At 45.6% G+C, this 144,179-nt stretch overlaps 4 protein-coding genes across 9 annotated transcripts in view; 2 read left to right on the forward strand and 2 right to left on the reverse strand.

Annotated features, from left to right (window-relative positions):
- Positions 1 to 7,244: 7,244 nt before the first annotated feature.
- LOC106582484 (trafficking protein particle complex subunit 10) lies at positions 7,245 to 38,847 on the reverse strand. Of its 3 annotated transcripts, none has more exons than XM_014165640.2 (23): positions 38,509 to 38,847; positions 33,690 to 33,771; positions 33,359 to 33,494; positions 31,459 to 31,658; positions 31,012 to 31,207; positions 29,985 to 30,096; positions 27,137 to 27,384; positions 24,876 to 25,022; positions 22,297 to 22,411; positions 21,982 to 22,058; positions 21,410 to 21,501; positions 21,051 to 21,191; positions 20,509 to 20,621; positions 19,582 to 20,111; positions 19,138 to 19,279; positions 15,547 to 15,705; positions 14,814 to 15,043; positions 12,917 to 13,017; positions 11,177 to 11,297; positions 10,805 to 10,894; positions 9,660 to 9,843; positions 9,337 to 9,531; positions 7,245 to 9,152 (listed from the first exon to the last, which is right to left on the reverse strand). In XM_014165640.2, the coding sequence occupies exons 1-23, from the start codon at positions 38,570 to 38,572 to the stop codon at positions 8,905 to 8,907; spliced, it is 3,723 nt and encodes a 1,240-aa protein (XP_014021115.2). In that variant the 5' UTR covers positions 38,573 to 38,847; the 3' UTR covers positions 7,245 to 8,904. The 3 variants fall into 3 exon arrangements, with proteins under 3 accessions (XP_014021115.2, XP_014021114.2, XP_014021116.2); XM_014165639.2 differs by having other exon boundaries at positions 10,805 to 10,969; XM_014165641.2 differs by lacking the exons at positions 33,359 to 33,494; positions 33,690 to 33,771; positions 38,509 to 38,847 and having other exon boundaries at positions 10,805 to 10,969; positions 31,012 to 31,190; positions 31,459 to 31,544.
- Positions 38,848 to 45,763: 6,916 nt separating this feature from the next.
- fhip1b (FHF complex subunit HOOK interacting protein 1B) lies at positions 45,764 to 105,001 on the forward strand. 4 transcript variants are annotated; one of them, XR_006761242.1, is made up of 15 exons: positions 45,764 to 46,103; positions 55,631 to 55,831; positions 63,810 to 63,962; positions 64,381 to 64,510; positions 69,973 to 70,392; positions 72,003 to 72,233; positions 85,462 to 85,707; positions 85,893 to 86,060; positions 88,897 to 88,976; positions 89,093 to 89,262; positions 93,296 to 94,693; positions 95,286 to 95,464; positions 97,129 to 97,291; positions 98,686 to 99,871; positions 99,908 to 105,001. XR_006761242.1 is itself a non-coding variant. In XM_045704881.1 (15 exons), the coding sequence occupies exons 4-15, from the start codon at positions 64,382 to 64,384 to the stop codon at positions 99,038 to 99,040; spliced, it is 3,489 nt and encodes a 1,162-aa protein (XP_045560837.1). In that variant the 5' UTR covers positions 45,764 to 46,103; positions 55,631 to 55,831; positions 63,810 to 63,962; position 64,381; the 3' UTR covers positions 99,041 to 105,001. The 4 variants fall into 4 exon arrangements, 3 of the variants coding, with proteins under 3 accessions (XP_045560837.1, XP_045560835.1, XP_045560836.1); XM_045704881.1 differs by having other exon boundaries at positions 98,686 to 98,984; positions 99,035 to 105,001; XM_045704879.1 differs by having other exon boundaries at positions 98,686 to 105,001.
- A 5,509-nt stretch (positions 105,002 to 110,510) lies between these two features.
- Positions 110,511 to 120,010, forward strand: LOC106582485 (uncharacterized). The gene is made up of 2 exons (XM_045704882.1): positions 110,511 to 110,595; positions 116,310 to 120,010. Exon 2 carries the CDS (start codon positions 116,410 to 116,412, stop codon positions 119,089 to 119,091), a length of 2,682 nt encoding a protein of 893 aa, XP_045560838.1. The 5' UTR covers positions 110,511 to 110,595; positions 116,310 to 116,409; the 3' UTR covers positions 119,092 to 120,010.
- A 14,648-nt stretch (positions 120,011 to 134,658) lies between these two features.
- ankrd50l (ankyrin repeat domain 50-like) overlaps positions 134,659 to 144,179 on the reverse strand; it is a 21,764-nt gene continuing 12,243 nt past the window's right edge. Inside the window, exons 3-4 of the mRNA XM_014165643.2 lie at positions 136,019 to 139,543; positions 134,659 to 135,539 (exon numbers count right to left, since the gene is read on the reverse strand). Coding sequence (XP_014021118.2) covers positions 136,035 to 139,543 — 3,509 coding nt within the window. The 3' untranslated portion in view covers positions 134,659 to 135,539; positions 136,019 to 136,034. The remainder of the gene's footprint in view (positions 135,540 to 136,018; positions 139,544 to 144,179) is intronic.

Here is a 144,179-nt window from a genome sequence, read left to right on the forward strand (position 1 = left end):
GCTCCTCTTCTGCCGAGAGCGGCACTGGAGTGGATTCAGGAATACAACCACCAGGGAGGTATGGAACTCTGGGAGGGTTACGGTCGGCCCTAACGGGACGCGTTCGACCAGGTTCTGGGCCATGAAGATGCCCGTCGCCTGGGTGTGGCTGCAGCTCCAGCACCAGGCCATAGTTATGAACAGATGTTTCTCCACACAGCCGTGCAGCTGCCGCTCCAGCCTGACACCAGTCTACCTGCAGAGGACAGACAACAACAAAAAAGTCATTAGGTCTACACTCTAGAAGTAGGACCTAGATTTCAATTGACAGTTTTTGGAAGGTCACAGTCAATATCGGCCTTTAGCTGCATAAACAAACCAAATGCTCTCTGACCTTGTCCCCCTTGTTTCCTTTTTTTTCATTGGTCAATTTTGGCCCTAAAACAACAGGAGTGAAGGAACTCCAGATGTAATTGTTTAAAAAAAAAAAGAAAATGGTACAATATCTGTAAAATATCAAACATGTTCAAATATGGATTGTGTAGGCCCATGTAGCTCAATGACTCAATTCATATATATATATATTTAAAACAGACATTCCCTCTGTCATCCACTGATCTTAAAGGGGAAATCTGCCACCTTTTAGGAAAACAGCCGAGGGATGTGGCTGTAGAAATGTAGCCTAACCACTCAAATTCATACAGACGCATTGAAGGCCCATCCAGGATATCAAAATTATAGTTTTAACCATGTTCTCAGGCTATACAGTGTTGGTTTACAATTACATTTTTACAAACAAGCTTTTATTATTTCTCTGTCTGTCCCACATTTGCTTGTGAATTTAAAAGTCCCTGCGTGCCCATGTGTGATTGATCATTGGCGCTGATTGATTGGCATCCCGGATGGTTTCTATCGACACCTAGGTGCGAGACTGCATAGACAAGCTATGCTAATGAGGACCTATCTCACAGATAAAGAGCATTTGACTAAAATCTACAAAAAGTTACCTTCAAGTTAGCCTACCTCAATTATGCCTGCTTTTCTTGAGTTTTCTATCATTATGACAGAATGAAGACAATTGTATTTCTGCTATCTCTATCCAAATTAATCTCTGAGGATCTTGACATTAATCAAATCAAATGTATTTCTAAAGCCCTTCTTTTACATCAGCTGATATCTCAAAGTGCTGTACAGAAACCCAGCCTAAAACCCCAAACAGCAAGCAATGCAGGTGTAGAAGATTTTCAAAAAGTAAGTGAATATTTAATCTCTATTTGTGAATTTATGAAACCTGTGTCGGTGTAAAAATATTTTGATGTGGGGTGCCGTCCTCAACAATCGCATTGAATGTTTTCGCTGTAATAGCTACTGTAAATCGGACAGTGCAGTTAGATCAACCTTTTGGGGTTAGGGGGCAGTATTTGCACGGCCGGATAAAAAACGTACCCGATTTAATCTGGTTATTACTACTGCCCAGTAAGTAGAATATGCATATAATTGTTCGATTTGGATAGAAAACACCCTAACGTTTCTAAAACTGTTTGAATGGTGTCTGTGAGTATAACAGAACTCATATGGCAGACAAAAACCTGAGAAGATTCTGTACAGGAAGTGCCCTCTCTGACCATTCCTTGTACTTCTTGACTCTCTTTATTGAAAACTTAGGATCTTTGCTGTAACGTGACACTTCCTACGGCTCCCATAGGCTCTCAGAACCCGGGAAAAAGCTGAATGATGTCTTTGCAGCCCCTGGCTGAAAAACATTAGCGCCTTTGGTAAGTGGTCTATCAGAGTACAATGAGACTGAGGCGCGTGCACGAGGCGACCCCATGTTTTTATTTTCTCTGTCTTTGAACTAAAACACGGTTTCCCGGTCGGAATATTATCGCTTTTTTACGAGAAAAATGCCATAAAAATTGATTTTAAACAGCGGTTGACATGCTTCGAAGTAAGGTAATGGAATATTTATAATTTTTTTGTCACGAAACGCGTCGGGCGCGTCACCCTTCTTTACACTTCGGATAGTGTCTTGAACGCACGAACAAAACAGAGGATATTTGAACATAACTATGGATTATTGAACCAAACCAACATTTGTTATTGAAGTAGAAGTCCTGGGAGTGCATTTTGATGAAGAACAGCAAAGGTAATAACATTTTTCTTATAGTAAATCTGACTTTGGTGAGGGCTAAACTTGGTGTGTGTCTAAATAGCTAGCCATGTGATGCCGGGCTATCTACTCAGAATATTGCAAAATGTGCTTTCACCGAAAAGCTATTTTAAAATCGGACATAGCGAGTGCATAGAGGAGTTCTGTATCTATAATTCTTAAAATAATTGTTATGTTTTTTGTGAACGTTTATCGTGAGTAATTTAGTAAATTCACCGGAAGTTTGCGGGGGGTATGCTAGTTCTGAACGTCACATGCTAATGTAAAAAGCTGGTTTTTGATATAAATATGAACTTGATTGAACAAAACATGCATGTATTGTATAACATAATGTCCTAGGATTGTCATCTGATGAAGATCAAAGGTTAGTGCTGCATTTAGCTGTGGTTTGGGTTTATGTGACATTATATGCTAGCTTGAAAAATGGGTGTCTGATTATTTCTGGCTGGGTACTCTGCTGACATAATCTAATGTTTTGCTTTTCGTTGTAAAGCCTTTTTGAAATCGGACAGTGTGGTTAGATTAACGAGAGTCTTGTCTTTAAAATGGTGTAAAATAGTCATATGTTTGAGAAATTGAAGTAATAGCATTTCTAAGGTATTTGAATAACGCGCCACAGGATTCCACTGGCTGTTACGTAGGTGGGACGATTTCGTCCCACCGACCCTAGAGAGGTTAACAAGAATTTAAGCTTTTAACCGATATAATACACTTATATGTACCTAAATGTTTAATATCCATAATTTATGATTATTTATTTGATTTGCAAATAAATAAATAGCTTGTTTTTGCTGTTCTCCAAATAGCATTTTTTGAGTTTAAAAAAATTGTATTAAAAAAATGCAGTAAATAAGTGTCAAATGTATTAAAATTCAGACAATGAAGACGTGTTGAGAAGAGAGAGGAAGAGAAAATATTACCACAAATGAAAAGTTTTTAAAAAGTTATAAAAAAAAGTCACTGGTGAGGGGTGTTGGTGATGCTGGTAACTTGTCTTAATATGGACACAGACAGTACAATGTATATAGTCAGGAAGTGGCAGAGTATAGACAGTAGTGGCAGAGTCAGCAGTGGCAACCCGTCATTCAGGGCAGGTGGGGCTCTGAGCCCCACATTTGTAGCATGTCATTTTGGCATTAATACATGTCACATATCAACTTGCAAACAATGTACATAAAAATAGAAAATCATTGAGTTAATGAATCCGCATTCAAACATCGTCTCTTTTTTGCTTTCTTGATTAAGGCAGCTCCAAAACGCAGGGTTTTCAGCCTAGCTCAGTGCTTTCTGTGCTGGTGGGGCAGCCAGCGGAAAATACGGAGCGTAGGGGTTGGTAATGTTCTCTAGTTGTGCCGTGATTGGCTCAGTGTTTTGTCACTCATGGGGACACTACGTCACTGACAAATCTAAGGGTAGAGTTAGAAAATTCAAGCCCCTTGTGTGCTGCCATAGAGTTACATTAGAAGTGCCCATCGAAGAAGGCTCAAGGTCATTGGCCACAGATAAAATGACGTCAAATCCCGGTATATCTACAGTAGCTTTGATTGGACATCATACTTTCAAAATCTTAGCTTGCAAGTTAGCAGTCAACATTTTGAATCAAGTCGACAAGCTACTGGCAAATCCTTTTTAATCCTTGTCATATGAAGAGAAATAATGAATATAAATTATAGATAAAACGTATCGGTGCTCATCGGCCATTGGACATATTCATTACACAACATGTTGGAAATCACAAATTCAACAATGAGTGGTTTGGAAGGAATCAGCGGTTAAGAACAAATTCTTATTTACAATGACGGCCTACCCCGGCCAAACCCTAACACGAACGACGCTGGGCCAATTGTGAGCCCCGTGGATGGTTGTGTGTGTGACAGGGTTGATGGTTATGTGTGTGTGTGTGTGTGTGTGTGTGTGTCAGAGTGTGTGGTTGTGTGTGTGTGTCAGGGTTGATGGTTATGTGTGTGTGTGTGTGTGTGTGTCAGGGTTGATGGTGTGTGTGTGTGTGTGTGTCAAGGTGGATGGTTGTGTGTGTGTGTGTGTCAAGGTGGATGGTTGTGTGTGTGTGTGTGTGTGTGTCAAGGTGGATGGTTGTGTGTGTGTGTGTGTGTGTCAAGGTGGATGGTTGTGTGTGTGTGTGTGTGTCAAGGTGGATGGTTGTGTGTGTGTGTGTGTGTGTGTGTGTGTGTGTGTGTGTGTGTGTGTGTGTGTGTGTGTGTGTGTGTGTGTGTCAAGGTGGATGGTTTGTGTGTGTGTGTGTGTGTGTCAAGGTGGATGGTTGTGTGTGTGTGTGTGTGTGTGTGTGTCAAGGTGGATGGTTGTGTGTGTGTGTGTGTGTGTGTGTGTCAAGGTGGATGGTTGTGTGTGTGTGTGTGTGTGTGTGTGTGTGTGTGGGATGGTTGTGTGTGTGTGTGTGTGTGTGTGTGTGTGTGTGTGTGTGTGTGTGTGTGTGTGTGTGTGTGTGTGTGTGTGTGTGTGTCAGAGTGGATGGTTGTGTGTGTGTCAGGGTGGATGGTTGGTTGTGTGTGTGTGTCAGAGTGGATGGTGTGTGTGTGTGTGTGTGTGTGTTGGGCTCGCTGGCTGTAGGTGTGTTTGGAGTGATGAAGACGAGTCTGGTCACCTGCTGCTGTTCTCCAGGCAACATACACAGTGAAGGCCCAGAGCCATGTCAGCCGAAGGGTTGACTTCTCACTGAGAACACACACAGTCAGGACTAAGTCAAACTAAGCCCTAGCATAGCAGTTCTTCGGTAGACTGAGGAGTAGCATACAAAGCTTTTGCAGCAGAGCATTATAGATAAGATATAGATAGCATACTGACTATCAGTGGTGATTTTAGCATGTAAATCTTGGTGGGGCAAACAGACAAAAAAAAAAACTGGGGGATGCATGCCAGCAAAGCCACTACACAACACAACACTAAACAATACATTAATTGCACTATAACAGTGACAATCGGTGCCCACAAACTGTTAGGGCCTACATAAAGCTGTCGCAACAGCAGTCCCAACACCTTACCACTGCTACACCTGGCTATCAGCGGAGCCTTGTCTGGCAGCAAAACAGTTCATTCAGACTCATTTACTGCCTTTAAAAAAAACATAGCTGATATGGCTGACTTGCTTAAACAAATGTTGTTTCTACTGTTGTCCCGTGTGGCTCAGTTGGTAGAGCATGGTGTTTGCAACGCCAGGGTTGTGGGTTCAATTCCCACGGGGGACCAGTACGGGGGAAAAAAATAAAAAATTGTATGAAATGTATGCATTCACTACTGTAAATCACTCTGGATAAGAACATCTGCTAAATGACTAAAATGTAAAAATTGTTAAATGTACTGACAATTAAGATCTACAAACTATAGCATAAAGGGATAAGAGGAAATCTGTAATTTCGATTAAGACGTTAATGAGAGAGCTAGGACGGACGTAGTTAATATAACTATTTGTTCAGCACTTTTGAAATGTACAGTGACATAATTCAGAACATGAGCCATTCTTACAGAGTTCTCCTTGTACACCAAGTCAGAACCGTAGGATAAATAAAGGGGGCATATAATCAGACAATGAAAGCTCTTACAATATTCTATGATTACATTTCTCTAAAACAGGTTATATGCTACACGTGCACCACCAAGTCAGAACGGTAGGTGACATTAAGAGGGGGAAAATAGACCAGATTATTAAGGTGAGGCACATGGGCTACTAACAGCTTACAACACAACATACACTTAGTATTACTTTCTTAGCTACAGTATACATATCTCCCATAATTTATGCAGCAGCATACAAGATATTTTTGGACTCACCTTGTTGTGCTGTGCTCACTTGAACAGGAAGGTGAAGCGGCAGTCCTATGTGGGCAAAGTTTGTCATCAGACTTTGTCATCAAAGTCTACCATTCTCTGGATTTATGGTGCTTTCAAGACAACTGGGAACTCTGGGAAAAAAACGAGGTTGAATCATGATGACGTCAGTGATCTTGAGGTCGTAGCTCTAGAAAGAGGCCCGAGTTCCTGACTTACAATTCCGAGTTGGATGACCGTTCAAAAGTATTTTCCCAGTCGGAGCTAGTTTGTTTTTTCCTGAATTCCAAGTTGTCTTGAACTCATTGAAGTCAGATTTCCCAGTTCCGAGTTAACACTTGTTTTGAGCGTGGCGAAATTATGCTGGATTGACAGCATGGCCAATGTTGAATATTTATCATTATAAGCTTGGAAAAGAGACCCTTAAACCCAGAATTGGGACCTCACACCCACTCCACTGAATAGCAGGCTAGTGATTGCGCTGCAATGCTTGCAGTTAACTGACTTGCCTAGTTAAATAACTTTTTTTTTTTTTTACAATTTAGGTGTGGTGGATGTGAATGGACTTTAGGATGCTGAGTACAGTTTAGAGCTGAATCCAGTTTAGAATTTACATGTGAATAGTAGTAGAGCTGAATCCAGCTTAGAGCTGAATCCAGTTTAGAATTGACGTGAATAGTAGTAGTACACCAGCACCAACCCTGACCCCCCCAAAAACACTGTAACGGCCGTGCCCCACACCCCTCCCCCTCCATCTTATTGTTTACTGTTGTAGAGCCTTGCAGAGAAATGACAGGGAGTCCATCTTGTATTGTTTACTGTTGTAGAGCCTTGCAGAGAAACGACAGGGAGTCCATCTTGTATTGTTTACTGTTGTATAGAGCCTTGCAGAGAAATGACAGGGAGTCCATCTTGTATTGTTTACTGTTGTAGAGCCTTGCAGAGAAACGACAGGGAGTCTCTTTTCATTGTCACATTTATTTATATCTTTCTGGATCCACAGGCTGAACACACTGCCTCCTCTTGGCCTTAACAGGGAGTTTGACTTGAAACCATTTTTATAGTTCCAATAAGTCTAAATTGTTTAAAAAAAATCCTAATTGAATATTGTATGTATATTACTATAAATATTGATCACATTCACTGTGAATGTTAATATTGTGAAACTATGTAATACATCTGTTTCAGTAATTGATGTCACTGAGTACTGCCCCTATATAGATATATATATATATATATATATATATATATATATATATATATATATATATATATATATAGTATATATATATATATATATATAAAAATGATCTTCCACCCCCACCTGGGATATGGATGCCTGATGAAGACCTTAGGGTCAAAACGTTGTTATAAATAAATATCACCTGGCAGCATGTGCAGCAGTGTGCAGCGTTTTCCTTTCTGTTTTCCATGAGTTTTGTCTACAACTCCAGCACCTGTGGAAAGTACCTGGATGTGCGTCTGTTCTTCAGCTTTTGTACATTTATGTACATAACAGTATGTACAGTGGTCAGATGAGGGCAGTGTAACTACAATGTTAGTTGTGGACTGTGGGTTTGGTGAGAATGGTGAAAGGCCAGAAGGAGACAGGAATGTGTACATAGCTGAGACATACAACTTTGTGGGACACACAATTTCCATCAGTTTGTGAGCATACCACAGTCACACACAGTCACACACAGTCACACACAGTCACACACAGTCACACACAGTCACACACACGTTACTATACTCAGGGCTTTGTTGCATTTGAGTTTAATACAGAAGTTTGAGGGAGGACAAGATTGCCTTGTATGTCAACAGGGTTTGACAATGTGTGTCCTCTCCCTTTTCTGAGACCCAGTAGTCAGACAGATCTATTCACTGAGCCAAAACACAGTCTGAAGAAGAGGAGGATGGGGGAAGACGACCCAGTAGTCAGACAGATCTATTCACTGAGCCAAAACACAGTCTGAAGAAGAGGAGGATGGGGGAAGACGACCCAGTAGTCAGACAGATCTATTCACTGAGCCAAAACACAGTCTGAAGAAGAGGAGGATGGGGGAAGACGACCCAGTAGTCAGACAGATCTATTCACTGAGCCAAAACACAGTCTGAAGAAGAGGAGGATGGGGGAAGACGACCCAGTAGTCAGACAGATCTATTCACTGAGCCAAAACACAGTCTGAAGAAGAGGAGGATGGGGGAAGACGACCCAGTAGTCAGACAGATCTATTCACTGAGCCAAAACACAGTCTGAAGAAGAGGAGGATGGGGGAAGACGACCCAGTAGTCAGACAGATCTATTCACTGAGCCAAAACACAGTCTGAAGAAGAGGAGGATGGGGGAAGACGACCCAGTAGTCAGACAGATCTATTCACGGAGTCAAAACACAGTCTGAAGAAGAGGAGGATGGGGGAAGACGACCCAGTAGTCAGACAGATCTATTCACTGAGTCAAAACAGTCTGAAGAAGAGGAGGGTGGGGGAAGATGACCCAGTAGTTAGACAGATCTATTCACTGAGTCAAAACACAGTCTGAAGAAGAGGAGGATGGGGGAAGACGACCCAGTAGTCAGACAGATCTATTCACTGAGTCAAAACACAGTCTGAAGAAGAGGAGGATGGGGAAGACGACCCAGTAGTCAGACAGATCTATTCACTGAGTCAAAACACAGTCTGAAGAAGAGGAGAATGGGGGAGATGGAAAACATATGTCCAGACATCAGCAAGTTGTGGTGTGTCTAGTTCATCAGGGCTCTACTGATGTGACTGTGTCCGCTCCAGGCTCGGGGGGCTAGTCCAGCTAGCAGAGCCCACAGTCAGAGTCCATAGTCTGGTCTTAGAACAGCTACTTTTGGGTCCCAACCAAACTTAGAGCTCCAGAACAGCGGAGCCCCACAGGAGGTCTGGGGCAAGAAGTGATGGTGATGGGTGTTGACCAACCACCAGGGTCACGTAGCGTTGATCTCCAGAACGTGGTCATCCGTAGAGGGCAGCACCAGGACCTGGCATCCCTGGCTGTGGTTGAACACCTGTCCCGGGCTGAAGGGCTCCAGGCGAGGCATGGGGAGAACCCTGGACTGGTGCTCCCCGCTGCCCACAGAGTGGACACTTCCCTGGCTACGGATGCTGGCCGTGTCCCCCTGGTCGTCCAGAGGCCGGTCCAGCAGGGAGAGGGTGTCGTTTTCTACACAGCCGTCTGTGAACAGAAGAGTAAAGGGGAGTTAGCACACGGCATAATAAACAATTAAAAACATTCATTCATGTCAATGGTTGATTTGTATGAATATCCAATATACACATGTCAAGTTAGGATTTAGCCCTGTGAGAGTCATACATCTGTGAGAGGAGGAGAGAGCCTGAAGAAGGGAGGTAGGACTCACCTGTATCAGGTTGGCTGGCAGAGTTGGCACTTGGAGGTAGGTACTTAAACACCTTGATGTCAGGGAATGGCAGGTGGCCAGCAAACAGGGGCATCAACTCAACCTGTACCTTGTAGTTGGCATTAGCATCCGCTGGCATGGACACCAGCCCTGAGCTTCTGCCATACACCACCCAGCTACTGCTGCTGTCTGCCACTGGGGGAGAACAGAGATGGGTTTAATGTGCTCACCACACACACACACACACACACACACACACACACACACACGACTATAATCCACCACTTTAAGTAAATCCACTTTACGAGTTTATGCACACTTACCTTCATACATGAGCTTGGTGGAGCAGACCTCCTCTGTCTCTGTCTGCCCTTTCTCCTCTGTCCCTCCATCATCCTCAGGTTCAGCCAGTCGTGTGATGGACATCTCCAGCCCACAGAGGGAGCCAGAATGACAGTTTTGTTGACCAGCTGCAGGCATGATCTCTGCCCTCACACTGTACAGTGTCTGCAACACAACACACCAGGGTTGGGCTCAATTTTGAAATCAGGAACTGATTTGAATTTAAAAGAAGTTAACAACTTTTGAAAAACATAATTTGTACTTTTCAGTTTACTTTCTGAATTGACTGAATAATTCCAATTGACCCCAACCCTGCAGAACACAGATATAAAGTAGAACACAGATGTAGAACACAGATATAAAGTAGAACACAGATGTAGAACACAGATGTAGAAAACAGCAAAGTAGAACACAGATGAAGAACACAGCAAAGTAGAACACAGATGAAGAACACAGTAAAGTAGAACACAGCAAAGTAGAACACAGATGTAGAACACAGACGCAGAGTAGAACACAGACGCAGAGTGGAACACAGACGCAGAGTGGAACACAGACGCAGACGCAGAGTGGAACACAGTAGTCGAGTAGAACACAGTAGTCGAGTAGAACACAGTAGTCGAGTAGAACACAGTAGTCGAGTAGAACACATCGAGTAGAACACAGTCGAGTAGAACACAGTCGGGTAGAACACAGTAAAAATGGTAAAAAAAGAAACAAAAATAGCTGTTTAGCAAAAAGCTAAAGCAATAATTTTGCTATGACTGTCTGGGAGTGGTCTAAATGAGGGGCATAATTGGATGAGCCTAATGGGAGAGATATGGAACCTGAAAACTAGCTGTTATTGGTAGAGAGGTTTGAAACTCTGTTATTGGTCTTTTAACTTATATGGCCTGGTGATGTCGCCAGGCAAGCTAAAACTCTACCCATGCAAATATGCTGATTAGTAGAACCTGTGTAGATTGGATTTTCAATCAGAAATGACCAGGAAATAAAACTGATGAAAATGTTTCACACTTTTACAGTGTTCGTTTCATCAGCTGTTGTACAATATGATACAAAACACAGAACTTTGACTGCACTGGGCCTTTAAGGATCAGGTAGGTACCAGGTACATTAGGCTACTCACTGTCACTCTCTCCAGTTGAAACTCGTAGTGGTAGGGTTTGAAGGCTGAGACTTCCTCAGAAGCAGAAGAGAAGCTGGCAGAGAACACACACTGTAGACAGAGTGGCATGTTTTCCTTCCACCTCACATTCCATACGCAGTACACACTCTGCTTACTGCACACCAACTATATATATAGAGAGAGAGAACCACACACTGCTCACTGTACACCAACTATATATATAGAGAGAACCACCTTACTGCACCTTACATCAAGTGAAAGTTACAAAAGTAAAGATCTTAAATCTGTGATGAAAATAGGGCTATTGGAATATTGCTGATATTGAGACTTGTCAGAGCTTATGGCTCTTATGATGGCTCATTGTTAAGTTACCTGTTGTGCTTTAGTGTTGAGGGACTGCAGCTCCAGAGAGGACTCATGATCTGTTAGCCTCTGGTCCATCAGGTGAAAGGTCACATCTGACACGTTCTGCAGACACACCTGGATGTACTTCCTGTGAGTCAAGTCAAAGGGTAGCGGTCAAAAAGGTCAAATGCTTTCAGAAATACAAACAGAAAACCAGCAGTACCCCGGACCTCGTAGGGTAAGATTTGAATAATAGGTGTTGTTTTTTCCCCGGGCTACCTGTTCCCTGCTGATAGTAGTGAGGGTTTACCTGTTCCCTGCTGATAGTAGTGAGGGTTTCCCTGTTCCCTGCTGATAGTAGTGAGGGTTTACCTGTTCCCTGCTGATAGTAGTGAGGGTTTACATGTTCCCTGCTGATAGTAGTGAGGGTTTCCCTGTTCCCTGCTGATAGTAGTGAGGGTTTCCCTGTTCCCTGCTGATAGTAGTGAGGGTTTCCATGTTCCCTGCTGATAGTAGTGAGGGTTTCCATGTTCCCTGCTGATAGTAGTGAGGGTTTACCTGTTCCCTGCTGATAGTAGTGAGGGTTTACCTGTTCCCTGCTGATAGTAGTGAGGGTTTACCTGTTCCCTGCTGATAGTAGTGAGGGTTTACCTGGTCCCTGCTGATAGTAGTGAGGGTTTCCCTGTTCCCTGCTGATAGTAGTGAGGGTTTACCTGTTCCCTGCTGATAGTAGTGAGGGTTTCCATGTTCCCTGCTGATAGTGGTGAGGGTTTACCTGTTCCCTGCTGATAGTAGTGAGGGTTTCCCTGTTCCCTGCTGATAGTAGTGAGGGTTTACCTGGTCCCTGCTGATAGTAGTGAGGGTTTACCTGGTCCCTGCTGATAGTAGTGAGGGTTTACCTGTTCCCTGCTGATAGTAGTGAGGGTTTCCCTGTTCCCTGCTGATAGTAGTGAGGGTTTACCTGTTCCCTGCTGATAGTAGTGAGGGTTTACCTGGTCCCTGCTGATAGCAGTGAGGGTTTCCCTGGTCCCTGCTGATAGTAGTGAGGGTTTCCCTGTTCCCTGCTGATAGTAGTGAGGGTTTACCTGGTCCCTGCTGATAGTAGTGAGGGTTTCCCTGTTCCCTGCTGATAGTAGTGAGGGTTTACCTGTTCCCTGCTGATAGTAGTGAGGGTTTCCCTGTTCCCTGCTGATAGTAGTGAGGGTTTACCTGTTCCCTGCTGATAGTAGTGAGGGTTTCCCTGTTCCCTGCTGATAGTAGTGAGGGTTTCCCTGTTCCCTGCTGATAGTAGTGAGGGTTTCCCTGTTCCCTGCTGATAGTAGTGAGGGTTTCCCTGTTCCCTGCTGATAGTAGTGAGGGTTTACCTGTTCCCTGCTGATAGTAGTGAGGGTTTACCTGTTCCCTGCTGATAGTAGTGAGGGTTTACCTGTTCCCTGCTGATAGTAGTGAGGGTTTCCAAGTTCCCTGCTGATAGTAGTGAGGGTTTCCAAGTTCCCTGCTGATAGTAGTGAGGGTTTCCCTGTTCCCTGCTGATAGTAGTGAGGGTTTACCTGTTCCCTGCTGATAGTAGTGAGGGTTTACCTGTTCCCTGCTGATAGTAGTGAGGGTTTCCAAGTTCCCTGCTGATAGTAGTGAGGGTTTCCCTGTTCCCTGCTGATAGTAGTGAGGGTTTCCATGTTCCCTGCTGATAGTAGTGAGGGTTTACCTGTTCCCTGCTGATAGTAGTGAGGGTTTACCTGTTCCCTGCTGATAGTAGTGAGGGTTTACCTATTCCCTGCTGATAGTAGTGAGTGCTTGGCCTTAAAGGGGATGTAGAAGGTGAGTGATATTGGAGTGGAGTAGATGGACCAGGGACAGTCTATAGACATCTGAGCACAGAGAACAGACAGAGACAATGATAGAATATGTTACTTGTCTCCATTCAAAATAAGCCATCCAATTCTTTATAAATTAAGAAAAATAATATTTGACTTGACAATGTACAGTCGTGGCCAAAAGTTGAGAATGACGCAAATATGAATTTTCACAAAGTCTGCTGCCCTTCAGTTTGTATGATGGCAATTTGCATATACTCCAGAATGCTATGAAGAGTGATCAGATGAATTGCAATTAATTGCAAAGTCCCCTCTTTACCATGCAAATGAACTGAATCCCCCCCAAAAATGTCCACTGCATTTCAGCCCTGCCACAAAAGGACCAGCTGATATCATGTCAGTGATTCTCTCATTAACACAGGTGTGAGTGTTGACGAGGACAAGGCTGGAGATCACTCTGTCATGCTGATTGAGGTCGAATAACAGACTGGAAGCTTCAAAAGGAGGGTGGTGCTTGGAAACATTGTTCTTCCTCTGTTAACCATGGTTACCTGCAAGGAAACACATGCCGTCATCATTGCTTTGCACAAAAAGGGCTTCACAGGCAAGAATATTGCTGCCAGTAAGATTGCACCTAAATCAACCATTTATCGGATCATCAAGAACTTCAAGGAGAGTGGTTCAATTGTTGTGAAGAAGGCTTCAGGGCACCCAAGAAAGTCCAGCAAGCGCCAGGACCGTCTCCTAAAGTTGATTCAGCTGCGGGATCGAGGCACCACCAGTACAGAGCTTGCGCAGGAATGGCAGCAGGCAGTTGTGAGTGCATCTGAACGCACAGTGAGGCGAAGACTTTTGGAGGATGGCCTGGTGTCAAGAAGGGCAGCAAAGAAGCCACTTCTCTCCAGGAAAAACATCAGGGACAGTCTGATATTCTGCAAAAGGTACAGGGATTGGACTGCTGAGGATTGGGGTAAAGTCATTTTCTCTGATGAATCCCCTTTCCAATTGTTTTGGGCATCCGGAAAAAAGCTTGTCCGGAGAAGACAAGGTGAGCGCTACCATCAGTCCTGTGTCATGCCAACAGTAAAGCATCTTGAGACCATTCATGTGTGGGGTTGCTTCTCAGCCAAGGGAGTGGGCTCACTCACAATTTTGCCTAAGAACACAGCCATGAATAAAGAATGGTACCAACACATCCTCCGAGAGCAACTTCTCCCAACCATCCAGGAACAGTTTGGTGATGAACAATGCCTTTCCAGCATGATGGAGCACCTTGCCATAAGGCAAAAGTGATAACTAAGTGGCTCGGGGAACAAACCATCGATATTTTGGGTCCATGGCCAGGAAACTCTCCAGACCTTAATCCCATTGAGAACTTGTGGTCAAACCTCAAGAGGCGGGTGGACAAACAAAAACCCACAAATTCTGACAAACTCCAAGCATTTATTATGCAAGAATGGGCTGCCATCAGTCAGGATGTGGCCAAGAAATGTTAATTGACAGCATGCCAGGGCGGATTGCAGAGGTCTTGAAAAAGAAGGGTCTACACTGCAAATATTGACTCTTTGCATCAACTTCATGTAATTGTCAATAAAAGCCTTTGACACTTATGAAATGCTTGTAATTATACTTCAGTATTCCATAGTAACATCTGACAAAAATATCTAAAGACACTGAAGCAGCAGACTTTGTGGAAATGATTTGTGTCATTCTCAAAACTTTTGGCCACGACTGTAGACGAAATGCATAACAAATCCTGAAAGTCATTGAAAATCACTATCTACGTTATTTATCCTGCATTGCTATTAACAAGATCATGTACTGTGCAAACATATCTCTGTCCTCAGTACCCTCTGGTTGATGGCGGTCATGTGGTTATCGGGGTGGCTGTAGCTCCGGGGCCGGTGGCGTATCTCTCCGTTTGTGAGTCTCTGGTTCTCGGGCCGGACTGGGTCAGAAGGGATGACACACAGTACCTCCAGCTGAAACTCCAGGGTGTGATAGGGAGGGGTGGGAGGTAGAGAGATACAGGTCACTTTGTCAGACGACTGGATGAACAGAACACTCTCACCCACAAGCTCTGCAGAGGAGAGGAGAGGAGAGGAAAGGAGAGGAGAGGAGAGAGATAGAGAGAGGAAAAAAAATGAGATACTCAGTGAGGGATGAGGAAAGATGATTGGTGCGGAACTAAGTTGAGAAGGAAGACACGGACGAGCAGAAAACTACAGCTAGGATCAGGATACAACTTAGGGTGCTTTCACATGTCCGGATCCTGGAGCATTTAGTGCGCTCATCCGAGCCATAAAGCATGTGTGAAACGCAAACGAACCCTGGCTGAAACGAGTGCCAGGTATTGTGACGCGGCAGCGCATTTCGCTTGTAACTTTTCGTTTATTGTAAACAAACTAGCTTGCTCATAACATCATGTAGAATATGTGTCTTGAAAATGTTATTTTCAGGGCTTGTGGAAGCGAAACGTATTTTTTTTTTAATCTCTATATTTTTTGTAGAAACGCTCCAGGATACCGAACCAGGGAACCGAATTTCATATGTGAAAATTTCTCACGATTTCTCTGTTCTGACCTGCAGTGCTGTTGAGGATGGTAGCAGGGCAGGAGGAGGAGGTGAGGATGAGCATGCTGTCTATGTTAGTGAGCTGCAGGGCATCTCCCTTCTTCACAGTGTAGTGACCTGTCTGCAGCCTGACCTTTGCCCTCTGGGTGAGGCCTGCCAGCAGCTGGTCTGAGACAGAGACAATGTGTGTTTTTGAAAATGGTCCATTCAAACATTGTATTTACAATTTTCAATATATGACAGTCACCATAAACAACAACAAAACATACAATATATATATTTTTTCAAACACTAAATGCATTACATAAAACAGCAATGAAATTGTCCTATATCAAAATCATAGGACAAAGGGTAAAAACATACTTAAGACAAGGAAAACACAGTATGGACAGTGGTGGAAAAAGTACCCAAAAGCCATACTGTAGTAAAAGTAAAGATTAAAAAAAGTAAAGATAGCTTAACAGAAAATGACTCAAGTAAAAGTGAAAGTCACCCAGTAAAATACTACTTGAGTAAAAGTCTAAAAGTATTTGGTTTAAAAAATATACTTAAGTATCAAAAGTAAATGTAATTTCAAAAATATACTTAAAATATACTTAAGTATCAAAAGACAAAGTATAAATCATTTCAAAGTCCTTATACAGTTGAAGTCGGAAGTTTACATACACCTTAGCCAAATACATTTAAATTCCGTTTTTTACAATTCCTGACATTTAATCCTAGGAAAAAATTCTCTGTCTTAGGTCAGACATTTCACATTTTAAGAATGTGAAATGTCAGAATAATAGTAGAGAATGATTTATTTCAGCTTTTATTTCTTTCATCACATTCCCAGTGGGTCAGAAGTTTACATACACTCAATTAGTATATGGTAGCATTGCCTTTAAAATGTTTAACTTGGGTCAAACGTTTTGGGTAGCCTTCAACATGCTACCCACAATGAATTTTGGCCCATTCCTCCTGACAGAGCTGGTGTAACGGATTCAGGTTTGTAGGCCTCCTTGCTCGCAAACAATATTTCAGTTCTGCCCACAAATTTTCTTGAGGATTGAAGTCAGGGCTTTGTGATGGCCACTCCAATACCTTGACTTTGTTGTCCTTAAGCCATTATGCCACAACTTTGGATGTATGCTTGGGGTCATTGTCCATTTGGAAGACCCATTTGTGACCAAGCTTTAACTTCCTGACTGATGTCTTGAGATGTTGCTTCAATATATCTACATAATTTTCCATCCTCTTGATGCCATCTATTTTGTGAAGTGCACCAGTCCCTCCTGCAGCAAAGCACCCCCACAACATGATGCTGCCACCCCCATGCTTCACGGTTGGGATGGTGTCTTTGGCTTGCAAGCTTCCCCCTTTTTTCTCCAAACATAATGATCGTCATTATGGCCAAACAGTTCTATTTTTGTTTCATCAGACCAGAGGACATTTCTCCAAAAAGTACAATCTTTGTCCCCATGTGCAGTTGCAAACTGTATTCTGTCTTTTTTATGCCGGTTTTGGAGCAGTGGCTTCTTCCTTGCTGAGCGGTCTTTCAGGTTATGTCGATATAGGACTCGTTTTACTGTGGATATAGATACTTTTGTACCTGTTTCCTTCAGCATCTTCACAAGGTCCTTTGTTGTTGTTCTGGGATTGATTTGCACTTTTCGCACCAAAGTACGTTCATCTCTAGGAGACAGAACGAGTCTCCTTCCTGAGTGGTATGACGGCTGCGTGGTCCCATGGTGTTTATACTTGCGTACTATTGTTTGTACAGATGAACGTGGTACCTTCAGGCGTTTGGAAATTGCTCCCAAGGATGAACCAGACTTGTGGTCTACAATTTATTTTCTGAGGTCTTGGCTGATTTCTTTTGATTTTCCCATGATGTCAAGCAAAGAGGCACTGAGTTTGAAGGTAGACCTTGAAATACATCCACAGGTACACCTCCAATTGACTCAAATGATGTCATTTGATGATGCCATGACATAATTTTCTGGAATTTTCCAAGCTGTTTAAAGGCACAGTCAACATAGTGTATGTAAACTTCTGACTCACTGGAATTTTGATACAGTGAATTACAAGTGAAATAATCTGTCTGTAAACAATTGTTGGAAAAATTACTTGTGTCATGCACAAAGTAGATGTCTTAACCGACTTGCCAAAACTATAGTTTGTTAACAAGAAATTTGTGGAGTGGTTGAAAAACGAGTTTTAATGACTCCAACCTAGGTGTACGTAAACTTCCGACTTCAACTGTATATGGCAAATGAAGCATTTGTGTTTAGTGAGTCCGCCAAATCAGAGGCAGTAGGGATGAGCAGGGATCTTCTCTTGATAAGTGCATGAATTTGACAATTTTCCTGTCCTGTTAAGCATAAAAAATGTAATGAGTACTTTTGTATGTCAGGGAAAATGTATGGAGTAAAAAATACATTATTTTCTTTGGGAATGTAGTGGAGTAAAAGTTGTCAAAAATATAAATAGTAAAGTAAAGTACAGATACCCTAAAAAAAACTACTTAAGTAGTACTTTAAAGTATTTTTACTTAAGTATTTTACACCACTGAGTATGGATTCAGCATATTAATGTGTGTGGCAGGGGAGGCTCCTCAAAGGAGGACCATCCTCCTCAGTGAATTTCCTACATTTATTTTTTGTGAAACAAAAAAAAAGTGATATTTTTTAGATAAAAGTATACTAAATATAGTCAAGTCACCAAATAACTGATTAAAACACTGTTTTGCAATGAAGGTCTAGCGAAGCCTCAACAGCACCCTCTAGGGTAGCACCATGGTATAGCCGGAGGACAGACAGCTTCTGTCCTCCTCTGGGTACATTGACTTCAATACAAAACTTAGGAGGCTCATGGTTCTCACCCCCTTCCATAGACTTCCACAGTAATTATAACGACTTCCAGAGGACGTCCTCCAACCTATCAGAGCTCTTGCAGCATGAACTCACATGTTGTCCATCCAATCAAAGGATCAGAGAATGAATCTAGTACTGAAAGCATAAGCACTGCAGTGCATAAAATGTGGTGAGTAGTTGACTCAAAGAGAGAGAAAGGCAAGAGAGTTAGCTATATTTCTTTTTTTTCTCAGTTTACCTTTCACTTACTTAGCTAATGCCGCTAATTTAAGCCTACTCAACATCCTGACTCAAACAGAGAGGAATGCTATATATGTTGCCTAGCAAGCTAGGCTATCCAACACTGTAACTCTTCCAAGTCAAGGTAAGCTTTCGGTTTTATACATTTATTGCCATCGGGGTCCGCAGATTCTGTTGCAAAATGTTTCTTAAAGGTATACTTCTGGATTTTGTCAATGAGGCCCTGTATCTACTTCCCCAGATTTGAACTGTGTGTATCATAGACACAATTTGAGTGTTTCAATTAGTAGTTGTTTAATCTGTTTTAACAAACCTTTTTTTATTTTTGTACTTGTATCTAGTTTTTTTGTGGTTTGGTTTTCATATAAGCCCTTGGATTCCAACCATACCTGTACACCGTTTTATTAAATGTAGTTTTTATCTGTATTGTTGTCTATCACTTGTTTTCTTTGGTGCAAATAACTCAAACTAAATGTGTCAGAGAGAGAGAGAGAGAGAGAGAGACCTGTGAGGGGCTCCACAGTGAGCTGGGGCTCCTGAGAATAGACCTCATACTGGACCAGAGGAGAGATGTGAGGGAGGACAAACTGGACCTGGCCCACTGTGGCACACAGCTGACGCAATGTGTAGGTACCCAGCTCCTGACTCTACACCAGGGGAGAGAGAGGGAGCGAGAGAGGGAGCGAGAGAGAGAGGGAGTGAGAGAGAGAGAGGGAGGGAGCGAGAGAGGGAGGAAGCGAGAGAGGGAGAGAGAGAAAGAGAGAGCGAGCGATCGAGGGAGCAAAAGAGGGAGGGAGCGAGAGAGAGAGAGAGAGAGAGAGAGAGAGAGAGAGAAAAAAAAGAGTCAATAGACAATCTACAATCTCAAGTGATAATGACGTCCTGTATTTGCAGTAACAGCCCTGTCCTGTGGAAGAGGACAATCACAGCATTATAATAAGGGTCTTACTGGTACACTGAAGACAATGCTGTTGTTGCCCGGCAGCAGAGTGACATCACCACTCATTAGCATCTTTGCCCCGTCATCCATGACAACAGGAACTGGGCTGACAAGGTTGGGCGTGTCCGGTGACGGGCTGCTGTCATGACGACGCATGACCAGGTGTGTGTTCTTACACACCATGCCGGTGGAGTTGAGTGTACGAGGGTCCGAGGGGCTGCGGTCCTGGATCTCTTCCAGCTCCAGAGAAGGACCAGCAGCGGATGGGTGCATCGCTGAGGAGTTACCCAGGGTGAAAAGCACCGTCCCTGGGTATGGCCGTCTCGGTGGCCCCCTGGTCTTCCCGATAGTCTCTCCTTGCTCCAGGTTTAAGTGAACACTGGCAGCCAGCTGCTCCAGAGGCATGGCCACAGGCATCAAGCTGCGCAGACACAACTCCACCTGCAGGGCGGTGCCAGAGTGTACCGTGGCTGTTGCCGGGCGGAACTGCAGCTGCTTGAGCTGGGCGAAAGAACTCATACTGAGCGCCACCTTCTGGGCTGTAGAGGGATAAGAGGTGAAGGGAGAGAGAGACAGGGGCACTGTGAAATATAATAACGTGTCAATGAATATGGATTTACATCAGGGCTCCAACACTAACCTAGCGCACCTGACACGTTCAGCAGGACGCAACGTTCTGGAACTTTCCGATAGAAATATGTTACGTAGAACAAACACGCCTCTCTGACATGTAGAATGAGGAATCACGTCGGCTCCAATCAATGGTATTTCTATCCACAAACATTCGAAAACGTTTGGCAATCGAACGAGGCCCAGGTTAGTTACGACTGGGGTTGGAGCGAAAACCTACAGGACAGGAGGGTAGCTCTCCAGGAACAGGGTTAGACCTAAACCACGTTGACTGACTAAAATAATCTGCTATGATTGGCTGCTTACCCTTGCTGTCTGTTGATTGGTTGGCGAAAGTCAGGATCTCCTGACAGAAGTGAATCCTCTCCTCATTGGTCAGATTGGCATCACCTGCCAACAAGGCACTTGTCTGCAGGTAGCTAAGGGTGGGTTGTCAAGGAAACCAGCAGCCAATGGGCAATGAGAACAAGAGCTACAATATGCGAAACAAATTGGTCCTTCAGACTAGCTTATAGTTGTAAACATCCTTCGCTATTTGTTGTCGTTTTCTTCTTATTTGTTTTTATAAAAAATTGTGTGTTATGACTGCTGCAAAATGAATAGCCTCTCTGAGGACATCAAAGTTCTCTGAATCTGAATATAGAAAAAGTGAATGGCATTCATTCAAAGTGATTACATAATGACAACAATTGACATCTTTGGCATTACACTTTTCTACTCATTTACATCCAGTGAAAGTTCCTCTGTAGGTTTCTCCCTAGGTTCCTGCCTTCCAGGGAGTTTTTCCTAGCCACTGTGCTCCTGCCTCTGCCTTACTTGCTCTTTGGGGTTTCATTGATTGGGGATACTTCTCTGTCTTCCCCAGCAGTTTCTGGCACTCAGCCATCTGCTTCCTGGTGTGAGTTACAGGTAGGCTCCACCCCTCTGACACGTATGACCTCAGAGCATTCTGCAAGAAGCTCTCCGCCTGCTCAGGATTACCCTTCCTCCTTATTACACACACACACACACACACACACACACACACACACACACACACACACACACACACACACACACACACACACACACACACACACACACACACACACACACACACACAAAATGAAGTTACTACATGTCCTGTACTTGACTTCTTGACTGTGCAGAAGACAGTAGAAAGACATTTCCAGGCGGAAGTGGAATGATGACCATCACGGTCTCTTACATGTAGAACTCAGCCAGGCTCATCCCAACGAGCCGTGCTGACCTCATCCTGCCGATGGCCCTGTACATCTCCACAGCAGCATGGGACAACTCCTGATGGACAGATAGAGGATGGAGGGAAGGAGGGAGGATGGAGGAAAGGTGGGAGGGAGGAAAAGAGGAAAGGAGGGAGGGAGGAAAGGAAGGAGGTAGGAAAGGAGGAATGGAGGGAAAGAGGAAAGGAGGAAAGGAGGGAGAGAGGAATGGAGGGAAAGAGGAAAGGAGGGAGAGAGGAAAGGAGGAAAGGAGGGAGAGAGGAATGGAGGAGAGGAGGAAAGGAGGAGAGGAGGGAGGAAAGGAGGGAAAGAGGAAAGGAGGGAGGAAAGGAGGGATGGAGGAAGGAAATTAGGAAAGTAGGGATGGAGGGAGGAAAGGAGGGAGTGAGGCAGGGGGGGAGTAGAGAGGGAAGGAAGGAGGGATGGAGGCACAGGGGGATAAATTGATGCCGTTTAGTTTAATGAATCAAGCCGACATACTTTTTATCTGACAGCCTGTCACCACATACAAACCAACATGTTTCATTTCTGAACTTACAAGATAATGTCTCTCAAACGCCTCCACAGAAGACAGGGCCTCCTTCAGTTTTTTATACGGGCTCTGCAAGCTGTGGACTGAAAGAGAGGTAGGAGAGAAGAGGACTAGGACAAGTGAGGAATGATCCCACTAGAGGAGTGCTCTGCACGTTGCTGTAGCATTTGGCTCAGAGCCTATATCTCATCCTGTCTGCTTCGTCAATGCCAATCTACTGAGAGCCTATATCAAGCTAATGTTGTTTCCCATTAAAATGTTTTACGGTTTTATTCCTGCCTATAATTTGTATACTCCCCAATGACCCACCCCCTCCCTCACCAGTCTCAGCCTTCTCATCCCCCAGTCCAGCCAGCAGGTCCACAGTTCTGTTCAGCTCCAGAGACAGCGGACCCTTCTCTGACACCAGACCACACATATAGCCCAGAGACTTCAGCTGGGAGAGGGGGGAGGGAGGGAGGGAGAGAGGGAGGGAGGGTAGAGTTGGGTTTGAAAGAAGTTAAGAAAATAAACAATATAAAATTGTAATTTTTTTATTTAACTAGTCAAGTCAGTTAAGAAAAAAATCTTATTTTCAATGACGGCCTACCGGGGAACAGTGGGTTAACTGCCTTGTTCAGGGGGAGAACGACAGATTTTCACCTTGTCAGCTCGGGGATTCGATCCAGCAACCTTTCGGTTACTGGCCCAATGCTCTAACCACTACTCACATTGAACCTAGGCAGGTAGCCTAGTTATGAGGTACATTTACAGGAGTTATAATATAATAATGTTGTGCTACCTTTAACCCGGGGGTCGGCAACCCGCGGCTCTTTAGCGCCGCCCTAGTGGCTCCCTGGAGCTTTTTCAAAAATATGAAAATGGAAAAAGATGGTGTGAATATATTTTTTGTTTTAATATAATTTATTATCCAATGCTGTAAAAATGTGTATAATAAATATTTAATTTCAACATTTCTGTCAACGAAGATTTACGTCATAGCCTGCGACACACGTTTCTTTCAGCTCGGCGTAGTGCCAGACAGGTGGCTGTTGCAAACAAACCGGCGGGTGTGTCATGGGCCATGGATCCCAAAGGGAAAAAGAGAAAGATGGCTGAGGAGAACAGAGGATTCCACAGTTCTTGGACCGAATCATTTGCTTTCATTGCCAATGCGGAAGGATTGCCTGCATGTTTGCTTTGTAATGAGAAGTTGTCAAATAACAAAAAGAGTAACGTGGAAAGACATTTCCAGGGGAGGCATGCTACATTTGCAGCCGAGTACCCAGTTGGGAGTGAGAGAAAAAGTGCGATTGCATTACTTCTGGAGAAATTAGAGGAGCGCAAAGATAGATTTAAGAAGTGGATTGCATCTCCAAACTCCACTACTGCTGCTACTTTTGTTGCAACCCGGGAGATAATAAAGCGTGGAAAACCGTTCACAGATGGTGACTACATGAAGGATTCATTCATTAAAATATCAGAGCACCTATTTTCAGACTTCAAAAACAAAACCGAGATAATACAGAAAATTAAAGACATGCCTCTCTCCGCAAAGACAGTGAAGGAAAGGGCCATTAAAATGGCAGGCAACATCACCAATCAGCAAATCAAGGACATTAATTCAGCTCCAGCATACTCAATTGCCTGTGATGAGTCGTGTGATGTGATCGATATTGAACAGGCAGCGCTGTTATGCAGGTATGTGAACTCTGATGGGGCGCAAGAAGAAATGATCGAATTAATACCACTGAAAGGCCAAACACGCGGGGAGGACATATGTGAGGCTGTGCTGAAGTGTTTAAATGACAATGGAATAAACACCAACCACCTGATTTCAGTGGCTACAGATGGGGCACCCAGTATGAGAGGATCACAAAAGGGGTTTGTGACTTTACTACAGAAGGCGTTGGATCGAAATCTGCTTGCATTTCACTGCATCTTGCACCAAGAAGCACTGTGTGCACAAACATTCCCACCGGAGTGTATGGAGGTGATGAACCTTGTCATCGAGATGGTGAACAAGATAATTGCAAAAGCATTAAACCACCGTCAGTTCCGTGCATTGCTAGATGAAGTTGACAGCGAATATTCCGATCTCCTGCTACACAACAAAGTCCGATGGCTGTCCAGGGGTGAGGTTTTGCGTCGCTTTGTTGCTTGTTTAGAACATGTGAAAACATTCCTGAAAAGCAAAAACCTGAACTACCCGCAACTGGAAGATACCGAGTGGCTGGAAAAACTGCACTTTATGGTGGATATGACAAGTCACCTAAACATGCTGAATAAAAGTCTCCAGGGGCGGGGAAACACTGCACTGCAAATGCTGGAAGCTGTTTTGTCATTCGAGCGCAAGCTGACTGTATTCACCAGAGATGTACAGCGAGGCACGCTCTCTCACTTCCCCTCCCTGAGAGAGTTCAAAGAAGCCCATCACGATCTGAGTTGTGTTTGAAACATGGAATGCTCTTCCTGACAGTTAAGGGAACATGAAGAAATATGCATTTGGAGTATTATCCATTTTTGGATCAACATACCTGTGCGAGCAGATATTCTCAAACATGATGTATTTGTAGCCTACTTATAATTTTGATAGTAGGCTAATATAGCTAATATAGACACTTACAGCATGTGTTGCCTTCATTATAAGGCTTATAAAATACTTAATTTTTTGCGGCTCCAGACAGATTTGTTTTTTGTTTTTTTTGGTCCAATATGGCTCTTTCAACATTTTGGGTTGCCGACCCCTGCTTTAACCAATCAAATTAAATGTATTTTATAAAGCCCTTTTTACATCAACAGTTGTCTCAAAGTCCTTTACAGATACCCAGCTTAAAACCCCAAAGAGCAAGCAATGCAGAGGCAGAAGCACAGTGGCTAGGAAAAAATCCTAGAAGGCAGGAACCTAGGAAGAAACCTACCTTGTCAGTAGCATAGGCCCACAGGCCCACAGTGTGGGAGACATTAGCCTCTAGCTGGGCCTGGTCACAGCAGCCTTCTATCCGGTGCAGCACCTCCAGACAGCTGAGGAAGACCCAGCAGTCTAATGCACCCTCCAGCATAGACACCTACACAACAACAACAGTTTAGCTAACAGCACACTGCAAAACGCTTGTTATTAAACAGAGCAAGATACATCTGTGAAAAAGAGAGGAGAGAGAGAGACAGCGAAGGAGCGAGAGAGAGACAGAGAGACAGCGAAGGAGCGAGAGAGAGACAGAAGGAGCGAGAGAGAGACAGAAGGAGCGAGAGAGAGACAGAAGGAGCGAGAGAGAGACAGCGAAGGAGCGAGAGAGAGACAGAGACAGCGAAGGAGCGAGAGAGAGACAGCGAAGGAGCGAGAGAGAGACAGCGAAGGAGCGAGAGAGAGACAGCGAAGGAGCGAGAGAGACAGAGACAGCGAAGGAGCGAGAGAGACAGAGACAGCGAAGGAGCGAGAGAGAGACAGCGAAGGAGCGAGAGAGAGACAGCGAAGGAGCGAGAGAGAGACAGAGAAGGAGCGAGAGAGAGACAGAGGGAGACAGCGAAGGAGCGAGAGAGAGAGAGAGATAGCGAAGGAGCGAGAGAGAGAGAAGGAGCGAGAGAGAGACAGAAGGAGCGAGAGAGAGACAGAGAGAGATAGAGACAGCGAAGGAGCGAGAGAGAGACAGAGACAGCGAAGGAGCGAGAGAGAGACAGCGAAGGAGCGAGAGAGACAGAGACAGCGAAGGAGCGAGAGAGACAGACAGCGAAGGAGCGAGAGAGAGACAGCGAAGGAGTGAGAGAGAGACAGCGAAGGAGCGAGAGAGAGACAGAAGGAGCGAGAGAGAGACAGAGAGAGACAGCGAAGGAGCGAGAGAGAGACAGAGAGACAGCGAAGGAGCGAGAGAGAGACAGAAGGAGCGAGAGAGAGACAGAAGGAGCGAGAGAGAGACAGAGAGAGATAGAGACAGCGAAGGAGCGAGAGAGAGACAGAGAGAGATAGAGACAGCGAAGGAGCGAGAGAGAGAAAAAGAAAAGTGAGGCCGAAGCGGCGAGAAAACTCCACCCCATCACCACCACCCAGTAACCGTACCCCATCACCCAGTAACCGTACCCCATCACCCAGTAACCGTACCCCATCACCCAGTAACCGTACCCCATCACCCAGTAACCGTACCCCATCACCACCACCCAGTAACCGTACCCCATCACCACCACCCAGTAACCGTACCCCATCACCACCACCCAGTAACCGTACCCCATCACCACCACTCAGTAACCGTACCCCATCACCACCACCCAGTAACCGTACCCCATCACCACCACTCAGTAACTGTACCCCATCACCACCACCCAGTAACCGTACCCCATCACCCAGTAACCGTACCCCATCACCCAGTAACCGTACCCCATCACCACCACCCAGTAACCGTACCCCATCACCACCACTCAGTAACTGTACCCCATCACCACCACCCAGTAACCGTACCCCATCACCCAGTAACCGTACCCCACCACCCAGTAACCGTACCCCATCACCACCACCCAGTAACCGTACCCCACCACCCAGTAACCGTACCCCATCACCCAGTAACCGTACCCCATCACCACCACCCAGTAACCGTACCCCATCACCCAGTGCCCGTACCCCATCACCACCAAACAGTAACCGTACCCCATCACCACCACCACCCAGTAACCGTACCCCATCACCACCACCACCCAGTAACCGTACCCCATCACCACCACCACCCAGTAACCGTACCACATCACCACCACCACCCAGTAACCGTACCCCATCACCACCACCACCCAGTAACCGTACCCCATCACCACCACCACCCAGTAACCGTACCCCATCACCACCACCACCCAGTAACCGTACCCCATCACCACCACCACCCAGTAACCGTACCCCATCACCACCACCACCCAGTAACCGTACCCCATCACCACCACCACCCAGTAACCGTACCCCATCACCACCACCACCCAGTAACCGTACCCCATCACCACCACCACCCAGTAACCGTACCCCATCACCACCACCCAGTAACCGTACCCCCATCACCACCCAGTAACCGTACCCCATCACCACCACCACCCAGTAACCGTACCCCATCACCACCACCACCCAGTAACCGTACCCCCATCACCACCCAGTAACCGTACCCCCATCACCACCCAGTAACCGTACCCCATCACCACCCAGTAACCGTACCTCCAGCAGGCATAGCTCCTGGACACAGTTATGCAGCAGCTCCAGGGCTCTTTGTGTCACCTCCCAGGGCCTCTGGAGAAAGATGAGCAGGGTACACTGTCGACAGAACAGGTAGCTGCGTAGCTCCAGCAGGCTAGCCTGCCCGCTCTGGATCCCATCTCTCTTCTCCATGTCTATGGGGCGCCGCAGGAGCAAGCCAGTCCAGCTCTTCACCGGGGAGCAGAAGGAACCCAGCCAGTTGGCCCCGTCTACACACAGACACAGAGACGAGCAGAAAGACACAACTATATGCTGATTTTAATGTATTGAGTCGCTGACTTATAAAGCTTGAGTGATTTTGGGGTATTGTTCAGGGGTGTATTTGATTAGGACCCCCATTAGCTGGTCCCGTGTGGCTCAGTTGGTAGAGCATGGTGTTTGCAACGCCAGGGTTGTGGATTTGATTTCCATGGGGTACCAGTACGGAAAAAAATGTATGAAATGTATGCATTCACTACTGTAAGTCGCTCTGGATAAGAGCGTCTGCTAAATGACTAAAATGTAAATGTAAATTAGCTGTTGCGAAAGCAGCAGCTACTCTTCCTGGGGTCCACACAAAACATGACATAATACAGAACAATTAATAGACAAGAACAGAACTACATCCATATAAAAAAAGGCACACATAGTTTGTGTGTATGTATTGATATGTAGACTATCTAGGTCAGATAGGTGAGAGGCATTGTGCTGTGAGGTGTTGCTTGATCTATTTTTTGAAACCAGCTTTGCTGTTTATTTGAGCAATATGAGATGGAACAGAGTTCCATGCAATAATGGCTCTATATAATACTGTACGTTTTCTTGAATTTGTTCTGCACCTGAGGACTGTGAAAAGACCCCTGGTGGCATGTCTGGTGGGGTAAGTGTGTGTGTGTCAGAGCTGTGTGTAAGTTGACTATGCAAACAATTTGGGATTTTCAACACGTTAATGTTTCTTATAAGAAGAAGAAGTGATGCAGTCAGTCTCTCCTCAACTCTTAGCCAAGAGAGACTGGTATGTATAGTGTTTATATCAGCCCTCTGATTACAATGAAGAGCAAGACGTGCCGCTCTGTGAGAGGGAGTTTGTGGCACTTATTTATTATTACCCTTTTTTCTCCCCATTTTCGTGTTGGCCAATTGGAAGTTACAGTCTGGTCTCATCGCTGTAACTCCCGTATGGACTCGGGAGAGGCGAAGGTCAAGATCCGTGCGTCCTCCGAAACACGACCCAGCCGAGCTGCACTGCTTCTTGACACAACGCCCACTTAACCCGGAAGCCAGCCGCACCAATGTGTCGAAGGAAACACCGTACACCTGGCGACCGTGTCAGCGTGCCAAGGACCGGCCCACCACAGGAGTCGCTAATGCGCGATGGGACAAGGACATCCCTGCCGGCCAAACCTTCCCCTTACCCAGACGACGCTGGGCCAATTGTGGGTCTCCCGAAGGCGGCCAGCTGTGACAGGATCTCTAGTGGCACAGCCTTAGGCCACTGCACCACTCGGGAGGTGGCTATATATTTATGTGGTCCTTTAGCTCAGTTGGTAGAGCATTCTGTTTGCAAAGCAAGGGTTGTGGGTTCGATTCCCGGGACCACCCGTCCGTAAAACGTAAGCACGCATGACTGTACATTGCCTTGGATTAAAGCATCTGCTAAATGGCATATAATATTATACCTTCGGAAAGTATTTAAACCCCTTGACTTTTTCCACATTTTGTAACGTTACAGCCTTATTCTAAAATGGATTAAAAACAAGTTATCATCATCAATCTACACACATTACCCCATAATGACAAAGGAAAAACAGGTTTTAAATTATTTTTGCTACATCCCCAAAGAATGATGCTGCCATCACCATGCTTCACCGTAGGGATGGTGCCAGGTTTCCTCCAGATGTGACGCTTGGCATTCAGGCCAAAGAGTTCAACCTTGGTTTCATCAGGCCAGAGAATCTTGTTTCTCATGATCTGAGTCTTTAGTTGAATTTTGGCAAACTCCAAGCGGGCTGTCATGTGCCTTTTACTGAGGAGTGGCTTCCGTCTGGTCACTCTACCATAAAAGCCTGATTGGTGGAGTTCTGCAGAGATGGTTGTCCTTCTGGAAGATTCTCCCAGATTCAGAACTCTGGAGCTCTGTCAGAGTGACCATCGGGTTCTTGGTCTCCTCCCTGACCAAGACCCTTCTCCCCCGATTGCTCAGTTTGGCCAGGCGGCCAGCTCTAGGAAGAGTCTTGGTGGTTCCAAACTTCTTCCATTTAAGAATGATGGAGGCCACTGTGTTCTTGTGGACCTTCAATGCTGCATTTTTTTGGTACCCTTCCCAGATCTGTGCCTCAACACAATCCTGTCTCGGAGCTCTACGGACAATTCCTTCGACCTCATGGCTTGGTTTTTGCTATGACATGCATAGTCATCTGTGTGACCTTATATAGACAGGTGTGTGCCTTTCCAAATCATGTCCAATCAATTTAATTTACCACAGGTGGACTCCAATCAAGTTGTAGAAACATCTCAAGGATGATCAATGGAAACAGGATGCACCTGAGCTCAATTTCAAGTGTCAGAGCAAAGGGTTTGAATACTTATGTAAATGTGATAATTGTTAATTGTTTTTATTAAATTAGAAAAAATGTCTAAAAACTCGATTTTACTTTGTCATTATGGGGTATTGTGTGTAGACTGATGGAAAAAAAACAATTTAATACATTTTAGAATAAGGCTGCAACCTAACACAATGTGGAAAAAGTCAAGGGGTCTGAATACTTTCCAAAGACACTTTTTAGATGACTTATAAAGCTTGCGTGAGAGGGAGTTGCTGTACATGTACCTCCAGCCCCGAAGTTGAGAACACACTGAGTGAAGAGCGCGTCCAGTTCATCATACTGGAGCAGAGCATCCTCAAACTGCTGCAGCATCTCAAACACAAAGGCCAACTCCTCCTGCACACAACAAAACACAGATACACACAACACATCACACGTGATCAAACAGGTACTAATTTGCGGGTACTATTTAATTAAGCTGCCAGTTGAGGACTTGTGAGGCGTCTGTTTCTCAAACTAGACACTCTAATGTACTTGTCCTCTTGCTCAGTGGTGCACCGGGGCCTCCCACTCTTTCTATCCTGGTTAGAGTCAGTTTGCGCTGTTCTGTGAAGGGAGGAGTACACAGCGTTGTACGAGATCTTCAGTTTCTTGGTAATTTCTCACATGGACTAGCCTTCATTTCTAAGAACAAGAATAGACTGATGAGTTTCAGAAGAAAGGTCTTTGTTTCTGGCCATTTTGAGCCTGTAATCGAACCCACAAATGCTGATGCTCCAGATACTCAACTAGTGTAAGGCCAGTTTTATTGCTTCTTTAATCAAAACAACAGCTTTCAGCTGTGCTAACATAATTGCAAAAGGGTTTTCTAATGATCAATTAGCCTTTTAAAATTATAAACTTGGATTAGCTAATACAACGTGCCATGGTAACACATTGGAGTGTTTGTTGCTGATAATGGGCCTCTGTACGCCTATGTAGATATTCCATAAAAAATCAGTTGTTTCCAGCTACAATAGTCATTTACAACATTAACAATGTCTACACCGTATTGCTGATCAATTTGATGTTATTTTAATGGACAAAAAAAATTGCTTTTCATTCAAAAACAAGGACATTTCTAAGTGACTCCAAACTTTTGAACGGTAGTGTATACTAATATATACATATACACATATACACACACATACATACATACATACATACATACATATATATATAAATAAACAAACAAACAAATCCTCTTCTTCCTGTATAAAACCACAGATTCACCTAAGACACACAGACTGGCAGGTACAAGCACAGACCTACCTGTACCATGAAGTAATCACAGAAGCTCCAGCCGGGCTGATCGCGTTTCTCCCGGAGTGTGCGCATGTCCTCCTCGAAGCGTCCCAGGTTCTGAGTGAAGGACATCAGCAGTAGAGTCCTCAGCTTCAGCAGGAAGGTACTCCACGACTCCTGAGACCTGGACGAATCCTTTAGAGGGTCTGACAGAACCACACAACTAGGTGAGAAAGAGAGAGAGAGGAGAGAAGGAGAGAGAAAGAGAGAGGAGAGAGGAGAGGAGAGAGAGAGAGAGAAGGAGAGAGAGAAGGAGAGAGAGAGAAGGAGAGAGAGAGAAGGAAAGACATTTGTATCTGATCTGTCAGAACAATTCTTTCTTCTGGCTATTTGTGTTTCTCATTTCCAGCCTCCATTTTGTTTGTATCTTGTGTTGTAAGTGTGTCCATTTTGTTTGTATCTTGTGTGTCTCACCGGTCATTCTGCTTGTTACAGAAGTCGTTGCGGATCTTGTCCACTAAGGAGGAGCGAGGCAGGATGTTGGTCTTGTTCTTCTTCTTGGTGTCGCTGGTCTCCACGACAACGATGACCCAGTCAGCTGACCCGTGGAGCCGCAGGTTGCCCTGCCACCTCATCATGTTGTCCCTGACTGACGCCTTGTACACCTCTGTGTCCTAGAGGGTTTATTGACAGTTCATTATTCATTCATAAAGTTGTTTAGAAATAATTTCTAATCTGTTAGAACTCATTGGTTAGTCCTTTCTGAACCCCTAATAATAATAATAATAATAATACCAATAATAATAATAATAATAATAACAACAAAAATAATAGCAATAATAATAATGACAACAAAAACAATAATACCAACAATAACAACAATAATAATAATAATATCAATAATAACAATAATAATAATAACAATAATAATAACAATAATAACAGCAATAACAATAATAATAACAGCAATAATAATAGCAATAACAATAATAATAACAGCAATAATAATAGCAATAACAATAATAATAACAATAACAACATTAATAATAATAACAATAATAATGACCGTAATAATGACAATAACAATCATAGTAATAATAATAACAATAATAATAACAACATTAATAATAACAATAATAACAACAACAACAACAGCAATAACAATAACAATAAAAATAACAGTCATAGTAATAATAACAATAATAACAATACTATTAATAATTATAATAATAACAATAACACTAACAACAATAACAATAACAATGAGGTATGTTTTGTGTGTTCACTGTTCAGACAATCATAAAGTAACTCTCTCACATTACGAGTAAATACAAAACACTATGCATTTCCAGTCCCTTTTCAGGGCATCAAATGCCAGGAAATAGTAGTGGTGAAAACCTCTATAGGAGTCATTACTATCAAATGTCCTGGATGAATGACATTTACTCTTTAATGAGTCCAACAGCCTTGATATACTAAAGTGCTTCTAAAACAACAAAGGCTCTCTGCAATAGCTATCCATTACGCACTGTTTCCCATGTCGGTCACGAGTCGCTGACTGGACTGCACTTCCTTAAAACAAGTGAACCGCCCTTTTAGTACATCAACACATTTCTGTTTCCTCAGCACTTTTCCACTGATCTCCCTTCTCTCCCTGAACAAACTGAGGGGCCAGCCAGGTTACACTCATTAGGAGAAGGAAGGAAGGAAGGAAGGAAGGAAGGAAGGAAGGCAGGCAGGCAGGCAGGCAGGCAGGCAGGCAGGCAGGCAGGCAGGCAGGCAGGCAGGCAGGCAGGCAGGCAGGCAGGCAGGCAGGCAGGCAGGCAGGAGAATAGTAGAGGAATCCTCCTGAGACTAAATGCAAACAATATGTGAACCAGCTGGAATACACAACATGTAATGTGTTGTGTCTGTCAGCCATCCATCTGCTGCCTGCACTAAGAATAATACTAATAATCCACTGTGGATCAAATCATTTAGCTAGGCTGTTACATCCCACCTGTTACTTATTGGAGGGTAGAGTAGAATTTATGTGTGTGTGTGTGTGTGTGTGTGTGTGTGTGTGTGTGTGTGTGCGCGTGTACAAGTCCCCACAAGAATAGTAAACAAACAAAAATTTGACCAACTGGGGACATTTTGTTAGTCTCCACGAGGTCAAATACTATTTCTAGGGGGTTTAGGGTTAAGGTTAGAGTTAAGGTTAGAGTTAAGGTTACATCCCACCTGTTACTTATTGGAGGGTAGAGTAGAATTTATGTGTGTGTGTGTGTGTGTGTGTGTGTGTGTGTGTGTGTGTGTGTGTGTGTGTGTGTGTGTGTGTGTGTGTGTGTGTGTGTGTGTGTGTTTACAGTAAAACGGGCACGGCACCACGTACACAGCAGTCTGTCCAGTAGATATGGAGGAAGGGGAAAGTGAGGAGGGCTTTGTTTCCCTCTTTAGGGAGGAGTTCCTCTTTGAACTGGACAAAGTTGGCCTCTAAATGGATCATCTTTGGTGCTCGTCCATACGACCTGAGATCAACAAAAAAATAGTATGATATAGACGTTCTATAAAGGAGTTTATACATCATAATGCTTATACACTGAGATGCTCTTATCTAGCATTGACCAGTAAGCCAACATTTAGTCGACAAAGTCATTCAGCAGTACCAAAAAAAAAGTTTCAATTAGACCAATTACTTCCTGGCACATCTTGTCAGCACTCACCTCCTCCACTCCATTGGTTCCCTGGGAAGCTGCTGGGCCAATGGGGTGTAGAGAGAAGTGAACAAGGCCTGGTCCCCAGCGCCTTGTGGAGAGAGGGGGGAGATTAGGGAAGAAGAGGGAGGAAAGGAAGGAAGCAGGAATGAGGGTGAGGGAAGGAGGAGAGAGAATGAGGAGAACAGAAAATCCCCTGATACCCAATAAGTACCTGTCAACAGAGGATTGTATGTTCATTTAAAATAGCCAGTTGAACTTCAGGACTGGAATTGAATAGCCCTGCCCTATGATCCAGCTACAGACTCAATAAGCCCTGCTGGCTATCACCCCTCTGTCCTAGTGTTGTTTCCAGACACGTCCACGGCTGAAAAAAGCACAGGTTTTGAAGATACTGACCTGACAGGAGGTACCCCATCCCCCACCAGACTCCCAGAACCAACCTTTTCCTGTGTGGTTAAAGGTTAATATGACAGGGGGTAACCCAAACCCCACCAGACTCCCAGAACCAACCTTTTCCTGTGTGGTTAAAGGTTGATATGACAGGGGGTACCCCATCCCCCACCAGACTCCCAGAACCAACCTTTTCCTGTGTGGTTAAAGGTTGATATGATAGGGGGTACCCCATCCCCCACCAGACTCCCAGAACCAACCTTTTCCTGTGTGGTTAAAGGTTGATATGACAGGGGGTACCCCATCCCCCACCAGACTCCCAGAACCAACCTTTTCCTGTGTGGTTAAAGGTTGATATAACAGGGGGTACCCCATCCCCCACCAGACTCCCAGAACCAACCTTTTCCTGTGTGGTTAAAGGTTGATATGATAGGGGGTACCCCATCCCCCACCAGACTCCCAGAACCAACCTTTTCCTGTGTGGTTAAAGGTTGATATGACAGGGGGTATCCCATCCCCCACCAGACTCCCAGAACCAACCTTTTCCTGTGTGGTTAAAGGTTGATATGACAGGGGGTACCCCATCCCCCACCAGACTCCCAGAACCAACCTTTTCCTGTGTGGTTAAAGGTTGATATGACAGGGGGTACCCCATCCCCCACCAGACTCCCAGAACCAACCTTTTCCTGTGTGGTTAAAGGTTGATATGACAGGGGGTACCCCATCCCCCACCAGACTCCCAGAACCAACCTTTCTTTCCCTGTGTGATTATGAGCGATGAGGGAAGAAGCAACACCTGTTCAGAAATTTGATGCTGAGACAAATTCTGTGTCTTGGTAACAGCAATCTGTTGTTACCTGGACTACAGCAAAGCAAAGCCCACTGCTGAGCCTGCGCTGCACCATAAAGCTGAGACCTTGCCCTTGGGAATAGGGCTGTTCAGAGACCAGCGCTGTATAGCTCTGCTAGTAAATCTTGTTGTTGCCTCTAATAGTAAAACTGCACACAGCCCTGGTATGGTCCCCCCAGAGAGAACAGCCCTGGTATGGTCCCCCAGAGAGAACAGCCCTGGTAAGGTCCCCCAGAGAGAACAGCCCTGGTATGGTCCCCCAGAGAGAACAGCCCTGGTATGGTCCCCCCCAGAGAGAACAGCCCTGGTATGGTCCCCCCAGAGAGAACAGCCCTGGTATGGTCCCCCCAGAGAGAACAGCCCAGGTCCCCCCAGAGAGAACAGCCCTGGTATGGTCCCCCAGAGAGAACAGCCCTGGTATGGTCCCCCCCAGAGAGAACAGCCCTGGTATGGTCCCCCCCAGAGAGAACAGCCCTGGTATGGTCCCCCCAGAGAGAACAGCCCTGGTATGGTCCCCCCAGAGAGAACAGCCCTGGTATGGTCCCCCAGAGAGAACAGCCCTGGTATGGTCCCCCCAGAGAGAACAGCCCTGGTATGGTCCCCCCTGAGAGAACAGCCCTGGTATGGTCCCCCCAGAGAGAACAGCCCTGGTATGGTCCCCCCAGAGAGAACAGCCCTGGTCCCCCCAGAGAGAACAGCCCTGGTATGGTCCCCCCAGAGAGAACAGCCCTGGTCCCCCCCAGAGAGAACAGCCCTGGTATGGTCCCCCCAGAGAGAACAGCCCTGGTATGGTCCCCCCAGAGAGAACAGCCCTGGTATGGTCCCCCCAGAGAGAACAGCCCTGGTATGGTCCCCCCAGAGAGAACAGCCCTGGTATGGTCCCCCAGAGAGAACAGCCCTGGTATGGTCCCCCCAGAGAGAACAGCCCTGGTATGGTCCCCCCAGAGAGAACAGCCCTGGTATGGTCCCACCAGAGAGAAAAGCCCTGGTCCCCCCAGAGAGAACAGCCCTGGTATGGTCCCCCCAGAGAGAACAGCCCTGGTATGGTCCCCCCAGAGAGAACAACCCTGGTCCCCCCAGAGAGAACAGCCCTGGTATGGTCCCCCCCAGAGAGAACAGCCCTGGTATGGTCCCCCCAGAGAGAACAGCCCTGGTATGGTCCCCCCAGAGAGAACAGCCCTGGTATGGACCCCCCAGAGAGAACAGCCCTGGTATGGTCCCCCCAGAGAGAACAGCCCTGGTATGGACCCCCAGAGAGAACAGCCCTGGTCCCCCAGAGAGAACAGCCCTTGTCCCCCCAGAGAGAACAGCCCTGGTCCCCCAGAGAGAACAGCCCTGGTATGGTCCCCCCAGAGAGAACAGCCCTGGTATGGTCCCCCCCAGAGAGAACAGCCCTGGTATGGTCCCCCCAGAGAGAACAGCCCTGGTATGGTCCCCCCAGAGAGAACAGCCCTGGTATGGTCACCCCAGAGAGAACAGCCCTGGTATGGTCCCCCCAGAGAGAACAGCCCTGGTATGGTCCCCCAGAGAGAACAGCCCTGGTATGGTCCCCCCAGAGAGAAGAGAACTGAAGCTCATAAACAGACACTAAGGTTTTCTGGCTACAATGGAAATGATGACAGATCTTATCAAGCATACCTGAGGTCATTCTACTTATATTTCAATCACTGACTTCCTCATCCAATCATCCCTCAAATGAAGTATAGGAAACCTATAGGCTGCCAGTAGTATAGCCGAGTAAACGCAATGATTTATGATGGAGTTGTGCGGCGACTAGTGGCGGCGGACTAGAGATCCGATGTCTTATAAAATTGCGTTTTTTTAATCAATAACGACTGATTTCAGCACCCAGAGAATAGCCTGCAATTACACAAAACAATCAGTCGTTTTTGGGGGTTTTTTAACGCAATTTTATGTGACGTAGGAGCTCCACACTAGTCGCCGCACAATAAATTGCAGAGTTGAGTTTAATTGGCTACCAGAAGTATGGTATATTAAGCCCATAGGCTACCAGCCCAGCCAGGTCACCTGTGATACAAGTCAGTATTCGACTTACATCCATGTCAGAAGGGCGTCGGGAGATTACGTGGAAACAGGATACTAGGGGCAACAGTGACCGCTGTTACCTCAAAATAGTTTTCAGTTTTGCAAGGTCCTTGTGGACGGGGATAGTGGATGGGAGTCTTTGTCTGTCGTTAAAGGTTGCATGTTTCGAATCCAGTGATAAAACAAAAATCTCAAAAACAACTTTCTAAGTCTATCCCAAAAACAACCATTCGGAGTTAATGCCTGACCTTACGATTTCACAGTTAATGCCTGGAACTTAACCTGAAACAGTTTGACATTTGATGTTCGGAACAACTTTGAAATTTGACTTTTGAGTAACAATTTTTTAACCTAATTCTGACGTGACTGTGAGAGCTTGTTGACCAGCCAGGGTGGTCCAGGGACAAGCAGGCCGGAGCTGTCAAGACCACCAATAGGGTCAAACCTTAAAATAACTTTTCTGAGAAGCTCACTTGAAAGGCCAACAGAGGAGTTTCTCCCAACACACACTCACACTCAGTGGTGGAAAAAGTTCCCGATTGTCATAGTTGAGTAAAAAAATAATGATACTTTAATTACTCAAATAAAAGTCAAAGTAAAATACCTGGAGTAAGTCTAAAAAGTATTTCGTTTTAAATATACCTCAGTATTAAAAAGTAAATGTAATTGAAAAAATTAAAAGTATAAATCATTTCAAATTGCTTTGAATGCAAACCCGACGCCACGATTTCCTAGTTTTTAAAAAACGTATTTACGGATAACCAGGGGGACGCTTCAACACTTCCATATCATTTACAAAGGAAGCATTTGTGTTTAGGGAGTCCCCCAGATCAGAGGCAGTAGAGATGGCCAGGGATGTACGTGGAGCTTTTATTCTGTCCTGCTAAGCATTCAAACAGGGAAAATGTATGGAGTAATAAGTACATTCTTTTCTTTAGAAATGTAGTGACGTAAAAGTAAAAGTTGTGAAACATATAAATAGTAAAGTACAGATACCCCCCCCAAAAAAAATACGACTTAAGTACTACTTTTAAGTATTTTTACACCACTGCTCACACTGTAGCTACTGTCTGTATATAGCCTAAAGACTCATTCATTTGTGTGGCCCCCGGCTACGCTAGGCGTTATCTATCCTGTCTGAAACAGGTGCCTTTTTGCATGATGACAGCAGGTTGATGAAACTGCATCACGACCTGTGGCGTTAAGGAGATGGACATCAAATATGATCTGTCTGTCTACATTAGCTGATATCGTAGCTTAGTCTAAGGCATATCTCATCATAAAATGATAAGGAAAGAAAACTGTGATTGAAGATTGTTCAATGAACGTTATCAATTTGTCAGGCGGCGACGGTCACTGTCCTGCAATAAATGGTGCTGACGTTTCACAAAGCCAGCCCATTCTTTATTAAAGCCACTGATAAGCGACGGCAACTGGCTGCCTTGCCTGAGCTCAGTGTCAAACTCACAAACCTCGCTACAAATAGCTGGCCGGCTGAATAAAACGACTGCAACATCATCCCACCAACAAAACACTCACATGTCACAATCGGCTTGTTCTCCATTGTGTAAATAATGGGCTTCTCCTCTGGAGGCTCCATCATCGATTCTGTTAGTCAGTGGTAGCCCCTCATGTAATGTAAAAATCCGGTATGTTTTTAGTACATTCTTATGCATGCAGACAGTCGTGGGGTGTAATCATTAGTCCAAACAGTTGCAAACAGTTGCGTTTAGCAACGAAAACGTTCGTTTCTATTGGACAAACTCAGGTAGGTCACTCCCCATTTCGTTCCGTTTTCTTCCGTTTAAGAAACGTTTTGCAACAGAATCTTAATGAATACGGCACTGATGTATGGCCGGTGCTGCGTCCACTGGCCGTGTCCCGTTACACTTCCTGGAACACACCTTCCCTCTCCTACGTAGGCTATGCGCAATTTAAAGGGAACGCCGCATGGAATGCTGCTGCAGCAGCTGATGGCTCCCCTCGATACCTCACTTAAGTGAAAAATGTATAAATGCCTAACAGAATCCTTTCTCATGTGGTGTTCCTAACTGGAAACATCCAATCAATAAAATGTACCTTTTAAATAGATTTGTTCAATTAAATGGATGTTTGATTACTATGACTATTCGGAATGACTATTTTAAATAACTGTAGTATAATTGACTAGTAGGTGGCAGGTAGCCTAGCTGTTAAGCATGTTCGGCCAGTAACTGAAAAGTCACTGGTTCAAATCCCCGAGCTGGCAAAGTGGAAAAATCTGCCGTTCTGCCCTTGAGCAAGGCAATTAACCCCCAATGACTATTGGTCCCTGGATTTTGATTAAGGCAGCACCCCACAACTCTCTGATTCAGAGGGGTTGGGTTAAATGTGTTAGACACATTTCAGTTGAATGCATTCAGTTGTGGAACTCACTAGGTATCCCCCCTTTGCTATGTCTATCGATTCATGTATAACAGAAAGTATTACAGTGGCTATCTGCTCCCCTATCAAGGTAAAATGGCTAGGTTGTCATGCTACGTTGGTTAGCACTTTCCTGTCAAGGTTGGTGCAGAAAGAGAATAGCTTCTTGTGGTTTTACAATGCATTTGGAAAGTATTCAGACCCCTTGACTTTTTCCACATTTCGTTACGTTACAGCCTTATTCTAAAATGGATTAAATAATGTTTTTCCCCTCATCAATCTACACACACTACCCCACAATGAAAGTGAAAACAGGTTTTTAGACATTTTTGCAAATGTATTAATAATAAAATCCAGGCACAACCTTATTTACATAAGTATTCAGACCCTTTGCTATGAGACTCGAAATTGAGCTCAGGTGCATCCTGTTTCCATTGATCATCCTTGAGATGTTTCTACAACTTGATTGGAGTCCACCTGTGGTAAATTCAATTGATTGGACATGATTTGGAAAGGCACACACCTGTCTATATAAGGTTCCACAGTTGACAGTGCATATCAGAGCCATGAGCCACGAGGTCGAAGGAATTGTCTGTAGAGCTCCGAGACCGGATTGTGTCGACGCACAGATCTGGAGAAGGGTACTAAAACATTTCTGCAGCATTGAAGGTCACCAAGAACACAGTGGCCTACATCATTCTTAAATGGAAGAAGTTTGGATGAGGTAGGATTAGCCAGTCTGGGCATGTCCCATGATGGAGGCAAACACCAGCATGGTGATCAGCAGGCCTGCCATCATAAACAGGTAGTCATGTCACCCACAGTGGTGAAGATATGCACAGAGAACCAGAAGAAGTAGAAGTACTGGTGCCTCAACGAGGCGAATACAGGGTTGGAGATGTTGGAGTCGATCCAGCGTTCGAACCTGAAGCCGATGTACAGACAAGACTTCCAGCACGAATATGTGTAGAGCATAAGCTTGGAGAGATGAGACCAGGGGTGAGGGTCAACCCCTGGTGAGGGTCAACCCCTGGTGAGGGTCAACCCCTGGTGAGGGTGAACCCCTGGTTAGGGTCGACACCTTGTGAGGGTCAACTGCTTCCTGTGCACCTCCCGCCAAATGTGGCCATGGACTGAATGGAGACCAGAACCTCCTACCCTGACAGTGGGTTTTGACCAGAGGCAGCGCCTCCTCTTGACAACACTTTGATCCAATGCTTCGCTTGAAATTTGAATAAAGCTAAACCTTTTTTACCGCTCCTCTAGCAGAGGTCTTACCGCTCAACTTCCCACAATCCCCCTCACATTTCTCTGCGTGCCCTCATTGGAAATTAATGGGGGTGGAACTTCTCTTGCCGTATCCACTGTAGCACCTTCCTCAACAGGAAGTGTGCTCTAGGAAACCTGCAGGGGGAAGCACAACACAGATACATACAGTCTTGGTCAGAGTAGTTCATATCCAGGGAAATATAAATATAACATTTCATTACTAAGCCTTGGAGTCATCATAAAAGAAAAGCCAACTCTCTCTCCCTCTTCTTGCAGAATTCAGTCATTGGCTCTCCACAATATATCTTTTCACGTGTTTTTAAATGCATTAACAAGCACAAAGGATTATTTCCAACCCACCACTGGTAGACACACACAAGGTTCCATCTGTTAAAAAATCTAAATTTGATGATGGTACCAGCCATATACAGTATTAAACAAAAATATACAGTGCCTTCAGAAAGTATTCACACCCCTTGACTTGTTCCACATTTTCTTGTGTTAAAGCCTGTGTCACTGATCTACACACAATACCCCACAATTTGAAAGTGGAATTTTGTTTTTAGAACTTTTTACAAATGAATAAAAACCGTAGAACTGAAATGTTTTGAGTCAATATGTATTCAACCTTTTTGTTATGTCAAGCCTAAATAAGACCAGGAGTAAAAAGTTGTTTAACAAGTCACATAATAAGTTGCATGGACTCACTCTGTGTGCAATAATAGTGTTTAACATGATTTGTGAATGATTACCTCATCTCTGTACCCCACACATTCAATTATCTGTGTAATAATAGGTCAGAGAAGTAGCCGAGCGTAAGCCACAGGGCCAGGTACGATTCATCTATTGCCGGGAATCATGTCTCATAAAAATAATGTCAAATAACATATCAAATATCTACAAAATTAACATTGCAATTGGCTTAAAAAAATGTTGTTCTGTGAGGTGGTCTATTTATTATTCTGTTTATTATCTTTCCAATCAAATCACAATTTATTTAATCTGTACAAGGTCTCAACATATTTTACACAAAGAAAAACACAAAAAATAAACAACAGAAGTCAAGAACAGAGAAACAGTATATTGACACGAAGCGAACACCTTGGCATGGTGTCACGTCCTGACCACAGTGAGTGGTTATTTTCTATGGTAGAGTGGTCAGGGCGTGACAGGGGGTGTTTGTCTGTTTTTGTATGTCTATGTTCAGTTTCTAGTTTAGCATTTCTATGTTGGTGTTGTTTGGCAGGACCTCCAATTTGAGGCAGCAGGTTGTCGTTGTCTTTAATTGGAGGTCCTATTTAAGTTGATGTTTGTCCCACATGTGTTTGTGGGTGATTATTCGTTGTGAGTGTATTTGATCCTCCTGCGTCACGGTTTGTTGTTTTGTGTATATTTTTGAAGTGTTTAATTGTTGCATTCGGTTTCACTGGTTAAATAAATATGTGGAACTACGAAAACGCTGCATCCTGGTCCGCTCCTTCTAACAGCTGTGACACATGGATAACTGTCCAGCCATAGGCTACATTTGATGTAAGCATCTGTAAATGATGAAGACCCAGCTGTAGAAGATGGGAAAGATCATGACCTGTAGCCATCCATAATAAAACTCCACTGATGGGTCAACCACCAACTCCCTCCAGCTGACTAGGAGATGGAGAAAAAGAGAAATGGATGAGAGAAAGGGATGGATGAAAATCGAATCAAATCAAAGTGTATTGGCCACATACACAGTTTAGCGGGTGCAGAGAAATACTTGTGTTACTAGCTCCTAACAGTTCAGTAAAGGAGAACAATACATTTAGCAATATCAATGTACAGCCGGAAAATCATATATGCTCTTATAGACCCTTTTCCAGTAACCCAACACACTGATGTCACGTACAGATGCGCGCCACTCTTGGCAGCAGTGATATTGCATTTTGGTACACCAGAAGTACAGTCGTGGCCAAAAGTTTTGAGAATGACACAAATATTAATTTTCACAAAGTCTGCTGCCTCAGTTTGTATGATGGCAATTTGCATATACACTAGAATGTTATGATGAGTGATCAGATGAATTGCAATTAATTGCAAAGTCCCTCTTTTCCATGCAAATGAACTGAATCCCCCATAAACTTTTCCACTGCATTTCAGCCCTGCCACAAAAGGACCAGCTGACATCATCTCAGTGATTCTCTCGTTAACACAGGTGTGAGTGTTGACGAGGACAAGGCTGGAGATCACTCTGTCATGCTGATTGAGTTCGAATAACAGACTGGAAGCTTCAAAAGGAGGGTGGTGCTTGGAAACATTGTTCTTCCTCTGTCAACCACGGTTACCTGCAAGGAAACACGTGCCGTCATCATTGCTTTGCACAAAAAGGGCTTCACAGGCAAGAATATTGCTGCCAGTAAGATTGCACCTAAATCAACCATTTATCGGATCATCAAGAACTTCAAGGAGAGCGGTTCAATTGTTGTGAAAAAGGCTTCAGGGCACCCAAGAAAGTCCAGCAAGCGCCAGGACCATCTCCTAAAGTTGATTCAGCTGCGGGATCGGAGCACCACCAGTACAGAGCTTGCTCAGGAATGGCAGCAGGCAGGTGTGAGTGCATCTGCATGCACAGTGAGGCGAAGACTTTTGGAGGATGGCCTGGTGTCAAGAAGGGCAGCAAAGAAGCCACTTCTCTCCAGGAAAAACATCAGGGACAGACTGATATTCTGCAAAAGGTACAGGGATTGGACTGCTGAGGACTGGGGTAAAGTAATTTTCTCTGATGAATCCCCTTTCCGATTTTTTGGGGCACCCGGAAAAAAGCTTGTCCGGAGAAAACAAGGTGAGCGCTACCATCAGTCCTGTCATGCCAACATAAAGCATTCTGAGACCATTCATGTTTGGGGTTGCTTCTCAGCCAAGGGAGTGGACTCACTCACAATTTTGCCTAAGAACACAGCCATGAATAAAGAATGGTACCAACACATCCTCCGAGAGCAACTTCTCCCAACCATCCAGGAACAGTTTGGTGATGAACAATGCCTTTTCCAGCATGATGGAGCACCTTGACATAAGGCAAAAGTGATAACTAAGTGGCTCGGGGAACAAAACATCGATATTTTGGGTCCATGGCCAGGAAACTCCCCAGACCTTAATCCCATTGAGAACTAGTGGTCAAACCTCAAGAGGCGGGTGGATGAACAAAAACCCACAAATTCTGCCAAACTCCAAGCATTGATTATGCAAGAATGGGCTGCCATCAGTCAGGATGTGGCCCAGAAGTTAATTGACAGCATGCCAGGGCGGATTGCAGAGGTCTTGAAAAAGAAGGGTCAACACTGCAAATATTGACTCTTTGCATCAACTTCATGTAATTGTCAATAAAAGCCTTTGACACTTATGAAATGCTTGTAATTATACTTCGGTATTCCATAGTAACATCTGACAAAAATATCTAAAGACACTGAAGCAGCAAACTTTGTGGAAATTAATATATGTGTCATTCTCAAAACTTTTGGCCACGACTGTACATTCATTTCCAATGGAGCACTGCGTTTGCCTTGAAGCTTTGCGTTGCAGAGGTAGTTGCGGTGGCATTCTGTGTGGTGCATACATTGGATTTATCAAACGTATACGTCAAACTGTACGCTGTAGACGGCTTGACAGATATGGTAGCAGAAAGTGAATGTTGAACTTTTGTTGCACATATACCCAGATGATGCTGTGTTCCATTTTGCGCTGATTTTTGTCAGAGCAGTTAGTTGGGGAGCCGGAACAAAATTATAATAATTTGTACACTGCAAATTGATCACAAGTAAGCCCAAAAAGAGATTATATTTGAAATAACATAACTATTTCAGACCCAATGCCTTATTGAATAATCAATGGTGCCTATATTATCATGTATCAGTCATGTTTTGGTAAATACAATATTAAACCCCCAGTCTCTCACTTCACTTTGGGCTTTTCCAGAAGCTTCTTCTCATCTTCCCCCTCCTCTTTTTTCACCTCATCCTCCTTCTGCATCCGATGCCACCTGAACAGCCTCGCTCGTCGGTTCATTCTGCCTCTCCTATTCCGTCTACCTGGGTGTTGTCAGGATTTTACGTAAATCATATGCCCTCTCTGGATGAGGATGACCTCTGTACCCCCATCTAGTGCTCCCTTCACCGTCACCTTGGTGGTCTGTCTGACAGGACAGAGGTACCTGCTAGTAATAATGGACTATTATGAGCGCAAGCTGCCCGCATGACGCTCATGACTGGTGTTATAGCAGCATTTCTGTGTTTTTATATGACAACAGCATGGCAACAGCTTACCTGAGCAGCAACAGGTAGCCTAGTGGTTAGAGCTGTTGGGCCAGTAACTGAAAGGTTGCTGGATTGAATCCCTGAGCTGACAAAGTGAAAATCTGTCATTCTGCCCATGAACAAGGCAGATAACCTACTGCCCTGTTCCCCAGTAGGCTGTCATTGTAAATAAAAAATGTGTTTTTAAGTGACTTTCCTAGTTAAATAAAGGTAAAGATTTTAAAACACACCTGTTGATCATGCTTGTCTGTCTCCATGGAGGGGAGCAGGTGACTCTAACCAGACAGCAGACTCCAGGGACCAACTAGTGCTATCCTGCAGCAAATACCAAACAGCTATGATGACATTGATTTCTTAGTTCATTTGATGGGGCCTATGCTATAAACCAATCAAACCAAGAAAGTTGTAGCCAATGGTTGTGTTAATTGATCTAAATGATAATATTGTAATGAAACGGCAGTGAGCAGGTCTCGAACCCTCGACCTTCTAGCCCGAAGTCCAGCGGGCTATCGACTGTACCGTAAGAGAATGCGCAAGCGTTAGAATTGATATCCGCGCTCATAAACCTAGGCTCGTCACAGTGTATTCTTCATCCTCCTCTGTGTAACCCTCACTCACCCACACAATCTGACACATTTATATACGGATCTATCTATGCATCTCCAACGTGACTCTTATATGCGTTAGGAAATGTATTTTGTCCCACACACATAACATGCCTGACAGGTTATAAATGTGCACGAATGCCGTTCAGATAGGACGTTCCCCTTTTTCAAGGGCGGCGGAGAAAGGGTACAGGGAGTAGCGGCAAATCTGCGGTCGCGGTTTTTTAAAAACGTCATAGCGTCCCTTGCGTGTGGGTGTGTGACCACTGATGTATGTATGTGTGACAGAGGAAGATGGCAGCGAAAAGAGAGAATGATTGTGAAATCAGAACATGGTTTGTTGTTGTCTAAAATAATAATCTATGCGACAAAGTATACATTTTTTAGGCGATCTTGTTTGCGTTCGTGGCTCCATTTTTACAGTACACCCTGATTGACTGACAGTGGAATTGCCCGTATAGCAACCGTTAGCATTTTGGCTAGCCAGCAAGCTAAAGTTGTTTCGTGGAAATCACTGCTCCAAAGCAGCTTGCCATTTTTTTGGGGGGGGGGCGAAAGTACTGCAAACCTACCCGTGAGTATTTGACTGTTCAACTGAAATACTTTGACTTTGCCATTTTACTTGCTAACGTTATCTAGCTATTTGCATTCAGTTAAGTCTGAAAGTATCAGATTTGTTGCTAAGGAGACATCGCTATATTAGCTCGGTAGCTAGCTTGTTTTTTCTAAATGAGTGCGCTGTCTGACACACAGCAGCACTTAGCTGGCTTGCTACAGTACGTGGGAATGCAGTAGCTACGTGATATGTTATGCAAACGAGCAGCAGGCATGCACATCAACTGTTTACATTAACGCTAGGCGTTTATTTACTTGGCTAGCTAACCAGCACATTTTCCAAATTGTTGTAATTTTTAACGTTAGTAAATGCTGAAACTAGCTCGCTTGTTGTTGACTACTCAGCAATTATAAACGTGTAACGTTATTCAACAATGCCATGGTATAATTCAGCTTGATCTCATAGACTAGACGTAACATAGTAAATTTAAATCTGGGATTCTGAAATTAGTATTATGTTATGTTTGGTATGGTTACATAAGACAGAAGTTGACTTAAGTCAAAAACAAAAGGAGGGTGGATTGGTGGTTGAACGTCTAACAACCCAAAAGTTGTGTGTTCGAATCTCATCAGACAACTTCAGCATTTTAACACATTTAACAAATAAGTAACCTTTTGTACATTTTGCAAAACATCATACAAATTGTAATTCGTAACATATCATATGAAATGGATGATGGATATTCACAAATTAATACATGCCATACAAAAGTAACATCATACTAAATGGAGTGTCCTGTCTTTAAGTAAGGAATAATTAAGCATTAAGGCACAAGGGTGTGTGGTATATGGCCTATTTAACATGGCTAAGTGCTGTTCTTAAGCGTGACGCAACACTGGACTCAGCCCTTAGCCGTGGTATATTGGTCATATACCACAAACCCGAGGTGCCTAATTGATATTATAAACTGGTTACCAATGTCATTAGAATAATAAGTTACTTTTTTGTCATGCCCGTGGTATACCATGGTCTCGAACCATCCACTCTTTGGTGCGGCAGGTAGCCTAGTGGTTAGTGCGTTGGGCCAGTAAACGTAAGGTTGCTGGATCGAATCCCCAAGCGATAACCTTTCACAGACTTACATCAGTAACCAGAAATAGATTTACATAGAATGTCAGTTATAATCAACATATTTGCCTCTAGAAATATGTTAAACATTCACTGAAATCGCTAGCAAGTTAACTAGATTGCTACAGAATCTGTCTCAGCAATGTCAAGTTGGTCTTGAGAACATTTGAGCTTTCCAGGTCAGGAGGTTTTTGAGATGGACTTGACATGCTTGCCACTCAATAATGTATCATGCGGGCAGATGTCCCGTGGCGAGGGAGAGAGAGGGAGACTTTTTCCTTACACGGTGTGCACACCTTTTGACCAGAATCTTGTGGGCCCTGTTCAAAAGTAGTTCAATTTAGGGTTCCATTTCAGACGCAGATACAGTGTTAGGTAAACATGACTGTGGTCAGTTAGCTTCTCTTGGGAAAATATTTTCCCTACCTCTACATTCTATCCTCTACATTCTATCCTCTACATTCTATCCTCTACATTCTATCCTCTACATTCTAATTCTATCCTTTACATTCTAATTCTATCCTCTACATTCTATCCTCTACATTCTATCCTCTATCTGGCCATTGGTGAGGGATTGGTGCTCAAACGTACCTTTTTCAGTAGTGATGAGCGCTTAAAAAAAAATCCTGTTTAGCTTCGTGTCAGTTATTAAAAAAATAATCAAGGTTTACGGTTTAGATTATTTTTAATTTCACTGGGAATTGTGTGGGTTGAATACTGTAACAACAAAGGATAAAACAATACGTCCCATTATGGTGGTAAATGCTTATCACAACTATTTTATTCACTTTGATAAAATATTTCAGTTGTTTATTACATTTTGTTTTATTTTACTTTTATTTATTTCCAAGTCATATCATCTCTATAGAGCTGCTGCCTATGCTTTCTGACAAAATTACTTTTTAGTAGTTCTTCAAAGTAAATAAGGCATACTTTTATATGACTGCTGAATATCAATTATCAATCACTTAGAGCATGTACAGTTGAAGTCGGAAGTTTACGTACACTTAAGTTGGAGTCATTAAAACTCGTTTTTCAACCACTCCACACATTTCTTGTTAACAGGCCTTGAAATACATCCACATGTACACCTCCAATTGACTCAAGTAATGTCAATTAGCCTATCAGAAGCTTCTAAAGCCATGACATAATTTTCTGGAATTTTCCAAGCTGTTTAAAGGCACAGTCAACTTAGTGTATGTAAACTTCTGACCCACTGGAATTGTGATACAGTGAATTAAAAGATAAATAATCTGTCTGTAAACAATTGTTGGAAAAATTACTTGTGTCATGCGCAAAGTAGATGTCCAAACCGACTTGCCAAAACTATAGTTTAACAAGAAATTTGTGGAGTGGTTGAAAACACTTAGGCTGGAGTCATTACAACTAGTTTATGTAAACTTCGGACTTCAACTGTATATGAGAATGCTGTTCATTGACTCAGCGTTTCCACACCATAGTGACCACAGAGGTCATCACTAAGCTATGGACTCTGGGACTAAACACCTCCCTCTGCAACTGGATCCTGGTCTTCCTGATGGGCTGCACCCAGGTGGTAAGGGTAGGCAACAACACATACGGGCGGTAGGCAATCCTCAACACGGGGGCCCCTCAGGGGTGCGTGCTCAGTCCCCTCCTGTACTCCCTGTTCACCCACTACTGCGTGGCCAAGCACGACTCCAACACCATCATTAAGTTTGCTGACGACACAACGGTGATCACCGACTATGATGAGACAGCCTATAGGGAGAAGGTCGGAGAAGGTCAGAGACCTGGGAGTGTGGTGCCAGGACAACAACCTGAAAAGAGACTGAAAAGATTTGGCATTGGTCCCCCAGATCCTCAATGTTCTACAGTTGCACCATTGAGAGCATCCTGACCGGTGTCTGGTGGAAAGTAGACTGAAGCGGGTTTTCCTCTCGGATTTTACCTGTGGTTTGTTCCAATCCGGGTTTTTTTTATCCTGAAAAACTCCCCAGTCCTTAACGATGACAATCTTACCCATAACATGATGCAGCCACCACTATGGAGAGTGGTACTCATTAATGTGTTGTATTGGATTTGCCCCATACTCATTTGGGGCGTGCCGAGGACAAAACAAGTATTGTAACGGATATGTAGAATTGTCTGAATACGATTATGACGTGAGTATTTTTTGTTATTGTAATTTATCCGTGGTTGGAAAAAGCATGTTTTCAGCTGCCAGCACGCATTTCTCTCACTCAATCCGTGTGAAGCGATGTGTTCTCTCTAAACAACTATTGGATAGTTCTTCTGTAAAGAAACGGGTGGGGTACCGGTTGAGCCTGCTGTAACGATTGGATTAGAACAAGCCGCTCTCATTTCCCCAGACACGCGCACGGCTCTGTTTCACCACACTCAGTCATTCGTATCAGGGCATAAGTTTTCTCAAACATAGTGTATGAATCTGGAGCTAGTCATTGTTGTTCAAACTAGTAATTTCCTGTCGGCTGAGGCCATATGGTTGTTTTAGTCTGTCTAATTGGCGTTGTTTAGTAGGCCTACTTTGTCTGTCCGTATAATTATTCCATTGACGTCTGTCGTGAGCTTTGCTATTATTATTTATTCTTGCCCAGTCATGTTTACTGAGCGACAGATCATTATGGGGGAAAAAAAGACATGTAGGTTGTTTCTTTTGATTTTACAAATGTGGCATAAGTGTCGGCAGAGAAAAGCTTTGCTCCTCTCCAAAGTGAAACAATATGGAGCAAGCAAATTAGCCTAGCTTCAAAATCTGTGTCTAGAATACATGCAGATAGTAGTAGTAGCCAGCCATGCAAGGGGCCTATGTATTTGCCTATTCCGTTGATAATTGAATAAGACAAAGTAAAGTAGTCATGTGCATTTTCATCTCTCGGGTTCATTTTAACAATGTGTCTGAGTGAATGAACACAATGAATGATGTGCTCTGAGATGCGGCCTGAGTAATGGTACAATAATGCTCACTCCAGGGTAGAGGCTTTACCGGCATTTAAAGCACACTTCTGAGTTTTCCGATCACGAGTAAATCCAATTACGAGTATCAAGTTTGATAAAACGAGATCGGCACGCCCGGTATCCATAACATGATGCAGCCACCACTCTGTTTGTAAATATGGAGAGTGATACTCAGTAATGTGTTGTATTGGATTTGCCCCAAACATAACATGTTCTATTTGGGCCAAAAAAGTTTTTTTGCAGTATTACTTTCGTGCCTTGCAGCAAATATTTTTTTCATTCTGTACAGGCTTCCTTCTTTTCATTGTCAGTTCGATTAGTATTGAGGAGTAACTATAATGTTTTTGATCCATCATCAGTTTTCTCCTATCACAGCCATTAAGCTCTAACTGTTTGAAAGTCACCACTGGCGTCATGGTGAAATCCCTGAACGGTTTCCTTCCTCTCTGGCAACTGAGGAAGGACGCCTGTATATTTGTAGTGACTGGGTGTATTCCATCCATGTAATTATTAACTTCTCCATGCTCCAAGGGCTATTCAATGTCTGCTTTTTAAAAATGTTACTCTTCTACCAATAGGTGCCTTTTGTGAGACGTTGGAAAACCTCTCTGGTCTTTGTGGTTGAATCTGTGTTTGAAATTCACTGCTCGACTGAGGGACTTTACAGATAATTGTATGTGTGGGGTACAGAGATGAGGTAGTCATTCAAAAACCATGTTAAACATTATTATTGCACACAGAGTGAGTCCATGCAACTTATTATGTGATTTGTTAATCAACTTTTTACTCCTGGACTTATTTAGGCTCGCCATAAAGTGGTTGATCTTATTGACTCAAGACATTTCAGCTTTTGTTAAACAGAAACATAACGGGAAAACACTTTGACATGGAGAATTGTGGGTAGGCCTGTGACACATCTCAATTTAAACCATTTTTAAATTCAGACTGTAACAACAAAATTAGAAAAAGTCAAGGGGCACCATATGACGATGGGTCAGCCGCTGCTGAACATGTTTCAGCTAAACTGCTCCTAGGTTTGAGGGTCAGCCGCTGCCAAAAAGCCTCACTGTGCTCAGGCAGGCTAACAGATCTCACTTCTGCTCTGTCGGTCAGTGTGTACAGAAAGGTTTAGAGGTCTGGTTTAGTCTGTTCACTTATTGATGACCTCTGTCTTACTGGGATACATTTTATTTTGTCGTCTCATCTCCCTATTGTTACTAACATTGGAATCTGAGCAGCTGAAATTTGTTTCGTTACAGCCTTATTCTAAAATGGATTAAATAGGTTTTTTCCCCTCATCCATCTACACGCACTACCCCAGAATGGCAAAGCAGAAAGCACCTTGGGCAGTGATTACAGCCTTGAGTCATGCATATGATGCAAAAACTTGTCACACCTGTATTTGGGGAGTTTCTCCCATTCTTCTGTGCAGATCCTCTCAAGCTCTGTCAGGTTGGTTGGGGAGCGTCGCTGCACAGCTATTTTCAGGTCTCTCCAGAGATGTTCGACCGGGTTCAAGTCCGGGCTCTGGCTGGGCCACTCAAGGACATTCAGAAACTTGTCCCGAAGCCACTCGTGCAATGTCTTGGCTGTGTGCTTAGGGTTATTGTCTTGTTGGAAGGTGAACCTTTGCCCCAGTCTGAGGTCCTGAGTGCTCTATAGCAGTTTTTCATCAAGGATCTCTCTGTACTTTGCTCCGTTCATCTTTCCCTTGATCCTGACTTGTCTCCCAGTCCCTGCTGCTGAGAAACATCCCCACAGCATGATGACGCTGCCACCACCATGCTTCTGCATAGGGATGGTGAAAGGTTTCCTTCAGATGTGATGCTTGGCGTTTAGGCTGAAGAGTTCAGTCTTGGTTTCATCAGACCAGAGAATCATGTTTCTCATGGTCTGAGTCGTTTTGGCAAACTGCAAGCAGGCTGTCATGTGCCTTTTACTGAGGAGAGACTTCCATCTGGCCAATCTACCATAAAGGCCTGATTGGTGGAGTACTGCAGAGATGGTTGTGCTTTCCAGATGAAGATGAAATATTGCTTTATGCCTGGCTGGGCTTCTACTTTTTACTTAGTCACAACTCAGCAATCCTCTGGTGTTTGCCGCACGGGCTGTCCAAATTGCAGGCTTGTAGGTAAATGTGATTTTTAAAACAATCCACTATTATTATTATTATTATTATTATTATTATTTAAAAAAATTGTAGACAGGAGTAGGCAAATTAGGCTCTATAATTTTGGCAATTTACTTTAGCTTATGGACGAACAACGCATGTCTGTAGCGGACTTGTGATGGGAGTTTTTAAAACACATGGCTACTGGATTAATGCTAATAATCATGATTCTGTCAGGCTACTTTTGTAGTTCAATCAATCAAATGTATTTATAAAGCCCTTCTTACATCAGCTGATGTCACAAAGTGCTGTACAGAAACCCAGCCTAAAACCACCAAACAGCAAGCAATGCAGGTGTAGAAGAACAGTTACCTTTTTAAATTGCCTTTCCATCTACCCGAAGACGGTTAAGCTATCATTAGCGTCGCTCACGGCTACACAGTCGTAGACATATAGTGCCTGCACACACACAGACTGGGATGTTCCTCTTCCGTTGCTGCCTCTTCAGAAAGTTGCTTTATTTTTGGTCAATTGCACATTACTGTTTGAATAAATCATAATAAAAAAGGACAAATTGTGAACCAAAAACTAAAGTGACCCTGGTACACTTGTTTTCACTGGGACCCTCACTAGCTACTAGTTCAAATGGTCGCAAGTGCGACTGTTTTTGGTCACAGTATCGAACCCTGCCGGTCTTCACTTGATCAGTCTCATTTACAGTTTATGCATTGCCACAATGTTTGTTTTTCAAATTATGTATTTGATTAAAACAAATTTATTTAACTAGCCCCCTGCCCACATTGGCTGTTATGTGGAAAAACACGAAATAAATGAATGTTCCAGAACACTAAAGGCTAAGTGGATTTTGGGTGTAGTTAGCAAGAGGCTGTTTAGCTGTAGTCAACATGTGATTGTAGAGTTTTCTAAACAAATACCAACTGGATTGATGAAAAAAGTTATGATATCATTCTTCCATTTAAGCATAGGCAATTTTTAATGAACATTTAGTTGAGATGGCTGTCCCCCAAAAAAACATTTCTGGTAGATGAAGAGTTTTTTTTTTTCATTAGCATCATCGCTAACGGCTACTCAAAGTGGTAGATGTGTTTTTTTTAAAGTTATTTAACTAGGCAAGTCGGTTAAGAACAAATTCTTATTTACAATGGCGACTTACACCGGCCAAACCCAGACGACGTTGGGGCCAATTGTGCGCCTCCCTATGGGACTCCCAATCACGTCCGGTTGTGATACAGCCTGGTGACGCGTTGCTGGAAATACCATTTAACTAATTCATTCTGTTCATGTCTTTTGATGAACTTGGGCAAATGAATACATTTTCAATACATTTAGTTGATTCCAATACGGTTTAATATTGTTGAATTCTGTTTTAATGCCTAGATTCCGTGAGCCCAAATTATCATTTTGGGATGAGGATCTCCACTACCTGTTGTTCCCGCAGTGATGATTCACCATTTTCACTGAATGTTTTAATCATTTAAGATAATCGCCAAAAAACCTAGGCCTACCAGTAGCCATACGCAAATTAGGGAGCCAAATGAATGATGGGATTCGGTAGGCTACCCTGACTGAGACGAGTCACTCACTTTAGTGTCACTGTCTAGTGACATCTAGGTAAAGGAAACTGTTTGATTGACTTGTACCGACGCGATGCCATGGACATAAAATTACAATCTATGATTTATGAAATGGCGACGGGATATAGGAGATTCTAAGACACTGCATCTCAGTGCCAGAGGCGTCACTACAGACCCTGAGTCCCATAGGGCGGCACACAATTGGCCCAGGGTCGTCCGGGTTAGGGGAGGGTTTGGGGTAGCCCATCATTTGTGAATTTGTTCTTAACTGACTTGCCTTGTTTAAAATAAAGCGTTAAATAAAAAATGACTTTATTCAGTCTGTTCCACACCTTGCTGTTGTCAATCAAAGCACAGTAAATAGCCTACTATGAAGAAACTCTACTGCAACCAACCACAGCGCACAGAAATTGTGCCGAGAGGCGCGATAGATGGCAGACTGCGTTTCCCTGTCATCGCTCGCTTTGTGACTGACAGGTGACCTGTCCTATCAATAGATCGCTAAAAGATGCATATCGTTCATTCTAGCGGGAGATGGCTCAACGGGCTATCGAATTTAAACTTTTCAAATGAAAAGTAGCCTAGTTAATACGACTTGGGGGGGGGGGGGGATGGAGTAGCTGGCTGAAAATTTGTCTTACAGGCTCAGTTTTAGCCAGCACTAATGGAAAACACAGCCTATGGTTGTTGTCTAGGCTGGTGATTACCATATGGGGCTCCCAGAGGAGCGCCAGTGGGAAGGGAGGAACCTGACACTGCCTGCTGTAGCCGTTCTGTTTGCAGCCAGACTGGTATAATGTCGGGTGTACACTACGTGACTTTGAAACTCCTAACATCGCTGATCCTCTCACATTAAACGTCTTGCCGGTGTTTTTTTTTTTTTTTGGTCTTGGTGTGCTTACTAAACGATCTGGCACAGACGGGTCACACACTACAGGATTCTCCATACCACGCTGTCTCACCAAAACAATGTGGTGATGTGATTTAACATAGCTAGAACATGGGGTGGCAGGTAGCCTAGTGGTTAGAGTGTTGGGCCAGTAACCAAAAGTTTGCTGGACCGAATCCCCGAGCTGACAATTTAAAAAAATCAGTGGTTCTGCCCCCAGACAAAGCAGTTAACACCCGGTAGGCCATCAGTTAAGAACAAATTCTTATTTACAATGATTTGCCTAGTTGTGGCTCAAAGCAGCCTCATAAACATTTTCAGTCAGACATTCACGTTTGCCATAACAGCATTTAAACATCTAGCCAACATTTTGAATTGCTTGTGAACTTCAGAGCTGTAACGATTTGACACTTTGGTTAAATTCAAGTAGAATCTCTAGCAGTAATCTCTCCTGCTGGAGAGTCTACACATTCTGGATGATGTGAAACAACATCACCGTCTTACTGGCTTCTTCTCTGGCAGACTCTCATTGGCTATTGCTGATCAATGTTCTCAAAACGTGTTGCACATCTCACACTACAAGAGCATAGTGTATTTTGTTCCGATTTTTAAAATCAAACGTTTAGAAAATATCAGGACATCTGGGACTGCTCAAAGACTTGATCGGTCGCTCTGAGTAGACTACGACATGGAGGATTTTGGCTCCGATCTCAAACTGGTCTGGGACAGCTAAATCATGTAGTGTACACCCAGCTTAACACCTTCTGTGTCACCTCTGTCTGCGTTTCTCTCTGCCAGACTAGACCTGTGTAGTACAATACACCGGCTTACCAGCTTATAACCAAACCCTCTCCTCTCTGTCTAGGTGGTGGTTGACTTTCAGTCCTGGGAGAGCAGTTGGGGCTAAGGAAGACTAAGCCAATCGCTGCTGGTTGGTGACTTCCTTGAAAAGCCAGCGTTGGACTGGAGCAGCCAGCTAGGGCCATGAGTCAGGGCTTCCTCCTCCCTCTGTGGACCAGAGCCAAAATGGAGGTTTAGCCCAGACAGACGCTGAGCAAGTGTTCAGGTAAGATGGTGTTTTTTTGTAAATGTAAGCAAACCTCGATGAATCAGAGGCGCTACAATAACCTACTTTATCTCCCAGCAGCCTTTGCTCTCTTTCTCTCTCGTCCTGAGCCAACTATAGCAGTCAGTTGTTTTTGTCGTGATTTGTAACGTGGAAATGTGTGTGGGGAAATGTTCAAGACACCGACTGCTTCTGTGAAAAATGTAGATCGATGAGATGGAAATTATGCTGTCTCTGGTAACCCACCCCGGATATTAAAGACAAATCACTCCTATGTTCACTCTGTTTCTTTTTAAGTTGTGTTAAATATGTCCTGTCTCAGCCACAGAGCAATACATTCCTCTCTAACTCTGTCTTTATCCCAGCTCTCTACTTTGACGTCAGTCACGCGTGAGAGATCAACCGAGAGACTGTGTGGCCTGTACATTTTTCTAATCCCTATTAGCTTTAAGTAATAACTTCAGCAGAACAGTAAGTAGTACTAGGAACCCCACACAGAGTACTGACTGTCCTTTTAAAATCTATATGACTCTATGCTCCCCATAACTACGGGTATGACACTAATGCTTGGATGAGATATTTGGCTACGTCAGTGTTGCTCGTTACACAAACCTCACTAAGTGAACTTCCCCTATCTGTGTGGGTTGGGGCCCTGTGCTCTTCTGTGTTAGGATGGGGGGCTGGGGCCCCGTGCTGCTCTTCTGGGTTAGGATGGGGGGGGGCTGGGGCCCCGTGCTGCCCTTCTGGGTTAGGAAGGGGTGCTGGGGCCCCGTGCTGCTCTTCTGGGTTAGGATGGGGGTCAGCAGGGGCATAGGCTGCTCACCTCATCTCTGCCCTACGTACAGCCTATAGCCTCCCTCACACAGCCCATTAGAAACAGGGGGAGCAGTGGGGTGAGGGGTTGAGGTCAATTCAAATTGAAGGTGGTCAATTTAGGATGTAAACTCAAATTCGAGTTCAAGGGACCACTTTGAGGTAGAGGTGTGTGTGTGTGTGTGTGTGTGTATATATATACTGAACAAAAATATCTAAATGCGACATGCAGCAATTTCAACGATTTTACTGAGTTACAGTTCATATAAAGAAATCAGTCAATTCAAAATAAATGTATTTTGGCCCTAATGTATGGATTTGTCCAGGTGGGAAAGGGCAGTGTGGAGTGCGATTGCATCATCTGTGGATCTGTTGGGGTGGTATGCGAATTGGAGTGGGTCTAGGGTTTCCGGCATGATGGTGTTGTGCGATATGGCCAGCCTTTCAAAGCACTTCATGCCTACCGACATGAGTGCTACAGGCTGGTAATCATTTAAGGAGTTTACCATCGCTTTCTTGGTCACAGGGACTATGCTGGTCTGCTTGAAACATTTAGGTATTACAGACTCGGTCAGGGAGAGGTGGAAAATGTCAGTGAAGACTCTTGCCAGTTGGTCCGCGCATGCTTTGAGAACAAGTCCTGGTAATCTGTCTGGCCCCGCGGCTTTGTGAATGTTGACCTGTTTTTAAAGGTCTTGCTCACATCAGCCACGGAGAGCGTGATCACACAGTCATCTGGAACAGCTGGTGCTCTCATGCATGCTTCAGTGTTGCTTGCCTGAAAGCGAGCATAAAAGGCATTTAGCTCGTCTGGTAGGCTTGCGCCACTGGGCACCTCGCGGCTGAGTTTCCCTTTGTAGTCCGTAATAGTTTTCAAGCCCTGCCACATCCGACGAGCGTCAGAGCCGGTGTAGTACGATTCAATCTTAGACCTGTATTGACGCTTTGTCTGTTTGATGGTTTGTCTGAGGTTATTGCGGGATTTCTTATAAGCGTCCGGATTAGTGTCCTGCTCCTTGAAAGCGGTAGCTCTAGCCTTTTAGCTCGGTGCGGATGTTGCCTGTAATCCATGGCTTCTGGTTGGGATATGTACGTGTGGTGACTGTGGGGACACACGTCAGCGATGCACTGATTGATGAAGCCTGACTGAGGTGGTATACTCCTCAATGCCATTGGATGAATCCCGGAACATATTCTAGTCTGCGCTAGCAAATCAGTCCTGTAGTGTAGCATCCGCGTCATCTGACCAGTTCTGTATTGAGCGAGTCACTGGTGCTTCCTGCTTTAGATTTAGCTTGTAAGCAGGAATCAGGAGGATAGAATTGTGGTCAGATTTACCAAATGGAGGGTGAGGGAGAGCTCTGTATGCATCTCTGTGTGTGGCGTGTAGGTGGTCCAGAGTGTTTTAATTTTTTTATTTCATGAATTTATTTACTTTTTCTCTGGTTGCACATGTGACATGCTGGTAGAAATCAGGTAAAACGGATTTAAGTTTGCCTGCATTAATGTCCCCGGCCACTAGGAGCGCCGCTTCTGGATGAGCATTTTCTTGTTTGCTTATGGCCTTATTACAGCTCGTTGAGTGCAGTCTTAGTGCCAGTATTGGTTTGTGGTGGTAAATAGACATCTACGAATAATATAGATGAGAACTCTCTTGGTAGATAGTGCGGTCTACAGCTTATCATGAGGTATTCTACCTCAGACGGGCAATACCTCAAGACTTTTTAATATTAGACATCGCGCACCAGCAGTTATTGACAAATAGACACACACGCGCCCTTCGTCTTACCGGACGTAGCTGCTCTGTCCTGTCGATGCACGGAGAAGCCAGCCAGCTCTATGTTATCCGTGTCTTCGTTTAGCCACGTCTCGGTGAAACATAAGATATTACAGTTTTTAATGTCCCGTTGGTAGGATAGTCTCTTATTAATCATATAGTCCAGTTTGTTTTCCAATGATTGAACGTTGGCCAATAATATGGAGTGTAGTGGTGGTTTACCTACTCGTCTGCAAGTTCTTACAAGGCACCCCGCCCTCCTCCATCCAGTTCGAGGTGAGTAATCGCTGTTCTGATGTCCAGAAGTTCTTTTCGGTCATAAGAGACGGTAGCAGAAACATTATGTTTAAAATGAGTTACAAACAATGTGAAAAAAACAGAAAACAAACAGAATAGCACAGTTGGTTAGCAGCCCGTAAAATGGAAGTCATTCCTTCCGGCGCCGTCCTTGATGCGGGCCGGGCGGCTGCGTGCTAACCTCTGTCGTCAGTTGAACGGTGTTTCCTCCGACACATTGGTTACAGCTTCCGGGTTAAGTGGGCGGGTGTTAAGAAGCGCGGCTTTGTCAGATCATGTTTCAGAGGATGCATGACTTGACCTTTGCCTCGCAGCGATGAGACAAGATCAAAATTGAGGAGGAGGGGTAAAAGAAAATATACAAAATAAAAACTCTACTGATTTTTAGGTTATTTCTTCATAAGAAAAGCAATATTATGTTTATAATATGGTCATACATTTGGCAGGAGGTTAGGAAGTGCAGCTCAGTTTTAACCTCGTTCTGTGGGCAGTGTGCACATAGCCTGTCTTCTCTTGAGAGCCAGGTCTGTCTACGGTGGCCTTTCTCAATAGCAAGGCTATGCTCACTGAGTCTGTATATTTTTATTTAAAAAAATGTATTTCACCTTTTATTTAACCAGGTAGGCTAGTTGAGAACAAGTTCTAATTTGCAACTGCGACTTGGCCAAGATAAAGCAAAGCAGTTCGACACATACAACAACACAGAGTTACACATGGAATAAACAAACATGCAGTCAATAATACAGTAGATAAAGTCTATATACAGTATGTGCAAATGAGGGAGGTAAGGCAATAAATAGGCCATGGTGGCGAAGTAATTACAATATAGCAATTAAACACTGGAATGGTAGATGTGCAGAAGATGAATGTGCAAGTAGAGATACAGGGGTGCAAAGGAGCAAGATAAATAAATACAGTATGGGGATGAGGTAGTTGGATGGGCTATTTACAGATGGGCTATGTACAGGTGCAGTGATCTGTGAGCTGCTCTGACAGCTGGTGCTTAAAGCTCGTGAGGGAGATATGAGTCTCCAGCTTCAGAGATTTTTGTAGGTCGTTCCAGTCATTGGCAGCAGAGAACTGGAAGGAAAGGCGGCCAAAGGAAGAATTTGCTTTTGGGGTGACCAATGAGATATACCTGCTGGAGCGCGTGCTACGGGTGGGTGCTGCTATGGTGACCAGTGAGCTGAGATAAGGCAGGGCTTTACCTAGCAGAGACTTGTAGATGACCAAGAGCCAGTGGGTTTGGCGACGAGTATGAAGCGAGGACCAGTCGAGAGTGTACAAGTCGCAGTGGTGGGTAGTATATGGGGCTTTGGTGACAAAACGGATGGCACTGTGATAGACTGCATCCAATTTGTTGAGTAGAGTGTTGGAGGCTATTTTGTAAATGACATCGCCGAAGTCGAGGATCGGTAGGATGGTCAGTTTTACGAGGGTATGTTTGGCAGTGTCATGACGTTGGCCTCTTTGGGTACAGGAAGGACAGTTGACCCCCTCCCCTTTGTACCATTCCCCAACCTACCTTCCCCCCAACCCAGGCCCTGTGTGAAAGGGTTGTTAAAAACCCTAAGAGGAGAATCTCCTACCACATGTTTCATAGAGAGACAAAGGAAATTCTTCCAACTCATAGAATTGGAGAACCGAGCGACGTGTGTTCTGGAGAAGGTATGGAAGATTGGTGAAGAATCCAGCTACGAACTGGTCCGCTTGGTACAATTTTGTGATACTCAGAAGAGACAATATAGCCATATTACCATAAAACTGTTTATATAATAGCCTCAGCTTGAGACTTGCATCATAATGGTTGTATAGAATGTATTAATAAGGATAAAGCTTTTGTAATACATTGAGATGCTATGTACTGATGTAATGTGATTGGTTACAGAAATACAATTCTAACTCAGTCATAGGCACGCCCCCAGGGACACATACAGGACCAGGCGTCATTTGACAAGCCTGTTCAAGGGTCACTATAAAACCCACCCTGATTTACATTTCTTTAGACCAGGCCTCCACTCCATGGCCAATAGGTTTTAACATCAAATTCGTCTATTGAAAGTGAACTATACCACGTGGTTAACTTTTAGACTATCGAGACCGACAGAATAAGAACAAGTCTTTGATATTAATTATTAGTCTGCAGCTAAGTAAATTATATCATTGAACGTGAAGACCAACGAAACATCCATTCTATGACGACATTAATGAATGTCGCCCTGAAAGATCCATTCTAACAGACACAGAGAGAGAGAGAGAGAGAGAGAGAGAGAGAGAGAGAGAGAGAGAGAGAGAGAGAGAGAGAGAGAGAGAGAGAGAGAGAGAGAGAGAGAGAGAGAGAGAGAGAGAGAGAGAGAGAGAGAGAGAGAGAGAGAGAGAGAGAGAGAGAGAGAGAGAGAGAGAGAGAGAGAGAGAGAGAGAGAGAGAGAGAGAGAGAGAGAGAGAGAGAGAGAGAGAGAGAGAGAGAGAGAGAGAGAGAGAGAGAGAGAGAGAGAGAGAGAGAGCGCAAAACTCCCCAACAAGAATCAGAACGACACACTGAGCGTAAATATATATTGATTGCAATTGTTCCCGAATGAGTGAGCCTTCAATTGTTAATATTAATGAACTCTGTAGGTGTGCATTCTCAGCTGACTGTTTATGACCCATTGTCTAACAGACCAGCCATGCCTGTTAGCCATTAGGGCACATTACTATTCCAATCCTTTGTGACGATAATTACTGTTTTTATCTTTTCTGTTAATTACTTAGTGTAGTAAATAAATGATTTTAAGACAATTGATGTATGGATGATTTTAGTAAAGACTGGGTTCGTGCAGATACAACAATTTACGACGTTTGGAATGAGACTGGACTCGAGGTAAAATACACCATTTAAACCAGAAGATAATCGGCCTATATTATAATATAGGAAAGTTATGTTAGGAAAATTATAACTTTGTAATCTGAAAATTCTCCTTGGTGCCCCAATCTCCTAGTTAATTACAATTAAACGATTAATCAGTTTAATCGCGTGATAATAATTACAGGGAGTTAATTGATAAACATGTCTTCAGTTTAATGGTACCCCAAAGACACGACAGCAGCATGAGTGAAGGATGCTTTGTTGCGAAATAGGAAGCCGATTCTAGATTTCATTTTGGATTGGAGATGCTGGAAGGAGAGTTTACAGTCTAACCAGACACCTAGGTATTTGTAGTTGTCCACATATTCTAAGTCAGATCCGTCCAGAGTAGTGATTTACATTTTAGTAATTTAGCAGACGCTCTTATCCAGAGCGACTTACAGTAGTGAATGCATACATTTCATTTTATTTTTATTTTTTTGTACTGGCCCCCCGTGGGAATCGAACCCACAACCCTGGCGTTGCACACACCATGCTGGCGTTGCAAACACCATGCTCTACCAACTGAGCCACAGGGAAGGCTAGTGATGCTGGACGGGCGGGAAGGTGCGGGCAGCGATCGGTTGAAGAGCATGCATTTAGTTTTACTTGCATTTAAGAGCAGTTGGAGGCCACGGAAGGAGTGTTGTATGGCATTGAAGCTCGTCTGGAGGTTAGTTAAGACAGTGTCCAAAGAAAGGCCAGATGTATACAGAAGGGTGTCGTCTGCGTAGAGGTGGATCAGAGAATCACCAGCAGCAAGAGCGACATCATTGATCTATACAGAGAAGAGAGTCGGCCTGAGAATTGAACCCTGTGGCACCCCCATAGAGACTGCCAGAGGTACGAACAACAGGCCCTCCGATTTGACACACTGAACTCTGTCTGAGAAGTAGTTGTTGAACCAGGCGAGACAATCATTTGCGAAACCAAAGCTGTTGAGTCTGCCGATAAGAATGTGGTGATTGACAGAGTCGAAAGCATTGGCCAGGTCGATGAATAGGGCTGCACAGTAATGTCTATCGATGGCGGTTATGATATCGTTTAGGACCTTGAGCGTGGCTGAGGTGCACCCACCAGCTCTGAAACCAGATTGCATAGCGGAGAAGGTACGGTGGGATTTGAAATGGTTGGTAATCTGTTTGCTAACTTGGCTTTCGAAGACCTTAGAAAGGCAGGGTAGGATAGCTATAGGTCTGTAGCAATTTGGGTCTAGAGTGTCTCCCCCTTTTGAAGAGGGGGAGGACCGTGGCAGCATTCCAATCTTTGGGAATCTCAGATGATACGAAAGAGGTTGAACAGGCTAGTAATAGGGGCTGCAACAATTTCGGCAGATAATTTTAGAAAGAGAGGGTCCAGATTGTCTTGCCCGGCTGATTTGTAGGGGTCCAGATTTTGCACCTCTTTCAGAACATCAGCTATCTGGATTTGGGTGAAGGAGAAATGGGGAGGCTTGGGCGAGTTGCTGTGGGGGGTGGATTACTGTTGATCGGGCTAGGGGTAGCCAGGTGGAAAGCATGGCCAGCCGTAGGAAAATGCTTATTGAAATTCTCAATGATTGTGGATTTATCGGTGGTGACAGTGTTACCTAGCCTCAGTGCAGTGGGCAGCTGGGAGGAGGTGCTTTTATTTTCCATGGACTTTAGTGTCCCAGAACATTTTTGAGTTTGTGCTACAGGATGCACATTTCTGCTTGAAAAAGCTAGCCTTTGCTTTCCTAACTGCCTGTGTATATTGGTTCCTAACTTCCCTAAAAAGTTGCATATCACGGGGGCTATTCGATGCTAATGCAGAACGTCACAGGATGTTTTTGTGCTGGTCAAGGACATAGTCAAAGCTTTCTTTTAAGTTTGGGTCAATCACAGTGGTCAGGTATTCTGCCACTGTGTACTCTGTTAATGGGCCAAATAGCATTCTAGTTTGCTCAGTTTTTTTGGGGGGGGTTATTTCTTTCCCATGTGTCAAGTAATTGTCTTTTAGTTTTGTCATGATTTGATTGGGTCTAATTGTGTTGATGTCCTGGGGCTCTGCGGGGTGTGTTTGTGAACACAGCCCCAGGACCCCTCTGTCTATCTGTCTGTTGTAATTAGGCTAACCTCTGTATAGTAATAACCCTAACCTCTGTATAGTAATAACCCTAACCTCTGTATAGTAATAACCCTAACCTCTGTATAGTAATAACCCTAACCTCTGTTGTGTCCCTGCAGTGCTGCGGGTCCTCTGCCTAGGCATGGAGTGGTGTTGGCTGCAGACTGGATGACAGGGTCTTCAGGGAGAGCCGACGCGCGTCCCCCTGCACAGACACCCAACCCCCTAACTGACCACCGCTGACCCGTTACCACGGTGACACTGACACCGAAGTACAGCCTCACCCCTGCAACCACAGCAGAACCCCTCCCCCCCTTTTCCTCATCTCCTTCTATCTGGACTCTCCTTACCCCCTCCTCCTTTCCTGACCACCTCCTCCTTTCCTGACCACCCCCCTCTCTTTCTTCCCTAATCCCCCCTTCCTCCTCCTTTCCTGACCCCCCCCTTTCCTCCTCCTTTCCTGACCCCCCCCCTTTCCTCCTCCTTTCCTGACCCCCCCCTTTCCTCCTCCTTTCCTGACCCCCCCTTTCCTCCTCCTTTCCTGACCCTCCTCCTCCGCCTCTCCTGACCCTCCTCTCCTGAACCCTCTCTCAACCCCTTCCTTCTCTCCTACCCTGTAGTTCATGTGCCAAGTCCTCTCTCCCCCTCTTCTCTGAACCCTGATCTCTGACCCTTGACCCCTTTGGTCAGGATGAGCTGGCTGAGCCGGCTGACCCCTCGAGGTCCGGGGGGCAGGTCCAGTCGGAACGTAGCACCCTCCAGTCCCTGTACTGCTGACCCAGAAACCTGCCTCATGGTGTTTGAGAACCACTGGAGACAGGTGAGACTCGAACACTCAAATCTGTACTAATTTATGGACTGGTTTAGACCTGGGATACCAGATGGGTGCAATTATATTATCAGGTAGAACAGAAAACCAGCATTAGTCTGGACCTCCAGGGTAGGATTTGAATACCCCTGCTCTAGGGGAATAACCTTTTTGAGCACGCACGCATACACACAACTACAGTATATCTACATCCCTTTATATGCATCTCAGGGCAAGAGGCATCACTACAGTCCCTGGTTCGAATCCAGGCGGTATCGCATCCGGGCGTGATTGGAAGTCCTATAGGGCGGCGCAATTGGCCCAGCGTTGTTCGGGTTGGCCCTGGGTAGAAATGTAATTAAAATCCACCTACACATAGTCTAGACACAAGACGCGTTCGCGCTGCGTTGCCGAGACGCGTTGGAGCGCACGCTGCCGAGACGCGCACGCTGCCGAGACGCGTTCGCGTATGACTAAGTCACTTTGGATAGAAGCTTCTGCTAAATGACAAACACATTACATGACGCACACCTACTCGTTGAACACCTCATTCCAAAATCATGGGATTTAATATGGAGTTGGTTCCCCCTTTGCTGCTATAACAGCTTCCACTTGATCTTGGAACATTGCTGCAGGGACTTGTTTCCATTCAGCCATGAGCATTCGTGAGGTCGAGCACTGATGTTGGGCAATTAGGCCTGGCTCGCAGTTGGCGTACCAATTGATCCCAAAGGTGTTCGATAGGGTTGAGGTCAGGGCTCTGCTGGCCAGTCAAGTTCTTCCACACCGATCTTGACAAACCATTTCTGTATGATCTTCGCTTTGTGCACAGGGGCATTGTCACGCTGAAACAGGAAAGGGCCTCTCCCAAACTCTTGCCACAAAGTTGTAAGTACAGAATCGTCTAGAATGTCATTGTATGCTGTAGCGTTAAGATTTCCCTTCACTGGATCTAAGGGGCCCAAACCATGGAAAACAGCTCCAGACCATTATTCCTCCTCCACCAAACTTTACAGTTAGCACTATGCATTGGGGAAGGTAGCGTTCTCCTGGAATCCGTCAAACCCAGATTTGTCCGTCGGACTGCCAGACGGTACAGCGTGATTCATCACTCCAGAGAACGCATTTCCACTGCTCCAGAGTCCAATGGTGGTGAGCTTTACACCACTCGAGCCGATTGCTTGGCAATGCGCATGGTGATCTTAGGCTTCTGTGCGGTTCCTCTGCCATGGAAACCCATTTCATGAAGTTCCTGAACTATAGTTGTTGTGCTGACGTTGCTTCCAAAGGCAGTTTGGAACTTAGTAGTGAGTGTTGCAACTGAGGACAGACTTTTTTTTTTCTTGTGTGGCCTACCACTTTGCGGCTGAGCCGTTGTTGCTCCTAGACGTTTCCACTTCACAATAACAGCACTTACAGTTGACCGGGGCAGCTCTAGCAGGGCAGAAATTTGACAAACTGACTTGTTGGAAAGGTGGCATCCTATGACTGTGCCTCATACTTTTGTGTATACATAGTGTATATTGATAGATACACATTTGAAATCTGCCAACAGGATGTCATCCATCATAATGCTACACTCTGCCTGCCAGACAGCTTGTACAGGAAGTAATAATGCTGCGGCTGACCCTGTCAAAGCTGTTGCTCTCTCTTCCTCTCTCTCTCATTAACTCTGTTCTCTCTTTCTCCCCTCTCCCAGCACTGAGCTGACTAGGGCTTTTAGCTTAATGTGTGTAGGGGGAGGGTTATTATGTGTACGGAGAGTGGATGCACTTTCCATGTCTTTCAGCCTTTATTGTATGTGGGGATCAGTTGCCTGGATAGTGTGTGTGCCTGCCTGTCAAGAAGGATGGACCAGTCTGTCAACCGTTATCAGCTCCCATCAGTAGAGTATCGATCATCCCTTTTAGTCTTTAACTGCCGGTCACGTCATGCCAACAGAGGCTATTTTGTTACTATCCAGGCACTTCAACTGATCCCCACATACAATAAAGGTTGAAAGAAGCAGCGTCTCAAGGTGTCTATTGACCCGTCGCTGTCAGTGTCTCTACTGACCCGTCGCTATCAGCGTCTCAAGGTCTCTACTGACACGTCGCTATCAGCGTCTCAAGGTCTCTACTGACACGTCGCTATCAGCGTCTCAAGGTCTCTACTGACCCGTCGCTATCAGCGTCTCAAGGTCTCTACTGACCCGTCGCTATCAGCGTCTCAAGGTCTCTACTGACCCGTCGCTGTCAGCGTCTCAAGGTCTCTACTGACCCGTCGCTGTCAGCGTCTCAAGGTCTCTACTGACCCGTCGCTGTCAGCGTCTCAAGGTCTCTACTGACCCGTCGCTGTCAGCGTCTCAAGGTCTCTACTGACCCGTCGCTGTCAGCGTCTCAAGGTCTCTACTGACCCGTCGCTGTCAGCGTCTCAAGGTCTCTACTGACCCGTCGCTGTCAGCGTCTCAAGGTCTCTACTGACCCGTCGCTGTCAGCGTCTCAAGGTCTCTACTGACCCGTCGCTGTCAGCGTCTCAAGGTCTCTACTGACCCGTCGCTGTCAGCGTCTCAAGGTCTCTACTGACCCGTCGCTGTCAGCGTCTCAAGGTCTCTACTGACCCGTCGCTGTCAGCGTCTCAAGGTCTCTACTGACCCGTCGCTGTCAGCGTCTCGGTCTCTACTGACCCGTCGCTGTCAGCGTCTCAAGGTCTCTACTGACCCGTCGCTGTCAGCGTCTCAAGGTCTCTACTGACCCGTCGCTGTCAGCGTCTCAAGGTCTCTACTGACCCGTCGCTGTCAGCGTCTCAAGGTCTCTACTGACCCGTCGTTGTCAGCGTCTCAAGGTCTCTACTGACCCGTCGCTGTCAGCGTCTCAAGGTCTCTACTGACCCGTCGCTGTCAGCGTCTCAAGGTCTCTACTGACCCGTCGCTGTCAGTGTCTCAAGGTCTCTACAAAACCCATTATCACTGAGGGATTTTGATTTATTTGGGTAAAAACTCATGCAGCAGGATGTACATTGTATTTCCAGAGGATAAAAGACCAGATAAAATGACTTGGCTCTGGTGTCCAGGTAGTATTTACAATTTATTTGCAGATGATCAGATCAAGGAACATCTCAGAAACCACATGAATATATAATATAAACCTTCCAATCCTCCGAGGTGTGAAATGCGATCGCCAAATTAAACACCCTGGAACGCGCCCCACCCTCTGTGCCTTAGCATTAGATTAGAAGGGTGGCAGCAGTCTACTGTAATACCACCAGGCCCAAGACCATTACCACACAACACCCTGGAACGCGCCCCACCCTCTGTGCCTTAGCATTAGATTAGAAGGGTGGCTTTCCACTGAGGACATCAGTCTCCTGTAATACCGCCAGGCCCAAGACCATTACCACACAACACACTGGCTGTGTCCCAAATAGCACCCTATTGTCTATATAGTGCCCTACTTTTGATCAGAGGCCAATGGTCTAAAGTAGTGCACTATATAGGGAATATGGTGCCATTTGGGATGCAGACCTCTGGAGGGCAGAGCAATGCAACAAAGGTCAAACTTATTAAAAAATAAACATTAAAAAAGTACGCTTTTTTTATTTAATTAGGCAAGTCAGTTAAGAACAAATCATTATTTATAATGACATCCTACACAGGCCAAACCCGGTTGACGCTGGGCCAATTGTGTGCCGCCCTATGGGGCTCCCAATCATGACCGGTTGTGATACAGCCTGGAATCGAACCAGGGTCTGTAGTGATGCTTCTAGCACTTAGATACAGTGCCTTAGACAGCTGTGCCACTCAGGAGCCCCTATATATCTGTCCTGTTTCACTGCTTGTACAAGTGGGTAACCTGTACGACTGTGCGATCAAAATATGTGTTTTGGATATCCCAAATCTCCCTCAGACACCCTATGTGAATGGGTTCACGGGCCAGGGATCAGCCATTATTGATGGTGACCCTGTAGCAATTAGGGTTAAGTGCCTTGCTCAAGGGCAGATCGACAGATATTTCACCTTGTCAGCTCAGGGATACGATGGAGGAAAATGTCTGTAGTCTACTGTACATGATGGAGGAACATATTGTCTGTAGTCTACTGTACATGATGGAGGAACATAATGTCTGTAGTCTACTGTACATGATGGAGGAACATATTGGTTGTAGTCTACTGTACATGATGGAGGAACATATTGTCTGTAGTCTACTGTACATGATGGAGGAACATATTGTCTGTAGTCTACTGTACATGATGAAGGAACAGCCCCCATAAACACCTTAGCACAATGGGAAAGAGTAGTTTTATCTATGACAGCATCAGTAGTTATCTACCATCCGCTGGCAGACATGTTTACATCTGGTAAGTGTTATCAGGGTTCTTTAGAAGGAATATGTGAGCGACGTTGCTGTAGCTCTATAGTTACTTAACATTAGCATAGAGGTAGCACTTCCATGCCAGTGATAATCATCACGTTTCCTGCTGGTACTGCTGGCTGTTTTGACACTTTTTAGAAGCCACATTAATGGATGGATAGCAAGTTCATACAGACAGTGGACATTCTCAGGGATAACATGTGCCCCGCAGATTGACCACTAGACACCCAATTCGCCCGACTCATTTTCACAAATTTCTCCGGGTTTTTATACGTTTTTAATTTATGGTGACAGCTGACCACAAAGCGTTGTGTGGGATTGTTTCTGAAGTTAGAGCTGATTTGGAGGAACTCAAACAACATTACAATGTTATAACAATTCATTTAAGAGTTTGTTATTTGTGAATGTTTTCTTGGAGTTCTCAAAGTTATTATTATATGTGTTTCTGGCATTGAGAAATAGTGGTTACAATGCCTTTTAAGACCAGCAGGAAGTCCCCCCCCTATCAACCCTCCAACACCACATCCAGATACATCTGGTTTCCCATCCAGGACTGACCCTGCTTAGCTTGAGGCAAACCAGCAGTGGGATGCAAGGTGCTATGTTGCTTTATTAAATGTGCCGGGGGAAAAAAATACAAAGAGGTGTTTGATCACAATCGAAAATGTTTAATGAAAACCTATTTATTTAGAATTCATTTTTTTTGTTGCAGATTTCTAAGTTATTTCCTTTGCAAAATAATTTTTTTGCTCAATACATTTGGGTTTACGTTTTGCTTTCAATATCATGATTTTTGTTTTCAATACTAAGAATTTTGTTCTCGACTTCAGAAGTTTTGCTTGATCTTAATGGCAACAAAGTAACTCAATACGAGCTTCCTGCTAAGCAGCACATCACTGAGTCAACAACAGACACTCATGGTAACTCATTCTCACACACTTGGGGTTTCACACACAACACTGTGTGTTTTTGTCAATTAGATTTTTGGGGGGTAAATTTCACTATGTGTAAAATTCTCAGAAGTTGATTGGTTGATGCCCAATGCAGGTACTAATTAGTGATGCATGTGACATCCAGCCAACCCCCAGGACACTGAGGATTAACCCCCCCCTCCCTCCTCTACAGGTGTCCTGGGTGCTGGAGCAGCGGGATCCGTCAAGCTCTAGCGATGACCTCACCGCGGTGCGGAACCACACCGACCAGATGCTGTGCCTCCTGGCCGAGGAGCGACCGGGGGAGTGTGAGGGGCCCCCCGGGGCGGTAACGTCCGGTAACGTCCCCCCCGTTGGCCCCATCCTGGACCTGGTGGTGACTGAGAACGTCCTGGAGCGTGTGGTGCAGTGGCACCTGAGGCGTGGCCTGGACACCGACAGCCAGGGGGCGCTACTCAAGTTGTTTGAGATGCTGATAGGCCAGTCTCAGCAGCCCTTGCTCCAACACAAGGCGGTGCTGCAACCTCTACTGGGCCTGCTGGGAGCCTGTGCTGAGCCCCAGCTGGGCTGCCCTCCCTCTCTGGAGAACAGCCTAGTGCTGCTGCTCAACCAGGTGGGTGGAACAGATTGGTTGATTGTTATTGGGAAAAGATGCTCTGAGTACAACCCAGGGGATAACACGTGAAAGCAATTCTACTTGTTTCCAACATGGTCCCTGAAGGAATACACAGAAGGCAGACAAAAGAAAAGAAAAACAGTGCAAAGGAAAATAAACATTGTGGCTCAATGGAGGCGTGGGTGGCATGAGACGGCTGGAGGCGTGGGTGGCATGAGACGGCTGGAGGCGTGGGTGGCATGAGACGGCTGGAGGCGTGGGTGGCATGAGACGGCTGGAGGCGTGGGTGGCATGAGACGGCTGGAGGCGTGGGTGGCATGAGACGGCTGGAGGCGTGGGTGGCATGAGACGGCTGGAGGCGTGGGTGGCATGAGACGGCTGGAGGCGTGGGTGGCATGAGACGGCTGGAGGCGTGGGTGGCATGAGACGGCTGGAGGCGTGGGTGGCATGAGACGGCTGGAGGCGTGGGTGGCATGAGGCGGCTGGAGGCGTGGGTGGCATGAGACGGCTGGAGGCGTGGGTGGCATGAGGCGGCTGGAGGCGTGGGTGGCATGAGGCGGCTGGAGGCGTGGGTGGCATGAGGCGGCTGGAGGCGTGGGTGGCATGAGGCGGCTGGAGGCGTGGGTGGCATGAGGCGGCTGGAGGCGTGGGTGGCATGAGGCGGCTGGAGGCGTGGGTGGCATGAGGCGGGTGGCATGAGACGGTGGCATGAGGCGTGGGTGGCATGAGACGGGTGGCATGAGGCGTGGGTGGCATGAGACGGGTGGCATGAGGCGTGGGTGGCATGAGACGGGTGGCATGAGGCGTGGGTGGCATGAGACGGGTGGCATGAGGCGTGGGTGGCATGAGACGGCTGGAGGCGTGGGTGGCATGAGACGGCTGGAGGCGTGGGTGGCATGAGACGTGGGTGGCTGGAGGCGTGGGTGGCATGAGGCGGGTGGCTGGAGGCGTGGGTGGCTGGAGGCGTGGGTGGCATGAGGCGTGGGTGGCATGAGACGGCTGGAGGCGTGGGTGGCATGAGACGGCTGGAGGCGTGGGTGGCATGAGACGGCTGGAGGCGTGAGACGGCTGGAGGCGTGGGTGGCATGAGACGGCTGGAGGCGTGGGTGGCATGAGACGGCTGGAGGCGTGGGTGGCATGAGACGGCTGGAGACGTGGGTGGCATGAGACGGCTGGAGGCGTGGGTGGCATGAGGCGTGGGTGGCATGAGGCGTGGGTGGCATGAGGCGTGGGTGGCATGAGACGGCTGGAGGCGTGGGTGGCATGAGATGGCTGGAGGCGTGGGTGGCATGAGGCGTGGGTGGCATGAGGCGTGGGTGGCATGAGGCGTGGGTGGCATGAGGCGTGGGTGGCATGAGACGGCTGGAGGCGTGGGTGGCATGAGACGGCTGGAGGCGTGGGTGGCATGAGACGGCTGGAGGCGTGGGTGGCATGAGACGGCTGGAGGCGTGGGTGGCATGAGACGGCTGGAGGCGTGGGTAGCTACTGTTGAGTTGTTAAACCTTTTGTAATTCATATAATGTTAGCCCTGTTCATTGTGTCATGTCGTATTGTGTGCGTTTATGTTTCGTGAAATGAAAAAGATATTGCGATCTCAACATCCCCAGATCTGTGTGTCCATGGCGCGTGCTCCTGCTGTGTTGGAGCTGTTGTTCAGGACCGCCCCAGCCCAACACGGTCCTACCAACCTGCTCATCTTCTCTCTGCTGGTTCCCTTCATCCACCGTGACGGGGCCATCGGACAGCAGGCCCGCGACGCCCTCCTCCTCGTCATGGCAACCTCCGCCAGCAACCAGGGCGTGGCACGCTACATTGCAGAGAACTCCTACTTCTGCCCGGTGAGGGATTTATTTCATGTATTTATATTTAACTTTTGTTTAGGCAGTAGTCCCATTTGAGACCAAGGTCTCTTTTTCAAGGGAGCCCTGCATTACAACAGCAGAAAGCAATTACACGTGAAAAGTTAGACACAAACTGAACTAATGGGGTAAGGGTGGTATGGGACATGGCTCTTTCTGTTCACGATCTATCGGTGAACATATCGGAATCGGACGATATTAGCTGAAAATGCCAACGTCAGTATCAGCCCGACGTCTGTCTAGTTTAACGGCAATGTGAAAAACCGATGTCAAAGTTGACGTGCATACCTATATGACGTAATGAAGCCATGTAAAATGTAGCGCTACACGTGCAACACAGTATTCCTAACCTAGCCCACAATGTCTGCTGTGTGGATCAAGCAGTCAACAAGTCGAGCAGTCATTTGAAAGAGTAAGAACATTTCAGCAAGACAACTCAAAAGGCGAAATCCATTAACGCCAAGATAATGGAATTCATTGCCCTTGACAATCAACCGTTTTCTGTCGTGGGTGATGTAGGCTTTCGCCCGACTGGTTGAGCACCGGTACACACTACCAAGTGTGCTATTTTTCAGATGTTGCCCTACCGGAGTTACACAGTAATAGCGTCACTGCTATTAGCTTCACGACATACATACTATGGAATGCCGTTTGGGTCTTTGCATGTCAAAAAAGATACAGTAGCACTGTCAAAGCTGTACAAAAGAAGTCTGCAAACACCGCCCACGACTACACTAACAAAGTGCTACATGTTTAAACCCGTGATTCAGTATTGCCTCCATTAACTTGCTCTCTGTGGGTTTGTGGACTGCCTGTATCTCACTAAGGATCTGGAACGACTGTCTGTTTCCCCTCTGACAGACACATGCTGATCCGCCGGTGATGATGGTGTGTCTAGTGTTGTCACGAAACAAGAATTTAGACTTTGAAACCAATACCATGTTTAGTATCACAATACTCGATTCCAAAACGATACCATGAAAAAAAAAAAAAAGCGGGGATGATTTTTATTTTTTTGTAGGACTGAGAAAGTCAGTTCTGGTGATTTTTTTATTTTTATTTTTTTTATTTATTTTAATTTAATTTTTTTTTAATTTTTTTTAAGGATATTCTTTTTAAAGGACCACACAGACATTTAGGGGCACAATGAAAGTTTGAGTTGTTTCAATGATGATGATGATAATAAAGGACTAAAAGACCATGAATAAAATGTTTCTGGAGTGTTCCATGCTCAACCAAGCACAATGTACCCTCAAATATTGGAGTCGTGTAGATGAGTCAAAAAATGTCAGCTGCCCCTTGAAAGGGCTGATGGGTAACTGGGCACTCACGTGGGGGGGGGAGATTAGAGAGATCTCTTTGCTATCAGTTATTTGCAATTTCAAAACGCAACCTAGTGTGATTTTTTATTATTATATTTTTTTATGTAGTTAGCCATCAAACACTAGGACAAAGTCACTCTTCAGTAGACTTCTTGGTTCATTTGACCAACTTTTGTGCTTGTGTGCTTCTGGAAATGAGTCTTTCAGCACTTCACTCACAGTGCACTACTCCCCGGGCACTAATGTAGAGGAAAGAGATGAGTAGGGATGGTGCCAGGTTTCCTCCAGACGTGACGCTTGGCAATCAGGCCAAAGAGTTCAATCTTGGTTTCATCAGACCAGATAATCTTGTTTCTCATGGTCTGAGTCCTTAAGTGCCTTTTGGCAAACTGCAAGTGGGCTGTCATGCCTTTTAATGAGGAGTGGGTTCTGTCTGGCCACTCTACCATAAAGGCCTGATTGGTGGAATTCTGCAGAGATGGTTGTCCTTCTGAAAGGCTCTCCCATCTCCACAGAGGAACTCTGGAGCTCTGTCAGAGTGACCATCGGGTTCTTCATGACCAAGGCTCTCCTCCCCCATTTGCTGTGTTTGGACAGGCGGCCAGCTCTAGGAAGAGTCTTGGTGGTTCCAAACGTCTACCATTTTAAGAATGATGGAGGCCACTGTGTTCTTGGGGGGCCTTCAATGCTGCAGAATTGCTAAATGCATAATTAATTGCATAATTATTTACATTTGACATTTTAGTAATTTAGTAGACGCTCTTACCCAGAGCGACTTACAGTAGTGAGTGGATACATTATTTTGTACTGGTCCCCCGTGGGAATCGAACTGAGCCACACGGGACCATTATTATTATATTGTCTATAGTATAGTCAGAGTAGCCTAATCCATGTGAAAGCAACACAGACATGTTTATTGTACCATTCTGCCTGCCGTAGTGCGAATGGCTGGAACAGGTGATGTTTTTACTTCCTTTTAGAATTTGAGCCAGTTTGCTACAGCAGCAAATGGAAGTCTGAATTTAAATTTATTTAAATGGTAAATCTCTGTTGGTAAACTGGGTAAATCAAGATGTAGCCTAGGCGTATTCACAATACAGGTGAGTGAATATTCAATAGGAGTGTGTACATGCATTGATTTATTGAACTTGTTTTGGCAACAAAAAAAATAATCTGAGGCTACAGATGGAAAAACAATTTGTTTAACTTCTATTTGGGACACATTTTATTGTACTGATCAACATTTAAGACCCATGATGTCATTCACACACAGTCCGTGAGGCTAGAGCAAAGATGATCTTGACTGGGAGAGACATGAGGTGGGTGAAACTAAGTCAATTCATTTAAATTTTTTGTGACAATCTGCTTTAAATCAGCAATATTTTGTTACTGTATCTCAAACAAGGTACTAGGGTAGGGAATTGATGTTGGTTTCAGCTGTAAGCTAGTAAAGAAAGTTTGCCTACAAACCTGGAAGCTGTTCTTTTTTTTTCTTGATTTGTAGTGTTCTAGCCTGCACTGGACATTGTTTTGGGAACAGTAATTAACCGTTTCAACATCTCTACAGGCCGTGTTGCATTATTCAGTGGTGCCTCGTGGCAGGCTAGAGCTAGCAATGAGTGAGGGAAGCAGGCACGGTGCTCTTGCGCGATAAGGTGACATCAGCTGTGCTGATACAGATTTGCTCCTCTCAATCAGTAGACATTGTGAAACAGAAGTACATTTTAAAGTAACTAAAATTCTAGTACCGAAACGTTTTCCCATGTTCTAGTATCGAAAAAGTTCCGACGTTTTGGGTTTACCGTGCAACATTACTCATGAATGCAAGCGATTTTGGTTTAAATTTGAAGTTTTGTTGGAGTTTACATTATAGGTACACTTCACTTCCTGGAAAAATATTTTAGGACATGATTTTGGAATTCTGATTAGTTTTATGTAATGACTCCAATTAATAGAGAAGGGAGGTTACTTTGCATTAGGACTTTTGATGCCTATTCACTTGTGTACCTTACTGGTGATTACATCTGTTCAGCTTACTGTGTAATGACTGGTTAGGGGTGGCTCTGTAATGACTGGTTAGGGGTGGCTCTGTAATGACTGGTTAGGGGTGGCTCTGTAATGACTGGTTAGGGGTGGCTCTGTAATGACTGGTTAGGGGTGGCTCTGTAATGACTGGTTAGGGGTGGCTCTGTAATGACTGGTTAGGGGGTGGGCTCTGTAATGACTGGTTAGGGGGTGGGCTCTGTAATGACTGGTTAGGGGTGGCTCTGTAATGACTGGTTAGGGGTGGCTCTGTAATGACTGGTTAGGGGTGGCTCTGTAATGACTGGTTAGGGGTGGCTCTGTAATGACTGGTTAGGGGTGGGCTCTGTAATGACTGGTTAGGGGGTGGGCTCTGTAATGACTGGTTAGGGGGTGGGCTCTGTAATGACTGGTTAGGGGTGGCTCTGTAATGACTGGTTAGGGGTGGGCTCTGTAATGACTGGTTAGGGGTGGCTCTGTAATGACTGGTTAGGGGTGGGCTCTGTAATGACTGGTTAGGGGTGGCTCTGTAATGACTGGTTAGGGGTGGCTCTGTAATGACTGGTTAGGGGTGGCTCTGTAATGACTGGTTAGGGGTGGCTCTGTAATGACTGGTTAGGGGTGGCTCTGTAATGACTGGTTAGGGGTGGCTCTGTAATGACTGGTTAGGGGTGGCTCTGTAATGACTGGTTAGGGGTGGCTCTGTAATGACTGGTTAGGGGTGGCTCTGTAATGACTGGTTAGGGGTGGCTCTGTAATGACTGGTTAGGGGTGGCTCTGTAATGACTGGTTAGGGGTGGGCTCTGTAATGACTGGTTAGGGGTGGCTCTGTAATGACTGGTTAGGGGTGGCTCTGTAATGACTGGTTAGGGGGTGGCTCTGTAATGACTGGTTAGGGGGTGGCTCTGTAATGACTGGTTAGGGGTGGCTCTGTAATGACTGGTTAGGGGTGGCTCTGTAATGACTGGTTAGGGGTGGCTCTGTAATGACTGGTTAGGGGTGGCTCTGTAATGACTGGTTAGGGGTGGCTCTGTAATGACTGGTTAGCGTTGGCTCTGTAATGACTGGTTAGCGTTGGCTCTGTAATGACTGGTTAGCGTTGGCTCTGTAATGACTGGTTAGCGTTGGCTCTGTAATGACTGGTTAGGGGTGGGCTCTGTAATGACTGGTTAGGGGTGGGCTCTGTAATGACTGGTTAGGGGTGGCTCTGTAATGACTGGTTAGGGGTGGCTCTGTAATGACTGGTTAGGGGTGGCTCTGTAATGACTGGTTAGGGGTGGCTCTGTAATGACTGGTTAGGGGTGGCTCTGTAATGACTGGTTAGGGGTGGCTCTGTAATGACTGGTTAGGGGTGGGCTCTGTAATGACTGGGTAGGGGGTGGCTCTGTAATGACTGGGTAGGGGGTGGCTCTGTAATGACTGGTTAGGGGGTGGCTCTGTAATGACTGGTTAGGGGGTGGCTCTGTAATGACTGGTTAGGGGTGGGCTCTGTAATGACTGGTTAGGGGGGGCTCTAATGACTGGTTAGGGGTGGCTCTGTAATGACTGGTTAGGGGTGGGCTCTGTAATGACTGGTTAGGGGTGGCTCTGTAATGACTGGTTAGGGGGTGGCTCTGTAATGACTGGTTAGGGGTGGGCTCTGTAATGACTGGTTAGGGGGTGGCTCTGTAATGACTGGTTAGGGGTGGCTCTGTAATGACTGGTTAGGGGTGGGCTCTGTAATGACTGGTTAGGGGTGGCTCTGTAATGACTGGTTAGGGGTGGCTCTGTAATGACTGGTTAGGGGTGGGCTCTGTAATGACTGGTTAGGGGTGGCTCTGTAATGACTGGTTAGGGGGTGGCTCTGTAATGACTGGTTAGGGGTGGCTCTGTAATGACTGGTTAGGGGTGGCTCTGTAATGACTGGTTAGGGGTGGGCTCTGTAATGACTGGTTAGGGGTGGGCTCTGTAATGACTGGTTAGGGGTGGCTCTGTAATGACTGGTTAGGGGTGGCTCTGTAATGACTGGTTAGGGGTGGCTCTGTAATGACTGGTTAGGGGTGGCTCTGTAATGACTGGTTAGGGGTGGCTCTGTAATGACTGGTTAGGGGTGGGCTCTGTAATGACTGGTTAGGGTGGGCTCTGTAATGACTGGTTAGCGTTGGCTCTGTAATGACTGGTTAGCGTTGGCTCTGTAATGACTGGTTAGCGTTGGCTCTGTAATGACTGGTTAGGGGTGGCTCTGTAATGACTGGTTAGGGGTGGGCTCTGTAATGACTGGTTAGGGGTGGCTCTGTAATGACTGGTTAGGGGTGGCTCTGTAATGACTGGTTAGGGGTGGCTCTGTAATGACTGGGTAGGGGGGTGGCTCTGTAATGACTGGGTAGGGGTGGGCTCTGTAATGACTGGTTAGGGGTGGCTCTGTAATGACTGGTTAGGGGTGGGCTCTGTAATGACTGGTTAGCGTTGGCTCTGTAATGACTGGTTAGGGTTGGCTCTGTAATGACTGGTTAGGGGTGGGCTCTGTAATGACTGGTTAGGGGTGGGCTCTGTAATGACTGGTTAGGGGTGGCTCTGTAATGACTGGTTAGGGGTGGCTCTGTAATGACTGGTTAGGGGTGGCTCTGTAATGACTGGTTAGGGGTGGGCTCTGTAATGACTGGTTAGGGGTGGGCTCTGTAATGACTGGTTTGGGGTGGGCTCTGTAATGACTGGTTAGGGGTGGGCTCTGTAATGACTGGTTAGGGGTGGGCTCTGTAATGACTGGTTAGGGGTGGGCTCTGTAATGACTGGTTAGGGGTGGGCTCTGTAATGACTGGTTAGGGGTGGCTCTGTAATGACTGGTTAGGGGTGGCTCTGTAATGACTGGTTAGGGGTGGCTCTGTAATGACTGGTTAGTGGTGGCTCTGTAATGACTGGTTAGGGGTGGGCTCTGTAATGACTGGTTAGTGGTGGCTCTGTAATGACTGGTTAGGGGTGGGCTCTGTAATGACTGGTCAGGGGTGGCTCTGTAATGCTGTCTGTCTGTTTGCTGTGTGTAATGCCGTCTGTCTGTCTTTGCAGTATGTGGTTGGCTCTCCTCCACTCCTCCTCCCTTCCCTGTAACCCTTCTTTTGTCCTCTCCTGTACTGTGTTGTGTAACCCTCCTCTTGTCCTCTCCTGTACTGTGTTGTGTAACCCTCCTCTTGTCCTCTCCTGTACTGTGTTGTGTAACCCTCCTCTTGTCCTCTCCTGTACTGTGTTGTGTAACCCTCCTCTTGTCCTCTCCTGTACTGTGTTGTGTAACCCTCCTCTTGTCCTCTCCTGTACTGTGTTGTGTAACCCTCCTCTTGTCCTCTCCTGTACTGTGTAGTGTAACCCTCCTCTTGTCCTCTCCTGTACTGTGTTGTGTACTCCCCTATGATGAAATAATGTATGAGCTTCAGTCAAATCTCCTTACCAGAGGATCAACAGAGTTGTAGACCAACGGGGGGGGGACTTTTAATACAGTCCTCTTTGACACCTACTCTTGTCTTTCTGCTCATGAATCAACTCCAACAAGACTGACTGCGGTCCAAACACTTAAAAGAATTTCCAAAAGATAACCAAACAGAAACATATCTACTTTTTAAGAGACATGTTTGTGCATTAGTAGTACAATTTGTAACTTATTTGCATTCGTATTTTACTTACACTTGTATGTTGACTTCTCCATTGATGTTGTTTTTACGTTTTCACAGACTTTTCTTGACGGATGTACAGTCGTTGCGAATTGAATTCTGGGGAGTTTCAGGCCCCGGAGTGAACATAATTATACACTCGCAAAGCCGACTAAAACGAAGGCTGAAGGGCTTACGTTGCAAACTTCCCTTGCTTGGCTAATCATTTGGACCACCTGCCAAAATGGCGACAGGGATTCCCCCAAGGGCATAAGGCGAGGGTAAGTGGACGAGGGTGTGTCTTTTAAGTGTTTGGACCACAGCCCTAGTAGTTACCAAAGTTCCAGACCATATTTTTAAAGACACATGCACACATTATTTAAGCAACATGACATATGTTTTCTGCTATTAAATTATATTACTTTCTTATAATAAAATCAACATTTTTCTCTGTGTTTTGAAAATGTTTCGAATTTGATTTCTCCCAAAGCCCAGTTTGTTCATCGTGGTCTAATATTTAGATGGACGAAGGTGTGTCTTTTAAGTGTTTGGGGACTGCAGCCTCTGATTCTCTCCTGTGCAAAATATTGTTTCTCTCTCCCCTGCCACGCTACTGTCAACCACAGCTATATAGCCTAGTTTGAAACGACAAAGTTAAACAAAGTACTTTTGTCTTTGCTGTTTGTCTGAGACCTTCCCATGGTGTGTGGTTAGTTTACCCAGGCTGCTTTTCAGACTTAACCACCAGTCAGGCTCTTGCGTAACACCCACATCCGGCGCCGACAGAGATGGCCGCCTAGCTTCGCATTCTTAGCTACACTCGCATTAACATCTGCTAACCATGTGTATGTGACCAATAACATTTCATTTGACAAGGTCAGTGAGGTGAAGTAGACAGACAAATCCATTGGCTCCCTGTACTCACCTCTCCCAGATTCCTCTCTGAACCGTTGGATTGAACATGTCTGTCTGTCCGACGCCCCAATGCTCGACGAGTCCAAATCAACAGCAACTACCAGGGAGAAGTTTCCTTTCTGTTACTGAATTGTTTTTTATTTATTATATTTAACCTTTATTTAACTAGGCAAGGCAGTTAAGAACAAATTCTTATTTACAAGGACAGTCTACACCTCTGACCCTGGAGAAGTTTCCTCACTGTTACTGAATGACAACACTGGAGACCTCTGACCCTGGAGAAGTTTCCTCTCCGTTACTGAATGACAACACTGGAGACCTCTGACCCTGGAGAAGTTTCCTCTCTGTTACTGAATGACAACACTGGAGACCTCTGACCCTGGAGAAGTTTCCTCTCCGTTACTGAATGACAACACTGGAGACCTCTGACCCTGGAGAAGTTTCCTCTCTGTTACTGAATGACAACACTGGAGACCTCTGACCCTGGAGAAGTTTCCTCTCTGTTACTGAATGACAACACTGGAGACCTCTGACACTGGAGAAGTTTCCTCTCTGTTACTGAATGACAACACTGGAGACCTCTGACCCTGGAGAAGTTTCCTCTCTGTTACTGAATGACAACACTGGAGACCTCTGACCCTGGAGAAGTTTCCTCTCCGTTACTGAATGACAACACTGGAGACCTCTGACCCTGGAGAAGTTTCCTCTCTGTTACTGAATGATAACACTGGAGACCTCTGACCTGATGTGTTTAGCTTAAATGGATACAATGCAGAATCTCTTCATTCTGTGTTTTCTCTTCCAGTCTCCTGCTGCAGTGGTAGCCAGTGACCGGCCAGTCTCCTGCTGCAATGGTAGCCAGTGACAGGCCAGTCTCCTGATGCATTTGTAGCCAGCGACAGTCCAGGCTGTGTTGTTGGTGTAACAGACTGACAGCACTGAGAGAGAGAGGTCTGGCCACATGGCCTGCTATGCTGTGACCTGGCTGCTCTCTCAGATGTGGTGTGGCTTTGCTCTGGGCAGCAGATCTGTGCTGGACAGGTGCTGTATCCTGACCCTGGCTCTGCCTCTTGGCGGTCCTCCCCAATTCTGTGCCAATGAACTTTGAATGGATGAGCTTGCATAAGAGGGAGAAGTTGTGCTGTGCGTGTGTAAGTGTAGGATCGTGATCCCTTACCCTAGAACAGGCCATCTGCAGCTGAGATCATAACCCCTAACCCCAGAACAGGCCATCTCCAGCTGAGATCATAACCCCTAACCCCAGAACAGGCCAGCTCCAGCTGAGATCGTAACCCCTAACCCCAGAACAGGCCAGCTCCAGCTGAGATCATAACCCCAGAACAGGCCAGCTCCAGCTGGAGTAATGAAGGCGCAGATGTCAGGCTGTAAATGCCAGGGGTTTATCTCCCACTACAGATCAGAGTGCAGCACTGTGCATCAACTAAACTCAGCAAAAAAAGAAACGTCCTCTCACTGTCAACTGCGTTTATTTTCAGCGAACTTTAACATGTGTAAATATTTGTAGGAACATAAGATTCAACAACTGAGACATAAACTGAACAAGTTCCACAGACATGTGACTAACAGAAATGGAATAATGTGTCCCTGAACAAAGGGGGGGGAGTCAAAATCAAAAGTAACAGTCAGTATCTGGTGTGGCCACCAGCTGCATTAAGTACTGCAGTGCATCTCCTCCTCATGGACTGCACCATATTTGCCCGTTCTTGCTGTGAGATATTACCCCACTCTTCCATCAAGGCATCTGCAAGTTCCCAGACATTTCTGGGGGGAATGGCCCTAGCCCTCATCCTCCGATCAAACATGTCTCATACGGGCTCTTCGCTGGCCATGGCAAAACACTGACATTCCTGTCTTGTAGGAAATCACGCACAGAACGAGCTGTATGGCTGGTGGCATTGTCATGCAGGAGGGTCATGTCAGGATGAGCCTGCAGGAAGGGTACCACATGAGGGAGGACGATGTCTTCCCTGTAACGCACAGCGTTGGGATTGCCTGCAATGACAAAAAGCTCAGTCCGATGATGCTGTGACACACAACCCCAGACCTTGACGGACCCTCCACCTCCCAATCGATCCCACTCCAGAGTACAGGCCTCGGTGTAACGCTCATTCCATCAACGATAAACACGAATCCGACCATCACCCCTGGTGAGACACAACCACGACTCTTCAGTGAAGAGCACTTTTTGCTTGTCCTGTCTGGTCCAGCGACGGTAGGTTTGTGCCCATATGCGACCCTGGGCATATTTATTTTGGTGTTTTTCAGAGTCAGTAGAAAGGCCTCTTTAATGTCCTACATTTTCATAACTGTGACCTTAATTGCCTATCGTCTGTTAGTGTCTTAACTTCTCTGGGACGCTAGCGTCCCACCCGCGGTACACACTATCAACAGCCAGTGAAATATCAGGGTGGCAAATTCAAAACAACAAAATCTCATAATTCAAATTTCTCAAACATACAACTATTTTACACCATTTTAAAGATGCACTTCTCCTTAATCCAACCACATTGTCCGATTTCAAAAAGGCTTTACGGCGAAAGCATAAAGTTAGATTATGTTAGGGCAGAGCCTAAACAAGAAAAACCACACAGCCATTTTCCAAGCAGGAGAGGCATCACAAAAAACAGAAATGCAGCTAAAATTAAGCACTAACCTTTGACGATCTTCATCAGATGACACTCATAGGACTCAATGTTACACAATACATGTATGTTTTGTTCGATAAAGTTCATATTTATATCCAAAAACCCCATTTTTACATTGGCACGTGATGTTCAGAAAATATTTTGCCTCAAACTTCCGGTGAATGAGCACAACAATTTACAAAAATACTCATCATAAACGTTGATAAAATATTAAACTGTCATTCAGTGAATTATAGATAAACATCTCCTTAATGCAACCGCTGTGACAGATTTCAAAAAAGCTTCACGGGGAAAGCACACTTTGCAATAATCTGAGTACAGCGCTCAGAAAACAGCAGGCAATACAGATACCTGCCATTTTGGAGTCATCTAAAATCATAAATAGCATTATAAATATTCACTTACCTTTTGATCTTCATCAGAATACACTCTCAGGAATCCCAGGTCCACAATAAATGTTGTTTTGTTCGATAAAGTCCATCATTTATGTCCATGTCCATTTTTCACAGGTTTTTGCCTGCCATATGAGTTCTGTTATACTCACAGACATCATTCAAACAGTTTTAGAATCTTCAGAGTGTTTTCTATCCAAATATACTAATAATATGCATATCCTACCTTCTGGGACAGAGTAGCAGGCAGTTTAATTTGGGCACGTCATTCTTTCCGAATACTGCCCCTTATCACTAAAAAGTTAACGACCGTTCCACAGGTGCATGTTCATTAATTGTTTATGGTTCTTTGAACAAGCATGGGAAACAGTGTTTAAACCCTTTACAATGAAGATCTGTGAAGTTAATTATTTTTAAAAATACAATTATCTTTAAAAGACAGGGTCCTGAAAAAGTGACTGCTGAGTTTAGATTATTACTTTTTTTTCTATTTTATTAGGACCCCCATTAGCTGTTTTCTGTATTTTATTAGGATCCCATTAGCTGTTGCGAAAGCAGCATCTACTCTTCCTGGGGTCTACACAAAACATGAAACATGACACAATACAGAACATTAATAGACAAGGACAGAACTACACACAGCCTACATATCAATACATACACACAAACTATCTAGGTCAGATAGGTGAGAGGCGTTGTGCCGTGAGGTGTTGCTTGATCTATTTCTTGAAACCAGGTTTGCTGTTTTATTTCAGCAATATGAGACGGAACGGAGTTCCATGCAATAATGGCTCCATATAATTCTGTACGCTTTCTTGAATTTGTTCTGGATTTGGGGACTGTGAAAAGACCCCTGGTGGCATGTCTGGTGGGGTAAGTGTGTGTGTCAGAGCTGTGTGTAAGTTGACTATGCAAACAATTTGGGATTTTCAACACATTAATGTTTCTTATAAAAATAAGTGATGCAGTCAGTCTCTTCTTAACTCTTAGCTAAGAGAGACTGGCATGTATAGTATTTATATCAGCCCTCTGATTACAATGAATAGCAAGACGTGCCACTCTGTTCTGGGTCAGTTGCAGCTTAACTAGGTCTTTCCTTGAAGCACTTGATCACATGACTGGACAATAATCAAGGTTAGACTAAACTGGAGCCTGCAGGACTTGCTTTGTGGAGTGTGGTGTCAAAAAAGAAGAGCATCTCTTTATTACGGACAGACCTCTCCCCATCTTTACAATCATTGAATCTCTATGTTTTGACCATGACAGTTTAAAATCTAAGGTAACGCCAAGTAATTTGGTCTCCTCAACTTGTTCAACAGCCACACTATTCATTACCAGTTTCAGCTGAGGTCTAGAACTTAGGGAGTGATTTGTACCAAATACAATGCTCTTAGTTTTAGAGATGTTCAGGAACAGTTTATTACTGGCCACCCATTCCAAAACAGACTGCAACTCTTTTTTAAGGGTTTCAGTGACTTCATTAGCTGTGGTTGCTGATGCGTATATTGTTGAATCATCAGCATACATGGACACACATGCTTTGTTTAATGCCAGTGGCAGGACATTGGTAAACATAGAAAAGAGTAGAGGGCCTAGAGAGCTGCCTTGCGGTACACCACACATTACATGTTTGACATTAGAGAAGCTTCCATTAAAGAAAACCCTTTGAGTTCTATTTGATAGATAGCTCTGAATCCACCATATGGCAAAGGTTGAAAAGCCATAACGTGTGTGTGTGTGTGTGTGTGTGTGTGTGTGTGTGTGTGTGTGTGTGTGTGTGTGTGTATAAAATCAACCCCTTTTTTTTTTTTTTGCTTGAATGACTTGGAGGGGCAAATGTAATATTTCTTATATATTTTTGCTCAAAAAACTTTTTGGCCGCCAGTTGCTATAAAGAAATGCTGTCCACAGGACTGTCTGTGTTGGCTAGCTGCTCTCCAAGGGGCTGTGGCGTTTATTAAACCAGTCAGGCATGACCGGAGACCGTTTTCCAGATTAAACGGGGAACACATTTGCCTGTAGACACTGTCCTGAGACCTGTTTTCCAGTGCATGTGTATATTTCCCAGAAATGTCATCTTTCTCCCTCCTTTATTTTTTATCAGAAAATAGATCATTAATACATGGACTGTTAGTATTTCCCGCTGAATGTTTGTGATGTGCTGCTGACATGCCTGCTTTCCCTCATATTTGACACATGTACAGCCTTGTCAAAATGAATCTTTTGCCTCTTAATTTAGTCCTAAACATCCACTGACCTCTTCCCCTCTCCAGGTGCTGGCCACGGGCCTGAGTGCTCTCTACTCCTCCCTGCCGAGGAAGATAGAGGTACGGGGGGATGACTGGCATGCTCTGCGTAGGGAGGACTGGATGGGCGTGTCCTCTCTGGTGCTCTTCATGAACTCTCTGGAGTTCTGTAACGCTGTCATCCAGGTGGCTCACCCCCTGGTCCGCAGACAGCTGGTCGACTACGTTCACAACGGCTTCCTGGTCCCTGTCATGGGACCCGCCCTACACAAGGTAGGGGGGGGGGACTCTCTGATTGGCTAGCCTGAGCTGACAGTTAAAAGTAGTAGCTACTAGGCTGCTCCAGCTGGAGGCACGCTTAAAAACTTGATTTTATTACTCTTCTCGTTAAAACATGTCATTTTGGCTGCCAACATCAGAATTTTATATTTTAATATTTAACATCCCCCCCCCCCCAGTCATCTGTAGATGAGATGATAGCCAGTACAGCCTACCTGGACCTGTTCCTGCGCAGCGTCACGGAAACGTCTCTCCTTAAAACCTTCCTGCGTTTTATCCTCATGCATCGCCACGACAACGACACCATCCTGGACACGTTGCTAACTCGCATCAGCAGCAACTCAAGGGTCAGTACTACAGTATTGTGAGTGTACAGTATTTTCAGTCATTTAGCAGACCGTCTTATCTAAAGCCACTTACAGTTAGTGTCATCAAAAGGTAGCTAGGTGAGACAACCACATCCATATCAGTTGTAGTAAGTAAAATGAATTAAAACAAACAACAAAAAAATGATGTAGGAAATGGGGCCTGGAATGGGTGGGGGGGGGCTTCTACAGCTGCATTGCTTGCTGTTTGGGGTTTTAGGCTGGGTTTCTGTATAGCACTTTGTGACATCGGCTGATGTAAAAAGGGTGTCTGTTCTGCTGTTTCTTCACGTTTCTCTCCTACAGCTGTCTAATGTTCTTCATGTTTCTTCACGTTTCTCTCCTACAGCTGTCTAATGTTCTGCTGTTTCTTCACGTTTCTCTCCTACAGCTGTCTAATGTTCTGCTGTTTCTTCACGTTTCTCTCCTACAGCTGTCTAATGTTCTGTTGTTTCTTCACGTTTCTCTCCTACAGCTGTCTAATGTTCTGCTGTTTCTTCACGTTTCTCTCCTACAGCTGTCTAATGTTCTGCTGTTTCTTCACGTTTCTCTCCTACAGCTGTCTAATGTTCTTCATGTTTCTTCACGTTTCTCTCCTACAGCTGTCTAATGTTCTGCTGTTTCTTCACGTTTCTCTCCTACAGCTGTCTAATGTTCTGCTGTTTCTTCACGTTTCTCTCCTACAGCTGTCTAATGTTCTTCATGTTTCTTCACGTTTCTCTCCTACAGCTGTCTAATGTTCTGCTGTTTCTTCACGTTTCTCTCCTACAGCTGTCTAATGTTCTTCATGTTTCTTCACGTTTCTCTCCTACAGCTGTCTAATGTTCTGCTGTTTCTTCACGTTTCTCTCCTACAGCTGTCTAATGTTCTGCTGTTTCTTTACGTTTCTCTCCTACAGCTGTCTAATGTTCTTCATGTTTCTTCACGTTTCTCTCCTACAGCTGTCTAATGTTCTGCTGTTTCTTCATGTTTCTCTCCTACAGCTGTCTAATGTTCTTCATGTTTCTTCACGTTTCTCTCCTACAGCTGTCTAATGTTCTGCTGTTTCTTCACGTTTCTCTCCTACAGCTGTCTAATGTTCTGCTGTTTCTTCACGTTTCTCTCCTACAGCTGTCTAATGTTCTGTTGTTTCTTCACGTTTCTCTCCTACAGCTGTCTAATGTTCTGCTGTTTCTTCACGTTTCTCTCCTACAGCTGTCTAATGTTCTGCTGTTTCTTCACGTTTCTCTCCTACAGCTGTCTAATGTTCTTCATGTTTCTTCACGTTTCTCTCCTACAGCTGTCTAATGTTCTGCTGTTTCTTCACGTTTCTCTCCTACAGCTGTCTAATGTTCTGCTGTTTCTTCACGTTTCTCTCCTACAGCTGTCTAATGTTCTTCATGTTTCTTCACGTTTCTCTCCTACAGCTGTCTAATGTTCTGCTGTTTCTTCACGTTTCTCTCCTACAGCTGTCTAATGTTCTTCATGTTTCTTCACGTTTCTCTCCTACAGCTGTCTAATGTTCTGCTGTTTCTTCACGTTTCTCTCCTACAGCTGTCTAATGTTCTGCTGTTTCTTTACGTTTCTCTCCTACAGCTGTCTAATGTTCTTCATGTTTCTTCACGTTTCTCTCCTACAGCTGTCTAATGTTCTGCTGTTTCTTCATGTTTCTCTCCTACAGCTGTCTAATGTTCTTCATGTTTCTTCACGTTTCTCTCCTACAGCTGTCTAATGTTCTGCTGTTTCTCTCCTACAGCTGTCTAATGTTCTGCTGTTTCTTCACGTTTCTCTCCTACAGCTGTCTAATGTTCTGCTGTTTCTTCACGTTTCTCTCCTACAGCTGTCTAATGTTCTGCTGTTTCTTCACGTTTCTCTCCTACAGCTGTCTAATGTTCTGCTGTTTCTTCACGTTTCTCTCCTACAGCTGTCTAATGTTCTGCTGTTTCTCTCCTACAGCTGTCTAATGTTCTGCTGTTTCTTCACGTTTCTCTCCTACAGCTGTCTAATGTTCTGCTGTTTCTTCACGTTTCTCTCCTACAGCTGTCTAATGTTCTGCTGTTTCTTCATGTTTCTCTCCTACAGCTGTCTAATGTTCTGCTGTTTCTTCACGTTTCTCTCCTACAGCTGTCTAATGTTCTGCTGTTTCTTCGTTTCTCTCCTACAGCTGTCTAATGTTCTGCTGTTTCTTCACGTTTCTCTCCTACAGCTGTCTAATGTTCTTCATGTTTCTTCACGTTTCTCTCCTACAGCTGTCTAATGTTCTTCATGTTTCTTCACGTTTCTCTCCTACAGCTGTCTAATGTTCTGCTGATGTTTCTCTCCTACAGCTGTCTAATGTTCTGCATGTTTCTTCACGTTTCTCTCCTACAGCTGTCTAATGTTCTGCTGTTTCTTCACGTTTCTCTCCTACAGCTGTCTAATGTTCTTCATGTTTCTTCACGTTTCTCTCCTACAGCTGTCTAATGTTCTGCTGGTTTCTCTCCTACAGCTGTCTAATGTTCTGCTGTTTCTTCACGTTTCTCTCCTACAGCTGTCTAATGTTCTTCATGTTTCTTCACGTTTCTCTCCTACAGCTGTCTAATGTTCTGCTGTTTCTCTCCTACAGCTGTCTAATGTTCTGCTGTTTCTTCACGTTTCTCTCCTACAGCTGTCTAATGTTCTTCATGTTTCTTCACGTTTCTCTCCTACAGCTGTCTAATGTTCTGCTGTTTCTTCACGTTTCTCTCCTACAGCTGTCTAATGTTCTGCTGTTTCTTCACGTTTCTCTCCTACAGCTGTCTAATGTTCTTCATGTTTCTCTCCTACAGCTGTCTAATGTTCTGTTGTTTCTCTCCTACAGCTGTGTATGGTGTCTTTGAGCCTGTTTAGGACTCTACTCTCTCTCAACTGTGAAGACCTCATGTTGCAGCTCGTTCTCAGGTAGAAACTGAAACTGAGAATGTAACAGTGTATTGTTGTCCTACAGCATCTTTTAAGATTCTACTTGTAATGAAAAAACACTGTATAAATGAAATCTATTATTATTTTCATGACAGGTATCTGCTGCCCTGTACCCATGTGATGTTGAGTCAGAGGCGTGCTGTCAGGGACACTGATCTCTATGGTAAATCAGCTGACAAGTTCCTGTCCCTCATCCCAGACTGCTGCCGTCTGAGCACAGTGCCCTCTGCTGAGCAGGAGGAAGAACCTGCCCTTTGGGGGAAAGGTAACTGACTGACAGGCGACTAACCCATGGTTTCTACTGAACATGTCACTCATTCAAGCAGATGCTCTTATCCAGATGAATTTACAAATGTACCTTTTTCAATACAAGCATAAGAAACGGTGTGTTTAAAGATTTGGAAAGAGTTAAACTTCAGTTTTAACTACACGTTATACATTATGACATTTTATGGAGTTTTTTAATTTTTTATCAATGTTTTAAAATATATATATATATATATATATATATATACACTGCTCAAAAAAATTAAGGGAACACTTAAACAACACAATGTAACTCCAAGTCAATCACACTTCTGTGAAATCAAACTGTCCACTTAGGAAGCAACACTGATTGACAATAAATTTTACATGCTGTTGTGCAAATGGAATAGACAACAGGTGGAAATTATAGGCAATTAGCAAGACACCCCCAATAAAGGAGTGGTTCTGCAGGTGGGGACCACAGACCACTTCTTAGTTCCTATGCTTCCTGGCTGATGTTTTGGTCACTTTTGAATGCTGGCGGTGCTTTCACTCTAGTGATAGCATGAGACGGAGTCTACAACCCACACAAGTGGCTCAGGTAGTGCAGCTCATCCAGGATGGCACATCAATGCGAGCTGTGGCAAGAAGGTTTGCTGTGTCTGTCAGCGTAGTGTCCAGAGCATGGAGGCGCTACAGGCCAGTACATCAGGAGACGTGGAGGAGGCCGTAAGAGGGCAACAACCCAGCAGCAGGACCGCTACCTCCGCCTTTGTGCAAGGAGGAGCAGGAGGAGCACTGCCAGAGCCCTGCAAAATGACCTCCAGCAGGCCACAAATGTTCATGTGTCTGCTCAAATGGACAGAAACAGACTCCATGAAGGTGGTATGAGGGCCCGACGTCCACAGGTGGGGGTTGTGCTTACAGCCCAACACCGTGCAGGACGTTTGGCATTTGCCAGAGAACACCAAGATTGGCAAATTCGCCACTGGTGCCCTGTGCTCTTCACAGATGAAAGCAGGTTCACACTGAGCACATGTGACAAACGTGACAGAGTCTGGAGACGCCGTCGAGAACGTTCTGCTGCCTGCAACGTCCTCCAGCATGACCGGTTTGGCGGTGGGTCAGTCATGGTGTGGGGTGGCATTTCTTTGGGGGGCCGCACAGCCCTCCATGTGCTCGCCAGAGGTAGCCTGTCTGCCATTAGGTACCGAGATGAGATCCTCAGACCCCTTGGGAGACCATATGCTGGTGCGGTTGGCCCTGGGTTCCTCCAATGCAAGACAATGCTAGACCTCATGTGGCTGGAGTGTGTCAGCAGTTCCTGCAAGAGGAAGGCATTGATGCTATGGACTGGCCCGCCCGTTCCCCAGACCTGAATCCAATTGAGCACATCTGGGACATCATGTCTCGCTCCATCCACCAACGCCACGTTGCACCACAGACTGTCCAGGAGTTGGCTGATGCTTTAGTCTAGGTCTGGGAGGAGATCCCTCAGGAGACCATCCGCGACCTCATCAGGAGCATGCCCAGGCGTTGTAGGGAGGTCATACAGGCACATGGAGGCCACACACACTACTGAGCATCATTTTGACTCGTTTTAAGGACATTACATCAAAGTTGGATCAACCTGTAGTGTGGTTTTCCACTTTAATTTTGAGTGTGACTCCAAATCCAGACCTCCATGGGTTGATAAATTGGATTTCCATTGATTATTTTTGTGTGATTTTTGTTGTCAGCACATTCAACTATGTAAAGAAAAAAGTATTTAATAAGATTATTTCATTCAGATCTAGGATGTGTTATTTTAGTGTTCCCTTTATTTTTTTGAGCAAAAAAATAAATAAATAAACGCAACATGTAAAGTCGCACGTCAGTACGTCCAACCGGCCTCACAACCGCAGAACACGTGTAACCATGCCAACCCAGCACCGCCACATCCGGCTGCTTCACCTGCAGGATCGTCTGAGGTGGGGTGAGAGGGCTGCTGAGGAGTATTTGTCTGTAGTAAAGCCCTTTTTGAGGGGGGAAAAAATTATTCTGATTGGCTGGGCCTGACTCCCCAGTGGGTGGGCCTCACTGCCAAGTGGGTGGGCCTATGCTCTCCCATGCCCCACCCATGGCTGTGCCCCTGCCCATAGATTAGGACCTAATCTATATATTTCTATTGGCTGATTTTCCTTATATGAACTGCAACTCAGTAAAATCTTCGAAAATGTTGCATGTTGCGTTTTATATTTTTGTTCTGTATAAGTAGTGAGTCACAAACAAAAGACGTTGTGCAAATATAGAATACAACTTTTCAAGGGATACTTGGGGATTTTGGCAGACGCCCTTTATCTACTTCCCCAGTCAGAGGATTTCGTGGATCCAATTTTCATTACATCTGCATGCAGTTTGAAGGAAGCTTCTATCTAGCGCCAATGCAATTGTTAACTAACGCAAGTGGTCAAATATGTTTTTGTGGATGTGACAACATTTTGTGAGTTGCGTTTTACAGATCAGTTTTGTGCAGATTTATGATACGGAGTCCAGATTAGGACATCTTCAGTTTTCCTAAAAATAATATCAAAGTGAATACACTCAGTGGCCAGTTTTTAGCTACATCCATCTAGTACCGGGTCGGACCCCCCCTGTTGCTATGAAGGGATGCACCTGGTCAGCAACAACCTGGTCAGCTGTGGCGTTCAAACGTTGCTCAATTGGTATCAAGGGAGCTAACGTGCTCCAGGAAAATATTCCTCACACCATTACACCACCCCCACCACCAGCCTGTACCGTTGACACCAGACAGGATGGGGCCATGGACTCATGCTGCTTACGCCAAATCCTGACTCTGCCATCAGCATGACGCATCAGGAACTGGGGTTCGTCGGACCAGGCGATGGTTTTCCACTCCTCAGTTGTCCAGTGTTGGTGATGGCGTGCCCACTGGAGCCTCTTCTTCTTGTTTTTAGCTGGTAGGAACCCGGTGTGGTCGTCTGCTGCAATATCCCATCCGTGTGGTCCGAGATGTCGTTCTGAACACCACTGTTGTACTGCGCCGTTATTGGCCTGTTTGTGTTCCGCCTGTTAGCTTGAACCATTCTAGTCATTCTCCTTTGACCGCTCTCATCAACAAGCTGTTTTTGTCCACAGGATTGCTGCTGACCGGATTATTTTTTGTTTGACTACAATGGGGGGGAGACCAAGAAAAGGAAGCTAGGAAAGGAAGGAAAGAGAGCTAGGGTCTGAGGTCTCGACTCGTCTGAGGTCTGTAGCGCTGATGTGCCAACTTCTTTCTGTTGCGTGCGAACCGTTTGGGCTACTAACTAAAATGATCCCACTGTGGAAAGGGGAAACTCTCACAAACATGTCACGAGACTCATCTGAAGGTAACCCATGCAAATTAATGGAAGTAGTTTTGTGGCAAATAAGGGGTTAAAAACATATGTATTTGCTGATCTTATATTTCCTAGATTTAGTGAAAGGGCGATACCTAGTCAGTTGTACTCTGAATCACAGAGGTGTGGGGGGGTGGTGCCATAATCGACATCCACGGCGCCCAGGGAACAGTGAAGGTTACTGCCTTGCTCAGGGGCAGAACGACAGATTTTCACCTTGTCAGCTCAGGGATTCGATCCAGCAACCTTTCGGTTACTGGCCCAATGCTCTAACCACTAGGGGCTACCTGCCTACCTATACGACAGACACTTCAACGCCTTAGTCCATGAATAAATCACAAGGATTATCTTTTTTTTTTTACCATTTATGTTATTTAATGTGTTTCTATGGGCTATAGTAGTAAAGGCCAAATTCAATATATTATGAAAATAAAAGGAAACTATATGGGCATATTTAAAAAAAAGATTTTTATTTGTAAGTTGCATTATGTTACACAACACATCTCTTGTTTGACTCACTACTTACATTTACAACATTGATATATAAATGTATATGTACATAAAGTAGAACAATGACTAATGTTCCTCTGTCTGTCTGTCTCCCTCTGTCTGTCTGTCTCCCTCTGTCTGTCTGTCTCCCTCTGTCTGTCTGTCTCCCTCTGTCTGTAGTCCTGAACAGTCCCAGCTCAGAGTCTCCAGTACACCACAAACCCAGCACTCCGTCCCGCTTGGCCCTCTTCATGCGCCAGCAGAGCACTGGAGGAGGGCCCTCCTCCCCCACCGAGACGGTCCCCTTGTCGCCTGGTGCCGGCCCCAACACCCCCCTGTCCCCAGATAGCCCCATGCACCCCGTCCCAGAGGGGCTGGACTGGGAGTTGGGATACCTGGAGTACCTCAGGGACGCACGTAGGGGGGTAGAGCTGTGCTCTTGGGCCTGCCGGAACTGGTCAGCCCCCTACGACGGAGAGGACCCCTCACCCAACACGGCCCCTCTACCGCCCCCGCCCCCCACCTCCAACCCCTCCCTGGCCATGTTCCCAGAGCACTTCTCCTTCCAGCAGGGAGGAGGAGGAGGTGGAGGTAGTACCTCCCCCGGCCAGCAGAGGGCAGCGGTGGTGGCAGCAGCGCGGTCAGAGTGGAGCAGTACAGAGAGGGATAGTGGAGAGTGGGACGTCACCATCGGTAAGAACAGCTGTATCAGCCTCACACCCCGCACCAAGAAACGCAGCCTGCAGAGAGAGGATGTCCCCCTCCCCAAACCTCTCCATCTCCCTCCTGATTCTGCCTCCCTTCCTGACCCCTCCGCTGCTCCCCACCTCCACTCCGCCCCCACCAAGGGCCCTCAGCAGGCCATCATCAATGGAACGTTGTTGGGGGGGCAGGGGGACGGGTGTAGGGACAGCCAGGATGGAGGGATGGAAGTTAAGAAGGTGAAGAGAGAGTTGGGTGAGCAGCGGCACCCTGCTGGCGGGGACTCTAGTCAGAACGGGGGGGTGGGTGCCTGCCCTGCCCCTGCCCAGTCCTGCAGGTCCCTACAGGGCTTCTACAGTGAAGGGAATGGGTCTGTGGAAAGCTCCAGAGGTCTTCCACCACACAAACCGAGTCACACCCAGACTCAGTCTGCTCCGCTGCTCTCAGAACCCCGTACCAACTCCTCCAACGACAGGCTGACCCTCCATGCTGCAGCACCCGGCCCTGGATCGGGACCTCCTGAGGCAATCTTTAACCAGTCAGAAGCAGTGGAGCGACTGATCTCTGAGCTCCTAGATGGGGCTGGGCCTTGGGAGGGGGGCCAGCAGGGGCCTGGGGACTCCAACGGCCAGGGCATCAGCATCGAAGCCTTCACCCAGGAACTCCGGGAGCTGGAGGAGAGGGTGAGGGAGAGGAGCAGGGGGGTGGGGCTGCTCAGACAGCTGGAGGAGACCACCAGAGATCCCCACTCAGAGGAACCACCGCCCCCCTCTCCCCTGGACGCTGACCTGATGGGGAGTGGGGTAGGGGCTGGAGTTGTGGGGGTGTTCAGCCCTGCCAGGCCTCTAGGACAGCCATCCTCTCAGCCCTACACAGGTGAGAAAGACCACCAGAGAGCAGAAGGGTTTTTGTGTCTATTAGATTATGTTGTCTACTGTTTATCTGCTGTTTACTTGCTTATGTGTGTTAAGATGTTAGTTGTTATATTTTAAATTGGTGCTCGAGGTTGGATGCTGCTCCATTATTGAATTATTTTGATGTTGGTTTGATGTTTTCTTTTGGTTGACTTGCTCTTTTGATGTTTAACATTGGATGACGTTGCACAGGAAATTAATATAGACTGTTGCTTCCTTTTTGATATTTAGTCTTGCCTGTTTTTTTTCTTGTTAGATTTTGACTTCCATTAGTGTGCAAGTGCACCTTCCCTCCCTCCATTCTCTCTCCCTCGCTCCCCTCTCTCCTTCCCCCTCTTCCTTGCTCCCATCTGTCTCCCTCCTTCTCTCTTCCTCGCTCTCTGTTCCTCTCCCAGGGACTTCAGATTTAAATGAACTGTTAGCTAAATCTGGTGCAATGTATCACTTCTCACTTTTGAGTCGTATGTTTGGTTGTACATTTGTCCCTGTTTCAAATTAACAAAATATCTCTCTCTGGCTTTCCCTCTCTCTCGCCCCCCCCCCCCCCCATGCAGGTCCGTTCATGGTGGTTCTGTTTGCCAAGCTGGAAAACATGCTCCAGAACTCTCTGTATGTAAACATCCTGTTGACGGGTATTCTGGGCCAGCTTGCCTGCTACCCTCAGCCCCTGCTCCGATCTTTCCTCCTCAACACCAACATGGTGTTCCAGCCCAGCGTCAAGTCTCTTATACAGGTAGGAAGACATCACTATGTTCCCTAACTCTAACCCAGCGTCAAGTCTCTTATACAGGTAGGAAGTATCGCTGTGTTCCCTAACTCTAACCCAGCGTCAAGTCTCTTATACAGGTAGGAAGTATCGCTGTGTTCCCTAACTCTAACCCAGCGTCAAGTCTCTTATACAGGTAGGAAGTATCGCTGTGTTCCCTAACTCTAACCCAGCGTCAAGTCTCTTATACAGGTAGGAAGTATCGCTGTGTTCCCTAACTCTAACCCAGCGTCAAGTCTCTTATACAGGTAGGAAGTATCGCTGTGTTCTCTAACCCAGCGTCAAGTCTCTTATACAGGTAGGAAGTATCGTTGTGTTCCCTAACTCTAACCCAGCGTCAAGTCTCTTATACAGGTAGGAAGTATCGCTGTGTTCTCTAACTCTAACCCAGCGTCAAGTCTCTTATACAGGTAGGAAGACATCACTATGTTTCCTAACTCTAACCCAGCGTCAAGTCTCTTATACAGGTAGGAAGTATCGCTGTGTTCTCTAACCCAGCGTCAAGTCTCTTATACAGGTAGGAAGTATCGTTGTGTTCCCTAACTCTAACCCAGCGTCAAGTCTCTTATACAGGTAGGAAGTATCGTTGTGTTCCCTAACTCTAACCCAGCGTCAAGTCTCTTATACAGGTAGGAAGTATCGCTGTGTTCCCTAACTCTAACCCAGCGTCAAATCTCTCATATGCTGACCACACCGTTAGCGTCGCGTGCTCACACTGCTCGCGCTCGTCAACGAGCGTCTGCATAGCCAGGTGCTGAAATTGAACTGGATGCTGGATGCTAAGTCCCTCTCCCATCTCATTGGTTTTAGGAGCATATACCCACTTGGGTGATTGAAAGATGAACTGAGGTCCAAACTCCAGTCCAGTTGGTGGTGGTAATGCACCTTAAAGTTGGTTGCCAACCTCCATATAAAGTCCAAAGAATAAGAAGCCTGAAGGAGGAGAGATTACTAGAAACAAACTCAGTTTCCCCTTTTATCTGTGGATTCATTGTCAGAGTAGAGGACCTTGTGCATTTCAGGTAAAATATCTATTTTATTTCCCAGGACAAAATGAGCTAGCAACAGCAAGCTAGAGAAATGGACATGAATGTTCAATGCTTTTTGACCTGTCCCCAAATTAATTTAGTTGGTTCAGAGTTCGTTTTGATATTTCAACCTGCGTGTCCGGATCACGTCTGGTGTGAGTGGACAAAATCAACATGCGCGTGATGGTGCACGTGAACAAGGGACTGGTCAGCATGTCATACTGATAGGAAGTATCACTATGTTCCCTAACCTTGCTTCCCTCCCCTGCCTCCTCTCTCTCTCCCCTGCCTCCTCTCTCTCTCTCCCCTGCCTCCTCTCTCTCTCTCCCCTGCCTCCTCTCTCTCTCTCTCCCCTGCCTCCTCTCTCTCTCTCTCCCCTGCCTCCTCTCTCTCTCTCTCCCCTGCCTCCTCTCTCTCTCTCCCCTGCCTCCTCTCTCTCTCTCCCCTGCCTCCTCTCTCTCTCTCCCCTGCCTCCTCTCTCTCTCTCCCCTGCCTCCTCTCTCTCTCTCTCTCTTTCCCCCTGCCTCCTCTCTCTCTCTCCCCTGCCCCCTCTCTCTCTCTCTCTCTCTCCCCTGCCTCCTCTCTCTTTCCTCACTCCCTCAGGTCCTGGGCTCAGTGAAGAACCGCATCGAGACGTTTGCAGCGTCCCATGAGGATTTCCCTGCCATGCTGAAGAAAGCCCAGCGCTACCTGGCGGCCAGGGGCAAGGTGGATTGGGCTGACTCACCCATGGGGATGCCCACACTGAGACGCTCTGATTCTCTGGGTGAGTGAGAGGGCCACGGACACATGCAGACACACACACACACACACACACACAGTGTATAGTAGCCCATGGGAGTGCTAGAGAGAATGAATAATGCCTACAGGCTGTGATTGGGGAAAATTGGGTCATCTGTTCTGTTCACAGGGTTACTGGATAGGGTAGGCAGCAGATGAGATTATTACCTTTTATCAAGACACACATCTCCTCACCAGGGTGAATCAGGCTCAAACGGGCCTGTCTGTGTTCTGGCCACATAAACAAAACAGTTGAAGGCAACTGAGTGGCGATCTAAGACACTGCATCTCGGTGATAGATGCGTCACTAAAGACGCCCTGGTTCATATCCAGGCTGTATCACAACCGGCTGTGATTGGGAGCCCAATAGTCCCAGCGTCGTCTGGGTTTGCCCGGGGTAGGCCGTCATTGTAATTAAGAATTTGTTCTTAACTGACTTGTCTAGTTTAAATAAAGGTAAAAAATAATAATTGTGAAACCATGTCTATATCTGCATCTGTCAGAAGGCAGTGCAGCGGTCTAAGGCACGGGGAGGGTTTGGCCCAGCGTCATCCGGGTTAGGGGAGGGTTTGGCCCAGCGTCGTCCGGGTTAGGGGAGGGTTTGGCCCAGCGCCGTCCGGGTTAGGGGAGGGTTTGGCCCAGCGTCGTCCGGGTTAGGGGAGGGTTTGGCCCAGCGTCGTCCGGGTTAGGGGAGGGTTTGGCCCAGCGTCGTCCGGGTTAGGGGTGGGTTTGGCCCAGCGCCGTCCGGGTTAGGGGAGGGTTTGGCCCAGCGCCGTCCGGGTTAGGGGAGGGTTTGGCCCAGCGCCGTCCGGGTTAGGGGAGGGTTTGGCCCAGCGTCGTCCGGGTTAGGGGAGGGTTTGGCCCAGCGTCGTCCGGGTTAGGGGAGGGTTTGGCCCAGCGTCGTCCGGGTTAGGGGAGGGTTTGGCCGGCTGGGATACCCTTGTCCCATCGCGCACTAGCGACTCCTGTGGCGGGCCGGGTGCAGTGCACGCTGACACGGTCATCAGGTGTATGGTGTTTCCTCCAACACATTGGTGCGGCTGGCTTCCAGGTTAAGCGAGCAGTGTGTGAAGAAGCAGTGCGGCTTGGCAGGGTCGCCTCTCCCAAGTCCGTAGGGGACTTGCAGCGATGGAACAAGACTGGAACTACCAATTGGATATCATGAAATTAGGAAGAAAAAGGGGTAAAAGCGAAAGATTATAAATAGAAACATTTTTAAAAAGAGGTTTGACATGTTTTGGGTTATTTACTTCTCTTCTGTTGTCAGTCTACCTGTCCCATCCTGTCTGTCTGTTGTCAGTCTACCTGTCCCATCCTGTCTGTCTGGTGTCAGTCTACTTGTCCTATCCTAATCACATGCTGTGTCTATCTCTTCTCCAGTGAAGAGCCGGAAACCCTCACTAGGCGACCTGATCCTTCGCCACACCAACAGCCCCACGCGGGCACGCCACGCCGCCCAGCTCGCCCTGGCCCATGTACGAGACGGCGGCCAATCGCTGCACAGTGCCCTGTTCCGGGGCGGGTCAGGGGCGTCGGGGCTGGAGAAGCAGGCAGAGGCTCTGAGGGTGAAGAACGCCGTCTACTGCGCCGTCATCTTCTCTGAGTTCCTCAAGGAGCTGGCCGCTCTGGCCCAGGAGCACGCTGTCTCCATGCCCTTCCTTCAGAGCCACGACACTGAGGAGTGATGCTGTCTGTCTCCATGCCCTTCCTTCAGAGCCACGACACTGAGGAGTGATGCTGTCTGTCTCCATGCCCTTCCTCCAGAGCCACGACACTGAGGAGTGATGCTGTCTGTCTCCATGCCCTTCCTCCAGAGCCACGACACTGAGGAGTGATGCTGTCTGTCTCCATGCCCTTCCTTCAGAGCCACGACACTGAGGAGTGATGCTGTCTGTCTCCATGCCCTTCCTCCAGAGCCACGACACTGAGGAGTGATGCTGTCTGTCTCCATGCCCTTCCTTCAGAGCCACGACACTGAGGAGTGATGCTGTCTGTCTCCATGCCCTTCCTCCAGAAGATTGAGAAGCATTGGATTGGTTGTAAGCGTTGTCAATCTAGTGTACATGAAGTCTGGGGCTGTATCCACAAAGAGTCTAAAAGACAGTGGTTAGGATAGGACAGGTAGACTGACACACGAGACAGTGGTTAGGATAGGATAGGTTGACTGACACACGAGACAGTGGTTAGGATAGGACAGGTGACTGACACACGAGACAGTGGTTAGGATAGGACAGGTGACTGACACGAGACAGTGGTTAGGACAGGTAGACTGACACACGAGACAGTGGTTAGGATAGACAGGTAGACTGACACACGAGACAGTGGTTAGGATGGGACAGGTAGACTGACACACGAGACAGTGGTTAGGATAGACAGGTAGACTGACACATGAGACAGTGGTTAGGATGGGACAGGTAGACTGACACACGAGACAGTGGTTAGGATGGGACAGGTAGACTGACACACGAGACAGTGGTTAGGACGGGACAGGTAGACTGACACACGAGACAGTGGTTAGGACGGGACAGGTAGACTGACACACGAGACAGTGGTTAGGATAGGACAGGTAGACTGAAACAAGACAGCGGTTAGGATAGGACAGGTAGAATGACGGTGAACTAGCATCGGTTTAGAATTTTAAATCGTAATGAATAAGATTGTATGAACAGATCCTAGATCGGCACTCCTCCTCTAGGACACTGACCATGTATGAACAGATCCTAGATCAGCACTCCTCCTCTAGGACACTGACCATGTATGGACAGATCCTAGATCAGCACTCCTCCTCTGGGACGCTGTGACCATGTATGGACAGATCCTAGATCAGCACTCCTCCTCTGGGACGCTGTGACCATGTATGGACAGATCCTAGATCGGCACTCCTCCTCTAGGACACTGACCATGTATGGACAGATCCTAGATCGGCACTCCTCCTCTAGGACACTATGACCATGGGCCCTGACCTCATGGTGCAGCTACCATTTACTCCCTTCCACCTGCAGGGGGCAAAGTGGAGCACTGATGGGGCTAAGCGCTGCAGTGAAGAGACGAGAGGAAGGGAGGGGGACAGTTCATTCGGACAATGTGAAATCAAGAATATATATATATACTTCTCTACACTACCACCCTGCTATGGTATGTACACTACACACCACTCTCCAAGATCTACATATATATATATATCTGTAGATCTTGGAGAGTGGTCTGTAGTGTACATACCATAGCAGGGTGGTAGTGTAGAGAAGTATATATATATGTACATGGTGCTGAGTCAACTCTTTCCACTCTCCCCTCTAGTGAATGATGCTCATCAGACATGTTAAAGCTTCCGTCTTTTAGAAAATCTGACAACAACAACAAGAAAAGACCCACAACCTTAAATTTTCCCTGTGCGGTACAGAATTTGCGGAGCGTTGAAACTGTTTAAGTAAACTCTGATACTCAGCTTTTGATCATCTCAACTGTAGTGGACACAACAGGAAGGGAACTGACCAATGGGCTCAGAGCATCTCAAGAAGACAAACCTTTTTGTTTTTAAACTCATCACCTCCGCTTGTGAGATTTAACAGCAAGGGGGAGAGGGGGTGGTCTGGAAAAAGGGGTGACAAGAGAAAGGACCCCCCCCGTACTGTGTACTGGAAAACTAAAGTGGATTTTGATATTTGTATTTACAACCTCTGTTCTTGCTTTATCATTTTAGTTTTAATTGTATTATTTTTTTATATATATAAATGAAACATTTTTAAGACCTATCAATGTCATGTGGGAGCAAAATATGCGTGTGCACCGTGCATTCTATGGTCATGTACCTGGTGTTGCCAGTCTATATGGTCATGTACCTGGTGTTGCCAGTCTATTTGGTCATGTACCTGGTGTTGCCAGTCTATATGGTCATGTACCTGGTGTTGCCAGTCTATTTGGTCATGTACCTGGTGTTGCCAGTCTATATGGTCATGTACCTGGTGTTGCCAGTCTATTTGGTCATGTACCTGGTGTTGCCAGTCTATATGGTCATGTACCTGGTGTTGCCAGTCTATATGGTCATGTACCTGGTGTTGCCAGTCTATATGGTCATGTACCTGGTGTTGCCAGTCTATATGGTCATGTACCTGGTGTTGCCAGTCTATTTGGTCATGTACCTGGTGTTGCCATAGGAAAGGCTGTGTTTCTGTCCTGTTGTATAAAAAAACACTGCAGTGCTTAAAGGTGTGTGTACTACAAAGCAGGATCAATGAGTTAGCCAGGCCTAAATATTCTGAAACGTTTTCTTTTTTTAGAAGGATAACCTTGAAATTGGCTCAACCAAAACTTGTATCCAAGTTTAGATTTCTTAATGAATTAGAATAGCAATAGTTATTTCTGGTTGCTTATCAAAGTTAGCTGGCTAACTCATTGATCCTGCTTTGTAGAGTATACTTCTCTGAAGGTTCAGTGTGGGACAGAGGATGGGAAGGTTAATCGGTAGTCTGAGACTGGGAGAAAACCTCATGCTCGTTGCTTTCAACCTCCCTTCTCTCGTGCTGGTTTTACTCGGGAGATATTGGTTCCTCTAAAAGCTTTACATTTGTTTAATGTGACTACATTTATCACATTTAGTTTCCTGTTTGCAATTAACCAAACTGACGTTCCATCCATCAAATCTGTTGTGAGAAATAGGCTACACAGTTTTGTTTGGGCTCTCTAAACCCTGGGAGAATAGGGTCCCAGTCCTAAGAGCCATTATCAGTTTACGCTGGCTATCTATACTGAAAGGCCATATTTCTGTTCGGGGGGGTGGGGCAACTGTTGCAAGGGAAAGATACTGTAGATCTATCACCTAGGCTAGGAACATGGAATTCAAAAACATAGAACAGTCACCCCAACCGTTCTATAATGGAACATAGAACTGTCATGATAACCTAGTCTGAGTACCAGTCTCTCTTAGCTAACATTCCACTCCTTGCCGTTACCATCTTTGGCACGTGACATGGAGTATTTTGCTACACCCGCAATAACATCTGCTAAACACGTGTACGTTAACAATTAATATGTTGATTTGATTTGTGTATAGGGAGTGGATACGCTAGAGGCTGGTACCCAGGCTAATGATAACCTTGGAGCTAGCCTAACTAAGAGACTGGTACCCAGGCTAATGATAACCTTGGAACTAGCCTAACTAAGAGACTGGTACCCAGGCTAATGATAACCTTGGAGCTAGCCTAACTAAGAGACTGGTAGCCAGGCTAATTATAACCTTGGAGCTAGCCTAACTAAGAGACTGGTACCCAGGCTAATGATAACCTTGGAGCTAGCCTAACTAAGAGACTGGTAGCCAGGCTAATGATAACCTTGGAACTAGCCTAACTAAGCGCGATGCGGTCTTAAACAGTAATACTTAACCTTACATAGGTAATATACATATCTAAAAGGTGTCATTCTGAGGTACCAAGTAAATATGGGACCTTTTTCTTCTCTCTGGGAAACTAGTCTGTAGAAAGTTTAACCATGTCAGTGTTTCCATGGATCTAATATTGATTAATATGCGTCGTGTTGAGAAGCTAGCCGCCCACACAGTGTTTGAAGCTTTGCCAAGACACTTTAATTACTTTCATTTCCTTTTTTTATTTTTTATCTAGGGTTTGAGGTTGTGTGTGTGTGTGTGTGTGTGTGTGTGTGTGTGTGTGTGTGTGTGTGTGTGTGTGTGTGTGTGTGTGTGTGTGTGTGTGTGTGTGAAAGTCCATCTCTAACCCTGTCTCTATATTGTCAGTAACTTGGCTCAACATTCTCTCTGGTCTGTCAGTGAAATAACTGTTTTTTGCCATTTTTTTTCAGAACATCTGTCAGAATTTAAATGGATATGCCAAAACTCTGGTCGACAGGTACGACTTTTGACGTTTGAGGAAAGCCATGGCTACAATAAGTCCCCTTAATATCCTACGCTGTTACTCTTATTCTGGGCATGTATAACTCTCAAGAATTGACGATATTCCCCAAGTCCTCGAACAGCTACATCCAGATGTTTTGAAGAGGAAAAAAATACAGTAATTCAATAAAAAGATATATGAACAAAAAAATCTATGAGAAGTCGCTAGTTCCACAAGTAGGTTCTGGGTAATCTGTGCTAGACTGAGACTAGAGAATCAAGCTGTTTCTATGTTGAAGAGAGAGGGAGAGAGTAAATTACTGCAGTGTTTTCCAAAACAACATCCGTCCCTTCAGCTGTCCATATCCATACCTTCTGTCTCTGTTCGTTCACCTCCGATGTATCCCCTTTCATTCACTTTTATTTTGTCTCAATACATTGTGCAAGAGAAAAGGATTTTACAGTTGGTGACCCCTCTTAAGGTCACGAACTGTACCCTGGCAATGACCAAATGATTATCTCTTAACCGTTATCTATTTCATTTGATCAGACATCAAATCAGTCACTCTTAACTCCGATTTTAACTTTGTATGAATATTTTTCTGTGAAAGAATTGCTTGTTAAAGGTGTGTGAGTTAGTTTCACTGTCCTTTTTATTACAGTTCACTGTTCTCTTGAAGCAACCCCCATCCACAAGAACGCAAACCTATAATAAGTGTTGAGTTAAATACATCTGGGTTTCGGGGTGGCTACAGACAGTAGCTGGATCAGGTGTTTTCAACATGTTAGCATTTTCATTTTCCTTTTATTGTAAATTAAGAAATTCAAGCAACTATTTCAATTGTATTGATTGGTGATTTGTGAGCGTGTTCAGCTCTTTCCAGGTTTTGTCGTGTGTGTGTGTGTGTGTGTGTGGCAGCAGTAGTCTTCCTCAGCCATGCATCTCTCTCCCTCATACAACCATCTCTCTGGAACTGCCAGTCAGCCACTCCACATAATGCCATGCATCTCTCTCTGGAACTGCCAGTCAGCCACTCCACATAATGCCATGCATCTCTCTCTGGAACTGCCAGTCAGCCACTCCACATAATGGCATGCATCTCTCTCTGGAACTGCCAGTCAGCCACTCCACATAATGCCATGCATCTCTCTCTGGAACTGCCAGTCAGCCACTCCACATAATGCCATGCAGTCGAGGTTTGAAAAATATCCTCTGATGTAACTTCCTGACTTCCTATTATATTTACTGCCTATCATATTCAAACTGTGTTGGAGAGGATGTTGTTACCGTTCCAAATGACAAGAAACCACAAGAGAGCTGAACGGCTCATTGTGATTATCTCATCAATGAGCTGATGAGGATGGATTTATGGTTCTCATCACTAGTGTGTGTGTGTGTGTGTCTGTGTGTGTGTGTGTATTTTTTTTTTTAAAGATTTAAGTTTCAAACTATTTTGATTATGTTTCATTTTTCTGGGAATTGTCTGTCAGCTGTTCTTTCTTACTTTTTTTTCTTCCTGTATTGTGAAATGATAGATCTCTCCTGGAATCTATGCAAATATGTTCTGGTGTCCTAACGCCAAGGCTGAAACGGGAGATAGACTGAGTTAACCTGTAAATAATGTATAAACCAATGGGTCTTTAGAAATACAGGGGCATATGCATTAATCAAGAGGACTGAATGAAACACATGCGAAATGAATGTCTGAAATATTTTTATAATTTAAGAGAGGGAAAGATAAAAAAAAAAAACATGAATCAAAAACAAGAACTTTGTGGGGAAATATCTGTAAGAAACACACAAAAAATAAAGGGAACGTTTTTATTCATTTATAAATGTTTTACCTAGCCATATGAATTGTGTCATGATGTTTTCTTTATTTTGGCTTTTCTCTCCGCTGTCAATTAAGCTTCTGACACAGCACACAGAACAGTTGATGTACAGATGAGCTTCCCACCTAGAGATGAGTCTTTTCCGTCTTTCACCTGTTATTCTCCCTTTTTAATCATTAATTCTGCCTGAACGTGTGTGTGTGTGTGTGTGTGTGTACTCTATTTCACAGCAGAACATTCTACAGATACTTATTAACTGACTCAAACTCTTGCTTATTAGCCTAGCTCCAAGCACTGGGGTGATTTGAGTGAGTGAATCTCATGCATGTCTAGAACATTCACCACTGTTAGTGTGTCCGTCGGTCTATAGAACACGAGTCAACCTCATTCCGCGGAATGCCGAGTGTCTGCGGGTTTTCGTTGTACTGTACTTGATTGATGAAGTAAGGTCACTGATTAGTAAGGAACTCTACTCAACTGGTTGTCAAGGTCTTAATTGAAAGGAAAAAAACAAAAACCTGCAGACATTTGGCCCTCCATGGAATGAGTTGGACACCCCTGATCTAGAACGTTCACCACTGTCTGTGTGTTGGTTTAATCTAGAACGTTCACCACGCACAGTGTGTTGGTCGATCACCTGTGTCAATCGAGAACTGTCCGGCCGGGCCCGCTACCAGGGACTGTGGGCTCTCCTTCTCCATGGCCGACGAGAGTAAGACATTTAAGCGTGTTAACCTTAGCAAGGCTGCCGGCCCAGACGGCATCCCTAGCCGTGTCCTCAGAGCATGCGCAGACCAGCTGGCTGGTGTGTTTTCGGACATATTCGATCTCTCCCTATCCCAGTCTACTGTCCCCACATGCTTCAAGATGGTCACCATTGTTCCTGTACCCAAGAAGGCAAAGGGAGCTGAACTTAATTGACTATTTCCCCGTAGCACTCACTTCTGTTATCATGAAGTGCTTTGAGAGGCTAGTTGAGGATCATATCACCTCCACCTTACTTGATACCATAGACCCACTACAATTTGCTTACTGACCAAATAGATCCACAGACAATGCAATCACCATCACTCTGCTCTATCCCATCTGGACAAGAGGAATACCTATGTAAGAATGTTGTTTATTGACTATAGCTCAGCATTCAACACCATAGTTCCCTTAAAGCTCATCCTTAAGTCGGAGGTCCTGAGTCTGAACCCTGTCCTGTACAACTGGGTCCTGGACTTCCTGATGGGCTGCCCCAGGTGGTGAAGGTAGGAAACATCACCTCCACTCTGCTGATCCTCAACACTGGGGCCCCACAAGGGTGTGTGCTCAGCCCCCTCCTGTACTCCCTGTTCAATAATGACTGCGTGGCCATGCACGTCTCCAACTCAATCATCAAGTTTACATACGACACAACAGTAGTAGGCCTGATTACCAACAATGACGAGACAGCGTACAGGGAGGTGGTGAGGCCCTGGGAGAGTGGTGCCAGGAAAATAACCTCTCACTCAATGTCAACAAAACAGGAGCTCATCGTGGACTTAAGGAAACGGCAGAGGGAGCTCGCCCCTATTCACATTGACGGGACCGCAGTGGAGAGGGTGGAAAGCTTCAAGTTCCTCGGCCTACACATAACTGACAATCTGAAATTGTCCACCCACACCGATAGTGTGGTGAGGAAGGCGCAACAGCACCTCTTCAACCTCAGGAGGCTGAAGAAATTTGGCTTGGCCCCTAAAACCCTCACAAACTTTTACAGATGCACATTTGAGAGCATTCTGTCGGGCTGTATCATTGCATGGTACGGCAACTGCACCACCCGCAACCGCAGGGCTCTCCAGAGGGTGGTGCGGTCTGCACAACGCATCACCAGGTGCAAACTACCTGGACTCCAGGACAACTACAGCACCCGATGTCACTGGAAGGCCAAAAAGATCAGCAAGGACATCAACCGCCACAGCCTGTTCATCCCGCAATCATCCAGAAGGCGAGGTCAGTACAGGTGCATCAAAGCTGGGACAAGTGACTGAAAAACAGCTTCTGTCTAAAGGCCATCAGACTGTCAAATAGCCATCACTAGCCAGCTTCCACCTGGTTATGCATCTCTGCACCTTAGAGGTATATACAGTTGAAGTCGGAAGTTTACATACACTTAGGTTGAAGTCATTGAAACTAGTTTTTCAACCACTCCACAAATTTCTTAACAAACTATAGTTTTGGCAAGTCGGTTAGAACATCTACTTTGTGCATGACACAAGTAATTTTTCCAAAATATTTTTTACAGACAGATTATTTCACTTATAATTCACTGTATCACAATTCCGGTCGGTCAGAAGAGTGTGCCTTTAAACAGCTTGGAAAATAACAGAAAATTATGTCATGGCTTTAGAAGCTTCTGGTAGGCTAAATGAGTCAAATGGAGGTTTACCTGTGGATGTATTTCACGGCCTACCTTCAAACTCAGTGCCTCTTTGCTTGAAATCATGGGAAAATCTAAAGAAATTAGCTAAGAACTCAGAAAAAAATTGTAGACCTCCACAAGTCTGGTTAATCCTTGGGAGCAATTTCCAAACACCTGAAGGTACCACGTTCATCTGTACAAACAATAGTACGCAAGTATAAACACCATGGGACCACGCAGCCGTCATACCGCTCAGGAAGGAGACGTTTTCTGTCTCCTAGAGATTAATGTACTTTTGTGCGAAAAGTGCAAATCAATCCTAAAACAACAGTGAAGGCCCTTGTGAAGATGCTGGAGGAAACGGGTACAAAAGTATCTATATCCACAGTAAAATGATTCCTATATCGACATAACCTGAAAGGCCACTCAGCAAGGAGAAGCCACTGCTCTAAAACTGACATAAAAAAGCCAGACTACGGTTTGCAGCTGTACATGGGGACAAAGATTGTACTTTTTGGAGAAATGTCCTCTGGTCTGATGAAACAAAAATAGAACTGTTTGGCCATAATGACCATCCTCCTCCATTTGCAGGAAAAAGGGGGATGCTTGCAAGCCGAAGAACACCATCTCAACTGTGAAGCATGGGGGTGGCAGCATCATGTTGTGCGGTTGCTTTGCTGCAGGAGGGACTGGTGCACTTCACAAAATAGATGGCATCATGAGTAAGGAAAAGTATGTAGATATATTGAAGCCACATCTCAAGACATCAGTCAGGAAGTTAAAGCTTGGTCGCAAATGGGTCTTCCAAATGGACAATGACCCCAAGCATACTTCCAAAGTTGTTGCAAAATGGCTTAAGGACAACAAAGTCAAGGTACTGGAGGGGCCATCAAAGCCCTGACCTCAATCCTATAGAACATTTTGTGGGCAGAACTGAACAAGCGTATGCGAGCAAGGAGGCCTACAAACCTGACTCGGTTACACCAGCTCTGTGAGGAGGACTGGGCCAAAATTCACCCAACTTATTGTGGGAAGCTTGTGGAAGGCTACCCGAAACGTTTGACCCAAGTTAAACAATTTAAAGGCAATGCAACTAAATACTAATTGAGTGTATGTAAACTTCTGACCCACTGGGAATGTGATGAAAGAAATAAAAGCTGAAATTAATCATTCTCTCTACTATTATCCAGACATTTCACATTCTTAAAATAAAGTGGTGATCCTAACTGACCTAAGACAGGGAATTTTTACTAGGATTAAATGTCAGGAATTGTGAAAAACTGAGTTTAAATGTATTTGGCTAAGGTGTATGTAAACTTCCGACTTCAACTGTACATGGAAACACTGGCCACTTTAATAATGAAACACTAGTCACTTTAATGTTTACATACTGCTTTACTTATCTCACAGTAGAATAGAATACAGTATATACATATATTTTAGTCAATGCCACTCTGACATTGCTCAATGTAATATTTAAGTATTTCTTAATTCCATTATTTTACTTTTAGATTTGTGTGTATTGTTGTGAATTGTTAGATACTACTGCACTGTTAGGGGTTACACCAATGCTGTGATTACTGTATATATATGTGATAACTTTTGTATGCTTGCACTGCGCAGATGATGGGGAAAACACTGGGTAAATGGAGATGTCCTGCTTTAGTTCTCAGGCTGAGAACTGTCTGCACCTGCTGATAGCCACACAGCCTGAAGGCCTGAGATTGGTAGAGTGAGAAACCACAGTCTAGACCATGTTTTTTCTCATCTTAGATACTTTTTATCTAATCCAATGCAACAATGTTAAGATATGATTGACGGTAGGCTGTCCACATCATCTAGTATAAAGAGCGTTATCTCCTGTTTCACCACACAGATCTTTACTATAGACTACTAAGGTATTCTGTATGTGAATCTCTGTCTGCAATTGCATTTTATTTCTTAAGAGTTTTATACCAAGGTTCTTGTGTCTGTGTCATTTATCTGGAAGACTGATTGTTAAAGGAAACTTACATCACCCCATGCAAAGGACCACCCAACACTAGGAACAAAAGTATTTCACTACACCATCTGCTAAATATATGTATGTATCTGACCAATAACGATTTGATTTGGTGTGGCGGTAATACGGTCACCGTAACAGTCCTAATCCTGACAGAGAGACTGTCTAGTACTGGTCATCCTGGCAGAGAGACTGTCTAGTACTGGTCATCCTGACAGAGAGACTGTCTCGTACTGGTCATCCTGACAGAGAGACTGTCTCGTACTGGTCATCCTGACAGAGAGACTGTCTCGTACTGGTCACCCTGACAGAGAGACTGTCTCGTACTGGTCACCCTGACAGAGAGACTGTATCGTACTGGTCACCCTGACAGAGAGACTGTCTCGTACTGGTCACCCTGACAGAGAGACTGTCTCGTACTGGTCATCCTGACAGAGTCTAGTACTGGTCATCCTGGCAGAGAGACTGTCTAGTACTGGTCATCCTGACAGAGAGACTGTCTCGTACTGGTCATCCTGACAGAGTCTAGTACTGGTCATCCTGGCAGAGAGACTGTCTAGTACTGGTCATCCTGACAGAGTCTCGTACTGGTCATCCTGACAGAGAGACTGTCTAGTACTGGTCATCCTGACAGTCTAGTACTGGTCATCCTGGCAGAGAGACTGTCTCGTACTGGTCATCCTGACAGAGAGACTGTCTCGTACTGGTCACCCTGACAGTCTCGTACTGGTCATCCTGACATACTACATATAATACAGTATTCTGCACAAAACTGACATGTTTTGATTCCAGCATTTTTGTTTTATGAAGCAAAGCATTCAAGACAATCAACCCAATGTTCGTCTGTCATATAATAACATTTGATGTGTTTGCCTGCATATAATATGATAAAGTTTCATGCTCATTTTGTCTGTTGACGTGTCCTTCTCATCAACATTCTCCATACCACTACCCTCTCCTCATCAAGCCAAATCCACTGAAGGAAACCAACCTTTTTATTTATTTTTTTTTTTAAGAAAGAAAAAAAAGCAGCTGTCAGGGCAGATGAATTTCTTCACTTTGTGTGGAGTGTTGGAAACTGGAGGAGTTTTGGCTGTCTCCTAGCAACACCAAACAAGAAAACAAAAGAGAGAAGTTGAGAGAGAGAGAGAGAGAACGTTAGAGTTGAGTGGTCATAAAGGACAACAGTGTGTGGGGGTGGAACAGGTGTTGGATACCTGGGTACAGGTAAGGCAATTCTGTTGTTTATATCATAATATATTTTTTTAAGACAGACAGTTCATGACTTTAGATTATATAACTTAAAGAAATGCTTATGGTATTCAGTGGTAATTGGGGTATGGTGCCATTTATGTATTTAGTTTAAATTAGTGAAATATATTAAAGGTAAGTCTGACCAAATTCACATAGAAATGTGCGTTATAGATCTGTCATTCTCATTGAAAGCAAGTCTAAGACGCGGGAGATCTGTTCTATGTGTGAATTTAGTTTTTTGCCTCTTTAGACTGTCTCTGTCAGGATTTTGTGCACCAGCTTCAAACAGCTGAAAATACAATATTTTTGGTAATGGAAAATATATTTCACAGTGGTTTGAATGGAACAATGATTCTCTAGTTGCTTGGGTTTTTTTTCACATTAAATGAAATTAGGCAAACTATTAGAATTTTATCAACCAGGAAATGGCAGAGCAATTTCTGCATAATGTGTCTTTTAAGTAAGGTTTAAATGTTTCTAAATATATTTATATTTCATGCTTCAAAGGACAAGCAATTATAATAAAATACAAACAGTGTCCAAAGTACAAATAACAGAGACACAGTTATTTACAATATTATTCTCCTCTCACTTGTTGTGCCTACAGATGAAATAAGATATGCCTTCTAGCAGATGCTATTGTCCAAAGTGACCTACAGTCATGAGTGTATACATTTTACATACGGGAGGTGCCGGGAATCAAACCCACTATCCTAGCATTGCATGCGCCATGCTCTACCAACAGAACTACAGATGTAGGAACTTCATTTGAGCCAGTTTGCTTCAGCAGGAAAATTATCCTGCATCAACAGGAAATGTGGAATATAATTAATGGAAGTTTTTGTAGGGGTTGATACATTGTTTTTGTTAGGGCAAATCAAATCTGACATTTCAAAGTGGAAAATACAAACTTTAGAACCTATTTTAAACCTTTGAATACACTACTAAGTTTGCATTTCCTGCAACAAAAGTAATCAAATTACGATCCTACATCTGTATGGCTGTCAGGGGAGAGAGAGAGAGAGAGAGAGTGTGTGTGTGTATCACTCACACAACATGATGTTGCAGCAACAGGACCTTCTCATCTATAATGTAGGGTGGTAATGTAAGGAGAAACCTGTGATGGCAAGAGAGGGACTCGCACTGCTACAGGCCGACTGCCACACAGGCAGCCTTTCTGACAGACACCCACCCTTAGCAAACATGGGTGTCTCATAGTCACCTGATATAACCTGAGATAATACACCACTGATGACTAGAGACTGTCTGCTGATTTACAGAAAGGTTTTTTTTCAAATGAGTGAGTTTTTATTGCTTCATTTCCATTTTAGAATTGAATGAGGAGAGACTGTAGTTGGATTTCTCATTTAGTTCCTCTCGTCAAAGTGTTATAAGATAAGATCACTGAGGAGGCACTACCATAACATCTGCTGAGTGTTGTATTTCCCAGACAGGATTTCTATACCTACACCGTGGTTTGCCCAAGAAAAAGAAATATATTTCTAAGAAGTCTATAAAGTGATATAATTTATTCCTACATAGCGTCAGTAGCGGTGCCTGTGTAAAATTACTGGGGAAGCTAAGCCAGAAAAAAACCTAAAACAGGAGCTGCCTCCACTATTCCAGCACCATTTCAACATCATCAAATCACCTCTGCTTAGTCTAATACAGTGACAACTAAAAGAAACCAAAAACGATTTAGCCCAATCAACGTAAGCCAAATATGATGTGGCTGTCTGTGGTTCTGATTTGTGTGTCTCTCTCTCTCTCTGTGTGTGTGTGTGTGTGTGTGTGTGTGTGTGTGTGTAAGTAGAAAAAAACATGTTGAATCCCTCCTACTTGCAGAGAAACACCAATGCCATCCTCCTCCCCTCGTTCATGTTGTCTAAACGGTCGATGACTCTGTCACACAGTACAGCCTTACATTTTTATTTGTTGTTGTCCTAGGCTACCTGGATAAAATGCCTGCGCGCTAGCCTAACTTCCTTTCATGGGCAACGATGCACCTGGCCAGCTAGTTAACATTAGCATACTACATTGAACGTCCATCCTCTCAGTGTCACAATGTATGAATTAATGGTTGCGTCAGAATCCACGTTATAATCGTTGGCCAGTACGGAGAATTAAGTAAAACCACAAGTCCAAATCCCTATCACCATCTATGGCTAATTTAGGAAAGGGACAATTTTAGCTAGCTAGCAACCGGAGGACAACTGAACGAGATGCAACAATTTAAGTTGTTTCTGTGTATTACGTATTTCGTATTTCTCTTGAATCGATGCAATAGGAGTGAAGTCAAATCCAAACTGGCTTCCCTTGACACTTTTTTTTGGTCTGCCAGAACCATTCACGGTTGAGCGCACTCAGTTTAGCTCAATGCTGATTGGTTGTTATTATTATTATTATTTTGTTTGTTATCGAGAGGCCAAATACTTGCTGGCTTTCTCTTGCATTCAATGCTACGGGTGGCAACAATGATTTGTCTTGTCAAATCATACGGTCATTGTCATGCCAAATATGGTAGCCTTCCCACCAAAAAAATGTCCTTCACTATTACTCACACTCGGGGCTCCCGAGTGGCGCAGCGGTCTAAGGCACTGCATCTCAGTGCAAGAGGCGTCACTACAGTCCCTGGTTCAAATCCAGGTTGCATCACATCCGACTGTGATTGGGAGTCCCATAGGGCGGCGCACAATTGGCCAGGCGTCGTCCAGGTTTGACCGGGGGGGTAGGCCGTCATTGTAAATAATAATTTGTTCTTAACTGAATTGCCTGGTTAAATAAAAAATTTAAAACAATGTCATACTTGTTTGGACCAGATGGCATCAGATAGATGGCCAACACATAGAGGGGCGCTGTTTTGCTCCGAAGCTTTATCAATGACACATTAAGCCTCTTGCGAATTGAAGGAAAATTATGAAGACACAGAAAGACAAAGATTTTTTTTGTCAATTTTTTGGGGAAGCCTGGCAAACCTTTGCATCCATAAATACACACCACTGTGTATATTCATGTGTTCTGCTATCTCCTCGTCACACGGCTGTTCCCAGGGGCATCGTTCTGCTATCTCCTCATCACAAGGCTGTTCCCAGGGGCTTCGTTCTGCTATCTCCTCGTCACACGGCTGTTCCCAGGGGCTTCCTTCTGCTATCTCCTCGTCACACGGCTGTTCCCAGGGGCTTCGTTCTGCTATCTCCTCGTCACACGGCTGTTCCCAGGGGCTTCGTTCTGCTATCTCCTCATCACATGGCTGTTCCCAGGGGCTTCGTTCTGCTATCTCCTCATCACACGGCTGTTCCCAGGGGCTTCGTTCTGCTATCTCCTCGTCACACAGCTGTTCCCAGGGGCTTCCTTCTGCTATCTCCTCGTCACATGGTTGTTCCCAGGGGCTTCGTTCTGCTATCTCCTCGTCACATGGCTGTTCCCAGGGGCATCATTATTGTCATAATACAGCAAGCAGGCAGATTGGAAGAACAAACATCTTTCTTTCGCTGATGTTTCTCATAGTCAGTTTGTTCTAGTTCATGAATAAAATATCAAAGCCAGGCTCTTCTCAGTGATGTCTAATTTCTCCAAGCGAGGAGAAGGGGGAGTTATGTCACTGACTTGGGGACCTGTATTAAATGTTTGGTGGTGACACTCTAGGCTGACTAGCTTCACCTCCCTCTCTGGGCTGACTAGCCTCACCTCCCTCTCTGGGCTGACAAGCCTCACCTCCCTTTCTGGTCTGACTAGCTTCACCTCCCTCTCTGGGCTGACAAGCCTCACCTCCCTCCTATCTAGAGGATTCTGACTCTCTGTCTCCATTTGAAATGCTAATAGATTTCTCAATGCCAATGCACTCTCGCTCTCGTTCTCCCTCCCTCCCCTCTTTCTCTTCTCCTCTCTAGTTCCTCTCCCTCCCTCTCTTCCCCTCTCTCTCATTATCCTCCCTCCCTCTTTTTCTTTTCCCCATTCTCTTGCAGGCTACTGTCTCTTTCAACAGCGACTGTATATCATCTTTCCATAGGTATACAGTACTACATACAGTACTACATACAGTACTGTTTGCAGTGTGGCAACATGTGTAACTGCATGCAGGGGGTAAATTGTCTTGGTGGAATTTCTTCCATGGAACAATACTAATTGGCTTATATACACTGAACAAAAATATAAACGCAGCACAAAATTATTTTACTGACTTGGATGAACAGTACAAGACAGTCTCTCTGTCATGATGAACAGTAAGTCAGTATATAAGAGAATCAGTTAATTTTTTAAAATTAATTAGGCCCTAATCTATGGATTTCACATGATTGGGAATACAGATATGCATCTGTACGTCACAGATACCTTAAAAAAAAGGTGGGGGCGTGGATCAGAACCAGTCAGTATCTGTTGTGACCTTTATTTGCGTCATACAGTGTGACACATCTCCTTTGCATAGAGTTGATCAGGCTGTTTGTGGCCTGTGGAACGTTGTCCCACTCTTCTTCAATTGCTGTGTGGAGTTGCCGGACATTGGCTGGAACTGGAACACGCTGTTGTACACAGCGATCCAGAGCACCCCAAACATGCTCAATGGGTGAATGTCTGGTGAGCATGAACAGTTTGTGCAGAAATTATTTTGTTGCGCAAACCCACAGTTTCGTCAGCTGTCTGGGTGGCTGGTCTCAGACGATCCGCCAGGTGAAGAAGCCGGATGTGGAGGTCTTGAGCTGGCTTGGTTACACGTGGTCTGTGGTTGTGAGACCGGATGGACGTACTGCCAAATTCTCAAAAACGACGTTGGGGGCTTTTGGTAGAGGAAATAACATTCTGGCAACCGGTCTGATGGACATTCCTGCAGTCAGCATGCCAATTGCACGCTCTCTCAATACTTGAGACATCTGTGGCATTGTGTTGTGTGACAAAACTGCACATTTTAGAGTGGCCTTTTATTGTCCTCAGCACAAGGTTTACCTGTGTAATGATCATGCAGTTTAATCAGCTTCTTGATATGCCATACCTGTCAGGTGGATGGATTATCTTGGCAAAAGGAGAAATGCTTACTAAAAGGGATGTAAACAAATTTGTGCAACAAATTTGTGAGAGATACGCTTTTTGTGTGTAAGGAAAATGTCTGGGATCTTTTATTTCAGCTAATGAAACATGGGACCAACACTTTACATGTTGCGTTTACATTTTTGTATAACCCTAACCCTAACCCCTAATCCCTAACCCTAAGCACAGATATTGCTGTTCTGTTGATATGGTGTTGGTTGATAACAGTAAGGAAAGTCCAGCAGGTTTGAGAATATATACTTCCTGTGTGTCTGGGAGAACAGTGTATTGAAGAGTCTGCCTGCGGTAGAGAGATCAGCATATGGCGCCTGTCACAATGAGTCTGTCAGCTATACAAGAACAGGATGCTGCAGGTCTTTAACAACATATAACACACACACACACACACACACACACACACACACACACACACACACACACATACACACACATACATTACATGCTGAATCCAAAATGTATGTGACAGCCATAGTCAGACTTCTTAAAAATGGCACAGATTTCCCAGAACACAGATCATGGGTCAATACTGTACGAGTTCAGATTATTTTGCAGTAATTAGTTGACATGCTATGTAATGACATAAGTCAAAGGCATTCAAAACATTTTAACAGATCATTTTTTTTCTCTTCTTGTTCTTCTCTCAGGGTAAGGAGTGACTTCATTGCAAGGCCGAGATCTGGTAGCAGGAAGGCCTGCTTATACTGTGGCTCTGACACCCTAGCCTCCACCCCTAGGTCTGCCATTATGTTCCCCATCAGCCCCAGTCCCTTGGGTCAGTCCGACACAGAGACCCCAGAGGAAGACCACCTTGCCCCCATCTCCCCCTCCCTCCTGACCTGCTGGGCCACCCAGGCCCTGCGTGACCTGGCCCGGGGGGAGACAGAGCTGCGACGGCTGCTGGAGCGCCAGGTGGCTGAGACAGAGGGAGTGAGCAGGGGGCTGGAGCGTGCCATACTAGGGGCGAGAAGGGAGGAGCGGCGTCTGCTGGAGAGAGTGGAGCAGGACCACCGGGACACCCAGCGGAGGCTGGAGCAGCTGCAGAGGGAAAATGCTGCGGCCGCCCGCGTTAGTCAGGCCCTGCTGGACCAGAGGCTCCGTAAGGTCGCCCAGCTGCGGGAGCTGATCCAGAGAAGTGGTCAGGGCCAGACAGGGCCCGACCAGAACCTCCTGATCAGAGGGGTCGCTGACCTCCTCCAGCCCTGGGAGATCTCCCTCTCCCTGAAGAAGGTGAGCTTCAGACCCAGCTCCCAGCCCAATGTCGTGACCTTCGGGGAGATCAGTTTCCAGGAGCACAACCTCTGTCTTAATGTGGGGGGTTGTGGGCCAGAGGGACAGTTTTGTGCCCTACACTCTGGGGAGCACTGTGGGAATGCCCAGCATGGGGGTGCAGGGGAAGTGAGAAGTACCCCCGATGGAGGGACTGGGCCGAGGCAGGATATGACCTCACCGACAGGCAGTGGGAACCTAAGGGTTGTCAGAAAGATCCGCCTCTCTGCCAGGAGTGACGAGGAGTCAGGAGAAGAGAAGAAGTCATCCCCTAAAAGGAGACGCTGGCCTCCTAAGAGGGAGCCCTCTGACAGGGAGTCATCCCAGGATGAGGAGATAGAGTCCCCTATATCTCAACCACGTGAAGAGGACCTCTTCCTGGCCGTCCCCACGTCGCTTAGCAACGGAGACTCTGAAGAGGACTTGAGGCACAGGACAAACAATTTCGGCGGCCGGCTGGGTTACGGGGTCATGAGCAAGAGGAAGCAACGCACCCTGGTCATGGTCTCTGGCCGTGAGCCCTGCTCCCCACCAGAGGGGGGCAGACTGGAGCACAGCAGCCTCAGTCCCTGCTGGAGCCTGGACAGCCAGGATGGAGGAGACAGCAGAGGCAGAGTGAGACAGTGTGAGTTCCCCAGAGGATCGCCGTCTCCTAGCTACAGAACAATGGGCTCTCCCTCTCCTAAGGTCAGTCCTAGGGAGCCACTGACCAGCTATAGCTGCATGGACCTCACCTCCAGAGAGTGCCCTCACTCGTGCCTCAGCGTGTCCTCTGATGACCACCAAATGGGCCCCACGGGGGACTCTGGCCATCCTCTTTCCCCAGCCGACAGCCTGGATTCCTGCTACACCTTCATAGTCAGCTCCCCCCGAGACCACAGCCTTAGAGGCTCCCTGAACCACGACCCCCGCCTGTCCAAGTCAGCGGCAGACTTGTCACGCAAGACCCGCCCACTGATCAACAGTGGGAGGGGGGAGCATGTGGGGGCCTGGAGGGTGAACAGGAGCAGCCTGACCTCCACCACCACCTCCATCCCCCCGACACTAAGCCGAGGACACACCGTCTCTGAGGGTCTACAGAGCCCCTCCGGGCGCAGAGACTCTGGGGTGTGGGGCCCAGTAGCCAAGAGGCAGAGTGGGATTATAGGGAGTACCAGCCAGGTGAGCAGGTGTCTCTCCATGTCGGTCATAGACTCTGCCTCTCAGGAGCAGCAGGGGAGAGGCTGGGGGGAGAGAGGGGAGAGAGGAGAGCCTGCTCTGACGGAGATGGAAGAGGAAAGAGGCCATCTCCAGCCCCAGCTTGGGTGTCTGATCCGTCAGTTTGGTAAACAAGGCTCCGGCCGTGCCGACCTCACCCTGCCCAGCGGGGTCCACGCCACGCCCCAGGGGCAGCTTTTCGTGGTGGACTGTGGGAACGCCCGCGTCCAGGTGACCGACCCGCGAGGGAACGTCCTCCAGCAGGTGACCTCCACGACCTCCGAGGGCTCCGTCCGACGCTGCCGGAACTACTTCGACATCGCCGTCAACGCCAAGGGTCTGATTGCTCTGAGCTGCGCAGCGGAGCGTGCACTCCTGGTGTTCAGCCGCCACGGCCGTCTGCTCCAGACCTTCGGCGGGTTGGGGATGGGCGCCGCCAAGGACGAGCTGGAGGCCCCCCGGGGTGTGACGGTGACCCGGCTGGATGAGTTCCTCGTGGCGGACATCCGGAAAGGCACCCTGACCACCCTCAAGCTGGACCCCAAGACAGGCTCTCGGCTGGAGCGCACAGTGGTGACGGGTTTCCACAGGCCCTACCTGGTGGCTGCCTGCCTGAGCTCTGGCCTGGTGGCCGTGTCAGAGAGGGGTAGCGAGACGGGCCGGGAGCCCTGCGTCAAGGTGCTGGAGCCGGGCTGGAACACGGTGAGGGTCCTGGGGGTGTGTGCTGGCATGGGGCCCGTCCTGACCAGCCCCTGGGGGATCTGCATAGACAGGGATGGAGACGTGGTGGTGGTGGACTGGGGCAGGCAACACAGGGTGGTGATGTACCCAGCCCAGGGGGTAGGCAGGCCTATAATCACCCAGGGGCTGAGCAGCCCACGAGGCCTGGCCTTGCTTCCTGAGGGGCATCTAGTGGTGTCAGACAGCATGCACCACTGTATCAAGATTTACCAGTACAAGTGATGTCATCAGAACACTGTGCAGCAATAACACTCCCACAGAATTATGAGAAGGGGACTTCATGTTTATTTGTTTTATGCTGAGACTTGTCTTTTCACCTAACCAAATGTGAACTGTTTTTGAAGTAACAAAGTGTAGAGTATTATTTCCTGTCATTTCAGCTAGCCTGTTCTCCGTGTACAAAGTTCTCCGTCTGTAGCCCTTAGGGATAACGTACATGATCGAATCGTGACCTGTAGATGTCAGCATTGAGACATCAAAATCCAATTTCCTTAGAATCAAACCGTTTGGAATATCAAAGTTTACAGTAGTTCCCAAGGGCACTGTAATCAGAGTAAACACAAACATCCTGGAAACTGATGTCATCAGCGTCACTGTCATGTGATCACTCATAAATGCTTACCATTGTTTACATTCACATGTTGTAAAGTTGAGAAGATTCTTATACTATTTCAATGTGATTTTCTGTTTGCTGTGTAAAAAATATATAGGTTCTTGAGTTATCTGGAATCTAGTCACAGTTGTCCTTAGTATTTCTGGAATCTGGGGAACAGTTCTATAATTTTCCACACTGTCGTGTCATTATTTTCTGACAGCGTGACAAACTGTAGGCTGGAGGCTGTATACCTCCCTTCCCACTCAGCTTCAATCACAGCTTGTCTTTCTCTCACAGCAAAAAAAAAACACCACATGCATATTCTCCATTCTAGGATGGATTTACTGTGATAAATAACTCTAGTACTTCCAACAATGACACTGCTGTCCAACTCCTCTCCTTACTCGTTTGTGTGTGTGTGTGTGTTTCTGAATGTCTGCGATATGAAAGATGTCTCACAGAGGAAGTCGCTGCATCGTGTTACTAAGGATTAACCTCTAAAGTGTGAAAATGCTCATGTTTTCATCCAGAATAAACATCAGAGGCATCATGACACATCAAGAAGTGTGTGTTATTTTTGTGTTAGCTTTTTTTTTGTAGTTAGTCTCGGGGCTTATCTTCTTTTTGAACTTAATTACTTGTTTTCCTCTCTGGCATTCTCTCAAATCTCTCCCATAACAGCACATTTTCTCCAGCACATTATCTGCATATTTAATCAATACAACTTTAGCTTTTCATGTTTTTTTGGCAGCGTTTGCATTGTGCACAGATCAACTCCCCACTTCCACCCTAAATGATTGATTTACTGTGTTGGCTTAACGGAATCCCTACAGACTCGTCTGACCCTACAGATATGACCTTTTCTGTAAAAAAAAATTGTTTCACCCACGTTAGAAGACAACTTATTTTGTTTTTTACATTTTTTAAAATTGCTCCAATTTCATGGTATCCAATTGGTAATAGTTACAGTCTTGTCTCATCGCTGCAACTCCCGTATGGACTCGGGAGAGATAAAGGTCGAGATCCATGTGTCCTCCAAAACACAACCCAACCAAGCCGCACTGCTTCTTGACACAGCACACATCCAACCCAGAAGCCAGCTGCACCAATGTGTCAGAGGAAACACCATACACCTGGTCAGCATGCACTGCGCCCGGCCCGCCACAGGAGTCACTAGTGCACAATGAGACAAGGATATCCCTGCCGGCCAAACCCTCCCCTAACCCGGACGACACTGGGCCAATTGTGCGCCACCCCATGGGGCACCCGGTCGCTGCGACAGAGCCTGGGCTCAAACCCAGAGTTCACCATAGACCACTGCACCACCCAGGAGGCAGAAGACAACTTTCTGAGCAGGTGAAGCTCGTAAATTTGGACCGTGAAGGGCGAGGTGAGAGTGTGAGAAAATCCTGTAAACATCATGTTTTAGAGCTGGGGCACACAGCCAGGGTGAAGAACGAGATGCAAACCAGTTCCAACTGTCCTCCACATCCACCTCTGCTGGAGATGTAAAATGCAAAGCGGTAATATTTAAACGTCACGTTTATTGCCTGGCTGGAATATAAAGAGCCCGTGATTGCACTAGTGCTGCTGTTCTACACCCACCGTGGACAATAATTGTCTGTCTGCAGGGGGTAAATGGGATTTTGAGACTGTGGATCTTCCTGGCAGTGCTGTTTTTTTTCTCCAGAGGCTAGAGAGGCATGGCTCAGTTGGCAACTCCAGGATAGAGGGTCCAATTCCCAGGGCCACCCATACATAAATTGTATACGAAATATGAATATATGCACAAAATCACTTTGTATCAAAGTCTGCTAAATAGCTTTTATTATTATTATAGAATCATCCCTGAGACAGAAACCCACTCCCTCTCTCATTAATATCCAACACAACAGCCTGTGGGTCCCATGGGATCCATTACAATCTATGCCCTACTATATACTGAAATGGTGTTTGTTTCTCACTCTCTCGGTCTGGGAGGAAAAAAATAGGGGTATTGAGTGATCAATTATGAGTAGTGTTGTTTGCTTCCTTTTCTCACAGTGGGAATAGGAGTTTGTGTGTCCTCATGTAAATGTGTTTGTTAATGGCGAGATGTTGCATATCTCCTGCTAATGCATCGTGTTACTAAAGGATTTAACCTCAAAACTGTGAAAATTCTAAATGTGTTCATCCAGGATAAACATCACAGATGCATCATAACACAACACAGAGTTGCAAAGAAAATATCTCAGACTGGCCAATAAAACTGTCCAATAAAAAAAGAAAAGATTAAGATGGGTAAAAGAACGGATAGAGTCGCCTCTTCACTGTTGACGTTGAGCCTGGTGTTTTGCGGGTACTATTTAATGAAGCTGCCAGTTGAGGACTTGTGAAGCATCTGTTTCTTAAACTAGACACTCTAATGTACTTGTTCTCTTGCTCAGTTGTGCACCGGGGCCTCCCACTCCTCTTTCTATTCTGGTTAGAGCCAGTTTGCGCTGTTCTGTGAAGGGAGTAGTACACAGCGTTGTACCAAATCTTCAGTTTCTTGGCTTTTTCTCGCATGGAATAGCCTTCATTTCTCAGAACAAGAATAGACTGACGAGTTTCAGAAGAATGTTATTCGTTTCTAGCCATTTTGAGACTGTAATTGAACCCACAAATGCTGATGCTCCAGATACTCAGCTAGTCTAAAGAAGGCCAGTTTTATTGCTTCTTTAATCAGCACCTCAGTTTTCAGCTGTGCTAACATAATTGCAAAAGGGTTTTCTGATGATCAATTAGCCTTTTAAAATGATAAACTTGGATTAGCTAACACAACGTGCCATTGGAACACAGGAGTGATGGTTGCTGATAATGGGCCTCTGTACGCCTATGTAGATATTTAATAAAAAATAAGCCGTTTCCAGCTGCAATAGTCATTTACAACATTAACAATGTCTACACTGTATTTCCGATCAATTTCATGTTATTTAAAAAAAAAAAAAAAAATCGAAGTGACTCAACTTTTTGAACGGTAGTGTATATTGCCCTAAGAGTTGTACAGAGTTGGTAGAATCTTTTTCAAAATAATTCATAGCTGTAATGGCTGTCAAAGGAGCATCCACCAAGTATTAACTCTGGGGTGTGAAGACAGATGCAATCAAGACATAATTCGTTTTTTCAAATTGTTTTATTACATTGTATTTATTAAATGTTCTATATATTTTTTTTATTTCACTGTGAATATGTGTAGATCTGTAGGAAACAATCCAATTCAATCTCTTTTTAGATTTGAATTTTAAAGGCAGCAAAATGTGAAAAGCTGTGTGAAGGGTTGGGGAAGACTTTCACTAGGCACTGTTTGAGTGTGTGCTGTTTGCAATTCAGCAATATATCCGAGTAAGCAGCTTTGTGAGTGTGTGTGCTTTAATAAAAACCATATGTGTGTATTGACAGAGCTTCCAGTATGCATGTACGTGGGTGGCAGTGGGTAGGTTGTCTTTTGTACTGTAGCTGTCTTGCCAGAGGGGATTTTGGAGTAGTGAGTGGGGAGCTAACCGGTGGAAAAGACCAATAAAAACTGTAGCTTCTTCACAGGTATCTGTTCCCAGTCTACCAGTCACATGTTCTGTCTTCAACTTCCACTCAACACTTCTGTTGGAGCAAAGGGAAGGAGACTGGGCCAGTCAAATTCCTACCCAGCTAGAACATAACGTTCAGAGAACCTTTTGTGTTTCTTACAGCTTGGTGAGAGAGTGGTTGTCTGATGGTAATTTTGCTTGGAATGGTGTAGAATAGTTGCTTGGCTTTGGAACATTCTCAGCACATTTAAGGAATTTGACAAACATTTTACGTTCTTGGCATTTCATAACTAACAATGTTTCCCAAAGGTTCAAAAATGGTTAATTTCAATTTTGGTAATGTTCTAGGAACGTTCTCCAAATGGTTTGACATTGGCAACGTTCTGAAATAGTTCAGAGTACGTTTTAAGACAGGTTCCTTCCTCCTACACAACATATTCAATATTTTACTAAAGTAAAGTGAATAAATGATGATTAAGTGATAAGCAGTTACCACCATCATGGGACTTGTTTTATTCTTTGTTGTTACAGCATTCAATCCACGCAAAGCATAGTGCATAAAAAAAATAATATTGAAACCTGTGGGAATTTCAGGACTTCAGCATAACATTTCCAACAGGTTTCCTCGTGGTTCTATTTAAAGTCATGTTCTCAAAGTGTTCCAGAGAACGTTACAACTTTCCATAAAAACCACAATAAAACTTTAGTAATGTTTAGAGAGCTCTCTCTCTGTCCTCTATGTTGTTAAGTGTGTTCAGGTGTGTTGGCCGCACCCACTAATTGGCCACACCTGATCTTAATGAGTGTTTGTTTTTTGCTTTGAAATTGGGTCTGTTTGAATGAACTAAAAGTAACAGATTTGTACGCTCCATCCTAGTGGCGCAGTGGACTAATTCCATGGATTGAGAAAAATAAGACAATAGGTTTGAATCTCACTGATGAAAAAAAAATGTGTTTCCATGATTAATGTCTAAGGAAATACATTTCCATGTGTCCTATCTGTGCTTGGAGTTAAAACATTAACCCAAAATAAGGTAGCAGTGTTATTAAAAGTCTTATTGAATCATTCAGTGAAAGTTGTAAGTTATTTAAAAAGCTTTAATTTCCGTTCTCAGAATGTTGTCAGAACGTTCTCAGAGCGTTAATAAAACCTCCCAGGAAAACTTTTTAGGAACCAGAGCAAAAAGTTGTCAGAACCTCTCTGCAACCTAATCCGTTTTACCAGTCAGGAAACCTATGGCTTCGTTCCCACAACCAATGTGAAACCAAAAACATACGTTCCCAAAACTTCCAAGGAACCAAATGTGCTAGCTGGGTACTGTAAAATACTTCCGTTATTCTTAGAGCTAGGCTTCAACTATCAACAGGTTAGGAGGCACACTACTTGCACTGTGTATGAGTTACTGCAGTGGTTCCCAATCTCTTTTGTTTACTGTACCACCAACTGAATTTTGCTCTGCCTGGAGTACCCCTGAACTACCAACTAATGTGCATTTTACCACTAAGCCTATGGTCTCATGAGTCTTCTTAGCCTATCCACAAGGGGTACTTAAGGTACCAAACCCTGGTTGGGAACCACTGACTTGTTGTACATTATATTATTCTGTCTTCAGTACTGTGACTGGCAGGCCTGGGTGTAAGTCTATTTTCATTCCAATTCGAAGAGGAGACAGTGAAGTCAGTTACTGAGGCTGGCACCAAAAACAGGAGGCAGTGAAGCCAGTTACTGAGGCTGGCACCAATAAGAGGGATGCCTAGAAGGCCAGCCTCCCAGAGTCGCCGCTTCACTGTTGACGTTGAGACTGGTGTTTTGTGGGTACAATTTAATGAAGCTCCCAGTTGAGGACTTGTGAAGCGTCTGTTTCTCAAACTAGACACTCCAATGTACTTGTCCTCTTGCTCAGTTGTGCACCGGGGGCCTCCCACTCTTTCTATTCTGGTTAGAGCCAGTTTGCACTGTTCTGTAAAGAGAGTAGTACACGTTGCACGAGCTCTTCAGTTTCTTGGCAATTTCTCGCATTGGAATAGCCTTCATTTCTCAGAACAAGAATAGACTGACGAGTTTCAGAAGGCCATTTTGAGCCTGTAATCGAACCCACAAATGCTGATGCTACAGATACTCAACTATTCTAAAGAAGGCCAGTTTTATTGCTTCTTTAATCAGCACCACAGTTTTCAGCTGTGCTAACATATAATTGCAAAAGGGTTTTCTAATGATCAATTAGCCTTTTAAAATGATAAACTTGGATTAGCTAACACAACGTGCCATTGGAACACAGGAGTGATGGTTGCTGATAATGGGCCTCTGTACGCCTATGTAGATATTCCATTGAAAATCAGCCGTTTCCAGCTACAATAGTCATTTACAACATTATCAATGTCTACACTGTATTTCCGATCAATTTGATGTTATTTTAATGGACAAAAAAATGTATCTATTCTTTCAAAAACAAGGACATTTCTAAGTGACCCCAAACTTTTGAACGGTAGTATACATGTATCAAGTGATGCCACACCCCATTTCTTCAAAACCAAGGTCAGTACCATTTGCAATGAAAGCCAAGATCGAGGGTGAGTTAGATCGTTGCCAGGACAACAAAATCATGTAACCAGTGAAGTTCTCGGACTGGGCAGCACCGTTAGTCCCAGTGTTAAAACCAGACGGAACAGTGAGATTGTGTGGTGACTATAAAGTAACAGTAAACAGAGTTATCATCACTAGAACAGTACCCCATTCCTAAAATGGAGGACATGTTCACGTCCTTAGCTGGAGGAGAAAAATTCAGCAAACTAGACATGAGGCATGCTCACCAGCAGATTGTGCTAGATGAAGATTCAAAGAAATATGTCACAGTGAACACTCACAAGGGACTGTTCACCTATGCCAGGTTACCCTTCGGCATCAGCTCCAGTCCCGCTATCTTCCAGCGCACAATGAAGGAGATTCTACAGGGGATTACCCAGTGTGCAGTGTATCTCGATGATATTCTCCTGACAGGAAGAAAGGACCAGGACCACATCCGAACACTGGACAGAGTGTTACAGCGACTGGAGGAGGCTGGGCTACGCTTGAAACTGAGTAAGCACAGCTTCATGGAGAAGGAAGTGACATTTCTAGGACACAGGGTGGATGCTACTGGACGTCATCCAATGCCAGGCACCAATGCCTACCACAGTCACAGAACTGAAATCATATCTGGGGCCTATTAAACTACTATAATAGTTTCCTACCGACTCTGTCGACACTATTTCCTATCGACTCTGTCGCTCCTATATACAAGCTGCTGAGGAAGGACGAGCCATGGTGTTGGGGATCAGAACAACAAAAGGTTATTTTCAAACTGTCAAAAAGAACTGTTTCAGTCGAGCAGAGTGTTAGTGCATTATGATGAAGGAAAATAACTGGTACTTTCCTGTGATGCCTCGCCCTACGGGGTAAGGGGCGGTATTGTCTAATCGCATGGCAGATGGGGGGGGAGAAGCAAGTAGGGTTTGTATTACGCACTCTCTCACCTGCAGATAATAACCATTCACAACTTGATAAGGAGGGGTTAGCTATCCTATTCGGGGTGCAGAAGTTTCATAAGTATCTATATGTGAGAAAGTTTGAAAACTGTACAGCCCATAAGCTTCTTAACAGTCAGTTGAATGTAATGAAAGCAGGGCCACAGATGGCATCTCCTAGAATAATGAGATGGGCAGTAACACTACGAGCATATGAGTATGTTATTACTTACAGAGCAGGCAAGGACAATGGTAATGCAGATGCTCTCAGCTGCCTCCCTCTCCCAGAGTGTCCAAGCAGTTCACCTCAGGAGGAACGAGTGCTGATGTTGGACCAGGAGAACAGCCCACTGATGACCTCCCAGCAAATCCAGAGCTGGACAGCGAAGGATCCAGTCCTGTCGAGGGTCCGTGAGTACACACTTGAGGAGGTGGCCAGATCACAATGTGGGATCCGAGTTTGCTCCATACTAACAGAGACAGCGCAAGCTCAGTGTCCAGGACGGCTGTGTGCTTTGGGGAGCACCGTGTCATCGTTCCAGAGAGAAGGACACACAGTGATGATGGAACAGCGACATCAGAGTCATCCAGGCATGACCAGGATGAAAGGCATGACCAGGAGCTACACGTGGAGGTCTAATATGTACTCTGATATTGAAAGGAAGGTAAAGTCATGCACCACATGTCAAGAGCAAAGGAAAACACCTGCTAGTGCACCACTTCATGCATGGGAGTGGTCCTGGAGAAAACTATACATAGACTATGTAGGGTCCTTTCACGGGGAAGATGTTTTTATTGTGATAGTAGACGCTCACTCAAAATGGCTGGACGTATATCCAGTAAGCTCAGCTACATCTGCTGTTACCGTGGAGTGCCTCAGGAACAGTTTCAGTATTCATGGCATTCCAGAGATGATTGTTTCAGACAACAGCTCAGTGTTTTGTGTGTGAGAACAATAAGGAGTTCATGACAAAGAATGGAATCACACACGTCCCTTGGGCACCTGCGTCGAATGGTTTGGTAGAGAGAGACGCTCAGACGTTCAAAGAGCTAATGAAAAAGAGAGCAGGCGACTCGTTGGAGACAAAACTGAGTAGAGCGTTGTTTAGCTATCGTGTCATGCCACAGTCAACCACCAAACTTTCACCGGCTGAGATGATGACGGGGAGGAAGTTGAGGTGCACCTTAGACTTGATACACCCAGACCTAAAGAGTAAGGTGAAGGCTAAGCAAGCAGGACAGAAAACTTACCATGACAAACATGCAAAAGCTTGCAGTTTTGTAGTCAGAGACTCAACGTATAGCAAGAACTTTGGATATGGACCTAAATGGGTACCAGGGTTGGTTCAAGAAATCACAGGGCCCGTGTCATACACTGTGCTAGTGGGGGATGGTAGAGGAGCACGTAAGCATGTTGATCAGCTGTTCAGCAGACAGGAAACAGATTACGCAGAGCCAGTGACAGACAACAGAGACGAGGACAGTATACAGGAACAGGACTATGCAGAGCCAGTGACATGCAGCACAGAGCTCAGTCCAGCAGGCAAAGAGTTACCACAGGATACAGGTACTCCACGGCCCCCAACGGAGAATGCACTTGTTAAGGAATCCAACAAATGTTCACATAGAGGGGAATTGCGATGCTCTCAAAGAGTTAGGAAACCTCCAGCTCATTTTGGAGAGTTTGGAAAGTAGTAAAGAAGATGTTTGTTTCTCATGGGCTAGAATGCGCCCTTATCTGCTTTAGGAAGTAAGGTAGTCTACCCTTGCTTCCAATAAACAAAAGTTAAATGACAATTCAAACACTGAATCAGTTGTTCAGTTGATAAGAAAAACACTGTAAGGTTATGTTATTGATGCTAAGTGAAGAAATTACTTACCAGTTACAATGAGAATGGTTACTGTTATTGTTGTTGGAATACTCATACAGTAGGTGTTACATCTGAAAATGTTAAACTAACTGAGAGTTAGTGTCAGATTTATGGAGGGAGGAATGTTATAGAGTGATAAATGATGCTGGCTCATCTTACCAATAGGCAGCGCTATCACTGGTCCTAGGTTGGTAACCGTTCTGTGAGCAATAGAGATGGTTGAGTATTGGTCTCCATGATAGACAGCGGTGGGTGTAAATCAATTCCTAATAAATGACAAGTAAAGATTACATCCTGTGTCCTCCAATTATATGTTGGTCTATTCAAGATTACTACAGAATGATTCACCTTTCTGGTTTTATGGTTGGTTACAGAGTCTGTGGAGTGCAATGCAATTCAACTTCTGAAGACGGGTCCGATGATGTTCATTAAAACACAGGCCCTATTTGGGAGCAGTATAACGGTGAGTGGACGTTCTGTCCCTTTCTCTTTATATTGGATCTTTGTCCAGCTACAGTGAAAAGTTTGGATGTGTGTAAAATCCTCTCCATAGTCTGCGTTGTTTTAATATTATACGCCCACGGGGGAGAAATGATGGTACCTGTAAGTGTGATCAAGCATATTTAAAACAAGTTGTTGTTTTGTTTAGAATTTGATTATAATTATTATTTATCTTTTTATGCCTTATCAATAATAATTTAATCTTGCTTATTGACAATGTTTGGCATGTCAATGCCCCAGCCATAATGTAATTTACAGTAGGCCTAGCCACTATATCAGTGTGAATGATATGTACACTACATACTGTATTTACAGTAGGAGCCCCTGTATCAGTGTGAATGCTATTGAAGACATACAATTCCTTAGAACAATGTGGACTACAAATGGGTTCCAGTTAACGTATTTATCAAAGATACAATAGGTCTGTTATTTTATTTCTAGAAGCCATTGAACAAACTAGAACTGACAATTCCAATGTTAGAGTTGATTCCAAGGCATTCAGACCTCGACACACCCACACGCTCTTTTACGCTACTGCTACTCTCTGTTTATCATATATGCACAATCACTTTATCCATGCCTACATGTACATATTACCACAACTAGCCCGACTAACCGGTGGCTGTACATAACCTTGCTACTGTTACAGTCTCACTACTGTATATAGCCTTGCTACTGTTATAGCCTCACTACTGTATATAGCCTCTCTACTGTTATAGTCTCACTACTGTATATAGCCTCACTCCTGTATATAGCCTCTCTACTGTTATAGCCTCACTACTGTATATAGCCTCTCTACTGTTATAGTCTCACTACTGTATATAGCCTCTCTACTGTTATAGCCTCGCTACTGTATATAGTCTCTCTACTGTATATAGCCTCTCTACTGTATATAGCCTCGCTACTGTATATAGCCTCGCTACTGTATATAGCCTCGCTACTGTATATAGCCTCTCTACTGTATATAGCCTCGCTACTGTATATAGCCTCTCTACTGTATATAACCTCTCTACTGTATATAGCCTCGCTACTGTATATATCCTCTCTACTGTATATAGCCTCTCTACTGTATATAGCCTCGCTACTGTATATAGCCTCTCTACTGTATATAACCTCTCTACTGTATATAGCCTCTCTACTGTATATAGTCTCACTACTGTATATAGCCTCTCTACTGTATATAACCTCTCTACTGTATATAGCCTCTCTACTGTATATAGCCTCGCTACTGTATATAGCCTCTCTACTGTATATAGCCTCGCTACTGTATATAGCCTCTCTACTGTATATAGCCTCGCTACTGTATATAGCCTCTCTACTGTATATAACCTCTCTACTGTATATAGCCTCGCTACTGTATATAGCCTCTCTACTGTATATAACCTCTCTACTGTATATAGCCCCTCTACTGTATATAGTCTCACTACTGTTATTTTTCACTGTCTTTTTAACTGTTGTTTTTATTTCTTTACTTATCTATTGTTCACCTAATACCTTTTTTTTTTTACTTAAAAAATGCACTATTGGTTAGAGCCTGTAAGTATGCATTTCACTGTAAGGTCTACACCTGTTGTATTCCGCGCACGTGACAAATAAACTTTGATTTGAAGTTGTATATTCTTCAAAGTTGTTTATTCCTCTCACCAATGCCATACTAAAAATAGCAACAACAAAAAATATTCTGACGCACCCTTGAACCTACAGCATTACCGCCCGCGCTTAGATTTACCATTGCGTTAGGTTAGTTGAAATAGAGCCCTCTCTCTCTTTCTTTCATTCATTCTCACTGGCATTAATCAAACTGGCCTGTCTTCAGGTCAGTGGAATGAAGGCTGTGTTCTCTCTCTCTATTTGAAGAAGTTACGCCAGCTATCAGGGCAGCTGAGTTTTCCTGACCTGATTGTAGCTGGCCTGTGAGCAAACATTGTCTCTTTTCATCTCTGTCTGTGTGACATAAACATGCTATCTATAACACCTCAGACTCTTTCCACAGGTGCGAGCATACACACAAATGCACGCGCACATACACACACACACACACACACACACACACACACACACACACACACACACACACACACACACACACACACACACACACACACACACACACACACAAAAGAAGGCACACCACCACAAGCCTGTGTTTGATATTAATTACGGCACGTCTGCAATTTTAATCATGCCATTATACCGTTAAATATGAACAAAATGAAAAATACTAACAAAAACAAATGAAGGTAATTAGGCTGGATCATGATTTTTTTATTAATTGCTAGCTACACAATCCCTGCTTCTCTCTCTTTCTAATCTATCTCCCCTGTCTTTTTAATCTAACTCCCCTGTCTTTTTAATCTATCTTCTCTCTTTCTCTCTTTCGAATCTATCGTCTCTCTCTTTCTAATCTATCTTCTCTCTCATCTCTCTCTTTCTAATCTATCGTCTCTTTCTCTCTCTTCCTAATCTATCGTCTCTCTTTCTAATCTATCTTCTCTCTCGTCTCTCTCTTTCTAATCTATCTTCTCTCTCGTCTCTCTCTTTCTAATCTATCTTCTCTCTTGTCTCTCTCTTTCTAATCTATCTTCTGTATTTATGTTTCAAGTCATCAATAGCAGTCCATTCCAACAGTGTCACTCAGTGTGCTAGAGTATTGAGCCTGCTGGTTGGTTTATGTCTAAACCCAGCAGCGTTTGAACAGCGTTACTGACTGTAGGTTAGGTCAGGCTTTGGCAGGCCAGTTGTGTTTTCTGCTGACTGTAGGTTAGGTCAGGCTTGGGCAGGCCAGTTGTGTTTTCTGCTGACTGTAGGCCAGGTCTTGGCAGGCCAGTTGTGTTTTCTGCTGACTGTAGGTTAGGTCAGGCTTTGGCAGGCCAGTTGTGTTTTCTGCTGACTGTAGGCCAGGTCTTGGCAGGCCAGTTGTGTTTTCTGCTGACTGTAGGTTAGGTCAGGCTTTGGCAGGCCAGTTGTGTTTTCTGCTGACTGTAGGTTAGGTCAGGCTTTGGCAGGCCAGTTGTGTTTTCTGCTGACTGTAGGTTAGGTCAGGCTTTGGCAGGCCAGTTGTGTTTTCTGCTGACTGTAGGTTAGGTCAGGCCTTGGCAGGCCAGTTGTGTTTTCTGCTGACTGTAGGTTAGGTCAGGCTTTGGCAGGCCAGTTGTGTTTTCTGCTGACTGTAGGCCAGGTCTTGGCAGGCCAGTTGTGTTTTCTGCTGACTGTAGGTTAGGTCAGGCTTTGGCAGGCCAGTTGTGTTTTCTGCTGACTGTAGGCCAGGTCTTGGCAGGCCAGTTGTGTTTTCTCCTGACTGTAGGTTAGGTCAGGCCTTGGCAGGCCAGTTGGTGTTTTCTGCTGACTGTAGGCCAGGTCAGGTCTTGGCAGGCCAGTTGTGTTTTCTGCTGACTGTAGGCCAGGTCTTGGCAGGCCAGTTGTGTTTTCTGCTGATTTGTTTAGCTTGGCCAGCCATAGATAAATGTTGACAGACTCCAAGCTGGTAAACACAATACCTGCCATGTCCCAGGTGCAAAACATTAGTCAGAGTAAAGACAAAGATCAAGGCATCACACACTACATGACCAAAAGTATGTGGACGCCTGCTCGTTGAACATCTCATTCCAAAATCATGGGTATTAATATGGAGTCGGTCCCCCCCTTTGTTGCTATAACAGCCTCCACTCTTCTGGGAAGGCTTTCTACTAGATATTGGAACATTGCTGCGGGGACTTGCTTCCATTCAGCCACAAGAGTATTAGTGAGGTCAGGCACTGATTTTGGGCGATTAGGCCTGGCTCGCAGTCTGCGTTCCAATTCCAGATTCGTCCGTCGGACTGCCAGACGGTGAGGCGTGATTCATCACTCCAGAGAACACGTTTAAACTGCTCCAGAGTCCAATGGCGGTGAGCTATACACCACTCCAGCCGATGCTTGGCATTGCGCATGGTGATCTTAGGCTTGTGTTTGCTGCTCGGCCATTGAAACCCATTTCATGAAGTTCCTGACTAACAGTTATTGTGCTGACGTTGCTTCCAGAGGCAGTTTGGAACTTGGTAGTGAGATGTGCAACCGAGGACGGAGGATCTTTACTCTCTATGCGCTGCTGCACTCGATGTTCCCGTTCTGTGAGCTTGTTTGGCCTACCACTTTGCGGCTGAGCCGTTGTTGCTCCTAGACGTTTCCACTTCACAATAACAGCACTTACAGTTGACCGGGGCAGCTCTAGTAGGGCAGAAATTTAACAACCTGACTTGTTGGAAAGGTGGCATCCAATGACAGTGCCACGTTGAAAGTCACTGAGCTCTGGTCAGTAAGGCCATTCTACTGCCAATGTTTGTCTATGGAGATTGCATGGCTGTGTGCTCGATTTTATAGACCTGTCAGCAACGGGTGTGGCTGAAATAGCCAAATCCACTAATTTGAAGGGGTGTCCACATACTTTTGTATATATAGTGTAAGTGCCCTCATACAGACAGTATAATCATTGCTTTTAAAACAGCATGGGTGTGAAAACGAGCTCCGGCATATAACCAATCTTAAGTCCCGTGAGAGTGGGTTGTTGTGGGTTTGCTTGCCCATTTAGTCTTGTCTGAGTAAGAGCCCTTTCACAAGAGTCTGTTACTCTATTGCACCACGGTGATGGATTTGATGAAGGCTTTTGATCGTAGAGTAGACATGTTTGGTTTCTGCTTCTGAAGAAGTCCATTAATGATTGGTTAAGTATCAAACCCTGGTGAAACCCACAGCCTTGTGTTGGGCCTACAGAGATACAGCCTTAAACCAGAGGTGACTCAATAAGGGCTTTCTTTCTAAAGGGGACAAGTATGTGTGTGTCACAGAGCTGTCTCTATCTCTGGTCTGACTTTGGTCTGTCTCTGTCTCTGGTCTTTCTCTGGTCTGTCTCTGGTCTGTCTCTGGTCTGTCTCTGGTCGGACTTTGGTCTCTCTCTGTCTCTGGTCTGTCTCTGGTCTTTCTCTTGTCTGTCTCTGGTATGTCTCTGTCTCTGGTCGGACTTTGGTCTCTCTCTGTCTCTGGTCTGTCTCTGTCTCTGGTCTGTCTCTGGTCTGTCTCTGGCCATTTTCGAACAGTCCCGTGTCTCCTGCCATGTCTAAAGACAAACAAACAAAAACAGACTGTCGGAGAATGAGTGCACAACGGGTAAATTGTCGCTTATAGATATGTCAGTCTGCCAGCAGAGACTTCTATGTCAGTAACGTTGAAGGCGTCTGGCTAGTATTACTTAGCCAGCTGGAAAGATGAAGTAAGAAGTGAACATTAATCGGAGCCTACCTCAGCAGGAGCAAAAAATAGGCTACTAAGTTCTCATAATAACTTTACTTTACGGAGAGCAGGCTACTGAGACAGACAGTGATGTGGCATTCAGTGGTGAGGCTGAGGCAGGCTGCAATGCATTCAGGAGAAAGAAGAAGAGGAGTCCGTGGTTCCCAAACTTGGGGTCAGGGGCCCCCTGAGAAAATCTGTACTAGCCTTATCGAACAAGTAAAAAATAAATATGAACATCTCCACATGGCCTATCTTCCATATCGTCCGACATTAAAATGCAAACAACACAACTTTAAAAATGTCAGACGTTTTCATTTCGTCGCTGATGCTACGTGTCAGTGTGAATCATTTCTCATATCTCCCCCCTTTTCAGAGGTATGACATTACAACTGTATAGCTAATGGGTTAGGTGTTTTCAGATGGCCTGAGGTGAATGAAGCAGCCGAGGGGTTAATGATGGGTTGTTCTCCAAATAGCATTTCAAGGAAATGAGCTTCACCCCCCCCCCCCCTCTTCCAGAACCTCACTTAAACTCAAAGTTACAGCCTTGGGTGGGATGACCAGAGGGTGGAGTGGAGAGATCCCTTCCTCTCTCATCTTCTCTGCTTAGGGTGGAGCAGAGAGGGTGGGGTGACCAGAGGGTGGAGCGAAGATATCCCTTCCTCTCTCTCATCTTCTCTGCTTAGGGTGGAGCAGAGAGGGTGGGGTGACCAGAGGGTGGAGCGAAGATATCCCTTCCTCTCTCATCTTCTCTGCTTAGGGTGGAGCAGAGAGGGTGGGATGACCAGAGGGTGGAGCGAAGATATCCCTTCCTCTCTCTCATCTTCTCTGCTTAGGGTGGAGCAGAGAGGGTGGGGTGACCAGAGGGTGGAGCGAAGATATCCCTTCCTCTCTCATCTTCTCTGCTTAGGGTGGAGCAGAGAGGGTGGGGTGACCAGAGGGTGGAGCGGAGAGATCCCTTCCTCTCTCATCTTCTCTGCTTAGGGTGGAGCAGAGAGGGTGGGATGGCCAGAGGGTGGAGCGAAGATATCCCTTCCTCTCTCTCATCTTCTCTGCTGAGGGTGGAGCGGAGAGGCTGAGATGTTCAGAGGGTGGAACGGAGAGGGTGGGATGACCAGAGGGTGGAGCAGAGAGGGTGGGATGACCAGAGGGTGGAGCGGAGAGGGTGGGATGACCAGAGGGTGGAGCGGAGAGGGTGGGATGACCAGAGGGTGGAGCGGAGAGGGTGGGATGACCAGAGGGTGGAGCGGAGAGATCCCTTCCTCTCTCATCTTCTCTGTTGAGGGTGGAGCGGAGAGGGTGGGATGACCAGAGGGTAGAGGGAGAGATCATCTGCCCTGTAAGAGCCATTATTCACCGTGAATATGTCCTTCGTCCACTCAGAACCTAAAACAGAGAATGCTGTCATTAAAATTCCAAACATTCCTCCAAATATACCACATGAAAGGACAGGACACTGCTGACAGGACACTGCTGACAGGACACAGTGGCTGCTGGTTTTATGGTTTGGGACGTGCCATCCTTGAGAGGCCACGTGTAATGGACCAATTCTGGTTTTAAAGGCAGTTTTACACAATACCACTGTAGACTTGACTTTCACTGTGGGGAAGATCAATATGATCCAATAGAAAATGGACCGAATGGACAGAATGTACGGTCAACTGGAGTTCAGATAACGGCTGCTTTTGAGTAGGAGGTTAGTGAGAATTGATTTCTGACATAACAGCACTCTACATTCAGCATCTCCTGAAGACTCACACAATGAATGATTGCCTACACACCTGGGTCCCTTAGTCCCTTTCCTTAATGCTAGTGTTAAACTTAGTCTACTCCCTTTCTTTCTTCTGTGATAGACAGGTACTCACCGTAGATGTCAGTAGTTCACAGGGGCGTCTCCCTTTTGTATAAGGCAGCGCTGGTGGGCCCTTCAAACTGCAGCTTGATGGCCTGTTTCAGGTTGAGCTGGGGGTCCGTGGTCGTCATGACCACCGTGCAGGCAGTAGATAAGGCACTACTGGACTTTATAGACATCTTCTGGTTCTCCTCCCGTGTCTCTCTCTGGGCTGGGCTCTGGAGCTCATAGGGGTAGCCCATAGGGAGACAGTTCCTGTTTTTGGGGCCATCTTGTCCAGGCGTCACACCTAGAGAAGCCATGACAGAGTTCCACCTCCCCCCTTCGTACTGAGACCTCTCCTCCTGGATCAGGCTGGGGGGTTTGTGTTTACTGGGATAGTCGAACCCTATTGGGTAGCCTTTGCAAGGCTGTTCAGAGTCATGTACCGTGGCCGTGACTGTGCAGAGGGTGGATGGAGGAGGGCTGGCCTTAGGGCATTGGGCCCTGCGGCTGCTGCTGTGCAGGCTGCCATGGGCGGAGTCTGGCGGAGGCAGGGTGGAATGGCGAAATCGGCTGCGGGGGAGAGAGTGCTGCTGGATCTGCTGGGTGAAAGACAGGCTGTCAGCGGGGACGGTCTGCACCGTGGCCAGGGAGTGGGCTGTGGAGGAGGATGTCTGGGAGCTCTGGATGGAGTGGAAGTGCTCGGCTGTGGAGCCTGGGGAGCAGGAGGCTGAGGCTGAGGAGGTGGAGGCGCTAGCCTCGTTACTCTCTGAGCAGGTTGAGTACAGGCTCTTCACAGTGGATGACTTGGGCGACCGGGTGTTCGATTGGGGCACAAGGCCTGAGTACGGTTTGGCTCCGTAGCTCTCCAGCATCCTGACGATAGTGAAGTGGCCCCTCTTCCCGGCCACCTTGACAGGGCTGCGGCCGTACTTGTCTATGTGGTCTGGGTTGGCCCCTCCCTCCAGCAGCATAGCCACGATGTTGGCGTGGCCCTCCTGAGCCGCGATGCTCAGGGCCGTGGCCCCCTGCTGGCGGCAGGCCAGATCCACGTTGACCCCCCTGACCTCCAGGAGCAGACGACCAGGCGCCACATGACCCCGCCAGGCTACAGAGTGCAGGGGGGTTCGTCCTTCCCCATCCTGGGCATTAGGGTCTGCCCCATGGCTGACCAGCAGCCCCACCGCCTCCAGGTTGCCCTGCCAGGTGGCCACATGCAGCGCCGTACGCCCCTCCACGTCCCGGGACTCCAAGGGCACGCCCCCTTTCTCTATGAGGAGGGCAGCCATGTCCAGATGTCCCTCCAGAACCAGGAGGTAGAGCAGTGGACGGCCCTCAGCGTCCCGTACATCCGTGTCCGTGCCCCGCCTCATCAGTAGCTCCACCACCTCAGCGTGGCCCTCCAGGGCGGCGGCGCTCAGTGCAGAGTGGCCGTCGTAGGCCCGGTGGTCGATGGGTGTTCGGTGGTCCAGCAGCAGCCTCACAATGCCACAGTGGCCCTCCTGCGCTGCCAAGATGAGGGGCGTCCGTCCCTCGATGTCCATCTCTCCGACACGAGCCATGCTCCCACTCTCCGTCAGGATGGCACAGATCCCCCGGTGGCCCTCGCAGGCGGCGGCGTGCAGCGGGGTCCAGCCCAGATCATCTTTATGGTTCTCATCCAGCCCTCGGTCCAGGAGAGCTCTGACCACCTCCACGCTGCCCTGTGCTGCTGCCAGGCTCAGAGCTGTACGACCCTCCCCATCGATGCTATCCACCGTAGCGCCCCAGAACAGCACCCTGCCCACTGTCTTAGTATGTCCCATGGCGGCAGCCGCCAACAGTGGGGTGACAGCAGCAGAAGCGGAGGCGGCATGTGGCCCGGCACTTTCGTCTACGTCGGCCCCAGCCTCTAACAACAGTTCTACCACCTCCTCATGACCTTCATACGCCGCCAGCAGCAAAGGGGTCATCCCATTCCGGTCCCTATGCCCCGGGTCAGCCCCTCTCTCCAACAGCAGGCTGGCCACGTCTCCATAACCTTTGACCCCGGCTGCTGTGCGCACACAGAGGGCAGCCACGGACAAGGCAGTACGTCCGTCTCCATCGGCCAAGTCGACCTCCGCACCGTGGTCTAGCAGGATCTCTACTGCCTCCCTGTGTCCCATGTAGGCGGCAGCGATCAGCGGCGTGCGGCCCTCCCGGTCTGCCTTGTCCACCTGCGCCCTGTAGTCCAGCAGCGTGAGGAGGATCTTCTCATGACCCCCCCAGGCTGCCGCCCTCAGCGCCGACCGGCCCTCCGCATCACACCCGTCCACGTCCGCCCCCGCATCTAGCAGCAGGTGCACTGCCTCAGTGTGACCCCCCCAGGCCGCTGACCGTAAGGCTGTCCAGCCCTCGCTGTCCGCGTGTTCCACCATCCTCATGGCGGTCTCCGGCTGCTGACCCCTGGCCCAGTCCAGCAGCATCCCCAGCACGTTAACATGGCCCTGCCTGGCAGACAGCGTCAGGGGTGTCTGGCCCTGGTGGTCACTGATCAGAGGGTCAGCCCCTCGGGACAGGAGCAGGACGGCCACGTCGGCTGAGCCTGTGTGGGCCGCTCTGGCCAGCAGGGTGTGTCCGTCTGTGGGATCGGTCCAGTTCACACTGACCCCGCTGTCCAAGAGCACCCTCACTGAGTCCTGCCTCTCCAGCACCCGCCGGATGATGGTCCCCCCTTGTCCTGCACAGTGTACCCCCGTGCTTGGGCCTCTGTCTGGGGTGCAGGAGGGAGGGAACACCCCACTCTTCATCAGCAGCTGGAGGACCTCCTGTCTGACCAGGACAGGGGGCGGAGAGGCAGGGGAAGAGGGGTATGAGGAGCTAGCCAGAGGGGGCACATCTACCCACAACAGCCATAGGGCCAGGAGGGCATGGTTGTCCTTGTGCATGCCTGAGCTGATCAGGTGCGAGCCCATCTGACAGGTGTCCTCTGTGTTAAGGTGTGGGGCGCGCAGGGAGAGAGCCATGGCCAGCATGGTGTGTCCCTCAGACACACTACACAGATACTTCTGAGTGCAGTACTTCACGTCCGTCAGCCACTCTGCAAAACTAGCATGGAACAGAAGCTTGCTGCCTCCCGGCCCGTCAATGAGCAGCGTAGACAGAGCCTTTAGCCTGCTCTGGAAGTCCAGAGGGCTAAGGGACATGTCCTGGGTCCAGGTGGCGGTGTAGATCTCCTGGGTGGTGAAGGGCCTAGGGGAGGCCAAGAGGGCGTTGAGGAGGGGCCTGACCTCAAGGAACAGGCACCTGGGGAAGAGTCTCTGGCAGAGCCACAGGTAGAGGCCGTTGAGGGTCCCGGGGATGTCTCGGATCTCCCGGAGACCCACCAAGGCCCCCGCCACACCGTCTAGCACCTGCTCCAGAAACAGGAAGCAACCGCCACTCTTGATGTGCAGCAGGTTGAGCATGTCGGCTGTCTCGGGGGTCAGCTGACGGCGGAGCGCCCCTTCCTGGTCCAGCCTCCGCAAGATGTACTGCTGCACATCACGCACTGGCGCCGGCTTCCGCAGGTCATCCAGACACAGCTTACGGAAACCTGGAGGAGAGAGAGAGTGAGAGAGAGACAGAAAGAGAGAGAGGAGAGAGAGACTTATTGAAACTCAGATTATTTTTCTGTTTTAGGAAGAGGTATTGGACTTCCCTGGAAAGACAGATGTATAACGTGTATGGGGTAGCATTGAACTGCTGCCAGGCCAGAGGTTGAAGAGTCGGAAGTCGGAAGTTGACATACACCTTAGCCAAATATATTTAAACTCAGTTTTTCACTATTGCTGACATTTAATCCCAGTAAAATGCCCTGTTTTAGCTCAGTTAGGATCACCACTTTATTTTAAGAATGTGAAATGTCAGAATAATAGTAGAGAGAATGATTTATTTCCGCTTTTATTTCTTTCATCACATTCCCAGTGGGTCAGAAGTTTACAAACAATCAATTAGTATTCGGTAGCATTGCCTTTAAATTGTTTAACTTGGGTCAAACGTTTAGGGTAGCCTTCCACAAGCTTCCCACAATAAGTTGGGTGAATTTTGTCCCATTCCTCCTGACAGAGCTGGTGTAACTGAGTCAGGTTTGTAGGCCTCCTTGCTCGCACAAGCTTTTTCAGTTCTGCCCACAAATTTTCTGTAGGTTTGAGGTCAGGGCTTTGTGATGGCCACTCCAATACCTTGACTTTGTTGTCATTAACCTCACTAGTGTACGTGTACGCCAAATTCAAAAACAGAAATACTTATTATAGATATTCAGAAAACATACAAGTGTTATACATAGGTTTAAAGATTAACTTCTTGTGAATCCAACCACGGTGTCAGATTTCAAAAAGGCTTTACAGCGAAAGCATACCATGCAATTATTTGAGAACATCGCCCAGCAGACAAATCATTACAAACAGTAACCAGCCAAGTAGAAGAGTTACACAAGTCAGAAATAGAGATAAAATTAATCACTTACCTTTGATGATCTTCATATGGTTGCACTCAGAAGACATTCATTTACTCAATAAATGTTCATTTTGTTTGATAAAGTTGCTCTATATCCAAAAACCTCAGTTTTGTTCGCATGTTTTCTTCAGTAATCCACAGGCTCAAACGCAATCACAACAGGCAGACAAAATATACAAATTGTATCCGTAAAGTTCATAGAAACATGTCAAACGATGTTTATATTCAAACCTCAGGTTGTTTTTAGCCTAAATAATTGATAATATTTCAACCGGACAATAACGTCGTCAATATAAAAGGTAAACAAGAAAGGCGCGCTCTCGGGATTGCGCATGAAAAAGCTCTGTGACACTTTAGGGTCCAGTCATTCAGACTGGTCTTACTCCCTCATTTTTCAGAATACAAGCCTGAAACAATTTCTAAAGACTGTTGACATCTAGTGGAAGGCATAGGAACTGCAATTTCCTATGCCTTCCACTCGATGTCAACAGTCTTTAGAAATTCGTAAGTCAATGGATACTGTAATAGCATTGAATGGAAAACTACAAAAGTAAAAAAATCCTACTTCCTGGATGGATTTTTCTCAGGTTTTCGCCTGCCAAATCAGTTCTGTTATACTCACAAACATTGTTTTAACAGTTTTGGAAACTTTGGAGTGTTTTCTATCAAACTCTACCAATTATATGCATATCCTAGCTTCTGGGCCTGGGTAGCAGGCAGTTTAATTTGGGCACGCTTTTCATCCAAAATTACGAATGCTGCCCCTACCCTAGTGAAGTTAAGCTATTTTGCAACAACTTTGGAAGTATGCTTGGGGTCATTGTCCATTTGGAAGACCCATTTACGACCAAGCTTTAACTTCCTGACTGATGTCTTGAGATGTTGCTTCAATATATCCACATACTTTTCCTCCCTCATGATGCCATCTATTTTGTGAAGTGCACCAGTCCCTCTTGCAGCTAAGCACCCCCACAACATGATGCTGTTCTTTGGCTTGCAAGACTCCCCCTTTTTCCTCCAAACATAACAATGGTCATTATGGCCAAACAGTTCTATTTTTGTTTCATCAGACCAGAGGATATTTCTCCAAAAAGTACGATCTTTGCTGAGCGGCCTTTCAGGTTATGTCGATATAGGACTCGTTTTACTGTGGAAAAATATACTTTTGTACCTGTTTCCTCCAGCATCTTCACAAGGTCGTTTGCTGTTGTTCTGGGATTGATTTGCACTTTCCACACCAAACTACGTTCATCTCTAGGAGACAGAACGAGTCTCCTTCCTGAGTGGTATGATGGCTGCCTGGTCCCATGGTGTTTATACTTGCTTATTGTTTGTACAGATGAATGTGGTACCTTCAGGCGTTTGGAAATTGCTCCCAAGGATGAACCAGACTTGTGGTCTACAATTTATTTTCTGAGGTCTTGGCTGATTTCTTTTGATTTTCCCATGATGTCATCATTGACTCAAATGATGTCAACTAGCCTATCAGAAGCTTCTAAAGCCATGACCTCATTTTTTTAAATTTTCCATGCTGTTTAAAGGCACAGTCAACTTAGTGTATGTAAACTTCTGACCCACTGGAATTGTGATACAGTGACAAAGTGAAATCATCTGTCTGTAAACAATTGTTGGAAAAATTACTTGTGTCATGCACAAAGTATATGTCCTGACCGGCTTGCCCAAACTATAGTTTGTTAACAAGAAATTTGTGGAGTGGTTGAAAAACGAGTTTTAATGACTCCAACCTAAGTGTATGTGAACTTCCGACTTCAAATGTATATATATATGTGTATATATATACACATATATATACGTAAGTGTGTGGACAGGCTATTTCAGCCACACCCGTTGCTGACTGGTGTATAAAATTGAGCACACAGCCATGCAATCTCCATAGACAAATATTGACAGTAGAATAGTCAGTACTGAAGAGCTCAGTGACTTTCAGCTGAGGCCCAGTCATGGGATGCCACTTTTCCAACAAGACCCAGTTCCAAACTGCCTCTGGAAGCAATGTCAGCACAAGAACTATATGTCGGGAGCTTCATGAAATGGGTTATTTGGGTTATTAAAGCCCATGATTTCAGAATGCGATATTCGACGAGCAGGTGTCCACATACATTTGTTCATGTAGTGTGTATATATATACAGTACCAGTCAAAAGTTTAGCTATTTTCTACATTGTAGAATAATAGTGAAGACATCAAAACTATGAAATAACCCATATGGAATCATGTAGTAACTAAAATAGTGTTAAACAAATCAAAATATATTTTAGATTTTAGATTCTTCAAAGTAGGCACCCTTTGCCTGGATGACAGGTTTGCACACTCTTGGCATTCTCTCAACCAGCTTCATGAGGAATGCTTTTCCAACCGCCTTGAAGGAGTTCGCACATATGCTGAGCACTTTTTGGCTGCTTTTCCTTCATTCTGCAATACAACTCATTGTAAACCATCTCAATTGGGTTGAGTTCGGGTGATTGTGGAGGCCAGGTTATCTGATGCAGCGCCATCACTCTCCTTCTTGGTCAAATAGCCCTTACACAGCCTGGAGGTGTGTTTTGGGTCATTGTCTTGTTGAAAAACAAATGATACTCCCAGTAAGCGCAAACCATGTGGGATGGCGTATCGTTGCAGAATGCTGTGGTAGCCATGCTTGAATTATAAATAAATCACCAACAGTGTCACCAGCAAAGCACCCCCACACGTCCTCCTCCATGCTTTACGGTGGGAACCACACATGCGGAGATCATCCGTTCACCTACTCTGCGTCTCACAGACACGGCAGTTGGAACCATAAATCTCAAATTTGGACTCATTAGACCAAAGGACAGATTATACATTTTAGTCATTTAGCAGACGCTGTTATCCAGAGCTACTTACAGTAGTGATTGCATACATTTCATAAGTCTTTTTTTTTTGTTTCCTCCGTACTGGTCCCCCGTGGGAATCGAACCCACAACCTTGGCGTTGCAAACACCATGCTCTACCAATTGAGCCACACAGGACCAAACATGTCCACTGGTCTAATGTCCATTGCTAGTGTTTCTTGGCCCAAGCAAGTCTCTTCTTCTTATTGGTGTCCATTAGTAGTGGTTTCTTTGCAGCAATTTGACCATGAAGGCCCGATTCACGCAGTCTCCTCTGAACAGTTGATGTTGAGATGTGTCTGTTACTTGAACTCTGTGAAGAATTTATTTGGGTTGCAATCTGAGGTGCAGTTAACTCTAATGAACTTGTTCTCTGCAGCAGAGGTAACTCTGGGTTTTCCTTTCCTGTGGCAGTCCTCATGAGAGCCAGTTTCATCATAGCGCTTTCAAAGTTCTTATAATTTTCCAGATTGACTGACCTTCATGTCTTAAAGTAATGATGGACTGTCGTTTCTCTTTGCTTATTTGAGCTGTTCTTGTCATAATATGGACTTGGTCTTTTACCAAATATGGCTATCTTCTGTATACCACCCCTACCTTGTCACAACACAACTGATTGTCTCAAAGGCATTAAGAAGGAATGAAATCCCACAAATGAACTTTTAACAAGGCACACCTGTTAATTGAAATGCATTCCAGATGACTACCTCATGAAGCTGGTTGAGAGAATGCTAGCTAGAAAATGAACTATAATCCCAATCCGTAGATTAACATTAGTAGCAGATTAGCCACTCGTCGGCAGATCCTCACAAGGCGCCCGGATCTCCTTCCACAAAATCTTTTCCGTCTTTTTCTCCTGCGA

This window comes from Salmo salar, chromosome ssa21, assembly GCF_905237065.1.
Source record: "Salmo salar chromosome ssa21, Ssal_v3.1, whole genome shotgun sequence".
Taxonomy (NCBI): Eukaryota; Metazoa; Chordata; class Actinopteri; order Salmoniformes; family Salmonidae; genus Salmo; species Salmo salar.

What these genes read in the sequence shown, in the direction of transcription:
- LOC106582484 (XM_014165639.2), bottom strand. Translation starts at nt 38,572, where the DNA reads ATGATGGAGCCTCCAGAGGAGAAGCCCATTATTTACACAATGGAGAAC. An exon ending in AGGAGCTATGCCTGCTGGAG is followed by an intron (nt 25,023 to 27,136) that starts GTACGGTTACTG and finishes GTTGTTGTGTAG; the next exon opens with GTGTCTATGCTGGAGGGTGC. An exon ending in CATCCTCAACAGCACTGCAG is followed by an intron (nt 15,044 to 15,546) that starts GTCAGAACAGAG and finishes TCTCCTCTGCAG; the next exon opens with AGCTTGTGGGTGAGAGTGTT.
- fhip1b (XM_045704879.1), top strand. Translation starts at nt 64,382, where the DNA reads ATGAGCTGGCTGAGCCGGCTGACCCCTCGAGGTCCGGGGGGCAGGTCC. An exon ending in GCATCAGCAGCAACTCAAGG is followed by an intron (nt 86,061 to 88,896) that starts GTCAGTACTACA and finishes TCTCTCCTACAG; the next exon opens with CTGTGTATGGTGTCTTTGAG. An exon ending in ATGTTGCAGCTCGTTCTCAG is followed by an intron (nt 88,977 to 89,092) that starts GTAGAAACTGAA and finishes TTTTCATGACAG; the next exon opens with GTATCTGCTGCCCTGTACCC.
- LOC106582485 (XM_045704882.1), top strand. Translation starts at nt 116,410, where the DNA reads ATGTTCCCCATCAGCCCCAGTCCCTTGGGTCAGTCCGACACAGAGACC.